This window comes from Calliphora vicina, chromosome 4 (assembly GCF_958450345.1).
Source record: "Calliphora vicina chromosome 4, idCalVici1.1, whole genome shotgun sequence".
Lineage (NCBI taxonomy): Eukaryota > Metazoa > Arthropoda > Insecta > Diptera > Calliphoridae > Calliphora > Calliphora vicina.
Window position 1 is genome coordinate 34,633,087 of NC_088783.1, and position 121,558 is coordinate 34,754,644.

Consider the following 121,558-nt stretch of genomic DNA (forward strand, 5'->3'; position numbering starts at 1 on the left):
CCTAAATATACAAAATATGGGAGAATTTTAAAGATGTAATATTTTTGGACCAGAAAGGCTCTCGAGTCAAGAATTCTATGATATGACAAACACTTGCAATACATAATAACTGTAATAAATTTCGTTAAAATCTGGAATGAGAAATCCGATTGCTATCCGCTTTGGGAATAATCATTCCAACTGTTAAAATATTAGCATTTTGCATCAATTTATTTATTCAATATGTATTTTGTATCACTTTTTTATAACCTTCGGCCCACAGTGCACTTAAGTAGTGTACGCGAGTGAGAAAGTGCAATAAATAAAATAAATGTGAAAATAAGCAAAAAATAATAACAATCCTAATGTGTTTCTTAAAATACGTGTTGGTTTTTTCTTATACTTACAGAAAAATATAATTTTTCGAAAGAAAGTTTGGCAAAGTGAAAATAATTATAAAAAAAATATATGTATGGAACTTTACCAAAGAAAACCAATCTTATTTTCTATTAAACTTTAATAAACAGTGTAGAAATAAAACTATAGAAAAATAACAAAAAGTGTACAACTTACGATTTAAGACGATATGGATAGTTCTCCAGATCTGTCCCTTAAGTTAAGGCGCGGTTCAAGTGATTCTCGTGATAACTTTTATATGGATTTTGCTCAAGGCATCGATTCGGATATAGAGGAAGTGGATAATACAGCACCAACGGCACCACCTTTACCACTGGTGGATGAGTTAGATTATGCCAGTATACCACCACCACCGCCGCCAATGATGACGTCGGTGCAGCAGCCTCAAACTTTGCCAACACTAAGTGAACACGATGATTTACCACCTACTCCGCCACCACAAATCACAGTTTTACCCTCACCGCCACCGTCACCAACATCGTCAGTTTTGGAAATGATGCCACCACCACCCATAACACCACCTACCCAAATGAATCGCAAACAAGTGCAGCCACCTTCTCCACCTGTGGAAACAGAGGATGAAGAAGACGAGGATGATGAGGAGGAAAATGGTGAGGAAGCTGATGTAGAAGAAACACCAGATGAAGAAGCCGAAGATACTGAACCAGATGCAAAGGAGAATGGTGCTAATGGTGATGATGAAGATAAACAATCACCTCCACCACCTCTGCCACCGCTACCATCTCATTTATCTTATGCACAAAATCAAGATGATGACGATGATAATAATTTACCACAACCCATGCAGGGTCGCACACCTTCAACTTCGCCCTCACCACCAGTAACACCACCACCTTGTCCCGAATTGACGTCAATACAAAAAATTGTTTCACCTCCACCACAACATGTTTCGCAAATACCACCATTGACACCACCCTCCGAAAGCGATCAATCTCAGCCTAATTCCCCACCACCGGTACCCAGACACACCACAAATATTATGCCTTCGACTCCACCACCACCGCCCGAATGTGATACAGTAGATGATGAACAGCCACCTACACCACCACCTGAATTTGGTCAAACCGAAGAAGATGATGATGACAATGAAGAGAAACCAGATCAAGAAATAGATATATCAGGAACTGGCGATATTCCTACTATGGATTTGGTACAAGAAGTTTTACAAGAAGCCGCCAAACAAGCCTTGGAAGGTGACGAAACAAAATCCTCAAAAGAAGATGATTCTACGACCATTACAACACCGCCTAGTAATGGTTATTCAGGTTCGTCTATACTGCCTCATCAACCAGACGAAGAAGAGGAGGATCCCGAACTTATGTTGGCCAACATACCACCACCAGCTGGTCTAGAAGATAATCCAGAAGATGATGAGGGTACCAAAACGCCAGTATCGGAAACCAAACCTTTAGATTTGGATGAATTGTCATCCGAACATATACCACCACCATTGGAGGAGGAAGGTGAAGAAGATGTTGAGAAAAAATCCTCTTTACCCGGTACACCCACATCTCAAGTATCCCAATTATCACAAGCCACACCTACACCTACAGTTTCAGGCTCACCCAAACGAAAAAGTAGCGTAACAAGTGCAGGAGCTGCAAGTGTTGGTGCTAGTGGTAGCCGTGTTCCTAGTCGAAGCGTTAGTCGCAGTGGCAGTCGTAGCGGAAGTCGCACTGCAAGTCGTACTGGTAGTATACGTGGAGGAGCTGGCGGTAGTATGGGCTCCAGAGCTGGTAGCATAGCTGCAGCTTCGGTTGCCTCAGCAGCTGCTTCAATTGTATCAGCCTCACAATCCGTTAAAGCTGAAGTTATAACTTCACCACCTCTCTCGCTTAAATCTATACGAAGTCCTCCCGGTTCTATACGTTCGCACACTTCGAAACCTAGTCCTTCACCCTCACAAAAGAGTCAACCTATAGTGGCTATGTCGCCACCAGCTTCAATCGGTGAGGCTCGTGTTCAAAGTCCTCAAGAAGGCGACAGTCCACCAGCAATGCCTTCGCCACCTATAATGCGTAGTCCACCACAACTGAAGAGTCCACCATCTATGCATAGCCCACCTAGAGTTACAAGTCCTCCCAAGGTGTATAGTCCTCAGTTGATAAGCAGTCCGCCAATGCGTAAAGTGGATATCGATGCAGAGAAAGCTGAAAAACCGTAAGTACTTAGTAACTATCATATCAATTGTTTTTTTTTTAATCTACGATTCATAAGCTTTAATCTGAGATCGAAATGAAAAACCAAGGTAAAGCTAAATTCAAAATGGCAATTGAAAACTCTAAACCAAATATAATCGAATTCAATAGTTTTATACAAAGTCTTGTTTAGTAAATTTTCCTTTTAACAACATATTCCAATTTCTAAAAGTGGACTTTGTTCCAAATTCATGTAATTTTATTCATATTTATGCAATTGCAAATAAATTCTTAGAATGACAATTTAAATAATATATTAGAGACAGTTTATTGAACCACAAAGTCCATTTAAGAGTAATGATTTCATAATAGTATGACTTTGTAAAAATCCATGTCAACGTACGTAGTTACGTCTGCCAATGTGATTTCACAGAAGTGAAAAAAGAAACGATATTGTTGTTAAATGAATATGAGCCTTGTTACACCAGCAGTCAATACTAGTAAAGTTTGCCGGTAAAGTCAATGCACTTTAACCATTCATGTCATTTATTCATTCATTCATAGTCAGTCAGTTCGTCAGCTAGTCAATTCGTCAGTCAGTGTAGCATGCAGATATATTTTTTTTGTTAAACTCTTATGTGTATTTACAACATGTACAACAGACAGGCTCTATACACGTATTTAACGGTCTTTTATTTATAGTTAAGTTTCAATTTATTATTTATTTATATGTCGAACGAACATATAAAGGATATACTTTTTATGCTATTAAAAAAAACACAAAAGGAAAAAAGAGTAATCTTTTATGAAAAAAGGCTCATGAAGAATATAAACACAAAAATAAAAAAATCAGCAACAGTTCCGTGGTGGTAAAGTTATGTAAACATTTCAAGTACTGGCAATTGTAAGTGGGCCCATCAATGCACCGGGCACTGGGTTAGTAATGAATATTTGTTTGATATTTAATAAAAAATATAAAAATTAATTGAATTTAAAGTAAATTTTATGAATAGAAGGTTATTAATGAAACTGTTGCATTGAAAATTATTTACTTTTTTTTTGCAAAAGTCGAACAAAGTCCATGCTTGTTGCTTGATTTTCCTTTCATTGCAAATTAATGAGTTAAAATGCTAATATAATTACTCTTCAATATTTATACATTTGCGTTTTAATATGGCGTTATCATTGGAGGCAAGCACTTACCACAATCGCTTACAAATAGGAAATTAAATAAGTCATTATTACTACGCTCACATACAAATAGGGACTTAAATAAGTTATTACATTTAAATCCATTAAAATTTCTCTTAAAAAAATTATTCTTCATTTATTTTCTAAGAGATTAAAAAACAAAATGGAATGATGAAAACTAATTTTAAATCTATTTGGATAAGATTGATATGTCAGTCATTACCAAACTACTTCTAAGTAATGCAGTTGGTAAAAAGTTGTCATTGAAAAGTAAGTTGTGCAGTAATTGCAAGTCAAATTTTTTCTGGGGTGTTTATGATATTATCTATAAAATAATGAAAAATTATTTCCACGATTTTGAATTTAAAAATTTTGTTAAATCCTGAAGTAACAAACTAAATATTTTCTATCATTGACTCAATGTTATACACAGAAAGAATTATTGCTAAAATATTGTCAAACAATCGGTTGTCTGAAACTAATTTTATTTTCTGTAAATATTTTTATAGATTCTATTAATGTTTTTGTTTGATTTTTATTTTAATACGATACTTGGGATAAAATAACCAAACAAGCATTTAAATACGCGTGTTTGTTGTTATAGTTAATGCTCTTTTTACTTACATTCGGTAATTTCGTTTGCAAGTGCGTTTTTATCATGAGTTGATATAATTCTCATTTGGTTCAAAAACAATTTTTAATAAGTAGATGTGTTTTTGTCAAAGGCTTTGCGTTATATGATAAAAATCTAAAATCATTAAACAATATTTTTAGATATTTATTTATAAATTTTTGTCTTTACTTTGCTTTTTCTTTCTTTATTTTCTTATTTGTAGTTTTTTCTTCTTTATTTTCCTGTTTTTGTTGTCTTTTTATTTTTACAAATTTTTTTTATTGGTTCAATTTTGCTTAAAAATATTGTTTTTGGACCAGACAAAAATTTTACTGTTTTAAAGAAATTTTTGTTTGAAATTGTGTTGTAAATTCAAACAACTTTTTTATTTAATTTTAAAAATTTTTTCTGTGTAAAACTTCTTAACTGACAACAAATATTAATTTAATAACAAATATTGACTTAATGTTGTTATTAAAGACGAGACAATTTTAAATTAACAATTTTCCCAAACACAAACACGCACTTGCAACACCCACAGACGTGTCTAGGACAATTAGGAAGACGTTTATTAAATACAAATATAGTTGTAAAACGTAAAATCCATATTAAACTACCTAAGTACTGACATTTCAAAAGACCTGCACGTTTTTTTAATTTCCCTTTAGTGTATTATTTTCGCAGCTAACGTAAGTGCGATTAGTAAGGATTAAACTGGAGTTTAAATACAAAAAAAGCTACAATTTATAAACAGTGATTACAAATAAAATGTATCATGTGGTGTGCAACCTTGTATGAGTGGAGATTTAGATTAGTTGTAAAACTTATTAAAGCAATTGTATAAAATCGTATGTCGTTAAGTTCAAAAGTATTTCTATCCCGATGAAATGTATTTAATTTTTGTTAACGTTTTAATTACTTTTTCGTAGTTTCTCCAAAACATTGTAATTTTCATTTACGTTAATGAGGTCTTCTTTAATTAGCTTTGCATAAATGTGGCCGAATTTCGTTGATGCAGCGCTGAATTGTTTCTTTCAGTACAAGGGTAGTTCTTAGCTTGTTGTCATAGATTGCTACGAAATAAATCCAATTGTGTTAAATTACACGATCAAGTGGCCTTATCCTGATCACCGAAACGAGAGAGTACACGGCCAGGAATTGTTTCATGCAATAATTGAATTACTTTTTTCAGTCATCTTGTTGGAACCACATATTGCCCACATCAATAGTATATAATTTAGCTGTCAAACTTATGTTTGCAACACTTTAAGGCACAAATTGAAATTCAAATCTTGTGCGTATTTTGGGACACACTTTATTTTAATATTTTTAGTATTTGTTGCTAGAATAAATATTCTTACGAATGTTTGTTAAATTTGGTACAGGTTTGTAAATATTATTATTTCTTATTAAGAGAACGTATGAGTAAGATCGATATTACTTATACGGTGCAGCGATTTTAACCTTCCAGGTTGTACTGGACTGATTTGAGCTTCATATTCTGGATTATTTTGTTACTGTGCCAATTTGGAGAAAATATTCTGAAAGGTGAACTGGTTTTGTTTATTCTTTTATCCACATATATAAGTATCTGCTGTTATCTCGCATCCACGATAGTAAAAATGAACCAGTAGTTTAGAATATACAGATTTCTTTCCGTGGTATAGAAAAAAAAATAGAGGGAAATAAATATGTATGTAACTTTTAAACGGTAAGTCCGATTTGAATGAAATTTTACATACACAAAGAGGAAATTAATAAAAAAGTATGTTGTCTACCTAACAGAATTCTTATGAATGTAAATAACAGTGATAGGTAAATTCGAATGCATAGATATAACTTTGGATTTAGTCATTATTTTTAAACAATTGTTTTTTTATTTGACACTAAGGAGTGAGATCGAAAAATTCTTAACACACGTTTTTCATTACATTTTTTAACCCAAGTATTATTTGAATTTTTTTTTGATCAAGTTACCTTTGAAAAACATGTCAGTTATTATGTGTAATGTCAATTATATTAATTTTTTTGTTAATCTGATTAAAATGAGTGACCAGAAAAAAGTGCGTACTGAAATTATTAAATATTTTCAACAAAACCCAACTTGGTCTTACAAAAAGTTGGCCAAGCATACAAAGGTCTGCCGTCAAACTGTTTCCAATGTTATTAAACAGTACCGGGAGAACTTGTCAGTTGATAGAAAACCTGGTTCAGGTAGAAGGAATGGTCCACATGATGTTTCTAAAGCCAAAAAAATAGAACGCATTTTCAAAAGAGCTCCCAACACATCCGGTAGGAAAGCAGCCCGGTTAGCTCAGTGCTCGGACTATTTGGTACGAAAAGTTAAAGCTAATGCAGGTTTAAAAACATACAAGGCTCAAAAAGTTCCTGACAGGAACGCTACTAAAAATTTAGAGGCCAAAAACAGAGCACGGAAATTGAAGTCAAGTTTTATAAAAAAATATTCTTGCTGCATAATGGATGACGAAACGTATGTTCTGGCAGATTTTTCGCAACTTCCAGGTCAAAAATTTTATGTTGCTGATGCTCGAGGGAATGTTGAAGAAAAGTTTAGGACCCAAAAGCAGACAAAATTTCCCAGAAAGTTCTTGGTATGGCAAGCAATATGCAGTTGCGGCAAAAGAAGCCACTCATTTGTTACAACGGGCTCTATAAATACCGAAATTTACATCAAGGAATGTTTACAAAAAAGGCTGCTTCCATTCATAAGACTTCATAATGTGTCCACTTATTTTTGGCCTGACTTGGCATCCTGTCACTATGGCAAACAAGCCCTTGAGTGGTACAAGAACAATAATGTGGTATTTGTACCAAGAGAGGCAAATCCTCCAAACTGCCCGGAGCTAAGGCCAGTGGAGAGATATTGGGCTCTTGTTAAAAGAGAATTGAAGAGTACAAAAAAGGTGTCCAAAAGTGTGGTAGATTTTAAACGGAGATGGACTACATGTTCGAGCAAAGTGACAGAAAGCACTATAAAAACGTTAATGGAAGGGTTTCCGAAAAAGGTTCAAAATTTCATCACTAGTGATTAAAACTATAAAAATAATTTTTTTTGTAAATTGTAATAATAATTTCAATCAAATAAAAAAAAAATTAAAGCTGTAAGTTTAGTGGTTTCTTTTTTATAAACATATATGTATGTTAAGAATTTTTCGATCTCACTCCTTATATGTGTTGTTACTCCAATAAAGGAAAATTGGAGAAAATGTTGAAAATTTAATTTTCAAATACGAATATCTCCTAAGCTATAAGAGAAATTGATAGCTACGACGAGGTTTTTTATAGTGCTCGATGAGGAGATTCTATATGTGTATTCTATATACATATGTAAAATTTTTGAAAAATGTAACATACCCGTGTTATGTTTACTACTTTAAGGACCCTTGGTCGCGCTCCTGGTGGGCCCATGAGTTCCAAGTTCAAAACTTAAACTCGAAAACACTTCCTCTTTGTGCGTGTGAAATTTCATTCAAATCGGACTTACCATTTAGAGTTACATATTTTTTTTCTAAACTACTGTGCGTTGTGTATAAGCTTTTTTCGAGTATTAGAATAATTTTTATTATAATGACAACTCTAATAACTTTAGATATTGCTATAAATTGAATTATTATTTTGAAAATGTACTCATTTTGAAAACTGGAATATATTAATTAAAAGATGTTTTGGGTAAATTTAGAATTTAAAGTTCTATTGCGGAAATGGACTTTTGACAGATTCACATCGATTTCTGAAACGAACATTTTTCACATGAAACTTTCTCAATTTGAGTTTTATATCGCAACCAAACCTATTTGAGAGTTTTTAACACGAAGCTGGTTTCTGTAGTGATTTTCGTGAAAGGTTAGGATTATTCACATTATTATACATATAAATAAATTTATACGTAATTTCGAAAATTCGGTTACTTTATAAAAACTATAAGAATCATAAAATATGGGAATATTTATACATAAAAATATAAATTTTCCCATATTTTAAGATTTTATTAAACATTTTAATATGAAATGTAATAAATTATTTTCAAACAAATAGCAGTATAATTTACAAACATGATAGACAATCTCTGACAATTATTTAAGTTTGACCACCTCTTTTTCGAAATAATTATCAAACCTAGTTAATTTTCTAAATAAATTATGGTGTCTTTAGATGTGCATGTGTATATCCAAGTGTTTAAGGCAAAAGGAGTAATGAATATTTTCCCCAAGTAATGTGTTAATTACATGATGCTGGCAAATTATTCTAGTGGAAAGAGTAAAAAGACTAAAAAGAGTAAAACAGCAGGACATAACTGGTAGACTGATAGACAGACTTTACGGCAAACAGACATTTAGATGTAGTTTTGTTTAAAAAGGGGGGAAATTCATAACCATAATCAAATTCACACACACACACACGCACATACATAAAAGCAAATAAGCTTTTTTGTTGGGGCGTAAAACCGAAAAACACATTTCACGGTTGTGTAAACTTACTTCAACACAATCACACAAAATTTTAAAATCTATATATGTAAATGTATGTGTGTGTATCTGTGTGTTTGTTTAATAGTGTAACATTTGTTGTAGGTTTTCAAATATGACTTTTTCTCTTGATGTTTGTTTCTGTGTCTGCTGGTTTATGTAAATAAATCGAATTTTTGAATTTTGACGCTTTGGTAATCATCAAAATGAACCAGAAAGTATAAAAAATATCTTTTAAAAAAGATATATCTATATATTGTTAAATCACATGTGTTTACAGAAAACAGAACAGATATAACTTGTTAACGGGAGGGTGCATATTTAAATAACTTCATATTTCACACACAGCCATCTATAGGAGTTTCATACTGAAAAATGTTATATAAATATGCTACTGAACAAATTTTTGTTGACAGCAAAATTGACTTTAACAAAATATATACAAAAAAAATTTGGTTTGAGTGTTAAAAAAGTTAATAGGTAATGAATATCTATTAAAATGGAAGGGGAAAGAAAATAAAAGTATTTTTGAATACAAATTTTTTAGCAGACATATGCATAAAATCCTTAAGTAGATTAATTTTTGTTGTAAATAATTAAAAATATTTATTTACATGTTTTTTTTAATATACAGGGAAATTCTACAACTTTTCAAGTTGCAATTAAGGAAATCCAAATGTATATAGAGTAAAAACATATTGAAATTCAGAATTCCAAATTAAGAAATTTGGCTTAGAACGTATGCATACCTCAAAATGCAATTATTCTATTGTTTTGTATTAAAAACTCAATTTTCATAAAAAGTATGTTTGATCATTATGATGTTTCTTTAATTTTTCAAATACTCTAAAGAAAATTGTTTAAAAGAAAAATTTTTGTTATAACAAAAATTGTAAGACTTCATTTGCTTCTTTCATTATTTTGTAAACAAAAACAATTTCTAAAAAAGACTTTAAAAACTCTATGAGTTTTCATTAAATTCTTTCACACCATTAAATCAACCCTCAAGTTTTGCAATCGTTATTTGTTGAACTTGAAACTTTAGAAATTATTTAGGTATTATGACATTTACTCCACTCTATCTCTCGCATTTTCCTCCAGCTGTACGCCCAGTGTAGTAAGCAAATGTTTTGAAACTTCAAACTTCATTTCATTACACGTGCACAGCAGAAATAACAACAGTATTCAAACAAACAAACAAACACTGTTACAGAGACCATAGTAATGACTTTGTAACACTTAAACTTTTGTATTTAACTCTATGGTTAAATTTGTATCTACGTACAACATACAACAGTTTTGTTATTCATGCAGCAGACACAAACAAATGAACGGGAAAAATAGAAAAATAGCACTGAAGGTAACAATTGTTTTTCCCCCTTTTATGCCATTGCAAACCGTTTAATTCATGTTATGTAAATAATCATAAAAATTGTTGCTTCTTTTTAAATGTCTGATACTTGTAATTGGTTTACAGAATCCCTCCCCTGCTTGCCAGAATCGAAAATTATAACACCGCAGGCGGTACTAAAATAAAACCCATAATGGGGTTAGAAAAAGTTTTCTTTTTCAAAGGCAACATATGTTTAAAGTGATAAAACTGAATGCCTATGCAGGGGTATTTATAAATTAACAACAAAAAAAAAAAATCGTTCCATATTTGTTATTGAAGTTGTGAATTTTAAAATAGTAGTTAAATTTTTCTTTTTTTCAATGCATTACATGTAATTTATGTAAATAATACGGTTTTTGTTTTAATCTTTTCCTGCTTTGTTATAAACTGTTTGTAAATTAGCTTTGACTTATTTCAAGTTCATTTAGAAAATAAAATACAGTTTCTTGCTGTAAGGATTATAAAATATTTCAATTCCTTTTGAAATGAAAAGAAGAGGAATAGAAGCGATAATATAGAAAAGAATCTTTTCTAAATACGCTTGAGAAGGCATAAGTGTATACACATTTTAAAAAGTGTATTGGTAAGAAATTTAAAATTTTCTAATCTCAAACTAAAAAGTAATTCAGAATTTTTCCAATTTTAAAATTTATAATTGCCAAATTCACAATTGGTGTCGTAGCGTTGTATCGTTGTATGTCGTAATTTTTTTTATTAATATTTTGTTTCGAAAAATTTGTTTGAAAAATATTTATGACATACAATGCTACAACACTACGACATCAATTCTGAATTGGGCAAATAATTTACGTAAATAAAGCATTTGCTTCACCATCGGAAAAGATAATCAATTTTCTAAAAACTTTGTTTTTAAAATATCGTTAAAATCTAATATTTTTAAAGTTTCTTTCAATCGAATTGAAAATTAGTTAATTTTAAGATACCATTTAAAAAATATTTACCAAACTCAATTACAAACGTTTCAAAGATGATGTTCTAGATTCTAGACAGATGTTTGAGTTTCAAATTTGATATTTTGAAACAAAAAAAAAAAACGTTTGAAAAATGACATATTCTCAATCCTTAATAAAATTTCAAAAATCGTTTTCTCAATTAGAATTTATTACCAAAACTCTGTCTGTCTTTCAATTTTACTTTATGATTTTTCTTAAATCTAAAACACAGAATTTAGTCTAAAAGCAATCACAGAAATTAATTTCGACCTGAAATTTTAACCGTTTATTGTCCTTTTTCCTCTAGGACATTTTGTTAACGATCTATGAGTGATTTTAGATTTTTCATATAAAAATTGATATTTTGTGAGAAATATGAGTGATCACAGATTATTGACCATTTTCGTAAAGGTCCTCTTGCTAACGATCTATAAGTGATTTTAGATTTTTGATATAAAAATCGATATTTGGTGGGAAATATGAGTGATCACAGATTATTGTCCTTTTTCCTCTTGTTAACGATATATGAGTGATTTTAGATTTTTCATATAAATATCGATATTTGGTATGAAATCACAGATTTTTGCACTTTTTCCTCTAGGACCTCTTATTAACGAAATATGATTTTTAGATTTTTCATATAAAAATCTAAATTTGGAATGAAATAAGAGTGATCACAGATTATTGCCGTTTTTCCTCTAGGTCCTCTTATTAACGAATTATTAGTGATTTTAGATTTTACATATAAAATCAAAATTTGGTATGAAATAAGAGTGATCACAGATTATTGCCGTTTTTCCTCTAGGACCTCTTATTAACGAAATATGAGTGATTTTAGATTTTTCATATAAAAATCTAAATTTGGTATGAAATAAGAGTGATCACAGATTATTGCGCTTTTTCCTCTAGGACCACTTATTAACGACATATGAGGGATTTTAGGTTTTTCATATAAATATCGATATTTGGTATGAAATAAGAGTGATCACAGATTATTGCTCTTTTTCCTCTAGGACCTCTTATTAACGATATATGATTGATTTTAGATTTTTCATATAAAAATCGGTATTTGGTAGGAAATAAGAGTGATCACAGATTTTTCCCTTTTTCTTCTAGGACCTCTAATTAACGATATATGAGTGATTTTTGATTTTTCATATAAAAATAGATATTTGGTATTAAATAAGAGTGATCACAGATTATTGCCCTTTTTCCTCTAGGACCTCTTATTAACGATCTATGAGTAATTTTAGATTTTTCATTTAAAAATCGATATTGGTGGAAAATATGAGTGATCACCAGGGAAACCAAAATATGCAAATGCATGTTTTTTCTGGTGAGTCTAATGAGCACATGTATAAGATATTTACACGTTTCAGAACTATTTAAGAATTTTGGCATCGACTTGTTAGTGCATATTTTACCCATATATTTGTTTTAAGAGCATATTTATGTCATATTTTTGCGTTTTTAGAGCATATTTTATAATTTAATAGCATATTTTGACTTTATCAAAAACTAATTTTGTCTTACTTATTTTTCGCTGTTGTGTTACAGAATTGAAAAATAGATGGCTTTTCACCAAAAAAATTAAAAAACTAAAAAAAAATTTGTTCAGCTAAAAATATTTAATATTTCGACCCTTCACCAAATTATACTTCAAAATAAAAAATTTAAATATTTTTAGCTAAAAAAATGAAAAAAACTGAAAAAAAATTTGTTCAGCTAAAAATATTTAAATTTTTTATTTTGAAGTATAATTTGGTGAAGGATCGAAAGAACATTTTCTATGTATAAAAATGTTTTCAGATCCAATAGACAACGATTTTTACTTGAAAATTTAAGTCAATATTTTGCAATTTATTGCAATTAAGGTTATTATTGCAATAAATTACAAAATATTAATTGAAGAAGTTACTTTATATTTATATAAAATATCATCAAAAATACCTCTCGACGCCTTTTCATAGCTTAAGTTCCTATAGTTTTTGTTGTATTTATTTTTTGTTATACTTGTTTTAGTTCATGTTATTTTTGTTTATTTTTATGTTACTTTACCTTTTTAGAAATGAATTGTATTGATTTTTTTAAATAAAAGTATATTTATTGGTTAAAAATTATATAAGTTTGTTTTTTTAAGAGCATAATTTTAAATTTTAAGAGCATATTTTAAAGTTTTTACTGCATATTTAAAGCGCTTAAAACGCTTTTTTAGAGCATATTTCCGGTTTCCCTGGTGATCACATATTATTGTTCTTTTGCCTATAGGATTTCTTGTTGTGGATTTCTTTGAGTGAATTCATATTTCTCTAGGACCTCATATAAAACTTTGTATCTGGTGGGATATATGAGTGATCACAGATTATTTTTTTATCTCCTCTCGGACTTCTTATGAGTGATCACAGATTATTGTCATTTTTCCTCTAGGACCCCTTGTTAACGATCTATTAGTGATTTTAAATTTTTCAAAAAATCGATATTTGGTCAGTATTATATTGGTGGTCATAACACTCTTACTTGTTTTAACTTTTATTTTTAAATATTTACCCACAACCTCTAAACGTTATAATAAATGATTAATATATTGTTGTTTTGAAACTACACAATTAAATAAATCTATAAAAGAACCTTTTTATTATATTAGTATAAAATGTTTAACAAGGTCTCATTTCAGTAGGTGCTCAAAGCAACAGTTTTTTTCTTGAGCCGTTTTAGTAAATTTAGATATTTCCTTTACTACTTATGTATATATTTTTTTCTTTTAAATGATGACATTTAGCTCTAGATATAACGATATATAACGATACTGATACCATAGCGTTTTATTTCCTGTTATGTATTTCCTAAAGTGGTCAGAAAGCTTTAATAAAATCAATACTTTAATTTCAAATTAGTTTAACCTGTCAATATAAGCTTAACAAATAAACGCAAATTTACTTTTGCAAACTTCAAAGATTTTGTTTTACAATTCTTTTACAGTTTACCTTTTCAAAATTTCTGCATCCCCTTTAAAACTTTTTGTCTTTCTTTCATCATTCGTGTTCTTTTGAATTCTTTTGTCAAATATTGTAGAACGTGATTTATCTGACATTTTAACAAAATGCCAACTAAATGTATCATATTACAAATCCCAAATCCAATGTTAGACCTGTCTTCTCCTTGTCTCTTGGTCTTGCTTTAGCAATTGTATGTATTAGTATGTATGCTCGGTTTTTTTTGAAGATAAGTTAAAATTAAACAAGATACTTTACAATATGCAGAAGTAAAGGCTTCATTTTTCTAGGTTTTTTTTATTAAAGTTAAAATAAACTTGAGTGAATGTTGAAATCATAAGAAATGTGCTAACGTTTTCAGTAACGAAGCTATGAATATATATGTAGATTAGGGTCATCCCTTATCTAAAAATCAAATGCTGAAAATTTGAGGAACACATAACGTTCATAAAAATTAAATGTTGTAAAACAATATAATTTAAAATAATTTTTGTATTTTTCACCCATAGAAGTTAAATATAAATTTTCTGACATCGATAATCATAAAATTTCATGCAAATTTTACATTTTCAAAATTTTTTTAACGAAATTTCAAAAAATTAAAAGAAGTGTTGATTCTAAAAAAGCTTACAATTTTAAATGTTGTACATAATATGGGTTAGGATGCAGACCGATTTGAAATTGGCGGATTTCGAAGAAATATTGGTTTTTGGTCAAAAATTTTATGGAGATAGAAAAACAAATTTTGAATGGATTTTTTTTCAGAATTTAATTTCTTTTATATTTTGAATACTCGAAATATCAAATCAAATGTACAATCTTTAAACGTGATCCGATTTTGCTAACATTTTCTTCGTTTGATTTTAAGATGAATCGAAAAGTATAAAATAAGAGCCACCTTATTTTGTGTGTGGGTGTGCAATAAATAAAATACCAACTGATATTGTAAATACAAAACAAAACAATACATACAACCAGTCCCTGATGAGATTCGTCACACAAAATAAAAACAGGAAACCCTTTTTTCAGTAATATTTTGCAATATTGAAGGAAAATACACAGCCCAGACCCAGGCAGCAGTAATAAATAGACACAAATAAAACACATACTCTTATAGTAAAATATGTGTGTAGGTATGAATGTGCTAGTAGAAACATAAATGTTGCAAGGTTTGTTGTAAAAATGTATTGTGTCTTGTTTGTTATTGGCCTTCAATGTTGTTTAAATAACAAATTTTGCTTTTTATTATTGTATGGATGTGTTTTATGGTGTCACTCTAAAAGTCAGAGAATTTAAAGAATTTTATTATAATTTTCACAGGTCAATCAAAAACCTAGTTCAAAAATATTTCCAACTGTTATGAATGTGATAAGTAATTTTTAAATATATGTATTTATTAACAAATGTATTTACTCCTTGTCAGACTGTGTTTTCATATTTGCTATAATAAATGATGTTGTCGATGAATATGTTGATGTTGGTGATGATTATTATGTTACACATACAATCACACACTTATATAGATTCGCAAAAATAGAATATTTCATATCAAAATGTTTAAACAATGTTGATACGACATGTTTTTAATAAAATATGTTTATTTTTTTTTTGCTTCCATTTTATTTTTACTTTTGCACTGACATTGACAACATTTTGCTGAAGAGATGAGAGATGTACAACAATAATAAATAAATAAATAACAATATACATAGACAGTTATGTATATATGTATGAATACAGGAGGGTGTATGTCACACATTTATGTATAATAATATTAAGTTTGTACATACTTATGTACAAATGTATATAAATACATAATAAATACATATATTGACTTTGCAGACATTTATAGATCAAATGATAACAAATATTGAAAATAGGATAACAAATTGTTACAATTCCAAGAATTGTGAATTATATTTATAAATTATAACTCGTCTGTTAAGATGGGGAGTTAGATAATATATTGAAAGCTTTGATGTAATCAGTTTTTCATTCAATTATATTTCTTTTTTATTTTTGTTGAATACATCCTATTTCTAATATTATAAAATAACGCAAATTACACTGAGCAAAAAAACTAAATTTTTTATTTGTTAAAACTTTTATTCCATATTTTAGTGCAATAATCGCCAAAAATATAATTTAGCGTTTTTATAATTATTGGTTTATATTGGTTTAGTATATCGATGGCTTAATATAGAAAGTTGTATCTCAACTTTTAGTTACTTTACAGGAGAAGGGAAAAACTCAATAAAATCTGAAAGTGAAAATGAAAAAAACAACTAAAAATTTTTCATATATCAAAAAATACATACTTTTAGAAAAGTTGTTTTACTTTAAAACTATTTTTGAAATTAATTAGGACTTTTTTTTTACTGTAAATCCATTTTTTCTCAACAATAAACCATACTTTGGTGGAGGGTATATAATGAATATAGCCGTTTTACTTGTTTAATTATAATCTAATTTTTATTTCTTAATTCTATTTGATAGAAAACAGTATCGTACACTATACATATGGGCAATTCCACGAGAATCGCTACCACGACTGAAAACACCAAAACCCTTGAAAATTTTTTTCAAGATGATTTGAACAGAAGAAAATAATAAAATGTTACTATGTGAAAGTATTTCATATTACAACATTTTAAAGACAAAAATAATAGTTTAAACTAACTATATTTAATTTTTTAATGTTTTAGGTATGTGTTAGGATAAAGTTGCGGCGAAAACTAGGCTCCCAATTAGCTTGTATTATGAAGTGAATTTGACTCTTTTTTTTTGCTATTGTCAAAGTGTATATTTTCTATTCATTTTTTTAGTTTTTGTATACATATATTTAAAGAATATATATTGTTTTATTATAAAAGAAAAATCTGTCGCGTACGATGTTAAATTTTATTTATTATAAAATCATCCAAAGATTGTTTTTATTTAAATAAGACGGATTGTAAAGGAAAAATATTTCGTTTAGTATAAGAAATTAAAAGAAAACACGCCTCTCACTATTCGAATATTTTCGCATATTTCTACATGTGTCACGTACCGATTCCGTTTTATGTCACGTACGATATACCCTTATTTCGCTCAATATTTTGAACAACAATATTTCGAAGAACTTTTTATTATTTTAAAATATAGCACCCTCTGAATGGAACCAAATTATTTTTCAGATACTCTTATTTTTGCAAACTCTATTGCACTCTATAGGCGTACAAATGTCACGTACGAAGATATGGAATTGCCCATTTGCGAATATTTTTCTGTTCGAACAGAGTTACGAATAGATATTCGAGGTTCTAATCCGATTAGTTTGAAAAACTCTACTACAAATGTTTTGGATTAGTTTTGCATAAATATGTATGTAGTAATTGCTGCAATCCCAGTTTATTTTAAATAAATTCATTGAAATGTATTAGCTTAAAGAAAAATAAAATCTGTGGCCGTATGGAAAAACTAGTTAACTCCATTTTTTTGAAAACACGAGAAAAACACACGTAAAGTGCGCATTAAACAAAACATAATTTTAAATAATGTTAATGATTTATGTATCCATTGAACTCCTTTTTGGACATTAAAACCGAAAATCGATTTTCCAAAAAAAACATTTGTGAAAAAAACCTGAACTTTTTGATTCAGCACGTTAATTTAGCCGTTTTTTTTTTACGAATAAATGGAGTTAACCAGTTCATTCAAAAAATATTTTTTCATTTTATTATTATTATTATATTATTATGTATGTACATATCAAAAATAAGTCGAGTTTTTTTTTTTAGGTTCAAAATTTGGACTCAAAGAACTTGTGATCCGAATTTGTTCTGTTTCGTTATTTCTCTTTTAGTTTTCGAAACAGCGTCCTTTTAAACATCTAATTTTTCTGTTTTTTAAGAAACTATAGCTAGTTTTTATATAAAAATAACTTTAAATGAGAAACTATATCAAAATTTCGATTTGACAGAGTGATTGTAAATGAAACGCAGTTTCTTGAAGTCACTGGTTTATATTGTTCGTGTTATTCGTGACACTAGGCCAGCAAATTCGAAAAAGTGACATCAAATGTTCGTCAACAGCCGAAATCATTTTCAAATGTTAATGCCAGTAATAATCTTTCAAACAAAAAGTTTGTGTGACTAAAAATTCTCTCTTGTGTTATTTTTTACATTTAGAAGTTATATCATGCTTAAAATACAACCATTAGAAAATGTGAATTACTTTAAGGCATTTTTGGTGAGTCTTAATTAATTTAGTTCGAATTTTTAACTTTGATCCACGAATTTCTTGTTCTGATTACTGAAAGTATCTCTAATGTATACCTATTAATATTTATTAGATGTTTTTTACTAATAAAGAAAATTATAGCTAATAAAAGTCAGTTTAATTGTTGCTAACAAATTTTTTTCAAATTATCGTACGTATATTTTTTTCAATTTCAAAATACATGAAACAATTTTTTTCAATTCAAATTATCTTTTGTTTGGAAAAAAAATATACTCGTATACATATATACTCTTCGTTAGACAATTTTCACAGTACGAGACTATCATTAGATTTTTGTTTTAAGTGATCATCACTTATACTAAATTTATCACATTTAAACGATCATAATTTAGTAAGTAGTCATAACTAAAACTACATGAATTTTTCTAAAAGCACTTGTACGTTAATTTAAACGTTTATTTGTGTGCAGACAAAAAAATGGAAAATAAAACAAAAGCAAACTAAAAAAAAAATAAAAAACTGAGTTGAAAGGTTTAAAAATTATAACACACTTTATAAAATAAATTATACAATTTGTTTTGTTTGTTTTTATTTACTCGTATGTGGAATTTTTGCATGATAAATAATATGCTTGAAAAACATAATATTATCACAACAAGATTAAAATATCATATATGCAGCTCTCATACATACATATTATAGTGAGTGAAAATAAAATTATAAAAAAATATATAATTTTTTATTCAATTTAACATGTCCCTCTCCATCCTCTCCATCTCCCGCTCACTCACACTTATACTGGTACAAGTATTACATTATGTGTATGTACTAGTATCTGTTGTTGTATGCACTTTAAAAATATACTTATATTTCTTGCTTTTGTTGTAGAATCTACTGCTGTTGTTGTATTTATTGTTTAGTATTGTATAATAAAAATGCTTGACAATTTCCAGGTTGACATGACACTAAACCACACGTTCCAGAGCTGTTCATCCATCCATTTTTTTTTTTTATTTTTTTTTTGTAAATCATGCAACAATTGTGGAATACATACATATACCATTATTCAGAGAGATAGATAGGGAATATAATCAAAAGGGTTTGAAAGAATTTAATCTTCATTTTTAATATACAAATCTTTCGTAAACAGTTGAAAAAGGTACATAATGTCATAATATCTTAATAAAAATATAACACAAGGTCTAGTATTTACAATAACAGCAAAACTAATATTAACCCATAACAGCACATGGGGTTAAAATGACCCTCAACTTTTAAAATCACGAAAAACACAGTCAATATGAATGGTGGGATTTTTTTTTTTATTGTTTTTCAGAATTAAATAAATTAAATCATTCAAGTTATTTTTTAAGTTTAACATTATGTTAGTCGCAACTTATCTGGTTGATACACGCAAACATTTTATTATTGTAAATTTTTTTAAACACCCAAAATTTCAAGCTATTTTTTGATAAAAATATATTTTTACTGCAATTTTACTTTTAAATACTTTGAATTTAATATTGTTTTTATGTTTTCGAATTAAAAAGTGAATAAAGTATTTTCAAATGCGCCTTTCTTTTATTGATATCAATTTGATACATTGCGACTAGTCTCGATTGAAAATGATTGCGACTAACGGAGGGTTAATAAATCAAAAGTACATTAAAGGGTTAAAATCGATTTTATTCTTCAAAAATTCTCAATAAAATATTAATTACGTTATTAAGGCAAAAATCATTTATAAAAACAATATTTTGCTTTTTCAAAAATGTGGGGTCAAAACTGATCAAAATTGTGAACATTTTTCAAAATGGTTTAGTAGATCATTGATCAGCACTATTGAAATTGACAAGGTTTTTTATGGTTTTGAAGTTTAGTGTCATTTTAACCCCAAGTGCCATTAAGGGTTAATTTTAAGTTTTGTGCTGTTATTGTAAATAAAGATTTTTTGTTATATTTTACTTAAGAATCATCAAAATCGGCCCAAAAGTATATATAACATTTTGCTATCTTTCCATGAGAAATTCCAAATACTGAAAAATTTGATCTTTGACCTTTACCATTTAAGGGTTAATGGTTTGCGATTTTAGTAAAACTTTCAGACTACATTTAAAATTACCTGGACTATAATATTCTGAATAGGCTTTACTTACAATTCATAACAGTAAGGAAATTCGACCCATTCGCCTAAATATGGCAAAAAAAATAGTTTTTCTCGAAAATCGCGAAAAACTATAGGACGTATTGTCATAATTTTTTCATATTTTTATTCCCTATTATGTTCTTCTGAATTTTGTTTAACAAACTTTTAAAAAATTTTAAACTGGCGTTTAAAAAAATTATTTTTTTTGGTCATACGTGCGAATATGTTAACGGTATCCTACGTAGACAAAAACTCAGATACTAGTAAATGTAGATATATTTTGAGTAAAAGTTAGCTTTTATTTTAATATTTCTCAAAATATGTTAATTTAGTTCCTACATTTCTTGTTCTAGTGACCTGAGTCAAGTTAATGGCCTGGAGAATTTTTAATAACTTTAACATTTTTAACCAATTTTTGTCTTTTATATCTCATTAGAACGACAATTACGTACACATTTTGATTCTTTTAAATAAAATTGAAAAAGTAATTATTCAATGGCAACATTTTTACAAAAACTGAAAAAATTGCATTTTTTTTGGCCTTGTAAAACCACCTCAAAACTTAACGTTATCCTATCATCCTAATATTTTACACAACGTGTTTTTACAAAACATAGAACAATTCTAGAGGGAGGGGGTGTCGGTCAAAATTCGCAATTTTATTTTTTTGGAGCATTCTAATGCACACTTTTGTTTTTACATTTTCAAGACGTCATATTTTTGATAAACACTTGCTACATATAATAACTGTGATAAATTTCCTTAAAATTGGAGATGACAAATCCGACTGCTGTCACCTTTGTGCTGGATCATTCCATGTATTTTAAAATAAGAAATGTTTTTTTTATTTTTTTTCTTATAACAAGTTATTTGAAGGACCCTAATTTAAAAAAAATGCCATCTAATTTTTAGAATAACCAAAACCTACTAGTATTATATGTGTGCGTTTGCTAATCCCCCATAACTTAACTACGTTTAATCAAACTTCATGAATAACTGTTTTTGATTTAATCAAATCGCTCTCAAAGAACACACTCATTCAAACCACAAATGTAACCCCCACATAGAGGTATAATTGTATAAATGAATGAATAAGCGATCGTTTGGATATTTTGGTTTTGGTTTGTTTTCAATGGACATGTTGTGCCTCCCATTAAAACTGACGGTTTACTAAAACGTTTATTGTTTGAATGTCTCCCTTTTGTAATTTGTAAATTGAAAAATACTTGTACACGTTGTATGCATTCGTATGTTTGGTATGTGTTTAGGTATTCAAACATATAAATTGTTGCAAACAGTGTAAATTGTTTACTAATGTAAAGGTAGTGTTAGCAATTTGTTTCTTTTTATTCAGTCATTCATTCGTGCCACTTTTTAGTTCACATAACATTGAAAATATATATAGAAATGTTTCTAAAAAGGGTGCAACATGACGTATGAGTGATAATAAATCTAAGAAAATTTAGTGAAATTGAAAACAAATTGTACATACAGATACATAAGACAATTCAATTGAGAAAAGTGACTATATTGGTATAAATCAAGAGATTAAAGACTTTCGTTCGGATGAAATTGTTAGAAATTTTAAGTAAATTTTTTAGAAATCTGTGTTATTCTTAATTCTAAGTACATCTTTATTTATTGCGGAAAAACTTTATATTCTTCTTAGGTTAACTATAAAATTTACAATATGTTTCTTTTATTCTAATAAATTTTAAATATTGCAATTTGCTTTACATAACTTTCATATTGTTGTAATTTTTAAATTTGTAAAATAAAATTTGTATTTAAATGTCTTTAAGTATCTTTTTGTGTTTCCGATGGTATGTAAAATAAACCTCAATCTTACAATTGAAAACTTTAATCTTTTAATCCTTTGCTTTCGTAAAATGCATGTTTATTAGGTTGACGCAAAAAAATCTTATAAATGTTTCCATCTGTAATTAAAGATTACTTCATTTTACGACAACATTTATTAAAATTTGTATTCTATGGTTAGTTGTAAAACGAACTAGAGCTCACTCTAACTAAAAATTTTAAAAACTCAATCAATGTGTCTGAATTTCGATGATGCAGCATTGAATTTCCTTTTCAATGCCATCGTGACCAGGTCTATGATGACCTGGTCACGATGGTATTAAATCATATGACGCACATTGCGGTCGATATTTTAAAGTACTGGATTGAAAAATGATGACCACCCTTTTAATGGGTGTATGACTTAAAAATGCGTTTTTTTCAAATATTAAGTTTTTATTTACAATATAAATTTATTCAAAGTATTGGCTATTGTTAGCTTTGATATTTTCCCATCTTTATGGCAACATATGGATTACGAGCCAAAAGAACTGCTCATCTTTTGAAGCCAATCAACCCAATTTCTGTTCCAAAGTGAAGTGTATCTCAGAGAGACAGTCGGACGGGAAAAAATCTGCAAAATAAGGCGGGTGAAGCGAAACTTCCCAACCACTTCATTATAAATAGTTTTTAACATGTATTGCAACATGAGGCTTCAAAAGAATCAGTTGCGTTCGGAACAGGTTCCATGTGATGGTCTGGCCAGATTTTAACAGCTCATAATAGATAGGACTCTTTTGCTTCCACCAAATATATAGCATTACCTTAGCGCCATGGATATTTTTGACTTTGGTGGTGATTTGGATCCATTTTTCATCGCAAGTAATGATTCGGTGCAAAAATTATTTTCTTTTATAGCGTTCGAGCAGCCATGAATCAGAAATGCAGAAAATCACCACTTTTGAACCGAACAAACAATCTCTCATAAGTTGAAATCGATGAAACACATTCACCATAAGCTATAGTGAGCAATTTGAGTGATTCAGCGGCACTTTTTTTTTCAAATTAAAGAAGTAAAGAAAAACTTCCCGCATGTGACGCTTTGTTAATTTTCACAAAATTCTCAGCTTACAGTGAAACGTGTGATGATTAACAAAGCTATGAAAATTATCACTTCGGGTTTTTTGCTCGAACTGTGGTCGCTATAATTTGATTTTTTTTCTTCAAATGTTGTTCGATTATTACTAATTCTAAAATTTAAGCTGTCAATTTCCTTTTTTTTGTGGAAACCCACTTTACGATCTAAACTAACTGCAAAGTTCTAAGTAAAAATTATATAGAAATTAAATCTGTCGATTGTCATAATTTTTCTCCATTTTTAAATGTTAAATATTCACCTTCAAACCGTCCTAAACGATCACCATAGTAGACTCATGTCATATTATTTGTTATAATTCGTTACCATTTCAACATTTTTACAAGTTTTTTAACAATATTATTGTCACGGTAACTATTTATATGATTATTGTAACCATAATATGATTAATTTACGATTCACCTGATTGTATCAATCGTATATATGGTTACAGTAAACAAGTATATGTTTGTGACAACCATTTTTATGATGAAGAACTTACCATTTTATATTGCCCTCGGCCTATGTGTATTATAATCTAAGAACAACATATTATGATTCATTATAAATATGGTTATCAAAAACATATACTTGTTTATTGTAACCATAAATATGATTGATGCAATCATGTGTGTCGTAAATTAACCATATTATGGTTACCACAATCATATAAATAGTTACTGTGACTATAATATTGTTGAAAAACTTGTAAACATTTTGAAATGGTTATAGTAAACATGCAAAACTATTTTTTTCTCTGCGTGTACGAATCCGTTTCCGTTGACTTCATATTTGTGTTCTACGGCCACAAATTTTAGGTAACGTTAAGTGGAAAATAAATGGCAGCGATATTGTTTTTTTGTAAAATTTTGATTTCGAATAATAATTGCCGCCACAAAAAACTTCTGTGTTTTAAAAATTTGTAGTAACTTAGAAAAAGCATAATTTTATTCGTTTGATATAAACGGTGACACCTTAATGTATTTCTATGTATTGAATTTAAAACAAAAACAGTAAACGAAAATGCATTTCGTTTATGCTTAATTAAATTTAATGTTAAGTTTCACTTTTCTATAAATATTGTCTTTTGGCAAGTATTTACATTGCTACATTCAACACATGCATATGCACATTGAACATAGTAAGTCTGTACATGGACAAAAGTATGAGTCATTTTAATCTCATGCATTTACTGTGCAAATAATTTAACACAATGAATAAGTACACAAAATTTGTATATATTTATTAAGGCATTTCACAAAGACACTTATTCCTTATTTATAAGATGGGGAAATAGATAACCATGAAGATGGATAGAAAATTAATTTTTAAAGCCATACGGCAGACATACTCTTTAAACAATAATAATATAAAGATGGGTAAATGAAATTTAATAATTTAGATTTTATGCATATTTGATGAGTAGTGAAAATATTAAATAAATATTTTAATGAAAAGTGTACACAGTAAACAAACAATTAAACAATATTTCCGTAATAATATTTACAAAAAATTTAAATATTAATTAAGCAAAATTTAAACAAATTACACAAATGTCAAGAAAACTTAACTAAAACTTAACGATGTATATACAAATAATTTTTAAAAAAATATTTGTACTTCAAAGTAATACAAAAAACAAAGTTGCCCAATTCACAATTGGTGTCGTAGCGTTGTATGTCGTATTTTTTTTATTAATGTTTTGTTTTTGTTTCGAAAAATTTGTTTGAAAAATATTTATGACATACAACGCTACAACACTACGACATCAATTGTGAATTGGGCAAGTGTTTTTGGTTTAAACGAGCGTATGAGTGATTTAATTAAATATCATGCATACGCTGTGTGGTAAAATAAACAAATAACTGAAAATATGTGTGTTTGTATTATAATTGGCCAATCATTTATCAGTGTTTTATTTTTATACCCACCATTAAATAATATGTTGAGTATATTGATTTTGTCATTTCGTTTGCAACAAATCAAAATATTTATATGGGGATTTCATGTCAAGAGAACCAACTTTTGAAATCGAAGACTTCCGATCGTGATAGCTCTATTTGATAGTAATTCGGACACACAAAGAATAGGTAATAAGTTACATGGATGAGAAAAAACACCTGTTTGGTCGAAATGTAAAATTTAACTCCGAGAGTTCTTGACCGATCTTGAAAAATTGTGTCTGAATTACTATCCAATAGAACTACCTTGGTGCAATTTTCATCCCGATCGGAACATCGATTTCAAATGTTCACTTGACATGAAATCCCCCATATATATTCTTGGTCCTCATAAGATTCTAAGAAGATCTAGGTATGTCCGTCCGTTTGTCTGTCTGTTGAAAACACGATAGGGCCCAAACGAAAGGTGCTGACTTGAATAACGGTCCATGATTTGATGCCGCCATACCGAAATACTGTCTGAGCAGTCCTCACTTTTCTGAGGATCGGTCCATAGTTGACCATTCTCCCCATATAAACCCTATTTTAAGAAAATATGTACGTATTCCCACATTTTGATGGTGGGTATACAAGATGCGACTTGTTTTAGTTGCGTTTTGTTTTAAAATCTCAATTTAATATTTGTTTATTTCTTTTGTAGTTTTTTATTATTGACCTTTGTTGGGTTGTCATGGATGTTTGTGTGTTTGGCGATTTCACTCTAATTGAAATGTATGTTTGTTTTGTTTGTATGTTACAAGTATTTAAATTACACTTAATAAACTAAACTATTTAGTTAAATGCATTTAAATATGCAGCAGTATGATATTTGTTTTTTAAATACAAAAAATAATACGAGTATAAAAGTAAAAACCTGGGGTTTGTTTGTTAGACAATGATTACGCTAATAAAGTGTGTACTGCTGCTGTTAAACTGTCATAATCTCTGAATAAATGTATGAAATGTATTTACAGAATCTTGCTTACGATTTTAATTTAAATAGACATTAATTCTCAGAAATTACAAAAAAAGTATGAGGGTAGTTTTAAAACTTGGCAAAAGTAAACAAACTAACAATAATAAGCAACAAAGTAGTTTTAAGTTAAACTACAGTTACTAAATTTTAAGAATAAAATTTACATATGCAAGTGTCTTCAAACTAATTTTTAAGTTCTTTTTGGCATGCATAATAAGATTTAATTTTAATATCCCTAGATTTGGTAGAATACATGTGAATTAGGGTGGAACCAAACCATCAACTATTGGTTGTATAACTTAAAAATGCGGAGAAAAAATTGTTAGCTAATACCTTTTCACATTTTTCTGGCAACATATGGATTCCGAGCCAAATGAACTGCTCATCTTTTGATGTCAAGAACGAATAAAGCCAATATCGGATATTGAGTGAAGCGTATCCCAGAGAGGGCGTTCTGCATCTATCGAAACAAATAGTAGTCGGACGGATACTAGATACTTTTTAACAGGTATTGCAATATGTGACCGACATGATGGACTTTATTGTATGTATTACATTTGAAATATAATTTTTTATTGTTTTTAAAACCTTCCCTGTGAAAAAGTGGTAATTTTTCAAAGATTTTTTCTCAGAATACATAATTAGTAAAGCAACCCTCGCATCTATTTATTTTCTTGAATAATAAATCTTTACTAAATGATTTGTTGTACAAAACCTTGACATTCTATCAGATTTGTTTATAAATAGCTACAATCTCAAAAAGTATTAATTATTTTATTAAAACAGACAATAAATACAAACAAAGTAGACAATAATAACAAACAAATTTAAAAACAACTGCAACTCCAACTCCAAAAAAAGATGAAAGAATACCTGAAGCTTTATGTTTTATGCGACACAGACACATAAATAAAACAATAAAAACTAGAACTATACAAATACTACGAAAAATAAAACAACTTAACAAAAAAACTATAATACAAATACATTTCTTCTGGCTACTACTTGTCAATAATAATAATAAAAATGTTAAAAAGAAAAAAAAAATAAACAAACTGCAAAACAAAAGGAAACAAATATTAGCACACCCTTGAGACATGACTTTAGTTATGACTTAGACGGACAGCACTGACTGCTACTTTTTACTTACAACTCTAGATACATTTACTCCCATACCATTACTAACAATCAATTCCAAGTCGAAAGTTCAGCTAATCCTTGTGCATGTATAAAACTTTAGGACATGACAAACACCAAGGACAGAAAAGTAATACAAAGTGCAGTCCAAAGTTTATGATCGAAATTGCTGCTGAACTCCATTAAATGAAAACACACGAAAAATACTAAGCCATGCAACAAGAAGAATGTTTGTTTGATAATTTAACCAATTGAAGCTAAATGTTTAAGACTAATAAAATTTTGCTGGAGAATTCCAAAGATTTTATGAAGTGATTTTTCAAGAGTTATAACTTTAATTGTTATGTCATAGTGCACTGTGTGGGGAGGGGATTTTCATTGCGCTCAAAAGTATGCTAACAAAATTTTATGTACGGAATGTATACATAAATACACTAGAAAATAATATACTTTTGAGAAATTTTATCCGGGATATGTATGTTTTGAACATTTTATATATTAACTGAAATAGATTACATTTATAAAAGTAGTATAATTGGAACCGATTATGGCCTATTGGTTAGGATTCTGTAACTGAATGAATAAATAAAATAAAAACAAGTAAGAAAGTATAGTCGGTCAAGCCCGACCATATAATACCCTACACTAAGTATATGAGCAAAAAAATTTTGTGAGTGATTTTCGGAAGTGGGCCTTATATGGGAGCTATGATTATGGACCGATCATCATGAAATTAAGTCGTGTGATTTATGTCTATATGGAAGTTATTTATGTTGAATTTTGTGTGTATACCAAGAGATTTAAGCACGTCAAAGTGATTTTCGGAAGCGGGTCTATATGGGAGCTATGACTAATTATGGACCGATCGTAACAAAATTTGATGACATGAATTTTGTATATATTAAACTTATTTGGAGCGGAATTTGTGGAGATACATATATAAATTATACATTTATGACCGATAAAGTCCAATTTCGGGAGGACATTTGTATGGGGGCTTGGTGATATAATGGACCGATTTCAGTCAGTTTCAATAGGCTTGGTCCTTGGGCCAAACAAATAATATGTACCAAATATGATCGAAATATATTCAAAATTGCGACCTGTAATTTGCGCACAAAGTTTACATGGACAGACAACCATCCAGCCAGCCAGACGGACATCGTTTAATCGACTCAGAAAGTGATTCTAAGTCGATCGGTATACTTTAAGGTGGGTGTTAGACTAATTTTTTTGGGAGTTACAAAAATTTGCACAAACGCATTATACCCTCCCCACTATGGTGGTGTAGGCTTCTTGACAGCTTCTAGAAAAATGCAAAATTTAGCGAATTGAAACATAATTTATTAACGCTATCAATTGAGAGTTATCTTAATGAAATGTTTGCATTGGTTTTTGTTTTACAACATTTAGTATGATTTGTCATGCGATATTCGTAACGCTACATATTTTCCATTATGTTTGTAATACTCATTAGTCAAGTAAATTCAACTCAAAATTTCATAAAAAACTCCGAAATTATTTCAAATATTAGAACATTATGACATGATAGGAAACCTTGTGAATTGACCAATTATATTTAAACAAATCAACTCATTAAATTTCTATTCATTTTAGTTAATCACAACATTTAAGCTTATTTTTAAAGTACACTAAATTAATTTTAAATCCAACAAAACATTACGGGTGCGTTGTCCTTTTCAATCGCAACAGCAACGACAAGAGCATGCAAAAAATCCATATAAATCTACAGCTGTTAATGTGTATTCAACTTCATTAAAAAATTCTACAAATACAAGCAAATTAAAAAAATGTAGTGCACGCACACTAATTCACTTTTTAGCTTCCTCTGGCACTCTCGCGCTCATGTATTCACTCTCTTTTTTTTTGTTTAGCATTCGGGCTGTACTAGTACTAGTATTTGTTGTTGTTGCTGTAGTTATATTTACAAATCCTTGTAAACAACTATAACAGCAACATCTAAGCAACACAGAAACATACTCCAAAAGAAACATTTCCTTTTGGGTGAAAAATAATTAAAAGAGGTCTCACGGCAGTTAGAAAATAAAATAAAAAAACACGTTTACAACAACAACAAGAACAACAGCAACTACGACTATATACGCTGCTTAAATGTAGTAGATGAAGGTGTACTTTGAATTTTTAAACAAGTGCAACAGCAACAAAGTTTTCGCAAATACAAAAATATGCAACAACACAGAAATACACAAGTGTAGGAAGGAGAGCAATAACCTTACTGGGAATAAAAATATGTAAAAAAACAACTACTAAATTCAGGGGTCATAGTTCATTGGTTTAAAAAATAAGAAATAAAATCATAAAATCATAAAAAGATTTAAAAATAATAAAAAAAACTTTGATTAGTTATTTGCTTAAAGAACATGATTTGCATATTCCCTTATGTAGTAAGAATAATGATTTGAATAAGAAAATAACTTCTTTTTTATTTTTGTATATTTTAGATTAGTTCATTAAATTATTTATTAAATTAACGCTTTAATAATGTTTTAAATTCCATTAACCGAATTCGTTGTAAAACTGTAATTCAGGAAATAGTTACATAGGTTTCTGTGCGCATGTGAGCTAAACAGATTTCAATTCATTATTTTACTCTGACAAATTATCTGTCAACAATGTCATTCTCTGCCTTAGAATAATTTTCATTAATTACACATCACGTTTAACATAGTGCAACACTCCCTTAGGAGTCTTTTGTAAATGATATGAAACATTATAAAAATCAGAGTAAAACAAAAAACTAAAACAAATACTCGATCCATTCATATATCAACTTCACAAACTAAAATATTAAGAGTGTTCAGAGTGGGAAAGCGAGTAAGCTGATAAATACTGAGGATCTTAAAACAATACATAATTTTAATTTATACAAAAAAAAAAAAACAAGTTAGATTGCTGCATTCGACTGTTGCGTATCTTATATTTGTTTTAAGATTTTGAAATAGAAGTCTAAGGCCCTAATTTTGTAAATGACGTCACCAAAGTGATATTTATGTGCAAAGCAAAAACAACATTTAACACATTTCAAAATTTTGTTTTTGTTTTATGTACAAATTCTGAACCAAACAAACGCACAAAAATTCAAGCGTTGATTTGCCTTTCATAATTTGAAAATTGCGTACACAGAACAAAAACAAATTTTTAAAATGTGTGAAATGTTGTTTTTGCTTTGCACATAAATATCACTTTAAAAACAAACAAAAAATTACATCGAGTTTTTAAAATTACTTTGCAAATTATAATAAAAATATTTATTGTAATTAATCTAATTTTTAATTGTCTCATGTTTTGGTGCATTTTTTATATTCATTGTTTATACATTATATAAAACATTTGGTCTCATTTGAAACCTAAACTGCTGATTTACAGTATAAACCTCTTTAGATACAACTTTTTTAGAATTACAGTTGGTCAATTCACAAGGTCTCTTATCATGTCATATTGTCATAATGTCCTAATATTTCACAATGGTTTTTATTGCTTTTCAAGCAAAATATGTCCTAAAATAATACTACTGTGTATGCTATGTTTATTGTGTTATCATAACCAACCAGCAGAGACCTACGCCGAATGCCTAAGAGTCGGTTAAGCCGAGCTGCCGAGTTGTGATATATTAGGACATTATGACAATATGACTGATAACAGACCTTGTGAATTGACCAAATGATTCTAAATAGTAGAGGACGATGCAATAAATTTGACTTTATTAGTGTATTTTGTTCTTAAAATTTTGTTTTATTAATCGTTAATGTACTAAGTTTCTTTTCGGAAATAAAAGATCTAAAATTCATGATTTTTATTAATTTTTTGGTAAAATTTGCAATGACAAATAATCACAGTTAATAAGAAGTGCGTTTGCATCTTAAATATAATTTTTTGGGAGTTGGAACATTTTCTGCTTCATATCAGAAAGGTGAGGTGATAATAAATTTTTGAAATTATTAAATATTCAATAAAAAAATTGTGATTTACATTTTTTAGTTGAAATTTGATGAATAAACCAATAATTAAAATGAGAATTATATATGTACATATTAAGAAACATTTTTCTACTCAATTTCATTTGACTAAGATAATAATTTTGAAATTTTTACAAAATAAAATGGACTTAGCACTTTTGTATATTTATAGTTATTTTATATTAACCATTTTTGACTACTAAAAATCAAAAATTGTAAAGCTGTGTATACTTTAATAGACCGAGTTTCGAAAAACCGGTTTTCTAAAGAATGCCAATTTTGGGTTAACCGACAAACCGGTTTTTTAAAAAGTCGGCAAACTTTTTAAATTATAAAAATTATGCAATCCTTTAAAATGTGAAAAAGTACAAATTTATATTTTTTATTTTGTATAGGACTTAAATTTAAATATAATTGGGGTATTCACATGGTCTGCTATTAGTCATATTGTCATAATGTCCTAATGTCCTAATATATTATAATAGTTGTTGTTGTGTTTTAAACAAAAAAAGTATTATTTTATGACAAAACAATAAACATAGCTCAAATATTGTTATTAGTTTAGAACTTTTTTCCTTGAAACGCAACAAAAATTAGTTTAAACTATCGTAATATATTAGGATATTATGACAATATGACTAATAGCAGACCATGTGAATACCCCAATTATATTTAAATTTAAGTCCTATATAAAATAAAAAAGAAAAAATATAAGTTTGTACTTTTTCACATTTTAAAGGATTGCATAATTTTTATAATTTAAAAAGTTTGCCGACTTTTTAAAAAACCGGTTTGTCGGTTAACCGAAAATTGGAATTCTTTCATACTCCATTCAAAATACTGAATATGATTATTTTGAATTTGAATTTTTGACGTGTTAGTTTGGAGTTTATATGAAATATAAGGATATTTTTAGAAACAATTTTGGACAACTAATAGGATATTTGTGAAAAACAAAATAAAGTTAATGCAAAATCGAAAGTTTGAAACTTAAATACTTGTTAAAGTATAAGAGAGCTCTATAACAAAGTAAAATTAATTCGAATCTGTACATGTTTGTACAAGTTACGAGCTTTGCAATCTTTTGCACACCAGAGATGGCCAAACATATTTAATTTTCTGATTCGTTCGTATTTATATTCGTTGTCTGATAGCCACACTGTGCCACGTACATTAAAGGTCGACGGTTGCTGTGGCTGTTATAAGAGATCCACTGTTGCCGAAAGTTTTTTTGCCCCAGTAAAACTCGAGTAACTATGAACACCCTCAATGTTGTTCACACATAAAGTGGTACTAAAACTAGTGTCTGTGCTTGAGTGAGTGCATTATTAAGTTTTTGTTAGAGATGTGATATAAACAACAACATGACTTTGTACGATATTAATGTTGTCGTCATAGTTGGTGTTGTTGTTTCATCGTTGTGCATGGTTCATCTACTTCAGCCCTAAACTATAGATATTTGTATACAGGGAGAGAAAGGACCAGAAGATGTTTAATTCAGAGACTAATTAATGCAACTATGACAATAATGATGATAATGATGGTTGGTTGAATGGATGGATGGCTGGAGCAAAATACTTTAGCTGTATTAAAGCCTGGGAGTAAATATGAAAACAGTGTTTGTACAGGAGTAGAGGTATTTGTAAATATGTGGGTGTTGTATGTTGCATTATGTCATTGAGACATAAAACCATTAAAATACTATAAAAATTTTAGTTAGAGGAAATTGTATATAGTATAGGTAGGTAGGTAGTTAGTTATACGAGTTGCATTTATATGTGTATGGAAAAATAATTACGAAAATGAGTTTTACAAATTTAAGTCATGTATTATAAATAAGGATTGGTTTCCCTCTTGAAATATTTATGTACGTACGTACGTACGTAAAATGCACGTATCGTATACGTAACTATGATGGATATTTTTTTCATTACACATCATTGAAATTCTAGATGTGCAACACTTGATGAACAAAGTGTGAATATATAAACTTTTGTCTAGTTTTCCATTTTTGTTGTTGTGTGTTTTGTTAGCAGATGAAGATAAATTGTGTGTTTGGTTTATATCCTAAAGTGTTGTTTGTCGGTAGGAAAAGCTTTTTGTGTTTTATTATTTTTTATTTGTCCATTGTTTGGTTTAATATGAATTTATTTATATAGTACTACTATATATTTATGTTGTATGTTGTTATTATATATTTTGTTTTGTCTAAACATTTCCAAGTGGAACATGAAAACTGTTGCATTTTGTGCCTTTATTCTTTCAAAACTAAATTTTTTGTATTCTGTTTTTTTTTTGCTTTTGTTGGTCTTGGTTTTTTTTTTGGAATTGCGTCTGCTGGGGAAAAATAAGTACGTGCTGTTTTGTAAACATTACAAAAAAAAAAAATTCTAAAAATAAACAGTTGAATAGTTGCCAACAAGGTCTACTTGCAAGGATATTACAGAAGGTTATCAACCCAAAAAAATATGCAACAACATTTTCTGGCACAAGTTATCCTTAAACAAAATATACAGCCGTTTTTTATCTATGCCTGCATACATGCACTTACACAACAACAACAACAGCTACAAATACTCGTATAAATAGAAACCCACAGAGCGTGAGAGAGAGAGACAAGATATTAATACGCCACAATGTATGCTTCATTAAATTTTCAAATATGTATTTGTAACGATTGCTTTTGGTTAAATTTTGTTTTGAATAGAAACAAATCTTTATTTATTATGCATTCGCAAATATGTATGTATGTTGTTAGTTGCAGATGCATCTACATATATACTTATATTTATTTATAAGATGGGTTTTCTTGCTGTTCGTTTATATGTTTGTAATACTTTGTACATCTAAACACATTTGTCTGATTTTCCATTTACATTAAAAATCTTTTTCAATTGCATTTTCCTTGTATTCTATTCTATTATATTGTAGATATTTTGTTTGTAAAATTGACATCAACAAATATTTGTTATAAAATACAAATAAAAAGTAATTTTTCTTGGGTTACATTATTTACATTACCAAAAAAACATACACACACAGTTTGTAAAGTAAATAATGACAATTTTTTGATGAATGTAAGCAGATTTATTATTTGGTTGGCAAATTTTTCAACACTAAAGTAGTTTATATTGCTCATATAATCTGGCATAAAATGTAGTACATAGTTTCATAAACTTAAAGTGTTCATTTTAGTATTTTATTTTGAAAGTAAGTAAAGAAATGTACAAATTGAAAAATAATATGGTTTAATGATAATGATACGTTTTCCTGTTAGAAAGGTATTTCCGGTCGTGAAATCTAAATTTTTTGAAGAAATTGTTAAAGTAAAGATTTTAGAAATAACAAATTCACTCTAAAATTAAAATACATACATAAAAATTAAATTAAATATTTTAAGAACCGCTAAAAAAGATACAAAATCATAGGAAAAATATATTTCATTATATAATGGGTTTTACTTAAAATGCATAATAGTAAGGAAATTAAGTTCATTCGCCAAAAAATGGACAAAAAATTAGTTTTTTTGAAAATCGCAAAATTTAAATCACATGTACGGAAAAACTGTAAGAGGTATTGAGATAATATTTTCATATTTTTGTTGCCAATTATAATCTGAATAAATCGCAATGTGATGATCAAAAAATTCTGAAATTTGTTTAACAAAAATGGAGATTTTGAAACTGCCGTTAAATAAATTAAATTTGTTTGGTCATACCTGCGAATAGGTTGGCGGTATCGTCATACACAAGTAAATATGGATATAATTTAAGTAAAAATTACCTTTTATTTTAATATTTCTCAAAATATGTTAATTTTTTTCCCTACATTTATTGTTCAAGTGGAATTTCTAATAACTTTAAATTTTTTAACCAATTTTTGTCATTTATATCTCATTGCAACGTCAATTACGTACATATTACGATTATTTTGCATTCAATTGCAAAAGTATTTATATAGTAGCAAAATTTTTACAAAAACTGAAAAATTTGCATTTTTCCCGAATTTTAGCGATAATACAGTTTTTGGATCATTTTGACACAAAGGAGATACAGGGTTAATCTCCAAAAGATTTTTTTAATGTAATTTTCATTAAATAAATAAATATTTCTGTAAAACAATGCACAAAGATAACGAGTTTCACCTATTTATTTCATATAAATAATAAAATTTTGCTTATATATCCGATTTGGCTCAAATTTTCAGCACTTAACTTTTAGGCCTAGTGCAGGGAAAGGCAACCTATACTATTGCATTTTACGATTGTATTAGTTATACACTCTCTCCGCTCTCAGCACGAATCGGTGTTGCCAGTAAACTTTTGTCTCTTTTCCCCAATTAAAAATGTAAAATCTCATATTGTTCATCATACATCTTCAAAAGTTGGGACATTTTTTTTTTCACTGGCAACGCTGATTCTTAAATTGTGCGATAAAAAAACGATACACAACCTGCTTGTTTGAGTTCTCAAGCTAGACTGATTAAAAGTTGTTTATTTCTCTACAATGCGTGTGCACACGTACGTAAGAGAAGAGTAAATGAAAAACGCGGCGCCCATGTTTTGCCTTTCCCTGGCCTAGTGTCACAATAAAAAAACAAGTAAGAAAGTATGGTCGGTCAAGCCCGACCATATAATACCCTACACTAAGTAAAAGAGCAAAAAAATTTTTTCTTTTAAAATTTCAATAATTTATATTTTTGAGTGATTTTCGGAAGTGGGGTTATATGGGGGCTATGACCAATTATGGACCGATCACCATGAAATTAGGTCGTGTGATTTATGTCTATATTAAAGTTAACTATGTTGAATTTTGTGTGTTTACCAACATTTTTAAGCGATTTATGCACGTTAAAGTGATTTTCGGAAGCGGGTCTATAGGGGAGCTATGACTAATTATGGACCGATCGTAACAAAATTTGGTGACATGAATTTTGTGTATATAAAACTTATTTGGAGCGGAATTTGTGGAGATACATATATAAATTAAACATTTATGACCGATAAAGTCCAATTTCGGGAGGACATTTGTATGGGGGCTAGGTGAAATAGCAGACCGATTTCAGCCAGTTTCAATAGGCTTGGTCCTTGAGCCGAAAAAATAATATGTACCAAATTTGATCGAAATATCTTCAAAATTGCGACCTGTACTCTGCGCACAAGGTTTACATGGACAGCCAGCCAACCAGACGGACGGACGGACGGACGGACATCGCTTAATCGACTCAGAAAGTGATTCTAAGTCGATCGGTATACTTTAAGGTGGGTGTTAGACTAATATTTTTGGGCGTTACAAACATCTGCACAAACGCATAATACCCTCCCCACTATGGTGGTGTAGGGTATAAAAATCGGCTGTCACCCTAATGACGATGCCTCATTTATAACCTAATATGTACAGTTTGTTTGGACTTTCTGTTTATTATTTCCCATAAATTTTCTATAGGGATAAGATTTGGTGATCGGATCGGACTGTAATGGCCACTGATATTCTTGTTCTATAAACATATTTATCAATTTGGATGTGTGTTTAGGGTCATTGTCATATGGAAATATCCATTTCTGGTGTATTTTAACTATGGTATGAGACAGCATCTTCTGCTGCAATATATTACACACCATAACATGTCCTCATCCTTGTCCATGTGACGAACGATCCATAATTAGTCATAGCTTCTATATAAGGCTCAATTTCTAAAATTATTGTAACGATTATAGATTTCTTAAAAATTTTGGTATTCAAATAAAATTCAACACAAATAAGTTTCATATACATATATAGAAGACATATCAGGTCATTTTATTGCGATTGGTCCATAATCAGTCATAGCTCCCATATAAATATTAAAAGTTAACTGTTTGTAATCAATTTCTCGGTGTAGGGTATAGTAAATAAGCAATATTTGTCCAATATGTTTTGACCGACACTGTATAAATATAATAGAATTCAATTAAATGTTTAAGAAACAGTCAAATTGTGTATGCATAAGTAAATTTTATAATCGTTACTTTTCTATTTATTCTATATTTTATTGAATGCACAAACAAATATTTAATCTTCCACTATTATCCTACATTTATGTTATGACAAGTTCATGTAACCCAATTTACATTTAAATAGTAGATACTTTAGGATCTACATAGAAGTTGCACCATATGTGTCTTTACAAGGATTTTGAATGTATATAATCCGGCTTTAGCTTAAATTTAGTGGATAATAAAATAAGGATTATCTCAATTTTTTGGTCACAGATATTTGAAATTTACACACATATTTGAATTTTAAATATTCTTATTTGAAATCCAAATATGTATTTAAGATTCAAATTTAAGATAATTAGTAATTAATTTTTTTTGATGAGCCCTTTTAGTTAAAAACTAATAGATTATGAACTATGATTGAAAATCTGTGTAGAAAATATGGTCACAACATTATTTTTAAACATTAATAAATAAATGAAAATTCAAAAATAAATTAGAATTTAAAATGCTAAATCCTTTAAAGTTTGTAAACATTTGTATGTGATAAATAAAACCAAATAAATTCAGTAGTATGCCATGTTTGTTTAATTTAACATTCGAATTGAATTTAAACCCAAAAACACCTTTATTATTAAGTAATACTACATGCAGAGAAAAAAATTGGTTCGGTATGGTTATGAAAATTGCACGGGTGTTCTATGTAACAATATATTGAATTTAAATTAAACAATATTTTAGTTACTATATTTAATTACTTCATTGCTAGTAAAAAGTACTGATGATGATCATAATATGTTTGGACTACAATCATTAATCAACATATGTTGCTCTTAAATTATGTTTACAACAACCATATTTTTTTCTCAGCGTGTTAGACCGCATTAGAAATGTTATTTTAAAAGGATTTTTTAGAACTACAAACATGGTAAAAATAAAAATAAATAAAATTTTTACTTAAAGGACTTATAAAAAATGTGTGTTAAAATAAAGTGATGGTGCCAAATGTTTTTATTAGTTTTGGTGTTTTTCTACTTTTTTCAATTACTTGTGTACCAATTTTATTTAAGTAAACTATTACTTACTTCTTTTTTCTAACTAAAATTTAGGTCATACTCATAGCATCTATTTCAATATCATAAAAATCCAATACTTTTTTTTATCGATACGAGTATTTGTATAAAAGTGTTTGTGTTTTTTCTTTTTGTAATTGAAGTTTAAACTAGTTTTGTGTTTTTTATGGTATTTGTTTGAGACTAAAAGGCTGGAAAATATAGTATTTGTCATGTAGGAGAACAAAAATAACAAATCTCACACTTTGTCTTCGACAAAATATATATGTACGTACAATAAAATAACATAAAGTGTAGCATAGTTTGACCCAGTTTTTATCTTGGTTGCAACACTACACAATATTCGTATTTAACAGCCTTTAATATTTCGTTTCATTTTTTATCATTTACTCGTACGAGTAGAGTACAGTGTTGGCTGCATACGAGTATTTGGAGAGAGAAGAGTAGGGGGCGTCATTTTGTACTCCAGCTTAAATAAATGTTTTATTGTGTGCCACATTTAGTTGAATGTACGAGTATGATTACGAGTAGGTTGGTTACAACCTCAAATATTATAATGCATTTTATAGCTCCTGGGTTTATATCCTGTTTGCTGTTATTGTTGTAGCTGTTGCTACTACTACTACAGATGTTGCACAGTATGCACAATATCCATGTAAAGGAAACTTACAAACTAAAAAGGACAAACGAGGGAATGAAATGGAAATAACAGGAGTAAAAAATCATTATTGTCATAATTTTTTTTCCTGACTCTATGTGGCGTGTAAAGAAATAAAGAATTCTATACAAAACTTAAAAATGCAACAGAAAAAAAAACAAAAATGCAATTTGTAATAAAATTGCACATTTTTTCACTTCAACTTTAACTTTTGTTTGAAATCATACAGTATGAATATACTGAATACGGCGATGGGTAGCAACGAGTATCCATACACACCCAAATGTATATACAAACTTAATGACCTATTTTTTCTTATATACACCCATATACATACATATGTATGTATATAATCTTCTACATATAGCTGAGTCTGTATCTATGTTTAATACTTTTAAATGCTTTTAAATTGTGATTTTAAACAATACGATTACAAAATATGTATGCTTGGCTTTATCTATCTGATTTTGAATTTTATGACAAGCAAAAAAAGTTTAATTGTTACAATTTTGTTCATGTTGATTGCATTTTATTTTAGATAATTTCATTATACAATTTTTCCATTGAAATTGCAAATTATCAACATGTTAACGTGACTGGATTAAATTGAATTACCATTATGTTTTAGGTAATATTACAATAGCTCCAGGTAGGCAATGTGAAAATGTATAAAAAATTAATTAAAATTACATACAGAAAATTATTGTCTGCGTGGTTTTATTGGCATTAATTTGTATAAATTGGAAAAAAATGTTTATGATTAAATAAAATGTTTCAAGCGCAGAGTTTTAAAGCATAATGAACAAATTTGTGTTGAAGAACAAACAGTTGTTCTAAAAATGTTCTCTGGATTGTATGAACAAGTTTTTAAAAATAAAACGATAACGTCCGTTGTGGAGAATCGTTGAAACTAAATTTAGATGGCTAGTATTTCATTTGGGTTCCAAAATTAAAAAAAATCAGTGACACATATCGGTAGACCATAGAGAAAGACCTGTGAATCCGAAATCTTAGATTAATAATAATTAACCTCTTAAAGTTTAAAACGTAGAGAATCGTGCCCTTCAATCCTAATAAATAATCATATAATACCTCAACAAACTGAAGTTAAATATCTAGGTATGCATACAGACCGACGTCTTACCTGGAAAAAGCATATAGATACGAAATTGACTCAAATGAAGTTAAAATTACTTACTTAGATTGTAAACTTTTGCTGTACAGCTCAATAATAAAACCCATATGGTGGTATGGAATTAAATTATGGGGTACGGCCTCAGCTTCTAATATTGAAAAAATTCAAAGATTCCAAAATAAAATATTAAGAATGATAACAGCAGCGCCTTGGTATGTGAGAAATATTAACATTCATAAGGACCTAGGTGTCTTCCTGATGAAAAATTAAATAAAAAACAAGCGGAGTCATATTTGAAAAAGTTAGAAGTTCACCCTAACCCACTTGCACGAACATTAATGAGAAGTAATGGCTACATCCGACTAAGAAGAAGGAATCCAATAGACCTGCGCTGATGATAGGATCTATAAATTAAACATAATTTTTCGTCCAACTGTGTTGGGACGTATGTAAATAAAAATTAATATTTAGATTTGAACAAATCTTATACAATGAATAAAATATGAAAAAAAAATTAAAACTTGAAAATAAAACAAGAAAACCAAAGCTATGAGAATCATCAACGATAAAGCGAGAGCGGCATTCGGAACACTACAACTAGTATGGAGAAACTCACAAATATCCATACGAACCAAGTTCTGGAAGCTTACGAACGAGGAATTCATACTAACACAATTAAACCGTAGGAAATACAATCAGAAAGAATCTGGACAAGTATGGAGCTAGAGTGGAACCCTCAAGGTTCAAGAAGCCGTGGTCGACCAAAGAATACATGGAGACGCACGATACTCCAAGAACAAGGACAGTACAATCTTACATAGAAAAACGCGAAAACAACTGCAAGAAATCGTGTAAGATGAAGATGCTTTGTGGAAGCCATAAGCTCCCAAAGGGGTAATTGAAAAAAAAGAAAGTAGTGTTAACAAAAAGGTTTTTTTGCTTCTAAAATATCGAATTCAGCTTATTCTGAATGTGTTCCATCGGTTTCAACTTGTGAGGGATGGTTTGTGAGCTACAGAAGGGGTGATTTTGAAACGAAAGACAAAGATCGCCCAGGCCAGCCAAACAAATTTGAAGACCATTGGAGTCATTAATCTATAAAGATTGTTGTCAAACTCAACAAGAGTTTGCAAAAATATTGAGATCTACCCAAGCATCAATTTCAAAATGTTTGCGAGAGACCTTGAAAGACGAGGGAAGGGAAGCTCGGCCAACCAGCCGTTCGTACGCTTTTGATATCCAAAGAATATAGAAAAAAAACTTTTCCCAGCATTTTTTTTGCGATTCGATATCATTTTGGTAGCTCTATGTTTAGTGCAAAGGATAGATTCCATTACTTTACGTTTTCATAATGATAGTTTTAAACATGTGGTAACGAACATAAGCAAATGGAATTCAACTTTAGCTGACAGTAGTGAAATGTAAAAATCTGCGAAATGGAACGGAATATTTAAAAGCGATTAATTTATTTTAAAAGTGTATTAATATAGGGGTCTATCCAGTATTTAAACAATAAAATATCTCTATTGGTTTTTGTTTAATTGCCTTAAGTACCGGTCGCGAACGTACGATTTTTCCATATGTTTTTTTATTATCACCATGTTTTTTTATTATTTCCCATAAATATCTTTTCCATAACAAATAAGTGAGAAAATATTGTCGGTCAAGTCCGATTATATAATACCCTACACTAAGTAACATTTTCTTTAAAAATTCAATCATTTATATTCGAGAGTGATTTTCGTAGTGGATCTTTTAATGGGAGCTATGAAATTAAGTCGTAGTTTATATCTATGTGAAAGTTATTTATGTTGAATTTTATGTTATACCAACATTTTTATGAGATTTAAAAATATTAAAGTGATTTACGGAAGCGGGTCTTATATGGGAGCTATGACTAATTATGGACCGATCATAATAAAATTTGGTGAAATGAATTCGGTATATATAAAACTTATTTGGAACAATATTTGTGTAGATACCTATATAAATTAAACATTTATGACCGACAAAGTCCAATTTCGGGAGGACATTTGTATGGGGGCTAGGTGAAATAATGGACCGATTTCAGTAATTGGGTCCAAAAAAAATATATATGTACCAAATTATATCGAAATATCTTCAAGAAAACACGATGATTATCAACATTTTATTTTTCGATTCTGGTTGACTAATCGTAGGAAATGCCCATATCTAAAATTTATATTTTAATTTCCTCAAATCTGATGTTAGTTTTACAGATGTTATGATTTTCATTTCATAAAATAAGTGTTTAAAGGAACAATTTAAAAATAGAGGTAAACTGTTTACACACATAAATCTGTAATTATTTTTCATTATTCAATTAAATTATTGCAATGAATTGCTTATTTTTTAAATGCTAAGGCAAATTTATAAACCCTCTGCACACAAAATGCCACTTTAAGCATGAGTCGGTTAAATTTCCTTTTTCTTTGTTAAATTCATTTTTTATATTTGTTGTTTTTGATAAGAATTTAAGTTGCTCGTTGTTTTCTCTGCCGCACAATAAAATCCGCAAAGTATTTTATATTTTATCCAGTTTAAGCCAGTAGATGTTGTTTTTTTTATTAAAGTGTTTTTCTTTCTTTCTTTGTTCGCAAAAGTCAGCACAAAACCGAAAACGGAAAAAAATAAAATATAAAAAAAGTTTATTTAATTGGCAAATTCAGGTTTCTTTGGCAGAGATAAAGAGATAGAGAACATACATATTTCTGCTATATATATTATTTGCTTTCGGTTGCCAGCCAACCAGTCAGAGCTGGTTGTTTAAAGATGTTCAATAAGGTATCCCCTTATCCCTTGTTGAGGGGTAAAAACGTCAGTGATTTTGAAAAAAATCCAAGTTTTTCTTGATTTTTAACCAAACAATTTTGTATAACAAAAAAAAAAATACAAAGAATTTGCTAAAGGAAGTGTTGTTTTGGAAAATATTCTTTGTTCATAATATTTTTGAATAGTTTGGGAAAATATAAATTTAACCCAATGTAAAATGTGAAAGGTTTGTTAAAATTCAATTCATTTGTATGTATTGGATTATATACAAGTGGTAGATATTACTTTTGAGTACTCCTTCAGAACCGATAAAATATGTCGCATCCAAAGTAATGCAGACATTTTTTATAGAATGATGATTAAGTATTGTAACAAGGGTTACTATTCATATTTTGAGAACAACAAGATACTTTATTGTGTTTTAGAATACTCTCCGTAAAGTGAACTTATTGTGCACAGATTTTCGATTCTGGTCCGAATGAGGTGCTGAATCAGCCTGTTAAATATATATTCGTTAAAAATGTATGTTCGACAAATTGTTGTGTAATTGCTAGTCCTAGGATGCAGAGTGGTAGATTTTTGAAACAAATTTTAAGCGATATGGGCATTTCCTACGATTAGTCAACCAGGATCGAAAAATAAAATGTTGATAATCATCGTGTTTAATTGAAGATATTTCCATTATTTCACCTAGCCCCCATATAAATGGACTTTATCGGTAATAAATGTTTAATTTATGTAGGTATCTACACAAATATTGTTCCCAAAAAAATTTTTATTTATACCGAATTCATGTCACCAAATTTTATTATGATCGGTCCATAATTAGTCCTAGCTAATTATGGACCGATATTAAAAATGTTGGTATACACATAAAAATCAACATAAATATCTTTCAAATAGACATACACTCTAAAAAATGCATGTGAATCTACTACTATAAAGTAAGTAAGTTTTCATGTAAAATTACACAATATGCGTAAATTTAAGCACAATATGTTTATCAAAATCAATTACATATTTTTTTCAACAAAAATACAAACAAAATGTTGTATTTTAAATTTTTATAAAATAATAGGCATTTTATGTTTAAAATTACATATATTGTGCATAAATTGAAGTTTTACACATAAAGTGTGTAAACTAATTTAAATGTTTAATATACAAATTGTCAACATTTTATTTCTAAAAAAACAAAAACCATTTTTTATCAAAAAAAATATTTGAATTTACACACAACGTGTATTTTTACCCTAATTATAGAAGGAGAAAAGTTTCCTACTATTAATGTAGGAAATTTACATGAAAATTTATTAGAGTGTAAACTACTACCTAATTTCATGGTGACCGGCAAATAATTGGTCATAGTTCCCATATACTTCCCACTTCGAAAATCACTCACGAATATAAATTATTGAATTTTTTAAAAGAAAAATGTTTTTGCTATATACTTAGTGTAGGGTATTATATGGTCAGGCTTGACTCCCCATACTTTCTTACGTGTTAAGGAAGTTTGAAGATATTTTATTAAAATGCATGGTGATAATAATAAAAAAACATATGGACCCGTACGTTCGCGACCGCTACTTAAGCCAATTAAACAAAAACCAATAGATATATTTTATTGTGTAAATACCGGATAGACCCCTATATGAATACACTTTTAAAATAATTTAATCGCTTTTTAATATTCCGTTCCAGTATGCAGATTTTTACATTTCACTACTGTCAGCCAAAATTGACTTTTATTTTGCGTACGTTCGTTACCACATATTTATAGCTATCATTATGAAAACTTAAAGTCGATGGATTCTTTCAAATCGGAAAAAAATGCTAGGAAAAGTTTTGTTTTCTATATTCCTTGGATACCAAAAACGTACGAACGTACGTTCGTGACAGCAGGAAATGCCATATGCAATTTCTGCTAGGATAGTCTGCTTTTAATAAAACTTAACATAATAAAATAAAGGGCTCCTTAATGCTTATCCAAATACAATATTCTCGATAAATTTAACTCTCATCTCGCTCGTGTGTGTTAAACTACACAAAATTAATATTTTTAATAAATTTTTAAACATATTTGTTTTAATTTAAAAATATTTTTTGATATATGTTTGAGATATTTAAAAAAAAGTGTTACGCTACAAATTTTAAGAGAAGGCAAGGTTTGGGAGTCTCTGGAATGGTCGATTTAAGCACTATGTACAAGTATTTGGTACTAGCTATTGAAATACTTCGAACAACGGATTAAGATGTTATAAAAAAAATTTGGAACTTACACAGATTGAAATGTCTTTTAATTATTGGGTTGATAACTTATGTCATTGTCTTCACTCAAATACCATAATTCCTAAAACGTAGAAAATATATTTCAAAATTTTTTTCATAAAAGAGGACACTCTGCCATTAGTGTATTTATACTATAAAACCGTTAAAAAATTATATTTTTTTTTGATCGGAGCCTTGACTTTTCAGAAATGTTTAAATAAATCTCAAATATATCTTCAAAATGGGCCAAGTTTGGACAGGGCTGAGGCTGTTCATTAGATTACCACCTTACAAGCAAAAAAAAAGTGTGCCTTACGTTAAGTTTTAATTCAGAAACATATACAAAAAGTTAACTGATATTTAAAAAAAAAATCCTATGCAAGGTAGGTCCATCAAAAATACCTAAAAATGTCGTCCAAAAATTTAAAAAATAAATATTTCTATAAAAATATCTCTTGAACTAAAAGCGATACTGCAGACATGTAAGCACACACACACTGCGAAGGTTTTTGCTTGTCTGCAGATACACCCAAAGTCCCTATCGGGACTCTCAGATTTATAGCCCAGCACACTATCGTCTAGTCTATCGAGGCACCGAAATTTAATTAATTTCATGACATTAGGATAACAACAGAACCCATGTAAATACAAAGCTCATAAACACCTTAGCACTGAATACTTTCAAGTCGATCACGAGCTACTGAAATAAAAAGTTTCAAAACCACTATTAAATTTAAATTCTTCTAATAACTTAATTAACTTAATGTTTACAACAATATCAACTCTATTATTTGTAATATTTGAAATCTAACAATACCACCTTTCAACTTCAGTTAAAATAATTAAATTCTACTACTTAAATGTTCCAGCAAAAGCCCACTCACACACAATGTTGTCCTTTCATTATCAGCAATTTAGTTTTTGATTAATGACATTATTTAGCTTTTACCAACAAAAATCCAAAGAAAATTAAATTTTCTCCTACAAGAATCATAATTAAAGTTAATTGTGTGGAAAATGGGTCAAATATTACTTAAACATTTGATATTAATGAAAAGAGCAAATGTGCCTTTATTACAAGAGCTCTACAGGCAGCAAAATGTTAATGGCCAAGTGGATTTTATAAAATTTAAACTCCAAATAGCACAAGCTTTTAAAGATAAAAAAATAATAGAAAAATAGCTCTATGTATGTAGTAAATGATGCTGATGGTTGTGTTAGCTGCTACAAATTCTTTTATAGTTTACAAACAAACAAGTTGTAGTACAAATAGCAAAACAAATTGTTCATTTATGTGTGATGCTGTTGATGTGCAACTAAGTTGCAATTTTTCTAAAATTTGTGGTTTTTCTTAATATTTGTTTTTAAATTCCTAGATTGAACAAATACGAGTATAAAAAGCCTGAAAAGTTATAAATGAAGTTGGTAGTTAGTTTTTTGGTTGTTGTTGTTGTTGAGTATCTGAAGTAAGCATTTAGTGTGGTTGGTTTTGGTTGGTCTCTTTTTATTCATTTAAATGTGTTTTTCGTTTTAGTATTTTTTTACATCTTCATTTTTCGGTTCTGCCTTGTTATCCAAATGTCTTGTGTTATTTGTGTTACAGCTGCTGTTTTCATTTGTTGACTATTCATTTGAGCGCAATACAATATATATATAAATACTTATATAGCTATTCACTGCTTTTTTTATATTTTGCCCTACAATTTTTTTTTCCTTTTTGTCAGATATTTATCCTGGAGGCCGTAAGCAGAAAAATGGAAATGTTGTATTTTCTTTTCTTTTTGTTTTGCAGAACAGACAAAACAGCTTGAAACTTTATTAAATATTTTCGTTTCGAAAAATGTAGGCGACTAGGCAAAAAGTTTAATGAACTATTATTTCGTATTTTTCCGGTGAAACAAAAGAGAAAATCCAATAAGAATACATATTAAGTAAAATTTTAAATATCTGTGCATGGGGCCGTATAATTAATATTTAATTCAAATCTTAATAATAAGTATACGCCACGTGTTACTTGAGTTTTTATTATGATTGGAAAATGTGTTAACGCTAATATTTTTCAGCTTTTTAAATGGTGAATATCAGGTCATAATTGTCATGAATTTTTGTTTTAGCAAAATACACTTTTCAGGAAGAAATATTTTATACAAAAATTTCAAAATAGTTTAAAAATAAAAAAAGTTGTACTTTTATAATTACATTAGTTATGTATTTGTAGAAATGTGGGGCAAAATTTGTGGTCTCTGAATCTAAAAATTATGTTAAAGAAGCTCTATATTACGTATTTCGTGGAGTTACAGTAGGGCCAAGATACACGAAACTCTAATTTTATAATACATGATTAAAACAAGAAAGAAAGTATGGTCGGTCAAGACCATATAATACCCTACACTAAGTAAATGAGCAAACACATTTTTCTTTTAAAATATCAATAATTTATATTTGTGAGTTATTTTCGGAAGTGGGCCTTATTTGGGAGCTATGACCAATTATGGACCGATCACCTTGAAATTAGGTCGTGTGATTTATGTCTTAATGAAAGTAATTTATGTTGAATTTTGTGTATATACCAACATTTTTAGAAGATTTATGCACGTTTAAGTGATTTTCGGAAGCGGGGGTATATGGGAGCTATGACTAATTATGGACCGATCGTAACAAAATTTGTTGACATGAATTTTGTATATATGAAACTTATTTGAAGCGAAATTTGTGTAGATACATGGATAAATTAAATATTTATGACCGATAAAGTCCAATTTCGAGAGGACATTTGTATGAGGGCTAGGTGAAATAATGGACCGATTTCAATAGGCTTCGTCCTTGGGCCAAAAAAATTATATGTACCAAATTTGATCGAAATATCTTCAAAATTGCGACATGTACTCTGCGCACAAGGTTTACAGGACAGCCAGCTAACCAGCCAGCCAGACGGACATCGTTTAATCGACTCAGAAAGTGATTATAAGTCGATCGGTATACTTTAAGGTGGGTGTTAGACCATTATTTTTGGGCGTTACAAAGATCTGCACAAACGCATTATAGCCTCCCCACTATGGTGGTGTAGGGTATAAATAAAAGTTTATAAAAATTAGTTTAAAAATATTGTTATCTACAGTGAAATTCATTTAAGAAAACATTTTTCCGTATATTTTCTATAAAATCGTTTCTGTTAATATTGGAAGTAAAATAAAATGGTGAACGAGATAGGATGACATTTTTATCAAGCCACATTCCCTATAAGTTGCCTTAGAAGATAAGCATAGTTATTAGAAGGCTTCGTTGGTCTTTGTTTCTGGCAAGCTATAAAATATTAATGAATTTTTTAAAATCTTTTTTATTTGAGACCCCATTTACAAGACTAAAACAGGAAAACGGTGAATCCTACTAAAGTAAAGTATACATCTAATAAATGCTAATTTCAATGTCTATATAAGATTTGAAGTATTAGTTATTTATTTAAGAATACTTTTTTTAGAAATTATTAAACAAAAATATGAGTGATATGTTGTTAAAATTCTCGCGCTTCTCTTATGAAAATCCAACTACCAGTGAATAAACTGTTTTACATTATAAACATCAGAGTAAGTTCTTGGCAATTATACAAAGTAATTTCCCAAATTCTTATAACATTTTTTCCCAAATTGTCTAGTTAAATTTGAGAAAAAGTTGAAATAAAAATTCATATTAAAATCAGTTTTTGTATTTAATTTACTGATAGTTATTTAAATTTTCTGATAACCTATTACAATTTGATACCAAATAAAATTTCATTTAAATATGAAATCACAAATTTTACTTTTTCAAAATGTTTTTAAGCGAAATTTCAAAAAAATAAAAAATATTTTTTTTTCCATTCTAATAACGCTAAATGAAGATTAATAATGAAAATTTTAACTGTTGTGATTTTTAGCGGTTAGCGTGAGGACCGATTTGAAATAGTCGGATTTCGAGAAAAGTTTTTGTCCGAAGTTTTTTCAATTTATTCTTACCAATAAATTTCGTTGCCTATTTTCTAGTATGTTCGTAATTTTGAACATTAAAAATTATTAAAAATATAAAATATATTCAATTAATTGTTAAGACTCTACTGAACCAAGTTACAAAAATAATAATTTTCAATACATATAAACTACACTATAAATATTGTAAAATCATGTGATTATGATCAAATTAAATTAAATTTTTTTAGTATTATGTATTAGAATTTATATTGATTTTTACAAAATGTAAAGAATCGAGAAAAATTTTTATTTTTTTGAAATTTTGTTAAAAAAATGTTTTTAATGTAAAATTTGGGATTTGAAATATGCAGGAAATTTTTTTTAGAATCAAGATAGATCTTAGAACATTTAAATATTTAAAAATCTATTGTTAAATGGAATACGACCAATATTTATACCCTACACCACCATAGTGGGTAGGGAATATTGGGTTAGTGCTGATGTTTGTAACATGCCTAAATATTGTCCCAGCACCCACCTTAAAGTATACCAATCTGCTCAGGATCACTTTCTAAGTCGATTTAGCGATGTCCGTCCGTCCGTCAGTCTGTCCGTCCATGTTAACCTTGGTACAAGCTCTTCTATTACCCCAAGGACGAAGCCTATTGAATTTGGTAAGAATCGGTCCATTATTTCTCCTAGCCCCCATATGACTGCCCTATCTGAAAATATTTAAGCTCTCATAAATACCTTAGTTATATAGATATCCAAACCAAATTCTGCAAAAACAAGTAAGTCAAACTCGGCTCACCAAATTTTGTGATGATCGGTTCACAATTAGTCATAGGTACCATATAGGCCCACTTCCGAAAATTACTTTAACTAGCATAAATCTCTTAAAAATATTTGTATTCTTATAAAACTCAACACAAATAATTTATATATATGGGGCATTTCATGTCAAGTGAACCAACTTTTGAAATCGATGTCTTCCGATCGGGATGAAATTTGCACCAAGGTTAGCTCTATTGGATAGTAACTCAGACACAATTTTTCAACAACATCGGTCGAGAACTCTCTGAGTTATAGGGGGTAAAATTTTGACAATTTGGTCAAACAGGGGTTTCTTCTTATCCATGTAACTTATTACCTATTGTTCTTAGCAAAATGTGTCCCAAATAGTATAGATAGCTATTTCTTCGATCTTTCGAAAAAAAATATTTAAAAAAAAAAATAAAAAATTTTTAATATTTTTTTTCCGAAATCAAAAACTTTTTTGACTTTTTTTTAAAATGCGTCCTTTTTTTTTTTTTTTCTTAAAATAAAGTTTAGATATTTTCCTTGAACACCTACTTGGTCGCTTAGTGGGATGCGAGTGGGATATCTATCAAAATAAATATTTTGTAACTCAAAACATAAAATTTTTGACTTTTTTTGCAAAATCAAAAACTTTGTTGACTTTTTTTTTCAAAATGGACCCTTTTTTAATCTTTTTTTTTAGGTCAAACAAAAGCTTAGATATTATCCTTGAAGACCCTTTTGGTCGCTTAGTGGGATGCGAGTGGGATATCTATCAAAATAAATATTTTTTAACTCAAGACTTACAATTTTTGACTTTTTTTTTTGCAAATACGATTTTTTTTCCAAATGGGCCCTTTTTTTAAAATTTTTTTTATAGTCAAAAGAAAGCTTAGGTCCATTCCTTTAAGATATCTATCAAAATAAATATTTTGTAACGCAAGACATACAATTTTTTAATTTTTTTTTGCAAAATCAAAATTTTTTTCCAATACGGGCCCTTTTTTAATTTTTTTTTTGCTCAAAAGAAAGCCTAGGTCCATTCCTTTAAGATATTTTTAGTCCCTTAGTGGGATGCGAGTGGGATATCTATCAAAATAAATATTTTGTAACAATTTTTTAATTTTTTTTTGCAAAATCGAAATTTTTTTCCAATATGGGACTTTTTTTAAAAATTTTTTTTTGCTCAAAAGAAAGCTTAGGTCTTTTCCTTTAAGACCTATTTTGTCACTTAGGAAGATGTGAGTAGGATATCTATTAAAATAAAAATGTTGTAACTCAAGACATTCAATTATTGACTTTTTTTTCAAAATGGGCCCTTTTTTAAAAATTTTTTTTTAGTCAAAAGAAAGCTTAGGTCCATTCCTTTAAGATATTTTAGGTCCCTTAGTGGGATACGAGTGGGATATCTATCAAAATAAATATTTTGTAACTCAAGATATACAATTTTTGATTTTTTGGCAAAATCAAAAACTTTTTTGACTTTTTTTTAAAATGGGCCCTTTTTGTAATTTTTTTTTTTTGCTATAAAGAAAGCTTAGGCCTATTCCTTTAAGATGGTTTTGATCGCTTAGTGGGATGCGAGTGGGATATATATCAAAATAAATGTTTTGTAACTCAAGACATACAATTTTTGTGTTAAAACATTTATTTTGATAGATATCCCACTCGCATCCCACTAAGGGACTAAAAATATCTTAAAGGAATGGACCTAGGCTTTCTTTTGAGCAAAAAAAAAAATTAAAAAAGGGCCCATATTGGAAAAAAATTTTGATTTTGCAAAAAAAAATTAAAAAATTGTATGTCTTGCGTTACAAAATATTTATTTTGATAGATATCCCACTCGCATCCCACTAAGGGACTAAAAATATCTTAAAGGAATGGACCTAAGCTTTCTTTTGACTACAAAAAAAATTTTAAAAAAAGGGCCCATTTGGAAAAAAAATCGTATTTGCAAAAAAAAAAGTCAAAAATTGTAAGTCTTGAGTTAAAAAATATTTATTTTGATAGATATCCCACTCGCATCCCACTAAGCGACCAAAAGGGTCTTCAAGGATAATATCTAAGCTTTTGTTTGACCTAAAAAAAAAGATTAAAAAAGGGTCCATTTTGAAAAAAAAAGTCAACAAAGTTTTTGATTTTGCAAAAAAAGTCAAAAATTTTATGTTTTGAGTTACAAAATATTTATTTTGATAGATATCCCACTCGCATTCCACTAAGCGACCAAGTAGGTGTTCAAGGAAAATATCTAAACTTTATTTTAAGAAAAAAAAAAGTCAAAAAAGTTTTTGATTTCGGAAAAAAAATATTAAAAATTTTTTATTTTTTTTTTTAAATATTTTTTTTCGAAAGATCGAAGAAATAGCTATCTATACTATTTGGGACACATTTTGCTAAGAACAATAGGTAATAAGTTACATGGATAAGAAAAAACCCCTGTTTGACCAAATTGTCAAAATTTTACCCCCTATAACTCAGAGAGTTCTCGACCGATGTTGTTGAAAAATTGTGTCTGAGTTACTATCCAATAGAGCTAACCTTGGTGCAAATTTCATCCCGATCGGAAGACATCGATTTCAAAAGTTGGTTCACTTGACATGAAATGCCCCATATACAAAAGTCATGTCACTAAATTTTATAACGATCGGTCCATAATTAGTCATAGCTCCCATGTAATGCCCACTTCCGAAAATAATTTTAATGAGTGTAGATTTCTTAAAAATGTTGGTATTTTAATAAAATTCAACACAAATAGGTTTCATATATACAAAAGTCATGCCACCTAATTTTATTGCAATTGGTCCATAATTAAAATTGTGTAGGGTATCATATGGTCGGGCTTGACCGACTATACTTTTTTACTTGTTTTAATTGCTTCTTTTTTAAGTTTTTATTTTAAAATTGTTATAGTCTGAAACTAAATATCATTCGACTGCATAAAAGAAGTAGTCATTAAATTACAACAAATTTTATAAACTACACTTTTTTTTCAAAATGCAGTATTATGTTTAAAAATAATTTTGTTCAAACAGTAAAGTTGAACTTGAATTCAAGAAAACTGAGAAGTTAATTTTAATTGAAATGTTTGATCAAAACTTTTTTAAAGTTTTAATAATAAACAACAAGTACAGTCGGTCAAACCCGACCATATAATACCCTACACGGAGCTAATGATCAAAAATAGTGATTGACACACTATGTTGTTGTAGGGTATAAATACTATACAGATGTTGAGTTCTATATTTTAAAAAATTGTTTTGAAATTACAAATATTTGTCAACAAATGATGTGCTAAGTCGCAGATATAATGATGATGTTTTAATACACGGCCACAACATATTTAAACTTAGGATACTTAGATGCAAATTAAACAATCTAAAAGTTGTATGTTAAAATCTTTTCAAGTGTGAAATAATAAAGTTCTTAAAAACTTAACCAGACACAATTTTGAATTTTTCATAAATGCACTCACTCATTTCTCTCTGATTTCAAGCTTAACAATACTTAATTGCCAGGCGAAGGAAAAAATACAAAATGTTTAAGTTTTTCAAAATGAAGACTATATAAATCTACTATACGGAATTTTATTTTTACATAATTAAACTTTTTTCAACAACACATACATATTTTGTGAATGTTACCACAGACACAACCACAATTTTCTATTAAAATACTAGAGTGTGAGTGTATGGGAAATTTGGAAAACTCCCAGTGACAAGTGAGTAACATACAAAATGCTCAGCATAAGTCTAAATATGTACGTATGAGTGTTGATAACAGCATATGTGGTAATGTAAGTGTGTAATTTGTAAGTAACATGTGTGCTTGTGTGAATATTTATGTATCTGACTGTGTAAAATACATGTATCTATATCTGCACCAAACACATACTCGTAATATTTGCAGTAATTGTCAATTATAACTTCATACTTAATAAAACTCATACCCTTCTATATCCTGAATGAACAAAAACAAAAATACCAAGAACAACAACATCATCATCAACATTATTGTATCATGAACAGAACATGCTGACTTTTACCACGAAATAAAAAATATTGTTTTAAATACTGTTACGAAAAAGTAAAATTCTCCTATAAGTTGCCAAAAACAAAAGAAGGAGTAAAGTAGTTTTAGTTGAAAGTTAAATAAGTACGAATGTTTATGGAAATTTATAGATATTTATACTCAAACAGACATACTAAACGTATAAATACAGGGTAAAAGAACATGTTTGAATATTTATATTTGACTGCGGACAAAAAAGTAGTGTCAGTAAAATTTTGTTAAATATTTGATTATATTATTATATTTTCAAAAATATGTAGAATTTATATCCCTAGGGTGAAGGGAACTCACACAAAACTATGTACATAGTTATGTGACTAATTCTTCGGTTGTTACATTTTTGCAAACAAACATGCTTTTTTATCTCTCAGTAATATTTTTGCTTAATTTCTATGTTTCTTTTTTTGCTATTAGTTTTTGATTTAATTAGAAACAATGTTAATTTTGTCCCACTGTTACTTCCTTCTCTGTATGCTGTATAACTATGTAGTCACTCACATTCTATTAGTCTGTTTTTACACTAAATAAAGATACAATTTTTTGGTATTTTTTCCCATGATTCTCTTTAGTGGCAAAATTTATGATAATTTTAAATGTCTGCATGCATACCAGATACCAATATTAATATAAATGAATTAAATCTTTTTATTATAAATGATTGTCTGAACAAAACATTGTGTTACAAAATAATATTAAATTAAAACACAGACTAAAGTAGTCAGATACATTTTTTCGTCATATCTAAACAGAAAAAAATATGGAGCAGCTTTTAGAACATTCAATTGCTATCATATTTTATATAATTGTTCTAGAATAACCGCTGTATTGCAAATCTCCAAGTTTAGCAAACCTGAAACAACCAATTACAGTTCGACTCAATCTAATTATATACTAATCGTCATGAAATTGGAAGGCATATAGAAAAATATTTGTATTGCTTTTTCATACCCACCACCAAAAAGATGAGGGTTATAATGATTTTATCATTCTGTTTGTAACAGACCAACAAAATATATACATTCTAAGACGATCTAGCTATGCACGTCCGTCTGTCCTTATATATTCTATGTTGTGTTACAAAATAATATTAAATTAAAACACAGACTAAAGTAGTCAGATACATTTTTTCGTCATATCTAAACAGAAAAAAATATGGAGCAGCTTTTAGAACATTCAATTGCTATCATATTTTATATAATTGTTCTAGAATAACCGCTGTATTGCAAATCTCCAAGTTTAGCAAACCTGAAACAACCAATTACAGTTCGACTCAATCTAATTATATACTAATCGTCATGAAATTGGAAGGCATATAGAAAAATATTTGTATTGCTTTTTCATACCCACCACCAAAAAGATGAGGGTTATAATGATTTTATCATTCTGTTTGTAACAGACCAACAAAATATATACATTCTAAGACGATCTAGCTATGCACGTCCGTCTGTCCTTATATATTCTATGTTGATCAGAAATTGGACAAGTAGGACCAGAGTTATAGCCCAAAACCTATAAAAAAGTTGATATTTTTCGTAACATTTCTTTAAATATATTTCAGATAATACATTAAAATTTTGAACACGTTATTCCTATAATTTCTGTTGAAAATGATAAGAAGTGGTCCATTATTTATCCTTGGACCCATCCAAACAAAGTTTGGTATTAAAAATAGGCAAACTCTGATAAAAAAAATAAACGTTTTTATACAAAATGTGGTTGGTTATAAGATTTGGTACTGCCGAATATAACACTTTTACTTGTTTTATTGGGATACTAATATTTTTAAGGGATTTATGTTTATTAAATAGATTTTCTGAAAGTGGGTCTTAAAAGGGAGCTATGACTAATTGTGGATCGATCGTTATAAAATTAGGTCGCATGGTTTCGGTAAATATGAAACTTATTTCTGTTGAATTTTATTCGAAACATATAGTAGTCGGGCGGAGCAAGGTATGTTCTAGAAGGCAAAACTTCCCAACCACTTCTTTGTAAATAGTTTTTAAACAGGTATTGCAACATGTGACCTTGCGTTGTCATGATGGAAAATTATTAATATTCTGAAGGTTTTTCGGTCAATGCTCGCTTTAGACGAATCAATTACGTTCGTTATAGATTCAGCAGCTCATAAAAAGGACCCTTTATTTCATTTTGGACATGCAAAATCGACTTTCATGTTCTCTTGGCTTCAATTCGCATGGTACCCAATTTTCCTTCTTTTGGATGAATCCAGCAGCTGCAAACGTTTGGAAATTGCTGCTTGAGTAGTTCCCAATGATTTTTCAAGCTATTGTTGAGTTTGGCAACAATATTCATGAAGTAATGCCTGCAATTCTTGGTCTTCAAACTTTTGTGGCTGGCATGAGCGATCTTTGTCTTCCGTGTCAAAATCACCACTTCTGGTCGGTTATTATGATCTTCTTTCGAAAAGATATTCGTTCGAATCTGTATGCTTTATACATTGTATTTCGAAAGTGTTTCCTTTCGAATCGAATTAAATAATAACCCTCCTCAATGGAAAACATTCACCATAAGTTTAGTTGAGCAATTGTTGTGTTTCAGCGGCACTTTTTTCAAATTAATGTTCCCTAATTGCCTCGTTTATATTTAAATCAGTTCACTTCAATTCTTAAATTATTTTCCATATTAATTCACTCTTTTTGTGCTCTGACCAGCATGTATTACTTTGGAAACAAAAATGTTATATAAACTAAAATTCTATTATCATGCTTTTAGCACACGTTTTTTTGCACTGCTCTATTTCTAACTATACATAGAAACAAAATAATTCTATTGTCTAAGCAATCTCAAGGGACGACGTTTTATTTATTATTTTTTTTACTTTTCAAAGTCAAACTCACCCTAGTACTAGAAGTCACATGCATGCATGTACTTAGTTCCCAAACACCTACATTAAATTTAGCTCGAAAATATTAATTTTCATCAGTAGTAAAAGCACGGTGCATAACAACATGAATGAAATTTTATTTATTTAGTTTAAATTTAGTCATGAGAATAAACTTGTGAGTTCCAATTTAAATCTAATTTAATAGAGTTAAACATAATTTTTATTTAGTTTTATTAATATGATTTAATGATATTTAATAATAAAACAAAATCCAAGCAAATTATTAAGCATTTGAAAACAGAATTTAACAAGAACGTGTTTAAGTGAATTTCCCCAATTTATTTGTTAAACATTTTATCTCATTATTTTTTTATTTAAGATGAAATTTGTTTGTATTAATTCTTCGAGCTTAGAGGAGATACATATTCATATTTAGTGGCGAATACAGATTTATTTTTGTATATAGCACAAACATTGTATTAAAACATAAGTGGCAAGAACAAAATGAGGAAAAAATACATAGAAAGCACTTGAACTTTAACTGATGACCTGTTTCGCTGATTTGTTGACTTGTAGTTTCACGTTTATTCTGTTTTTTTTTGTTTGTTTGTTATTTTGTGGAAATGTTGTGGGTCGCTCTCAAAAGTACTTTAATATTAAGTGGACACACAGAGAAATTATGAGGGTATGTTTAATGAAAAATGCTTGAGGCAATAATGTTGTATGCAAATAATGTTTTGCGGCAAAATAATTTGCTAGAATTGAAATTTGTTTGAAAATGCATCAAGTGAAAAATGTCTGCAGGTATTTGGTAAATATTTGATTTGCTAAAGGTTTAAAATTTGAATGGAAATAGAGTTGAAAAATGCATGAAATGAATTTAATGGGAGTAGAAGATATAAATGATATTGCAAAACATGTTATATTTTAAATTCGTTCTATATACATAATTATTTATTATATACTTATAGTAGGATTGCCCTTTTTGACCTTTGCGATATTCGATGCTCTTAAATTTTTCTCCATCATTTAAAAAAAAAAGCTGAAAACTCGAGCAAAATCCGAAAAAAATTTACTAAAATAATTACACATACGATTGTTGTTTTCAAAAATTTTTAGTAAATTTTTTCGACCTTTTTTATTATATAATTTAAATTATAGCTAATTAAGCATAAGATCAGTTTTATGAAGTAGTATATGGTTTCATTTCCAATATTTTGCAATCTCATTGTATATCGTCTTCAAGGAAAATGAACAGTAAACGAAAACAATATATGAAGAACATTTTTAAATAAGTCCATAAACAAAAAATTTAAAATAATACACAAACAAAAAATATTTTACCGATATACGAGTACATACCTAATCACTAATCAGCCAAGGCACAAAAATTCAAGCACTTGAATATTTTTATGGAATTTGACTTGACTTGAATTAAATTAAACATTTTTCAAACAAAAAACATATGGCTTGAATTTATGATTCCTTTTTACTGGAGAATGCTATTGATATAAAGTGTAACACAACTATAATTAAATTGTTTGAATATAATTCAAGGCTTGAATTTCACCAGCTTTCAATTTGAATTTCAGTAAAAATTATTATTGGGTATGTTTAGATGCGTGGGCGGTTCAATAAGTCCGTGACTTTTTGATTGAAGCAGAGTGTTTTGAATAAAAAATCATTTTATTTTTGAAAATAGTGTCCTTTGAGCTCTATACACTTTGTACAACGTTTCTCCAATTTTTGTTATCCCATCAAAAAAAAAAAAGATTTGTCGAGGTCATCAAAATATTTTTTTTTTTTGTGAGGTGATTTCATTGTTGGAGTCAAGTTTCAGGTTTGGAAACAAGAAATAGTCACTCAGGGATAAATCCGTGGAATATAGCGGATTAGGGAGTAAATTGTAGCCTAATTCATGGACTTTTGGCAATCTCTCGCATTTCAATCTCCGATCGGCCCACAACATATTGTGTATTTTTCGGATGTAGAAACCTCAAATGGGCGTCCAGAACGTTCGGCATCTTCCATGATTGTACGGTCTCAACGAAATTCAGTAAACAACATGTTTACCATTTAAATCGATAGTGCAGAGTTCTCATAGTATTTATCAAACTTAGCCTTGGTTTGTTTGTATAATTTTGACAGGACTCAAATCCCTGTTGTATGAGGAGGGAAATTCAAAAAGTCACGGACTTAATGTCCCGATCTCGTAAAAAATATAAACTGTTTTAGTCATACAATTACAAGCAACCCAAAGAAACAATCTGAAATTAAATATTAGAAAAAAGCCTACGAAATGTTTTTAAGAAGTAATTTTAACAAATTTGTGCACAGAAACAAAATATCCTCTAAATTCGACAATTTTAAATCGGTCCTCATGCTAACTCAAAATAGGTAAACCTTTTTAAAATTTAATTTTTAATCCTGATTTAGCATCTATTCGAATTGAGAAATTTGTGATACTCATAATTTTTATTTAATTTTATTGATTTTTCGATGTTAGAAAATTTATATATTTTATATAAACATCTATGGATAAATTAAATATAAAAGCCAATTCTTTTAACCAATTTTTTTATATTTTTTTTTTGGAAAATATTGCTATTTTGACCGAAAACTTGAAATTGCATTATTCGATTTTGCTAAAATATTCTGCATTTGCTTTCTAGATGACGGAAAACAGTTGTGATATATACAATATACATAAATTACCGTATGTGTAAAAAAGTAAGCCGTTTTATCAAAAGTCTAGTTTTCGTCCTTTCTACTTTTTTACTTTTTTAATAGACGTCTTTACGACATTTGCTATTTACGAAAAGTCGAATATTTTCCATTTTTCTACTTTTCATTGTATTTTAATGTAAAAATGCATGGTTGCTAGTTTTATTGATGAGAAAAATTTATTTTTTTTTTAAATTTTTACAACAAAAAATTTAAAAAAGTTTATTAGACTTTTTTGTTAGTCGACTTTTCGAATTTTTTAGGATCCATAATTTTTAAGATGAATATTTGGGGAAAATAAAGTTTTGTCCTCATTTTAAAAATTTTTTTTATTTCATAAAACATTAAACATTCCCTTTTTACAACTAGAAAATATAAAACTAATTTTTGACCCAATATTTATTTAAGTGTAATTCTTTGTTACAATTTTGCTTTGATCAAAAACAAACTCTCTTTTTATTCCATTTCTGTTTTGTATTGCACGGTATTGTGCAGCGAGTATAAAAAAAACATAAATGACTACTTGACATCAGTAGTGTAAAGTGCCAAGTAAATATAGAGTCAAATACATACTAACACAAAATTAAAACTATGTCTGTGGATTAAATAAAATCCATGTCATTCTACATATGTATATACAAACAACTACAAAAGTACTTTTCTGCAGTTTGAAAAGTAGGTGATAACAAATCTTCTCTAGCTTCATCGCTACTTAAACTTATAATACACTAGTAACCCTTCTGACTACTGGTATTTAGTAGAGTGAGCTATGATAATTATCGCTAGTTATTTCGCTAGTCATGCAGAATAAAGCAAAAAAGTTATATCTATAGCGCTAAGGTTAATGAATTTGACTACAAAATATAAGTTGAGTCGGCCAGAACAATTAAAAAAAAATACTTTCAAATCCAGCAAACATTTGTTGCAATTATAATAGTCTCTCTTATGTACTAGAGTTCTACTTAGAAGTAGCGAAATAACTAGTGAAATAACTAGCGAATGGTAGTGCATAATATGACAATTACTCTTCTATCAAAGCAAATAGATAAACGAGTTCTTAGTGTCTTACAAATTTCTTAAAACTTAGCCAATTCCATGAATTGCAGGGTTTTTCTGCATTAGTCTAAATATATCTATAGATGATTGTATGTGTATGGTTGGTACTTTAATAGCAAAGTACTTCTGAAAATTAACTATTTTTTTATTTTTTGCAAAATTTTCAAAAATAATTTATAGAAAGCCATACTACAAGCCAAACAAAAAAAAGAGAAAAAAAAAAACACAAAATCAAAGGTATAAATATTTATAGAATTAGTATAAAGGCATAAAAGAATATAACTTACCAAATAAGAGAGAATTGCAAAATGCATTAAAAATATCACAATAGGCGACAACGACACTGAAATTAAAACGAAAAGAAAATACTAGAATAAAATTCAATTAAAATAAAAAGGAAAGACATTTAAATTAAACTATTGTAGGGATTTATGGGTATAAAAGAAAATAACTTTCTGTTTTTTTTCTCTTTCTCGTATTGAAATAGAAGGGAAGTTGCATGATGCTATAATGAAAAGAAAAAACTTTAATTTGTAAGGAAATATGCATAACTGAATGAATAGAAGGTTGGAGGGTATATTAAGTTAAATAAGTTGTATGTAACACAGATTTAAGAGGTCTATAAATGGGGGCTAATTTAAAAAGTTTAATTAACTAAATATAAGTTTTTAATGAATAATAATGAAGTTGAATATTTTTTGGACAATTTTAACAAAAGAATATCGAGAATAGTTTTTTTCGAATAACTGTTTTGTAACTCTAAATGATAAAAATGTATATAAGGTTATTACTAGGGGGCGGATTTTCATGCATTTATTATTGGAAAATATGCGCCTAAAATATGCTTCAAAAAAATCAAAATATGACCTAAAAATTTAAAAAATATGCACTTATATTTTTATTCAGAAACATAAAATAATTAAGTATGGATTTCGAAATGTCCAAAAAATACACAACACTGTAGCCAGCAGTTAGAACTCTTTAAATTATACCAAGAATTAATCATGTGTGTGAAGTTAAATTCGAATTTAACTAGCACAGACAAAAACCACATTTTTTAACATTGATCATTTTACAGTCAACATAGCACTGTTAAGCACTTAACAGTCATCATAAATAAATTGTAGTACATGAAATATATCTGAAATATGTATCTGAAATAATTTCAGAACTATAAAAAATAAAAAAAATAATAAAAAAATAAATCTCTGACGTGAAATAAAAGTAAGATAGTAAGAATTAATATTGGAATTTAAATAAAATTGAGTTTTTTGAAAACAAAAGCTGGAGAGGATTAGTGACCATTTTGGAAACTGGGTGAAAGGTTCGCATACTACACTATATAGAAATGTTGGTGCAATGAGCACTTGTTGGAACTGTTATAGTGGGATACCTGAAATAATCTTGGGATTTGAGAAAACTTAAGTTTTTTGAAAAAAAAAGCTCGAGATGATTTGTGACCATTTTGGAAACTGGGTGAATGGTTCGCATACTATACTATATGGAAGTGTTGGTGCAAGGAGCACTTGTTGGAACTGTGGTAGTGGGATATCTGAAATAATCTTGGGATTTGAGAAAATTTGATTTGAAAAATAGTATTTTTTTGAAAAATTTTCTGGAGAGGATTTTTGTCCATTTTGGGAATTGTGTGAAAGGTTCGCATATTACACTATATAGATATGATGGTCCAAGAGGTACTTGTTGGAACTGTGGTAGTGGGATATCTGAAATAATCTTGGGATTTGAGAAATTTCGACTTGAAAAATGTAATATTGCTGGAGAGGATTAGTATCCATTTTGGGAATTGTGTGGAAGGTTCGCATATTACACTATATAGATATGGTGGACCAAGAGGCACTTGTTGGAACTGTGGTAGTGGGATACCTGAAATAATCTTGGGATTTGAGAAATTTCGACTTGCAAATTTTTATTTTTTTTTTAAAACTTTTCTGGAGAGGATTTTTGTCCATTTTGGGAATAGGTTCGCATATTACACTATATAGATATGGTGGTCCAAGAGGTAATTGTTGGAACTGTGGTAGTGGTATATCTGAAATAATCTTGGGATTTGAGAAATTTCGACTTTAAAAATTTAATTTTTTTAAAAATTTTCTGGAGAGGACGTTTGTCCATTTTGGGAATTGTGTGGAAGGTTCGCATATTACACTATATAAATATGGTGAACCAAGAGGTACTTGTTGGAACTGTGGTACTGGGATATCTGAAATAATCTTGGGATTTGAGAAATTTCGACTTGAAAAATGTAATATTGCTGGAGAGGATTATTGTCCATTTTGGGAATTGTGTAGAAGGTTCGCATATTACACTATATAGATATGGTGGTCCAAGAGGTACTTGTTGGAACTGTGGTAGTGGAATATTTGATATAATCTTGGGATTTGAGAAATTTCGACTTGAAAAATTTTATTTTAAAAAAAAAAATTCTGGAGCGGATTTTTGTCCATTTTGGGAATTGTGTGGAAGGTTCGCATATTACACTATATAGATATGGTGGACCAAGAGGTACTTGTTGGAACTGTGGTAGTGGGATATCTGAAATAATCTTGGGATTTGAGAAATTTCGACTTGAATAATTTAATTTTTTTAAAAATTTTCTGGAGGACTTTTGTCCATTTTGGGAATTGTGTGGAAGGTTCGCATATTACACTATATAGATATGGTGGACCAAGAGGTACTTGTTGGAACTGTATTAGTGGGTTATCGGAAATAATCTTGGGATTTGAGAAATTTCGACTTGAAAAATTCTATTTTTTTTTTGAAAAATTTTCTGGAGAGGATTTTTGTCCATTTTGGGAATTGTGTGGAAGGTTCGCATATTGCACTATATAGATATGGTGGTCCAAGAGGTAGTTGTTGGAACTGTGGTAGTGGGATATCTGAAATAATCTTGGGATTTGAGAAATTTCGACTTGAAAATTTTTATTTTTTAAAAAAAAATTCTGGAGAGGATTTTTGTCCATTTTGGGAATTGTGTGGAAGGTTCGCATATTACACTATATAGATATGGTGGTCCAAGAGGTACTTGTTGGAACTGTGGTAGTGGTATATCTGAAATAATCTTGGGATTTGAGAAATTTCGACTTTAAAAATTTAATTTTTTTAAAAATTTTCTGGAGAGGACGTTTGTCCATTTTGGGAATTGTGTGGAAGGTTCGCATATTACACTATATAAATATGGTTAACCAAGAGGTACTTGTTGGAACTGTGGTACTGGGATATCTGAAATAATCTTGGGATTTGAGAAATTTCGACTTGAAAAATGTAATATTGCTGGAGAGGATTATTGTCCATTTTGGGAATTGTGTAGAAGGTTCGCATATTACACTATATAGATATGGTGGTCCAAGAGGTACTTGTTGGAACTGTGGTAGTGGAATATTTGATATAATCTTGGGATTTGAGAAATTTCGACTTGAAAAATTTTATTTTAAAAAAAAAAATTCTGGAGCGGATTTTTGTCCATTTTGGGAATTGTGTGGAAGGTTCGCATATTACACTATATAGATATGGTGGACCAAGAGGTACTTGTTGGAACTGTGGTAGTGGGATATCTGAAATAATCTTGGGATTTGAGAAATTTCGACTTGAATAATTTAATTTTTTTAAAAATTTTCTGGAGGACTTTTGTCCATTTTGGGAATTGTGTGGAAGGTTCGCATATTACACTATATAGATATGGTGGACCAAGAGGTACTTGTTGGAACTGTATTAGTGGGTTATCGGAAATAATCTTGGGATTTGAGAAATTTCGACTTGAAAAATTCTATTTTTTTTTTGAAAAATTTTCTGGAGAGGATTTTTGTCCATTTTGGGAATTGTGTGGAAGGTTCGCATATTGCACTATATAGATATGGTGGTCCAAGAGGTAGTTGTTGGAACTGTGGTAGTAGGATATCTGAAATAATCTTGGGATTTGAGAAATTTCGACTTGAAAATTTTTATTTTTTAAAAAAAAATTCTGGAGAGGATTTTTGTCCATTTTGGGAATTGTGTGGAAGGTTCGCATATTACACTATATAGATATGGTGGTCCAAGAGGTACTTGTTGGAACTGTGGTAGTGGGATATCTGAAATAATCTTGGGATTTGAGAAATTTCGACTTGAAAAATGTAATATTGCTGGAGAGGATTATTGTCCATTTTGGGAATGGTGTGGAAGGTTCGCATATTACACTATATAGATATGGTGGTCCAAGAGGTACTTGTTGGAACTGTGGTAGTGGGATATCTGAAATAATCTTGAGATTTGAGAAATTTCGACTTGAAAAATTAAATTTTTTTAACAATTTTCTGGAGAGGACTTTTGTCCATTTTGGGAATTGTGTGGAAGGTTCGCATATTACACTATATAGATATGGTGGTCCAAGAGGTACTTGTTGGAACTGTGGTAGTGGGATATCTGAAATAATCTTGGGATTTGAGAAATTTCGACTTGAAAAATGTAATATTGCTGGAGAGGATTATTGTCCATTTTGGGAATTGTGTGGAAGGTTCGCATATTACACTATATAGATATGGTGGTCCAAGAGGTACTTGTTGGAACTGTGGTAGTGGGATATCTGAAATAATCTTGGGATTTGAGAAATAACGACTTGAAAATGTTATTTTTTGAAAAATTTTCTGGAGAGGACTTTTGTCCATTTTGGGAATTGTGTGGAAGGTTCGCATATTACACTATATAGATATGGTGGTCCAAGAGGTACTTGTTGGAACTGTGGTAGTGGGATATCTGAAATAATCTTGGGATTTGAGAAATTTCGACTTGAAAAATTTTATTTTTAAAAAAAAAATTCTGGAGAGGATTTTTGTCCATTTTGGGAATTGTGTGGAAGGTTCGCATATTACACTATATAGATATGGTGGACCAAGAGGTACTTGTTGGAACTGTGGTAGTGGGATATCTGAAATAATCTTGGGATTTGAGAAATTTCGACTTGAAAAATGTAATATTGCTGGAGCGGATTATTGTCCATTTTGGGAATTGTGTGGAAGGTTCGCATATTACACTATATAGATATGGTGGTCCAAGAGGTACTTGTTGGAACTGTGGTAGTGGGATATCTGAAATAATCTTGGGATTTGAGAAATATCGACTTGAAAATGTTATTTTTTGAAAAATTTTCTGGAGAGGACTTTTGTCCATTTTGGGAATTGTGTGGAAGGTTCGCATATTACACTATATAGATATGGTGGACCAAGAGGTACTTGTTGGAACTGTGGTAGTGGGATATCTGAAATAATCTTGGGATTTGAGAAATTTCGACTTAAATAATTTAATTTTTTTTTTTAAATTTTCTGGAGAGGATTTTTGTCCATTTTGGGAATTGTGTGGAAGGTTCGCATATTACACTATATAGATATGGTGGACCAAGAGATACTTGTTGGAACTGTATTAGTGGGTTATCTGAAATAATCTTGGGATTTGAGAAATTTCGACTTGAAAAATTTTATTTTCTTTTTGAAAAATTTTCTGGAGAGGATTTTTGTCCATTTTGGGAATTGTGTGGAAGGTTCGCATATCACACTATATAGATATGGTGGTCCAAGAGGTAGTTGTTGGCACTGTGGTAGTGGGATATCTGAAATAATCTTGGGATTTAAGAAATTTCGACTTGAAAAATGTAATATTGCTGGAGAGGATTATTGTCCATTTTGGGAATTGTGTGGAAGGTTCGCATATTACACTATATAGATATGGTGGTCCAAGAGGTAATTGTTGGAACCGTGGTAGTGGGATATCTGAAATAATCTTGGGATTTGAGAAATTTCGACTTTAAAAATGTAATATTGCTGGAGAGGATTATTGTCCATTTTGGGAATTGTGTGGAAGGTTCGCATATTACACTATATAGATATGGTGGTCCAAGAGGTACTTGTTGGAACTGTGGTAGTGGGATATCTGAAATAATCTTGGGATTTGAGAAATTTCGACTTTAAAAATTTAATTTTTTTAAAAATTTTCTGGAGAGGACTTTTGTCCATTTTGGGAATTGTGTGGAAGGTTCGCATATTACACTATATAGATATGGTGGACCAAGAGGTACTTGTTGGAACTGTGGTACTGGGATATCTGAAATAATCTTGGCATTTGAGAAATTTCGTCTTGAAAAATGTAATATTGCTGGAGAGGATTATTGTCCATTTTGGGAATTGTGTGGAAGGTTCGCATATTACACTATATAGATATGGTGGTCCAAGAGGTACTTGTTGGAACTGTGGTAGTGGGATATCTGAAATAATCTTGGGATTTGAGAAATATCGACTTGAAAATTTTATTTTTTGAAAAAATTTCTGGAGAGGACTTTTGTCCATTTTGGGAATTGTGTGGAAGGTTCGCATATTACACTATATAGATATGGTGGACCAAGAGGTACTTGTTGGAACTGTGGTAGTGGGATATCTGAAATAATCTTGGGATTTGAGAAATTTCGACTTGGATAATTTAATTTTTTTTTGAAAAATGTTCTGGAGAGGATTTTTGTCCATTTTGGGAATTGTGTGGAAGGTTCGCATATTACACTATATAGATATGGTGGACCAAGAGGTACTTGTTGGAACTGTGGTAGTGGGATATCTGAAATAATCTTGGGATTTGAGAAATATCGACTTAAAAAATTTAATTTTTTTTAAAAATTTTCTGGAGAGGACTTGTTGGCAACACGCCAACAAATATTTTTAAATTTATATCGCACTATGAAAACTTAACAAAACTGACCAGGAATAAAATTGCTTAGTTTAAATTTCTCAAATCCCAAGATTATTACATTTTTCAAGTCGAAATTTCTCAAATCCCAAGATTATTTCAGATATCCCACTACCACAGTTCCAACAAGTACCTCTTGGTCCACCATATCTATATAGTGTAATATGCGAACCTTCCACACAATTCCCAAAATGGACAAAAGTCCTCTCCAGCAATATTACATTTTTCAAGTCGAAATTTCTCAAATCCCAAGATTATTTCAGATATCCCACTACCACAGTTCCAACAAGTACCTCTTGGTCCACCATATCTATATAGTGTAATATGCGAACCTTCCACACAATTCCCAAAATGGACAAAAATCCTCTCCAGAACATTTTTCAAAAAAAAATTAAATTATCCAAGTCGAAATTTCTCAAATCCCAAGATTATTTCAGATATCCCACTACCACAGTTCCAACAAGTACCTCTTGGTCCACCATATCTATATAGTGTAATATGCGAACCTTCCACACAATTCCCAAAATGGACAAAAGTCCTCTCCAGCAATATTACATTTTTCAAGTCGAAATTTCTCAAATCCCAAGATTATTTCAGATATCCCACTACCACAGTTCCAACAAGTACCTCTTGGTCCACCATATCTATATAGTGTAATATGCGAACCTTCCACACAATTCCCAAAATGGACAAAAATCCTCTCCAGAACATTTTTCAAAAAAAAATTAAATTATCCAAGTCGAAATTTCTCAAATCCCAAGATTATTTCAAATATTCCACTACCACAGTTCCAACAAGTGCCTCTTGGACCACCATATCTATGTAGTGTAATATGCGAACCTTCCACACAACTCCCAAAATGGACAATAATCCTCTCCAGCAATATTACATTTTTCAAGTCGAAATTTCTCAAATCCCAAGATTATTTCAGATATCCCACTACCACAGTTCCAACAAGTACCTCTTGGTCCACCATATCTATATAGTGTAATATGCGAACCTTCCACACAATTCCCAAAATGGACAAAAGTCCTCTCCAGAAATTTTTTCAAAAAATAAAATTTTCAAGTCGTTATTTCTCAAATCCCAAGATTATTTCAGATATCCCACTACCACAGTTCCAACAAGTACCTCTTGGACCACCATATCTATATAGTGTAATATGCGAACCTTCCACACAATTCCCAAAATGGACAATAATCCTCTCCAGCAATATTACATTTTTCAAGTCGAAATTTCTCAAATCCCAAGATTATTTCAGATATCCCACTACCACAGTTCCAACAAGTACCTCTTGGACCACCATATCTATATAGTGTAATATGCGAACCTTCCACACAATTCCCAAAATGGACAAAAATCCTCTCCAGAATTTTTTTTTAAAAAATAAAAATTTTCAAGTCGAAATTTCTCAAATCCCAAGATTATTTCAGATATCCCACTACCACAGTTCCAACAACTACCTCTTGGACCACCATATCTATATAGTGTAATATGCGAACCTTCCACACAATTCCCAAAATGGACAAAAATCCTCTCCAGAATTTTTTTTTTTAAAAATAGAAGTTTTCAAGTCGAAATTTCTCAAATCCCAAGATTATTTCAGATATCCCACTAGCACAGTTCCAACAAGTACCTCATGGTCCACCATATCTATATAGTGTAATATGCGAACCTTCCACACAATTCCCAAAATGGACACTAATCCTCTCCAGAAAATTTTTCAAAAAAAAATTAAATTATTCAAGTCGAAATTTCTCAAATCCCAAGATTATTTCAGATATCCCACTACCACAGTTCCAACAAGTACCTCTTGGTCCACCATATCTATATAGTGTAATATGCGAACCTTCCACACAATTCCCAAAATGGACAAAAGTCCTCTCCAGAAAAATTTTCAAAAAAATAACATTTTCAAGTCGTTATTTCTCAAATCCCAAGATTATTTCAGATATCCCACTACCACAGTTCCAACAAGTACCTCTTGGACCACCATATCTATATAGTGTAATATGCGAACCTTCCACACAATTCCAAAAATGGACAATAATCCTCTCCAGCAATATTACATTTTTCAAGTCGAAATTTCTCAAATCCCAAGATTATTTCGGATATCCCACTACCACAGTTCCAACAAGTACCTCTTGGTTCACCATATCTATATAGTGTAATATGCGAACCTTCCACACAATTCCCAAAATGGACAATAATCCTCTCCAGCAATATTACATTTTTCAAGTCGAAATTTCTCAAATCCCAAGATTATTTCAGATATCCCACTACCACAGTTCCAACAAGTACCTCTTGGACCACCATATCTATATAGTGTAATATGCGAACCTTCCACACAATTCCCAAAATGGACAAAAATCCTCTCCAGAAAATTTTTCAAACAAAAAATAAAATTTTTCAAGTCGAAATTTCTCAAATCCCAAGATTATTTCAGATAACCCACTAATACAGTTCCAACAAGTACCTCTTGGTCCATCATATCTATATAGTGTAATATGCGAACCTTCCACACAATTCCCAAAATGGACAAAAATCCTCTCCAGAAAATTTTTCAAAAAAAAATTAAATTATTCAAGTCGAAATTTCTCAAATCCCAAGATTATTTCAGATATCCCACTACCACAGTTCCAACAAGTACCTCTTGGTCCACCATATCTATATAGTGTAATATGCGAACCTTCCACACAATTCCCAAAATGGACAAAAGTGCTCTCCAGAAAATTTTTAAAAAAATTAAATTTTTAAAGTCGAAATTTCTCAAATCCCAAGATTATCTCAGATATCCCACTACCACAGTTCCAACAAGTACCTCTTGGTCCACCATATCTATATAGTGTTATATGCGAACCTTCCACACAATTCCCAAAATGGACAAAAATCCTCTCCAGAACATTTTTCAAAAAAAAATTAAATTATCCAAGTCGAAATTTCTCAAATCCCAAGATTATTTCAGATATCCCACTACCACAGTTCCAACAAGTACCTCTTGGTCCACCATATCTATATAGTGTAATATGCGAACCTTCCACACAATTCCCAAAATGGACAAAAGTCCTCTCCAGCAATATTACATTTTTCAAGTCGAAATTTCTCAAATCCCAAGATTATTTCAGATATCCCACTACCACAGTTCCAACAAGTACCTCTTGGTCCACCATATCTATATAGTGTAATATGCGAACCTTCCACACAATTCCCAAAATGGACAAAAATCCTCTCCAGAACATTTTTCAAAAAAAAATTAAATTATCCAAGTCGAAATTTCTCAAATCCCAAGATTATTTCAAATATTCCACTACCACAGTTCCAACAAGTGCCTCTTGGACCACCATATCTATGTAGTGTAATATGCGAACCTTCCACACAACTCCCAAAATGGACAATAATCCTCTCCAGCAATATTACATTTTTCAAGTCGAAATTTCTCAAATCCCAAGATTATTTCAGATATCCCACTACCACAGTTCCAACAAGTACCTCTTGGTCCACCATATCTATATAGTGTAATATGCGAACCTTCCACACAATTCCCAAAATGGACAAAAATCCTCTCCAGAACATTTTTCAAAAAAAAATTAAATTATCCAAGTCGAAATTTCTCAAATCCCAAGATTATTTCAAATATTCCACTACCACAGTTCCAACAAGTGCCTCTTGGACCACCATATCTATGTAGTGTAATATGCGAACCTTCCACACAACTCCCAAAATGGACAATAATCCTCTCCAGCAATATTACATTTTTCAAGTCGAAATTTCTCAAATCCCAAGATTATTTCAGATATCCCACTACCACAGTTCCAACAAGTACCTCTTGGTCCACCATATCTATATAGTGTAATATGCGAACCTTCCACACAATTCCCAAAATGGACAAAAGTCCTCTCCAGAAATTTTTTCAAAAAATAAAATTTTCAAGTCGTTATTTCTCAAATCCCAAGATTATTTCAGATATCCCACTACCACAGTTCCAACAAGTACCTCTTGGACCACCATATCTATATAGTGTAATATGCGAACCTTCCACACAATTCCCAAAATGGACAATAATCCTCTCCAGCAATATTACATTTTTCAAGTCGAAATTTCTCAAATCCCAAGATTATTTCAGATATCCCACTACCACAGTTCGAACAAGTACCTCTTGGACCACCATATCTATATAGTGTAATATGCGAACCTTCCACACAATTCCCAAAATGGACAAAAATCCTCTCCAGAATTTTTTTTTAAAAAATAAAAATTTTCAAGTCGAAATTTCTCAAATCCCAAGATTATTTCAGATATCCCACTACCACAGTTCCAACAACTACCTCTTGGACCACCATATCTATATAGTGTAATATGCGAACCTTCCACACAATTCCCAAAATGGACAAAAATCCTCTCCAGAATTTTTTTTTTTAAAAATAGAAGTTTTCAAGTCGAAATTTCTCAAATCCCAAGATTATTTCAGATATCCCACTAGCACAGTTCCAACAAGTACCTCATGGTCCACCATATCTATATAGTGTAATATGCGAACCTTCCACACAATTCCCAAAATGGACACTAATCCTCTCCAGAAAATTTTTCAAAAAAAAATTAAATTATTCAAGTCGAAATTTCTCAAATCCCAAGATTATTTCAGATATCCCACTACCACAGTTCCAACAAGTACCTCTTGGTCCACCATATCTATATAGTGTAATATGCGAACCTTCCACACAATTCCCAAAATGGACAAAAGTCCTCTCCAGAAAAATTTTCAAAAAAATAACATTTTCAAGTCGTTATTTCTCAAATCCCAAGATTATTTCAGATATCCCACTACCACAGTTCCAACAAGTACCTCTTGGACCACCATATCTATATAGTGTAATATGCGAACCTTCCACACAATTCCAAAAATGGACAATAATCCTCTCCAGCAATATTACATTTTTCAAGTCGAAATTTCTCAAATCCCAAGATTATTTCGGATATCCCACTACCACAGTTCCAACAAGTACCTCTTGGTTCACCATATCTATATAGTGTAATATGCGAACCTTCCACACAATTCCCAAAATGGACAATAATCCTCTCCAGCAATATTACATTTTTCAAGTCGAAATTTCTCAAATCCCAAGATTATTTCAGATATCCCACTACCACAGTTCCAACAAGTACCTCTTGGACCACCATATCTATATAGTGTAATATGCGAACCTTCCACACAATTCCCAAAATGGACAAAAATCCTCTCCAGAAAATTTTTCAAACAAAAAATAAAATTTTTCAAGTCGAAATTTCTCAAATCCCAAGATTATTTCAGATAACCCACTAATACAGTTCCAACAAGTACCTCTTGGTCCATCATATCTATATAGTGTAATATGCGAACCTTCCACACAATTCCCAAAATGGACAAAAATCCTCTCCAGAAAATTTTTCAAAAAAAAATTAAATTATTCAAGTCGAAATTTCTCAAATCCCAAGATTATTTCAGATATCCCACTACCACAGTTCCAACAAGTACCTCTTGGTCCACCATATCTATATAGTGTAATATGCGAACCTTCCACACAATTCCCAAAATGGACAAAAGTGCTCTCCAGAAAATTTTTAAAAAAATTAAATTTTTAAAGTCGAAATTTCTCAAATCCCAAGATTATTTCAGATATCCCACTACCACAGTTCCAACAAGTACCTCTTGGTCCACCATATCTATATAGTGTAATATGCGAACCTTCCACACAATTCCCAAAATGGACACTAATCCTCTCCAGCAATATTACATTTTTCAAGTCGAAATTTCTCAAATCCCAAGATTATTTTAGATATCCCACTACAACAGTTCAAACAAGTACCTCTTGGACCACCATATCTATATATCTATATATTGTGTAATAAGCGAACCTTTCACACAATTCCCAAAATGGACAAAAATCCTCTCCAGAAAATTTTTCAAAAAAAAAATAAAATTATTCAAGTCGAAATTTCTCAAATCCCAGGATTAGATATCCCACTACCACAGTTCCAACAAGTACCTCTTGGACCACCATATCTATATAGTGTAATATGCGAACCTTCCACACAATTCTCAAAATGGACAAAAATCCTCTCCAGAAAATTTTTCAAAAAAAAATAAAATTATTCAAGTCGAAATTTCTCAAATCCCAAGATTATTTCAGATATCCCACTACCACAGTTCCAACAAGTACCTCTTGGGCCACCATATCTATATAGTGTAATATGCGAACCTTCAACACAATTTCCAAAATGGACAAAAGTCCTCTCCAAAAAATGTTTAAAAAAATTAAATTTTTCAAGTCGAAATTTCTCAAATCCCAAGATTATTTCAGATATCCCACTACCACAGTTCCAACAAGTACCTCTTGGACCACCATATCTATATAGTGTAATATGCGAACCTTCCACACAATTCCCAAAATGGACAAAAATCCTCTCCAGAAAATTTTTAAAAAAATTTAATTTTTCAAGTCGAAATTTCTCAAATCGCAAGATTATTTCAGATATCCCACTACCACAGTTCCAACAAGTACCTCTTGGACCACCATATCTATATAGTGTAATATGCGAACCTTCCACACAATTCCCAAAATGGACAAAAATCCTCTCCAGAAAATTTAAAAAAAAAAATAAAATTATTCAAGTCGAAATTTCTCAAATCCCAAGATTATTTCAGATATCCCACTACCACAGTTCCAACAAGTACCTCTTGGTCCACCATATCTATATAGTGTAATATGCGAACCTTCCACACAATTCTCAAAATGGACAAAAATCCTCTCTACAAAATTTTTCAAAAAAAAATAAAATTTTTCAAGTCGAAATTTCTCAAATCCAAAGATTATTTCAGATATTCCACTGCCACAGTTCCAACAAGTACCTCTTGGACCACTATATCTATATAGTGTAATATGCGAACCTTCCACACAATTCCCAAAATGGACACTAATCCTCTCCAGCAATATTACATTTTTCAAGTCGAAATTTCTCAAATCCCAAGATTATTTCAGATATCCCAATACCACAGTTCCAACAAGTACCTCTTGGACCACCATATCTATATAGTGTAATATGGAACCTTCCACACAATTCCCAAAATGGACAAAAATCCTCTCCAAATCAAATTTTCTCAAATCACAAGATTATTTCAGATATCCCACTACCACAGTTCCAACAAGTGCTCCTTGCACCAACACTTCCATATAGTATAGTATGCGAACCATTCACCCAGTTTCCAAAATGGTCACAAATCATCTCGAGCTTTTTTTTCAAAAAACTTAAATTTTCTCAAATCCCAAGATTATTTCAGGTATCCCACTATAACAGTTCCAACAGGTGCTCATTGCACCAACATTTCTATATAGTGTAGTATGCGAACCTTTCACCCAGTTCCCAAAATGGTCGCTAATCCTCTCCAGTTTTTGTTTTCAAAAAACTCAATTTTATTTAAATTCCAATATTAATTCTTACTATCTTACTTTTATTTCACGTCAGAAATTTATTTTTTTATTATTTTTTTTATTTTTTATAGTTCTGAAATTATTTCAGATACATATTTCAGATATATTTCATGTACTACAATTTATTTATGATGACTGTTAAGTGCTTAACAGTGCTATGTTGACTGTAAAATGATCAATGTTAAAAAATGTGGTTTTTGTCTGTGCTAGTTAAATTCGAATTTAACTTCACACACATGAATTAATCAATAAAAGTTCTAAAACAATTTTTAAAATAATTTTTCTTCTGAAAAAACGATGAAAATATTAATTGTAATATCTAGGTATAAATACTTGTTTAAAGCCATAATCTGTAGAGCCTCTATATTGTGACTTTCCTTTTAAAATCATCAATATTTTGATCGTGCTGTAAATTAGCATCCAACCTTAATTTTTTATTCGTAATAACCCAGCAATTAAGCAATTAGTAAATGTATCCCTTATAGACGGAAATTGTTAATAATATCTGATCACTTGGCTGACTTCAATTAATATATTTTGGGTCATTTGACGTGATATTTGTAATGCAGAGAGAAGTCAATTGGTTACTTTATATGTACATCACATGTAATCTAGCATAAAGACAATTGCCACTTAAGTGTCCCTATGTAATCTATAGTGTAAGGATTTTAAACGTTAATTGTGTAGTGCATTTGTCTCTAAGTTATCCAAAATCACTAGTTTACGACAGTCTCGTAGAACAGCTTGTGGTGTTACAAAATCTTTCTATAACGAAATCTCTTGTAAATCGAATTTGCAATGAAAACAAATATACTTATGAAAACTAATCTTTTTTGAAGAAAAATCTTTTGAAATGATAATTTTCAATTACTGATAGAGAAATGAAGAAATTAGTGCCAGTTTCTCGATGTAGAAAGAAGTTATTCGATAACATTTATTGCTATTTCTATAACAAATTCGACAAAAAAAATTTTGTCGAATTTTTTTTTTAAATTGGCATAATATGCATATAAATATACATTTTGAAGTAAAATATAACTAAATATGCATTATCAATAAAATATGCACTAACAAATCGATGCCATTTTGCAGCAAAATGTGCGATTCGGATAGATAATTAGTCTAAATTGTATTTGGACCTTCGAGAAAAAACATGCATTTGCATATATATCCGCCCCCTAGTTATTACTGATTTTGTATAACGAAACGTTTTAAAACGTAAGACATTTTTCTGAATATTACTGGAAAAATTTTTGAAACTTTTTCATTCACAAAATTTTGATATTTTTTGTTTGGTCGCTTGGATAACTATCAAAATAAATATTTTGCAACTCAAGACTTTTTTCCAAAATCTATTTTTTGATGCAGAAAAATATATATATATTTCTTTATTAATATAAAAATTTTGCCATTTTTTTTAATTTTTTTCAGTTTTATTGTGTGAGTAAATGTTCGGAAAAATTGATTTCCAAAATATATGAAAAGGATAAAATGAAAAAAATGGTTGTCCTCGCTCCTCATTAATTAAATTAAGAGTTCACAACTAATTAGATACTAAAATAACAAAATTGAGAAATTTTCGAAAAGTGGAGTTAGGCCTTTTAGCTTTTGACACATCCATATAACTATGTTAAATACAAATATTTATTAAAAATCTTACCCAACAAATTATACCAATGAAAACTGATTTAAAAATTGTGTGAACAATATCTATCCAAAAAAAATTTCGATTGAATGTTATTAGATTGATGGTTATTACATCTAGCCCCATTTTATCAATCTCTGCAGACTGTTTTCATACAACATTTATAGTAATTGGAAGTATATCGTTACGAAAAACGGTAACCTGAGATTGATAAATTTGGAACTAAATGTGAAACACCCAACGCATCAAATTATATATGCAAGTAAAACTACGTTTTCTGGATATTGTGGATGACAAATTAGTGATTTTAGAATCTGTGAACAATTTTTTTTCCAATGGTGGATTACCAGTTAATGAAAATGTTTATAATGAATATCGTAATCCAAAACTTAAAAAAATTTATGAAATTCACAAATAATTTGGATGTCCAGTTTTAACGAAGCCTCACTTCGTCAAAGTAAAAATTGACTATTTCAATCGCAGATAAATCAAAGCGGAATGTAAGCAATCCACCCAAAGTTTCTGAACTAGATCCACAAAAGCTTTTTAGGCAATAATATAGTGGTAGGTTTATAGAACTAAACTCAACTAAAAAAATCTAAAAATCAACTAAGGCCGAAAAAACCCAAGGAGCGGCAAAAACTATTTCCCGACAAGCTAGCCTCTCCAAATTTGGTATGCAATCCACGCCTCCATTTTGGGGGATTTTCGAAACAATTTAATGCTTACTCTCTAAAACACTGCTTTTATAATTTGGTAGATACATTTCTATAAATCTTAGAAAAAATTATGAAAGTCGTGTCAGTTTTTTCCCATATGAACTTACATTTTGCAAAAGCAGCATTAAATCATGAGTTTGCAATTATTATTTTACATGGCATTAAACTGCATGTAGCAAACTCCTGGTTGTTATCCACGGAAGTTCTACTCCACAAAAGACAATAACACAATTCACAATTTCCCAAAAAAGATGACCCAGTAAAAACATCAAAATAAGTTCTAAATACAAACATTTACAAAATATTTTTACAACAGTTAAAAATACACACCACGAATAACAGAATCCATATTCAAAGATTTAAAAATATGATGTTGGAAAATCGAGTTTCTGACGCAAAATTTGAAAATTTGTTCATAGTACATGGCTAAATAATGTCGAAACATAAAACTATGCGGAGTAAACGCGACCTAATTTCATGGCGATCGGTCCATAATTGGTCATAGTTTCCATATAAGGCTCACTTCTGAAAATACTCAGGAAAAAATTTTTTGAAATTTATTTTGCTCACATATTCAGTATAGGGCTTGACCGATTATACTTCCTAATTATATAACAAATGGATTTAATGGATACAAAAATATACATGATAATCATAACGTGCTCTTTTCAAATAATGTTGCCCTAAAAAACCGAAAATTTTACATTTTTCATTCTAAATTTTATCAAAGGCAGCTCTTTTTAAACAACTTTTCTTATTATTTTTTTTGTTCGTTTGTATTAATGAAATAGTTTTGGTATTTTTGGAATAAAAGTGTTAAAATGGAATCTAAAAGTATAGCTGAATAATATTTAGAAGCTACATGAAAGAAAATTTAAATAATAGCAATGATTTTTGTTCTTTTGTGATCGTTAAAAATGTACCACTTATGAGGGTATGAGTAACATTTAATAAATGTCAACATTTTATGTCAGAAAAGAAAACGGCATTAGTTTTTCTTTTAATCTTTAGTTTTGAAGGTTTAGATGGTTCTATAGACAAAAAGGTGTAGGTCTGATATCACATAAATATATATATTTTTATCTCTCTATATTACAGAAAAAAGAATTGACCTTTAGATTTCTATGCCAGCCTTACTAGTAAATTGCTTTATAACACCTTTAGGGTATTTTTGAATGGACAGAAAAAATAAAAAAAATAATAACTTTTTCAATTACTCCCTTTTTTCGTATGAATTTGCAGAATGTGCAGCAGAGACACAAACAGTTAGAAATGTATGAATGAATGTCTGACAAACTGAATGAATGAATGAATAAATGTTATAGAAGTGTACGTCGAGTCTCATCATTGACACCATAGTAACACCAGCGTTCTAAACCGGTCAACAGCACTTTTTTAATTCAATTATTCAATTTAAAAACATAAAAAAGAAGCGCGACATCTGAGTGTTTTTTTTATGTTTAATACTACGAATATAGAAACTTTAGTCTGTATAGTATTTTTATTTGTTTTTTTTTTTTGTTGTGTAGAGTCACAGCAAGTGGCAAGAGATACGAGAGTACAACAAGTTAAAGCTTAAAATCATTTATAATCCATTCATCATTATGTCCGGACGTGCAATATTTTAAATGAAATTTATTTATTTATTTTACACATATATCGGGAAGTGTAATAAATATTAATATGAATAATAAGTGATTTAAGTTTTTCTGTTGATGTTGTGATTATTACAAAAATTTACTTGACATTAACCATATTACAATACATCTACATAATTAATAATGTCTCGTTCAAATTCAACTTGCAGTACCATTACGGATTCATTGCCATCAACATCTTCGGCTGCATCGACCAGTGATACACCTTTAGCTGCGACAACGGCATCTTCATTTGCGGCTGCCGCTGCTACCACAACAATTTCCTATAGGGATGAACAGCAGCAGCCATTACATGCGATCGTAGCTAATCAAAAACCAGTAGTTCGCCATCAGTTAAGTAGTCATCATCACTATCATTTGCCACATCAATTCCAACATCCACACCATCAGAATCATCATACACACAATCACGGTGTCGTACCAGTTCCAACACCCACAGTACCGGCTTCTTATACAGCATCCAGTTTGTTACAAGAATCCCGTCATATGCGCGCTGCAAGCGGCAGTGGTGATGAATCGTTATTGCGACGCCCTGCCTCTTCGCCACCGCCACCTACAACTGTGACACCCTCACCCAATCTCTTGGTATCCTCGGAGACAGTTTCACATGATTCTGTGTCGCCCGCCAAGTCGACAGCACGCATACGTGATTCGGGCTCGCAGCATCGTGTGACAATTGATGAATCGAACTTGCCGGTGGCATCATCAATGAGTGGTGTTTGTGGTGGAGGCGGTGGTGGGGATGGTGATGGTTCTGGTCCTCCGTCACCGGGTACATCGTCTCAGCAACAGCTAACAGGCGATGAACGTCAAACAGGCCATTTGGCGTTGATGTATCATTCTAGTCAGTTGACCAATTATCCAGTATTACCAGCGATCAAGAGAACCCATCGTCCTTCATTCATTTATCCACCAATGCCGAGAGTTAGAGCGTAAGTACACACATATTTTTTTTAGTTTTTAATTAATTAGTTACTAAAATCAATTTTTAAGAGAAATTTTACGGGAATATTACAGAATATTTGTAGAGTTAGCATTCATGTTCGAAAATTCGAAATCGAATTCCAGGTTATGTTCGGAAATTTGTAAAGCTGTTAAATTAATAACTAAATCATGCATGAACCTGATGACAATGTCATTAAAAATATGGCATATATATGTTCGAAAATTTTTAAAATTTATGAGGTTTCATAAATAACAATTTTAATTTTATTTGTGGCCAAACTTCTACATTTCGCGATTTTGAAAAATTTTCATTAATTTTAAACAATTTTTAATGTAGTTCAGCTTATTAAGTTATTGGAAAATTCAAATTTAAATTTAAAATATTCAAGGTTATCTAAAAAGAAGATAATAAATTAACAATGAAAAAAACATTTTTAAAACAAACTTTTATTTAAATGCTCTAAAAAGTAGAAAATAAACCTTAAATTAATATTTATATTATACAATTTCTATGATATAAAAGCTTGTCGCAACAAGCCCAGCATTAGGAAAATATCTATAAATTCTATAATGTAATAAATAGTTTAATTTAAAGTATATTTTGCTCTTTTTAGAACATTTAAATAAAAGCTTGCTTTAAAACTGTATTTTATTATTAATTCATTGTATTCAGAGCAATCGAAGTTATCTAAATTATCCAGTTTTCTTTTTATTTAATCGACTACAAGAATTAATTGTTCAAAAAGTTGTGATTTTAAACAATTTATTGGAATATGATTTTGTTTCGATGTTTAAACGACTTCCTACCGATTAATTAAGAACTTTAGTTTTTTAATATTTTAAAATTTTTAATTTATATCAACAACTTTACTTCACTTCTTTTATGTACAATAAAACGAAATCAATTTTCATTTGTTCATTGTTCAAGCAAATCGAACAAAAACTTTCTTCATTTATCTTTGGTAAAATGAAAGTACGAGCAGTGAATAAAACAGAATTTCAATAAACTTTCAACGATTTTATAAATTGTTCACACTTAGACAGAAATCTGCACATACACAGGCACACTGACATGAAGTAAAAAAGTTGAAGTATTAAAAATGTATAAAGTTTAGGATGGTATTCCAATAATCCCTGCAGGAAATGTCAATAGTGAAACTGTACTGAATGACTTAAGGAGTGAGATCGAAAAATTCTTAACACACGTTTTTCATTACATTTTTTAACCCAAGTATTATTTGAATTTTTTTTTGATCAAGTTACCTTTGAAAAACATGTCAGTTATTATGTGTAATGTCAATTATATTAATTTTTTTGTTAATCTGATTAAAATGAGTGACCAGAAAAAAGTGCGTACTGAAATTATTAAATATTTTCAACAAAACCCAACTTGGTCTTACAAAAAGTTGGCCAAGCATACAAAGGTCTGCCGTCAAACTGTTTCCAATGTTATTAAACAGTACCGGGAGAACTTGTCAGTTGATAGAAAACCTGGTTCAGGTAGAAGGAATGGTCCACATGATGTTTCTAAAGCCAAAAAAATAGAACGCATTTTCAAAAGAGCTCCCAACACATCCGGTAGGAAAGCAGCCCGGTTAGCTCAGTGCTCGGACTATTTGGTACGAAAAGTTAAAGCTAATGCAGGTTTAAAAACATACAAGGCTCAAAAAGTTCCTGACAGGAACGCTACTAAAAATTTAGAGGCCAAAAACAGAGCACGGAAATTGAAGTCAAGTTTTATAAAAAAATATTCTTGCTGCATAATGGATGACGAAACGTATGTTCTGGCAGATTTTTCGCAACTTCCAGGTCAAAAATTTTATGTTGCTGATGCTCGAGGGAATGTTGAAGAAAAGTTTAGGACCCAAAAGCAGACAAAATTTCCCAGAAAGTTCTTGGTATGGCAAGCAATATGCAGTTGCGGCAAAAGAAGCCACTCATTTGTTACAACGGGCTCTATAAATACCGAAATTTACATCAAGGAATGTTTACAAAAAAGGCTGCTTCCATTCATAAGACTTCATAATGTGTCCACTTATTTTTGGCCTGACTTGGCATCCTGTCACTATGGCAAACAAGCCCTTGAGTGGTACAAGAACAATAATGTGGTATTTGTACCAAGAGAGGCAAATCCTCCAAACTGCCCGGAGCTAAGGCCAGTGGAGAGATATTGGGCTCTTGTTAAAAGAGAATTGAAGAGTACAAAAAAGGTGTCCAAAAGTGTGGTAGATTTTAAACGGAGATGGACTACATGTTCGAGCAAAGTGACAGAAAGCACTATAAAAACGTTAATGGAAGGGTTTCCGAAAAAGGTTCAAAATTTCATCACTAGTGATTAAAACTATAAAAATAATTTTTTTTGTAAATTGTAATAATAATTTCAATCAAATAAAAAAAAAATTAAAGCTGTAAGTTTAGTGGTTTCTTTTTTATAAACATATATGTATGTTAAGAATTTTTCGATCTCACTCCTTATTATAGACATTTCATATGTGCGTGTCATTGAAGTCTACTCTGACGATAGTACTATTTATTATCGAAGTACTTCTTTTGGGACCATATGTAGACATTGGAACAATAGACTCACTAGTCCATTTAATAATTCTTGTCTACACTTTTGATACTTTTCGGAAGTAGATGTCGTTAATGAAACTGCATATTTTGTTAACACTTGACGTTTTATTAATTAAATTAAATAACAAAAAGGTACGAATTCATAACAGTTGGAAGAGTCCTCTTCAAATTCATATTTTTTTTTCTCATCAAAGACAAATGTCAATATATAGACGTTTCGTTGACAATGTCGCCAAAAAGTCAATATAATAGTCTACACAACTGGTGACTTGGAGACACTTGTTCCCAGGTTTCCTTCGAATTGTGTGCCAACAAAGCGTCATATGCGGGAAGTTTTGCTTTAATTTTTAAAAAAGTGTCTCTGAAGCACACCGATTGCTCACCGAAGCTTATGGTGAATGTGTTCCGTCGGTTTTAAATTATGAGAGGTGGTTTGTGCTGTTCAGAGGTGGTGATTTTGACACAGAAGACAAAGATCGCCCAGACCAGCTAAACAATTCTGAAGACCAAGAAGATGGTTGTCAAACTCAACAAGAGCTTGCAAACTCATTGGGAGCTATTCAAGCAACAATATCAAAACATTTGCGAGCAGCAATATTCATCCAAGAGCAGGGAAATTGGGAACCATACGAATTGAAGCAGAGATACCTTGAAATACGATATTGCATGTCCGAAATGATGCTTAATCGCTATAAAATAAAATCATTTTTGCATCGAATCACTACTTGCTATTAAAAATGGATACATTACGATAACCCTAAGCGTATGAAATTTCATGTGAAGCCCGACTAACCAGCGAATCGACTCCAAAGCCAAATATCCATGGCGCTTATGTAATGTTCAGTATTTGGTGGGGCCAAAGGGGGTTCTATCTATTATGAACTGCTGAAATCTTGCCAGACCATCACATGGAACATATACCGAATGCAACTGATTCGTTTGAAGCGAGCATTTGCCGAAAAACCACCAGAATATGCGGCCAGACATGAGACCGAAATCATGACAACGCTCGGCCACGTTATTTAGAATGAATGGTTGGGAAGTTCTGCCTCACCCGCCTTATAGTCCAGACCTTGCCCCTTCCGATAATATTTGTTTCGATCGATTCAGAACGATCTCTCTGGGATACGATTCATTTTGGAACAGTGTATCCGATATTGGCTTGATTCGTTCTTGACCTCAAAAGATGAGCAAATTGTATTTGAATTGAAAATTGTGGAATTAAACTAAACATATTTATTTAATATTAAACTTAACCTTGATTCCTTGGTATAGAAACTGGAATGAAGGAAACATATGAGTATTTCAACAACGGAATGGAAATCTTGGAAACATCGAGAACTTTTTAATCCTTGATTCTAACAAGTAATTAATTAAAAATAGTTTTAAATGATTCGGTTGGTATTACTTCCCCATTTTTGAAAACAAGTAATAAATCTTTCTTTCACATGCTCGTATTCTACTAAAGACACAAAGAAATTTTCTAAAAAGGCGATGGCATGAATGGATTTAAAACAATCTAAGGCAATAAAGAGACAAATAACCAAATGATTTATGACTAGACAAAAACTTACAGAGAAGAAACTACTAGTAAACATACACATAGATACACACATCCATATATATAAAATTGTATATGTATATAAGAATTTTGCCTGAAGTGTGTAAATGTGTAAGATTATTGTATGCAAAGTGTATGTAGATTCTAATGCTACATACAGTCAAATGTTTCTAGTAGAAAAATCTTGATGACTGACTGACTGACTGTATAATAATTATTTGTTGCTACAATACAAATACAACAACACTTACACACTATAACACCCATACAGACTCATGCACACAGATAATAATTAGAAAAACTAAAAGGTGTTCTCCTCTGTCTGTCTGTATAAAACTGTTGGCGTTAAAAAGAATATAAAATCATTACAAACAAAGAAATTGTTTTGGTTTTTAGTAACAATGGCAAAAACAAAAAATGTCACTTTACATATATTGTAGGTATGAATACATACAGAATTTGTATGTATCCGCAGTAAACAAACGAGGCACACAATGTAAGAAGAAAAAAGGTTATTGCACCAAAATTGCTCCAATTTTTTTTCTTTTAGATTTTGTTGTTGAAACGCATACAAGGAAATAAATGCAACAAATAATTGTAACCAACAACCCCTTCTTAGTTTTTTTTTTTATTCATACGCGTTAACAAATATTTATGTTGTAAATGCAAACGCCAAAAAACCATTATTTTCATAATAATTTACAAAAAAAAAACACTTTATTTCCTTTTAGCCATGTAATTTACGTAGAGAATTTTTGGCTTAATTTTAGAAGTGCCTTTTTATGGCTATATTCTGTTAGGGAACAATTAAATTCAGAAATGTGTTTAATAGGGATAGGGTACAAACTTTTATTAATTCACATATGAAATTTACTTTATCAAAATGTAATGAGATGAAAACGAACAGATGAAAAATCCAACTCACACCTTATAATAAAAAAATTTTAAACAGGAAGTTTTTATTAAATACAAAATTCCCACCCGACTAAACAATCAGACAATTTACGAAGCTTTGGAAAATCCAATTGCCTTTTTCAAAGAACTATGGATTCCGAGCCCAAAGAACTGGTCATCTTTTGAGGCCAAGAACGAATCAAGCCAATATTGGATAACTGAGATGTCATGCTGGAATTTCACGGATTCATGTCTGGCCGCATATTCTGGGAGTTTTTCGGCCAATGCACGCTTTAAATGAATCAGTTACGTTCGGTATAAGTTCCATTTGTTGGTCTGGTTGGATTTCAGAAACTCATAATAGACCATAATAAGAACATTTTGCTCCCATCATACAGAGAATTAGCTCCAAGGATATTTGCCTTGGGTGTCGATCGGCTGGTCGATCTCTTACGCTTCGGGTTATTGTAATGGATCCATTTTTCATCGCAAGTAATGATTCGGTGCAAAAATGATTTTCTTTAATAGCGTTCAAGAATAATTTCGGACATGCAAAATCGTATTTCAAGGTCTCTTGGCTTCAATTCGTATGGTACGCAATTTCCATGTTTTTGGATGAATCCTGCTTCTCACAAACGTTTTGAAATTGCTGCTTGAGTAGCGCCCAATGATTTTACCAGCTCATGTTGAGTTTTACAACAATCTTCATGGAGTAATGCCTCCAATTCCAATGGTTTTCAAACTTTTTTGGCTGGCGTGTTTTAATTGGTTATTGATGACAGTAAAGGTTATTGATATTTAAACATCTACACAGAGAAAACAGATTCGTAGTAGCAACCAAATTTGTTGCCAATCGAATGATTCGGTTGCACACATGGAATTTTTCGGTTCTATCAACAGAAAGTCAGTTGCTAAAGAAGAATTTCGGTTGAAGCAACTAACTATTTCTTACCCCATTTAAAATTTTGTAGCTACAACTGTAAAATTCTATCACTAAGTCAAAATCATTCGATTGGCAACAAATTCGTTGCTATTTCTCTGTGTATTTACGCATAGAAATACAAAAACAAAACCTCTAAATTTTATCCTATTTTGGTAAAATTTTCAACATTTGGTTTTAGATAAGGGCTACCCTAAGTTACATGATACACTTATGCGAAACCATATTTACTGTATTCGTGTTCTTATAATGCAAAATAGTTTTCAATTTGACAGCTTAAGATTTTGAGTGCTCAATATGTATTACTAGCAAACCCGGTTCGCTTCGCTACAGCAATCGTAGTAAAACTATGAAAGGATTTAAAAAATATAATTGCCCAATTCAGAATTGGTGTCGTAGCGTCGTATCGTTGTATGTCGTAATTATTTTTTTTAATGTTTTGTTTTTGTTTCGAAAAATTTGTTTGAAAAATATTTATGATATACAATGCTACAACACTACGACATCAACTGTGAATTGGGCAAATATATTTTATTTATTTAACAAACATTTTTGGTAGTAGTTTTCAGCAATATACCATGTGCTTTTGAATGGAATTTCTAATCACAAATAATCTATAAACAGTTTTGATGTTAAATAAAAACATCAAATACCTATTGACTGTAAAGAAGAATATATTATCAATTTCATGCTTCTAGGTCCATTATTATAAAAAAAATCAAAAAGTACCAATAAAAGAACAAAAAAGTATCATTAGTTTGATTCAAACATCACTCTATTGTTAGGAAAAAAAGTACCAATTTCCATTTTCAAAATACTCCATTTTGTGGAAATTTTTTGGTGATATTGATATGAAAAGTGTTCAAGAGTGAAAAGGTAAATTAGTACTTTTTCTCCTAATAGTACTTTTTAAATATTTTAAATAATTTAAATTGTCGACATAAAAGCTGGATGATGTACAACAGAGTGAAATTAGAATCAAATTTGAAGTTTGAATTTTGCGGATTTTTTTTTGTGATATTCATATGTCTCAAACAATTGAAAAAAGTATTCATATTTCAAAAAAGTACCAAACTGTTTACTCGGATGTGTCCCAATCTACACCTACCTTCACACTCAAGTTCCAAATAACAGCCTGTTAGTTAATTTTTGTATGACTATAGGAACAAATGTGTTTTTCCCGTTTTTACCCCTTTTTGGTACTTTTTGTCATGACACAGATTTTATTTAATTATATTTGAGTATCGTAGTGGGATGTCATAATAAAATATTCAAATGTCTATGCAAAATAAATAAAATGTTTCCAAAAGTATCAAAGTTATATTTATTACTTTTTGATAAGTAAATAATAAAATTTATTTCTATGTTTTATTACTTTAAAATATATAAAGGGTAGCAAAAAAGTACAGGTTATACCCATTTTCTCCCCTAAAAGGTTCCAATTTCAAAAAAGTAGCAAACATATGTTTTCTTATTTCTTAAATAGATTAAGATGCATTTTAAATTGTGTTTATATCTGTATTAGTTTAAAATTAGAATTAGTTTATAATCCTTCGAATTTTCAAAAATCCCTTCTTAGGGATCTAAATAGGCCACTCTCCATATTTAGATCCATAAAAAGGGATTTTCTATATTTAAAATTTTATGTTTCGAACGTTTTGCGTTTAGCTGGGCGATGTTGAATCAGTCAGTCACTCAGTAACGTTACTTTTTTATATAAATATGTAGAATATAATTGTCAACTATTTTTTTTATCAACAATTTATACAAAAATCTAAGAAGGTACTTATTATTTGTAATAGTTGTTGTGAGAAAATGCTCAATTATTGTTGGCAGTTTAATGTGCGATTTCTGATTGCGTGCTAGCAATTGTGTGTACAAGTGTTAGGGTGTATATGTGTTATACATGAATATATGTATGTGTTCGTTAGTATCCTTTTATGTGCGTGTGAAGAAAATCCCTTTTTTTAAATGTTATTTAACTACGGTTTAGTGTGTCTGTCTGACATGCCCTTTAAGTGCACAGTAGTATAAATACATCTATCTATTGTAATTGTGTTTATTTTCCTCTTTTAGTTTAGCAATTTTCTGAAAGTATATCTTCCTAATATTAATGTATGTATGTTATGTGTCTTTTCAAGTGTATTTGAAAATCAATTGCTGATTGGTTTATTGAGATAAACAAATAAATACTGTTAAAATAATAATAAATTCAATTTACTTATCACAATGGAAAGGATTTTTGGAAAATGTTAGATAACAAAATTACTTAGTTGATAAGCATTTAAAAAATAAATCTCAGTAATAATGTTCATTAAAAAAAAACTGTTTCAATTTGGATGTCTAATAATTCAACTATTCATGCTTAGAAACTTACTTTATAATAATACTGTAAATAACAACCACTCATTATTGAGTGATACATAGAGAATTTAATGTAGAAACAGTGATAATGTAGAGAGTTTCTTGAAATTTTCTAAGCGTCAAACCACCACGCACTGCTTCGATATTGACATCTTAAAGTCTTGTTTTTTGACGATCATCAATTGATTGATGAATTTTTTAATTAAAAATTATGCCAGAATTCATTGTTAAACTCATTTCTTTTTCAAACTAAAGCTAAATTTTAAATAATAATTATTTTCTTTATCTTGTTTTTCACATCTTCTGGCAAAAAAGAATATAATGTATATTAAAATTTCCCAAAATATAAAGAAAATAAATAATGGCTTTCATTGTTTGATTTTTAATTCACCATAAATTAAAAAAAATGTAAATGCTTCATTAATTTTAAATGAATTTATCGTGAATAAAAAGTTCTTCTACCACAACAATGAATTGAATTAAAATATGAATGAATTCACAATGAATTAAAAATTCTGGAATGCATTCAGTTTGCTCAAAATATGAATTGAACTAAAATTTGAATGAATTCATCATGAATATAGATGATTAAATATTTTGGTCAAAATTAATGCATTAAAAAAATTACAGTTCATTACATGATTGATTCAAAGATTTATTCAATAATGAATCATGATTTTACAGCTCTGCTAAATAATTGTTTATTATTTCTTATGCGATTATAATTTTGACAACAAAATTTCGAAATTTCAGAATCCAAGGTCTATCTATATCTTTGCTAAAATTGGAGAAATATAAAAAAATTATTAAACTAACAAGAGATTTTTTCCTTTTATTAATTTCTTAATCAGAATTTTGAACTTACGGATTTAGACTTTTATAAAAAAAAATTGGTCTAAGATATACAGAAAATACTGTGAAAGAGCAGTGACAACCCGCTACAGTGATAGAGTTTAAACATTATTTAAATAAATTTTTGTAGGCGTAAAACGAGATACTTTTGTTCCAACACACTTTGCTGCGGCACATCCAAGATCATTCGTGAAAGTTTTCAAAACTGAATGCAATACTAAGCTTATAACAAACTTTATCCTTGAATCGAGAGCCCTTAAAAATATATGTAATTTTCAGATTTAATTAACAAAAATAAAAATACAGGTCTGCAATGATTTTGGTGCGCAAAACTAAAAAAATATTTTAAGTATATTCGATACCCTGAAAAACTAAGTATACAGTTAAAACTAGAGTTTCGTGTTCGGTTTTAACAAAAAAAATGTTTTTGAAATTAAATATGCAAAAATCTCAAAATCAAATATTTTATCAAAAATATGCAAAATATTGTTATATGTTATCAACTGATTTTGTTTCTATAATATCTTAATATTTAATAAATTAGCCAAAACTGAAATAAAACCAATCGGTTTCAGTGTTATTTCTAAAACAATTATTTCTGTTAAAATCGAACTCGAAACTCTAGTTAAAATTGTATACTTATTTTTTCGATACTACGTGTAGTTTTCGAGAAATAGCAGTGGTAAAAACGGAAATAAACGATTTTACAACATTTTAATTAATTATTTTACAGGATAGAAGCTTATTATCTATGATTGATGTACTTAGGACACTCCCGTGTGAAAATCCAACAGTAATCTGCATGTTCATCCCAACGACCTTGATGTCTACCTTCCATTACATTTAAATCTTGATTAATTCCTCGCAATTTTTAGCCTCTCAGAAAATCTCACAACCGAAAAAAAATATTTCCAAGACGCTTCTTCTAAATCAGTCATTGAATAGTGAAATCGCTGGCTTTCATTAAAAGTCTTATTTGTGGGACATCAAAAATTCTAGATTTTAGTTTTCCAATCAGAGGACAGTCTTTCTTGAGCCAATGGTCATGTTAGGCACTGCTATCCATATGTTTCTTATTAAATCTGTTATAGACTTTCTGAACTATTTGACTTAGTCTTTACCACAAATGTAACAAAAACCATTTTGGTCATTGCCACAATTTTTTGGCGATGGAGACATAAAGTTAAAATCTGTTTATTTATAGAAATGTACATATAAGATTGCGAAAGGGACACAGGCGTTTACTTATGACAGTCGAAATTGAAAAATAAGTATAAATGAATAAAAAAATCATGGACAAAATTTACTTGAATTTAAACAAAATTTGTGTTGTTCAATCCGTATACATTTGAATTAATTTTAGTGTCTACCACGGAAGGAAATTTAAATATTATTACCAAAAGATTATTAAAATTTTAAGTTAAGCAAATAAAAAGAAAAAAAAATATATCCTCCACAATATATACATTTATCTTATTCTTTTCTGTTTTATAGAGGTGATGCTTTGGCAACGTTATTCTCAGCCTTGTATGGCAAAATATTGGTTGTTATGGGTATTGCATTTCCAATGGCAGAAGTTATATCCACTTATATACCACCATCATTTTATGAGGTAAGTGAAGAGTAAAAAATATACCTACTACTGATGCATACATATAACACAAGTGGAAGCTAGAATAATTCCATACACTACTTCATATACATACATATGTAGGTAAATGTTTATCCTTTTATCCTGAACACTTTTCTACGATTTGGCTTAGTTTTAGTTTATGTTATTTTTTATCTAAAACTATTATATTTTTTTTATTTTATTACCACCATAAATACACTTGTGCATATTAAACTACATAAGAATAAATATTTAATAATTCTTTGTTTAAAATTAAAAGTGCTCTTTATGGTTTTTGGTAAAACACCTCAACTATGATTATGATGAATATTTAAATATTTATAGAAGCCATAAAAAGACTTTCAAGCTAATAAATGTGATGAAAAATAATTGAGATTAATATTTTTTGGCTTAAGGGCTGACATCTTCAACAAATTGGTGTTAAAACAACATATCTACACCATTTGACATTGTTTGAAGTTGTTTAACAAAGTTTATTCTCAGTCACATTAAGTAGGAACACATTTACTGTTTGTTTTTGCACTTAAAAAGACATTGCCTTTTCTTTTTCGTAAGCCGGAAATTAATCAACCAAGAACCGAAAATCAATTTTTGTGCAAATCACCCAAATCACTTAGAGAGTAGTGATTTGTATGTACTTACAAACATTGAAATAATAATAAAGTTGTTGCGCATAGACAGACATGCCGTGACATGCTTATACATAAGTGTGCAGTACACAGTATCAGATATTTGTAAATTGAGGATGCTGCTACATGATGTTCGTTATTTTCCCTGCCAGCCAAATGTCATGTTCAATTGCTTACGACATTAACTTTTTGAAAAGGTAACAGACTGCATTAATACTTCTTTCCACAGCCTGTTAGTATTCGTATCCCAATAAAATTGCAGACATCTCAGTGATGTTTTATGAGCATTTGTCATGTACTTATTGTGTGTAGATTGTTTTATCATTAGAGACTCGTACAATAAGTAATAAATAGTAAATGGGAAGTTATATAGAAACATATATAAAAACAGTCGAATAAATTGAGGATACGTTAGCAAATTTTGTTGAATTGTGAAACTTTATTTACATACATTTATACTAATGGTAGAATTTTATTTCTTAACTCCGAGTTTTAAGTAGATATTTGTTTAAATAGTTTCACATTTTTATCACAAAAATTATCGAAAGCAATCAGTCATTTGTTTTTAATTTCATATCCAGAATTTTAAAAGATTCAAAATAACCTTTAGATCATAATTTTGTCTATATATTTTTCAAACTTTTAGCTGGTTTGGGATCTGTTATGGTCTTCTTTATCTTGCATATTCTATTATCAAATATTATTTAATTGGAGTAGTTTTGATTAATTGTTTTACTGTAATGGTATAATTATAAATTTGATTAGAAAAGGGCTGACATGGAAGGCATGGAAGCAGTTTAATTTAAAGGCCATATTTGGAATAAAAATACTGAACATTATGGATCCCATTTGACTTTAAAAAAAAATTAGGAATTTCTGATAGAATTTTTCAGCGATACTGTTCAGGAATATTGCCTTGTCTATCCGCTATATTAAACTACTTTTCACTTAATATTCGGTCTGAAACTGGGTCCTTGTCCTTTAAACATTATTGTTGTCTGGACCACTTTTCTGGAACTTTTTGACGAAAGTTCAAAATTAGGTTTAATTCAACGAGTCATCTATTTTTAGTTTGAGTTCATCTCCTTTGTAAACACATTTCCTGATCACATGGTTACATTTGATTGCTATAAACCAACGAGTTCCACGAAATGTAAAAAATATTCCGTGAGATGTCACAGAGTGATTAAAATGCGTAAACCTCAATCTCCTAATAGGATTACACCATGTTAGAACTAGGAACCAATCACAGGACCAGTAAGAGAAGAACAGTTACACCTTTAACTAAATGTATTTAGATGACGTCATGAGTGATCACAGGTTTACATTTACACACAGTTTAGTCTATTTAGAAGGTGATTCTGAGTCTAATGTGATGATTATTTGTTTACGTTACAAACATCACCAAATGTCAAATTTGCGATGATAAATAAAAACAATTTATTTTTTTTATTCGCAGCAGTTTTAAAATGATAAAAAGACCTCGGCGGACGCAAAACAAAACAGATAGACAGACGGACGGATAGACATAGCCAGATCATCTTAGAATCTTATGAGGACCAAGAGCATATATATTTTTTGGTTCTACAACCAATATTTCAATGTGTTAGAAACGGAAAGATAAAATTAATATACCACTCTCTTTTTTGATGGTGGGTTTTTTGTAATTTCAATGATTTTTCACCAATTTGTTTACAAAATAATAAAATTGGACATATATTCATTCCACAGTTGTGAGCGTTTTTCCCTTAAGCGATGCTGCAAAACTTTCCAACTGAGTTGTAATATTCCTACTGTTTAGTATTCCATACTTTGAATTTAACTTTTAAATTAAAATCTTATTATATTAAAACTTTTAAACACAGGAGTTTAAAATCTGAATAGCTGTGCTTTACAACTCATGCATACATGAATTAGTAATAAAAAAATACCCTAATAAAAACACACACGTTTATATTAAATAATTAGTAAGACAAGAGCTTAGGCAATAAAAATCTAATATAATTTGAATAGAAATATCAACCCTTTCCGGCAACATAGCAAAGGTTTCTTTATTACAGCTCTGATATCACATTTATGACTTTAAAATATGATTAAATAAATGAAGAGTTACATACATTCATCTACATTAGACCTGCCCTTAAAAAATTGTTCTTTAGAAGCTAAACCTAACTGATAGAAAACGATTGAAAGTTGTAAAATTGGGATAACAATGGAACATTTTTTGATTTTTTTAATTTTATCTTCAAGATCAAATTTTATTTCTAACAAGGTATAAAATAACATGAATGTCGAATGAAAAATAACCAAGTTATACACATTTGAACATAAGCTAAGCAAAAATTTATAGTCTCATGTATTTCCAAGCCCCTATACAAATGTCTTCCCAAAATTTATCATAAATAATATAGAATTCAACACCATTTAGTTTCAAATAGACATAAATCACACGATCTAATTGCATGGCGATTGGTCCATAATTGGTCACATCTCTCATATATAGCCCACTTCCGAAAATGTATGACATTTTAAAAGCAAAATGTTTTTGCTCATTTACTCAGTGTATGGGCGGGCTTCAAACGCCTATCGCAACTCTGGCACATTCTTATTGTTAATGTTAATCGCTGAAATATGCTGGACATTGTATAGTAATGAATTGCCTAGAACTAAACAAATGTAATTAATAAATACTTCTTATCCAAATTTGCTATCGAAGGATAAATCATAGAGATATTAGTGTTTATACCCTACACCACCATAGTGGGGAGGGTATTATGCGTTTGTGCAGATGTTTGTAACGCCCAAAAATATTAGTCTAACACCCACCTTAAAGTATACCGATCGACTTAGAATCCCTTTCTGAGTCGATTAAGCGATGTCCGTCCGTCTGGTCGGCTGGCTGGCTGTCCATGTAAACCTTGTGCGCAGAGTACAGGTCGCAATTTTGAAGATATTTCGATCAAATTTGGTACAGATTATTTTTTCGGCTCAAGGACCAAGCCTGTTGAAACTGGCTGAAATCGGTCCACTATTTCACCTAGCCCCCATACAAATGTCCTCCCGAAATTGGATTTTATCGGTCATAAATGTTTAATTTATAAATGTATCTCCACAAATTCCGCTCCAAATAAGTTTTATATACACAAAATTCATGTCACCAAATTTTGTTACGATCAGTCCATAATTAGTCATAGCTCCCATATAGACCCGCTTCCGAAAATCACTTTAACGTGCATAAATCGCTTAAAAATGTTGGTAAACATACAAAATTCAACATAGTTAACTTTAATATAGACATAAATCACACGACCTAATTTCATGGTGATCGGTCCATAATTGGTCATAGCCCCCATATAAAGCCCACTTCCGAAAATCACTCAAAAATACAAATTATTGAAATTTTAAAAGAAAAATGTTTTTCTCTTTTACTTAGTGTAGGGTATTATATGGTCGGGCTTGACCGACCATACTTTCTTACTTGTTTTTTATTTTTCTTTGTTTTCTATGTGCCTAAAAGCAAAATGATAAAATAAGTATTTGCCGAGATAAAAGGTTTTTTTGGACTTAGAGCTTTTTCTATAGCTTAGTTTGTATTTTTTGATGGACTTAGGTCCATAATTAGTCATAGCTCCCAAATAAGACCCTCTTCCGAAAATAAATTATTGAAATTTTAAAAGAAAAATATTTGACCGACCATTTTTTCTTACTTGTTTTAATACATGTCATTGCACAATTTGATAGAAATGGTTAAACTGTACTTTTTATAGGGACTTAGAGCTTTTTCTTGTGATAAATTGTGATAAATTGGAGTAAGCGCTTTTGCTCATCACTACAAAACAACAACAAAATGCGAGATAACTCCAATTTTTTTTCTTTGTAATCAATGTATTTTTACTTATTGTATTACTGCATTAAAATCTCAATTTATAAAAAAAGTGGACTTAGAGTCTTTGCATGTTAAGCCAGCGATATAGAATTCAACACCAATTAGTTTCAAATAGACATAAATCACACGATATTATTTCATGGCGATCGGTGCATAATGGTCACATCTCTCATATATAGCCCACTTCCGAAAATAAATGTTTGACATTTTGAAAGCAAAATGTTTTTGCTCATTTATTCAGTGTATGGTCGGGCTTGAAATGCCTATCGATGTCATTATGTAGCGAATATAACATCGTGAAAATGGCCGCTGCGGCTTTGATGGGTGCACGCATCCGAAATGCTGGACATTGTATGGTAATGAAGTGGAATTGCGTAGAGCTAAACATATGTAATTAATAAATACTTCTTATCCAAATTTGCTATCGAAGATAAAATAATAGAGATATTAGTGATTTTTAGTTAAATTTTAACTATTTTTTTTCATGCTAAATTTTTGGGGTACTTTAAAATAAAATTCTTAGCAAATGCGAAATTAACCCTAGGCTCTCTTTGGTTGTGTCTTATTTATGACTTTCTGGCTGAATTGTCCGTTTTGGTGTATTCAGGGACTTATAGTAAAATTTCACGGATAATATTTTTGCGGAACATTTTAACCCCTTAAATACCTGTTTTAATGGTATTTTTTGCCTTGGGCATTTGGTGGGTTAACATATTCTACAAAAATAACATATTTTATACCTGAAATGTAAGGAGCACATGGTTCCTTATGCCGATTAAAAATAAGAATGTGCCAGAGTTGGGAAAATTTAACGCCCCCTCAAATGAAATTCAGATGTAAACTTTAAAATCGCCGATACACGTTTTTTTTGTCGATACACTTTTTTTTGTGACCTTGTAATTATTTTTCGTGTTGTACAATTCAACAGGATTGTTATCCAACAGGACTTGGTTAGTTTTCCATTAATTTTAATGTTTTGTACCCTGTTGGGAAGAAATTTTTTTCTGGACTTACAAATTTTACAACTCTCAATCGACTTCCGGCACTAAAGGTATTAAAAAGCTAAATAATTCCCATTTAAAGCAAATGTTTTTTAAGGACAGGACTAATCTGTAAACATACACATACACACCCACATTCACATCCCTTCATACACATCTACAGACAACCTTGTAACCTGCTCATTACACACCCACACGTCCTTTTGTCAGGTGACAGATGCCAGTGGCATCCATCAGTTTCAGTAAATTTGTACTCGTAAATAGTACATTGTACATAAATGTCAGTAAAAAATTTATTTATAATTAACATGTAAATTTCTATTACTCCGGTTGCCTTGTTTGCCTCTTCTTGTTCCATTACAGGTGTATTATTTATATCTATACATTGGCAGCATGATATTTCTGCTCTTTATGTATGCCACTTTGTTATGGGGTCGTCCTAAAATACCTGTCAATATTGGTAAATATTTGTTTATTTTTTCCATTTCACATGTGACAAACTCAGCAGAAAACAAAAAAAAATATGTCTGATATTTACCATTTTTAGCATCTCCTACGAAATTATCAGCCAAAACACGTTCGACAAGTGCTTCAGAGAGTATGGATGAATCAGATACGGATAGCAATTCCATGCACAACAGACGTATGCCATCGACAGTACCTTCAGCTAGAAGACCCTCATTGTTGTCACCTCTAGGACGTCAACATCATTATGGCAGTTTTTATTTACGTATGGGTGCTGTGGGTAAGTACAGACTAAGTCTAGTTAGTTAACTAGTCAATGTGTTGATTTGTTGAGTTTATAAGTAATGAGGAAGTTGAATTTTATTTGATTTTTGCTTTAATTTATTACCAATTATTCAATAAGCCTAATCTCTGTTGACTTCATCTTAAACTGGAACATTTTTTTAATTGAATTTCACCTACTAACTCAGACGTACAAGTAAATGCAGGGCCTTTAATTAACTATGCCACAATTATCCCATATTTCAAGTAATTTTCTGAATGAATGAAATTCTCAACAGAAAAAAATAAGAAATAAAAATAATTATACCTTACAACATTTAATTTATATCCCTTCTCCATTAGATTTTGGAATTTATTCACTTGTTTTTATTTCAACTCCTTAAAATTCTTATACAATTCTCTGTTTGTGTGCTAGTAGTGAGTGGTTGGTAGCAATTCAAGTACATAGATACTTGTAAAGTAGTGGTAGTTTGTTTTTATTATATTTCATTTCATTTAATTTATGTTCAGTCTAAAAAGCTTTTTTTCTTAAAGTCCTAATGTCTTTTTTTATATCCCTGTTATTTCAATTTTTTTTTTTATGAAAATCCTTCTCTCTCAAAAAATAAAAATAAAATGAAGGGGAAAATGAATTTAAGTAGATCTTTATACAGTCATTATAAGGAATAAATATATATATGGGCAAAAACACGTTTCTTTTAAAATATATGAAACCAGCCTTAATTGTTCTTTATTTCTTAAGTGTTTATAATTTTAACAAAATATTAAATAATTGTCTGTCAATGATACTACTAGTTATAGTTTCCTAAATATTTTTTTTAAATTACTCTAAGGACTAAGTCACAAATAAATTAATACCCCAAACCGAAAATGAATGAAATGCCCAAATTTGGGGACTTAATTCATTATGAATAAAATCCCCAAATATTCAAATGAAATAAACAACGAAGCGAACTAGGAGTTCAGTTAAAAAAATGAACTAAATATCTAATTTTTAAATTGTTTATTGTTAAAAGCCGTTTCGCTCCGTAAAGACTTCTTTCATCACGGCTTTCGGACGAGCGCAAAGGTTTTCTCATCTGGAAATAATTGGGGAATGAAAAATTACAAAAATTAACTAAGTGCCTAAATATTGTTGTGTTTACCTTTATATAAAATTTTGGGGCTTTTGGTTTAAGGACTTACTTCATTGGGGACTAAGTCGTAGCGACACATTTGGTGATTTTCACTTTTTTCTTTAGATTTTTAGTTATTTTCAAATATCCGATAAATGTATAGAGTACTAACTGACCCGGATCGCTCCGCAACCCCAATTAGAATAAAGAAAAAGTACTATTAATTCTACCTTTGTGAATTCCTAAGCATTCAGGATAACATGTCTCTAGTTTCATGTTTATTGGTTCATTGTAATGTGGATTCTGGCACATTCTAATAAAAAAGTACCATAAAGACCCACATTTTATATTATCATTCAAAATCATGAACGCCTAATTTCATATTTATGGGCCATTATTATAGAAAATACAAAAAGTACCATTAAGAGGAAGAAAGGTATCACTAAAGTCACTTTTTGTGAATTCAAACTCATTTCGAATCATGTGTTCCTAATTTTTAATTTTTAGGTTTATTATTATAAAATATCCTAAAAGTACCATTACAATAAAGATATAGTACCATTAACTATCCCTTTTGAATTCTATTCACTCAGAATAATTAATGTTTAATTTCGTGTTTCTAGGTCATTCGTTATGAAATATACAAAAAGTACTATTAGTAGGAAAAAAGTACTTATAAGTTTCTTTTTTAGATTCAAACTCAGTTTATCTTAACTCAATATCATTAAGCGCCTATCCTTGATTCTTTCTTTGCACAAAAGCATATCTATTATTTATATAAGTAAAATAATTTAATATAATAAAAAGTACCATTAGAAGAAAAAGTACCAAGTGACCACATTTGAACCCCAGTCAAGTTTAAAATTCCTGATTCTATGTTCAATATTACAGAAAATTAAAAAAGTACAATTTGAAGAATGAAAAAGTACTGCTAAGTTTGGTTTAGAGCTCCTTTTTTGGTACCATTAATCCCCATATTCTTGAATATTTCTTTATTGAGAAACTTATTAGCCAACTTTAATGTATATAAGTTAACGTAAATAATATAAAAAGTACCATAAAAAAGTGCCATTTACTCCATTTTGGTAAATGGCACATTCCCAGTACTATATGGAACGAACTGGTTTATTGCGTGAATGGAGGTTTATGTCTATCAAATACTATTGACAGAGAGAGGCCCATAGAAATTTTGAAGTGTAAACATTTCTAATTGTCCACTTTTGTTCCGCAAATATTAACTAAAAATATAAAATTTTAAAAGTTAAATATTTGTTTGAACCTGGATAGTTTTTGGGTAAACTAATCCACGACAACGTCGATGCGCTAAGAAAAATAAAAAACATGAAAAAAATTTACTAAAATTTTAACAAAATAGTGTTTTTACCCATATATACATACATATAAAGAATGTGTAGTTGTATGTAGACGTATATACGTTTTATATATTTTATATTGCCTTAAATATTCTTGAACATGACATTATCTGTGTTCATGCAGCATTTAATTAAATTTGTCTCCTTCACATCCGTTAAAGTTTTGCTATTTTATGTTTGCTTCTATTGAGGTTTATTTTTTTATCTAACTTTTATTTTCTTTTGGCATTGTCGGTTTTTCTTTTATAAATAATTTATTTATTAAATATTGTTTTCTTGTTCTATCGTTTTATCTAGCTTTTGGTATAGGCAGCATGATTTATTCCGGTTTGGAATTTGGTCAATATTTTGAATTGAATCCAGATACAAAGTGTCATAATGTGTTATTGGCTCTAACACCAGCTACCAGAATGGCTTTTATCTTTATACAGATGTATTTTATATTTTTGAATAATGAGGTAAGTCATCCTTTTTTTTAAGTTCTGCAAAATATTATTGTTATAGTTTAGTGTTGGCAAACAAAAGTGTGAAATATTGTTAAAGTGGTTAAAATTGTTTGTTAAGGAATTCATTTGATATAACTAAATTATGAGAACAATAAGCTATTGTATAAAACTAACTTTCTACTGAGTTCATTTCTAAAAAAAAAACAAATTAAAATTAATGTACTTCAGAGAATGTGAGCCAGCTGAAATAAATAATCTGTTAAAATCTGAAATAAACCTTTTAAAATCCAAACTCGTAGATATTTATGGAAATTTAAAATAAGATTAAGAATTTATAGAATATTAATATTGTTTTAACAAAGCAAATCGATTTATATAATGAATTAATAAATATAATAATTCCCAAAAACTAACTCTTAGCCCTCTTTCTTCTTTTTTAGCAAATCAAAGTATATCGTTATAAAATCATAGCCCGCTTCGGTCTAATGCACATGATTGGCACCAATTTGGCCGTTTGGCTCAATGTGCTGATACAAGAAACCAAACATGAAATTTTAACATTCTACAATGTGGAAAATCGCACCTTACGCATATCACATCGTATACCAGGACACTCAAGGGCCCATTCAATATTGGCACCATCCGATCCCAATGCTCTGGTAAGAGTACCAAGAGGTTTAAAGGGTCCCTATCAGATATTCGAATGTCGTCGTACAAATATTTTGGGTACATTGGTGCAAGATGCTTCGCCCTTTCTGTTTCCCTGCACCATAGAATATTCGTTGATATGTGCCGCCATATTGTATGTCATGTGGAAGAGTATATCAAGACCCCAGACACCAAAACCCCAAAGACCAGATATGATAAGTTCACCGGTTAAAAGATCTCCTCATCACTATTCGGTGGATTGTGCTCGTGCCCATAAGGGTTTGTTTGTGGGCATATTGATATTGGTGTTGACCATAATATCATTGATATTGTTTTTCGTGTTGATATCTAGACCAGACTTTGTGGCCCTGGCCGTAATGGAAGTAACAATATGTGAATTGTTTATATATGCCACAGCGACTATAGCTACGTTGGTGGGTATGTTCCAAATAAGACATTTACAATACGATGCATTTAGAAGTTTCTCACTGGATGATATTTTATTGGTGGGAGCACAAACCGGTTCATTTTTATACAATATTTTCACAGTCATAGCGGGTCATTTTTCACTTAGAAGTGACGATTGGCTGGTACCCTTGAATGCTTTGGCTTCTATTGTGCAAACAGCTTGTCAGACAATGTTCATATTGGATGCTAGTCGTCGCCAGGCAGTGACACCCGATCATATACGTAAGAAGCCGGGAAGAGAAATTGTTACCTTCATGTTGGTCGTCAATTTGGCCATGTGGGCTATAAGTACTTTGGAAAAGTCAAGAGCCGAATCACATCCCATACAGCTGAATTTCTATGGTCTGTGGGCCTGGACCATTATTACCCATGTGTCCATGCCACTGGCCATATTTTATCGTTTCCATTCGACTGTATGCTTGTGCGAAATCTGGAAGAGGGCCTATAAACTTAAGCCGACATTTATGTGAGAATTAGCCCGTGAGCGCATTGCAAGCATTGCGCAACAACAGCAATTTTGTGAAGATCTTAAAACAAATTTATCCTACTGTTACTGTTCAACCACCATTGTGGAGACAATCGAAGAAGTGGACAGTAGTGGCAGTAACAATGGTACATCTAATGGCAATGGCAATAGTAATGGCAATGGTACGAATACAGCGAACGGCAATGCTAACGGTAAATGTTCTGACACTGAAACTACAGCCCAAGTTGAAGGTGAAACAGCAGGTGGCACCGGTACAGAAGCTACCGAAGAAGAGGATTTGGATACTACCGATAATGAGACCGCCCTGGAAATGAAACAGCCAAAGCAGCAGCTACAACAACAGCAGTCGAGAAAGTCATCGGGTGGTGGTGGCAGTGTGGGTCATCGTGCATTTTGTCCGGTCTATATAATAAATGGTGAATGAGTTTATATGCAATTTGAGTACATCGATGCCATCAGTCAACGTGAACTCACATTTGTATGAATCTTTTTTTTCAATTTTTAAAAACACAAACAACAAGCAATGTTTTCATTTGAAACAAAAAGCAAATCTTAATAAACTTAGATAAACAAAATCTGACCAATTTTTATTTTACATTTTAAACTCTAATAAATTTCATTAAATTTTACAACACATATATTTAAAGATCATTCAAATTTAGTAAAACATTTTTGCATTAAACACACACAAAAATACTTTTTGTAATTGTAGACAGTTTTCTTAACTAATTTTCTTGATTTCCTTTCGTAACATATCTCTGTTTTAAGATGAAATTTAAATAAGGACAAAACATATTTAAATAAAAAAATTATTTAAAAAAAAAAAATAAAGAAAAAAAATTTTATGGTTAAATTAGTCTACTAAAGAGGAAAAGAAAATTAAAAATAAAATCAAGTATAATGTTCAAATTTAGCTAAAGTACGATTATGTCACAAAGAAAAAAAAAATGGAAAAATAAAATTCATAGTTAACGTAACTCGCATTACATGAAAATGTCAAGAAAAAAAAATTATAAATAAAATTATTCATAAAATTTGTTGTTCTAATTAGGATCTCGTATATAAAAAAATAAGAAAAAATATTTAAAGCATTCGAAAAAAAAACACTGTAGTAAAAATTGTATAATCATAATTAAAAGTTTTTCTTGATTTCTAAAGATAGTATTTAAACAAATAAAACACCAGTAAAGCATTTAAATGATAAAGATTTATTATGATTTGGAAGAAAAAAATGAAAATATAAAATTTACTAGACAACTTAACTTAATACTCTACATTAAACATATTTTAGCGGACATATAAAATTGAACTAGAAATAAAACAAACTAGTTTGAAATTTTTACTAACATATTAAAAAAGGACCATTTGAAAAAGAAACAAAACAGCATACAACTAAACATACGTTCCTTGGTTATATTTATTTTTAAATATTTACGTTTTTTATAAATCTTTTCCTTACACCAAAATATTTTATTTAAGGCATCAACTAGTTGCTATATTAAAGGGATTTGAGTAAAACAAAAAAAAAAACTCAAACGCGTTTATCGACGACAGATTCCATGAAGATTATCGTTTCTTCCTAAGTGCGAAGTTCTCTTCTCTTCATAAACGCGAAGTTCTCATCTACGTTAAACTCTAACCAGCTGATACAGAAATTGAATACAATGTCAAGATTCAGTCGTTCCGTATGCAATCCAATTATACAGTATCCTGTTATCACAGAAACTCGTACAGATATATACCCTTTAGTTATCTAGTATTATGACTTATGATCAGTTGTAAGATCTTATCATAACATGTTTGCTTGAGAATAAGAATATATACATTCAAATCTGGTGAAACCATTTAGGTAGTGCCTGCATTTCTATATGATCTTGATGCTCATGTTCAATTCCTTAGCCATTTCACTAAAAGAAGATCAGTTGTGGATACTATATAAGTTCGGTACCATTTAATGATTTCTGTTATTCATGTCTATTTTATAAAGAATTGAATTTTTATCTAATACATCTCCACAATTTTGTCCAGGACATGGCTATGACTTTTATCAAGCTGTACAACTTGCATAATAACCTTGTTAAATAGTAAAGTAAACGTTCCCTCTTCTCTTCCCTCTTCTTGGGATTTTAGGGACACGCAGATCTCGATCTTCATACAGAGCTTAGTATTCTTAAACGGAGCCCACATAGCTTTGGTGTTTTGGCTATTTTATCTAGTGCTCTTTGGCATTGGTATTAGCGGATGTTGAGAGTTGCATATTAAGCGATAACTTCAAAGCCGCATGTTACTTATCCGTTAGGATATACACTTCAGTAGATTCGGAACATGATTCGCCCAGCACTAATATATCTGACATTATTCAAATTAGAGTGGTAAGATCATGGTACTCTGGCGCAGGTTCAAATCAGTTAGATAGATACGCAACTCTTCTGAATTTATAGAATTTCCAGCTAAGAAAATATCTTTAATTAGGACTCAAACAGAACTTCATACAACCTTTAAAAGACTCATTGTCGTTGAAGCATTCATCCCATTGACACGGTACAGAAACATCCGGAATGTGACTCTTCAATATTCAATATTCAATTTACAAAATTATTCTATCGAAAGATTAGAACTATAGTTCGTAATCAGATCACCTGAACTAACTACTGTTTGCTCCCATAACTAGTTTCTGCATAAATTCAAAATACCCAAAGTGTAGATTACAAATCTAACGAACATATATTCCGATTTGCTATCTGAGAAGTTAGAATCTTAAAACTAATGAATTGAATTAAATAATATTTATACTCCTTTCGACTTGCTAGAGATATTAGCTAAAACATATTCTGGTACTTGGACAAAGGATATTCAAGTTCAACAAATCAATTCAATATTCTAGTGTCCACAAAGGAATCAATTACCAAAAACTTCCTTTTGTAAAATAGATCTTAGATCTTCTATTGATCCCATTTATGTTGATTTGATCTTCATAAATTCGAACACATCTAAAATGGAGTATACGAGGACAACAGTAATGAGTATGGGCAACATAAGTAAAAATAATACGGTATCAGCCTAACCATAAAAGCCTTAAAGTCGATTTTAAGTCCATAATTATCCAATTATTTTAAATTTCTTACCATAAAACAAATTTCAAATATAGTTTAAAATGCAGTTTTATTATTTTTTTTACATTTATGTACATTTTGTTTTATTTTTTTGAAATTTCTTTTTTTTATTTATATTTATTGGAAAATATTTTTATTTATTTATATGTATGAGTTGGGAAAAGTTTTGAAAGATTTTTTTTTAAATTTTTCTTATGGTATGAAAAAAACAATAGTTCTATTTTAAAATAAAGTCGATTTTAACAAAAATTCACTATAAAATTTCTTTTATAGTTAGGCTGTATAATTTTCAAAACTTTTAATAGAACTTAGTTTATTTTAAATTTATTAAATTTAGATGCCTTTTAAATTCAATATTAATTTCAAATACCCCAAACATAATCGAAACATTAACTACCGATTTACGAAAAAGAAAATTATGATAAAAAATAAATAAAAATGAAGAAAATGGAAACAACAAATCATAATCATAACCCACCACATAAATTATATGAAAAAAAATAAAATTAATATGAATAGTAAGAAAACAAAACGAAATTTAACTATGAATCTGTATTTGAAACATTTTTAACCATAAAAAAAACACAAAACAATTTCATATTTTTTGGAGATAAGTTACTTATACAAAAAATATATATAGAAAATATGCAAAAATAAAAATATACAAAAACAAGAAAGCAAATGCAAAAAATATAAGGAAAAACTTACAGAATATTTCAAAAATACTCGTACAAGAAAATATAATAACAACAAAATGAAATAGTTTACAATTAAAAGTTTATAATAATAAAGACAAACCATAGACAACAATATTTGTATAGAGACTGATTGTGTGTTCATTGCAAAAATTGAAATAAAACATTTAAACAAAATACACTCAAATGAAAAAACAATGAAATAATACCTACTAAAAAAAATATTTAAATACATAAATAGTTAAAAGTTGAAATCAATTTTAACGGGAATTTTTTGGCATATATATAAAGTAATGTTTGAAATCAATCAAAATTAACTAAAATAAAATATTGAAATATATTAATGAAAAAAGAAAAGAAAATATAATTATAGAAAGTATTAGCAATCATTAATTAACATAATTAACAAGATTTTATGGAATTTATTATTTATAAACAAATTAATTGTATATTGGTTGTCAATATGAAATGACTGTTACTTTATAAATTGTTATGATGAAGATTTGGTCAAATTTTAAATCTGTCAGTTTGACGAATTTGTTTATACAGCGACTTAAAAGAGTATTTGGTTTTATAATCTTTGAATTATAGCAACTCTATGGGTGTTTTTGGAATTCTACAGAATTTGTTGTTCGCAACAAAAGAAATATCGTATAGATTGTTCAAAATCGATTGCGGTAATACCACAAAATATGATTATGTCTCTTTAACCCATTAAAAACCAAGACCATTTTAAATGAAATTTTTTTAAATTCATTTATTTATTTAAACTAAAATACGGTCAAGGATCATAAAAAACTTAAAAAATTAAAAAAAAAATTTTAGGAAAAGTGTTTTTGGGGCTGTACCCGAATGAGTACAATGGCGTAAAGTGTAAGCTATTTTTATATTGTGTGAACATTTTTAAAGCATTAGTTTTTCAACACATAACGCAATATCGCATTATTCAGACAACTATATTATTCTGTTATGCATGCACTGCATCGTAGGGGATTTTTTATCCTTTTAGGAAATTGGTTTCCAGGAGTAGTTGCGACACCAGAAGCCAGTGTAGTTTGGCCATTTTGTCAGTAGCATCTAAATTAGTGTTATTCGCCAAATTAATAAAACGTTTTAATTCTTTGAATCTGTTCCGTGACATAATTTCTGAAACAATTGGAGTGTGAGTATCCTCTCAGAGCTTCCAATACATATCCTATCTTGGCATTGAGCGATATCCACTGTAAAGCAAAATACTCAAGAATATTTTAAAATCTTCTGCGTTGAAGGATAAATTGTGCTTATTAGCTTGCGATGAATGAATGCAAGTCTGCTAAATGGTTTAACAAACAACCTTTTCCCATTCAAGTCTGAAATAATATTGAGCTCATTGTCCAAAAAAAATAGTTTTAGACATTTGAACATCACATGGTCTTATTGTCCAAATAGAATTTTATTTTGCTTGATCTTGAGGGCATTATTTTCTGTCAGAATAGCTCAAGTGGAACATCATCGTCGCTATCACTGTCACAAAATACTTCTATTCCACCTGGCACATGCGATCTCTAACAATATCCTCAGCAACACCTTTATCTTCATGCATATTACAATCCGGATCTAATAAAATAATAGCTATCAAAATTGTGGTGCTCATATTTTTCCAAAAAATCAAGTTTTTAAAACATTTGCATTAAAAACTTCGCGTTTTGATGGTCTGAAATTCTATTTTAGGTTAAGAAAAATCTTTAAAAAAATAATACATATCAAGCCATTGTACCCGCTTGGGTACACCGATTTTCCTACTCACATAACTTTGTCCAAAAAAAATATTTGTCTTATACATTTTTATAAAATGTACACACAATCTCTCTACTTCACAAAATTATAAAAAACTCTTGCTTTCATAAAACTGGGTTTGCTCTACGCAGCTCAATTGTTACTAACCTTGCTAATATTCAAAAATATGATAAAGCATTATAAAAACAGGTCAAAATATACTTTAACGGTAATATTTTTTAAAATTTGTATGTTTGTTGTTTAAAAACACAGTGTGTTGAATGCAAAAGCACAATAAACGTTGTCAAATTTATCTTGTTAAAAAATTTATGCGTATTTCAATATTGCAATTTTTCTGTACTCAAGCAGGTACAATGGCTGGGAATGGGTTAAAGCAGTGGCAGAGAATGAAAATGTATTATATGATATTATAATCCATATTTGATGATTTGTCTATGCCGACCACTATTCTACTGTAGTACGTCAGCCAACTCATGAATTTTCAGAGATTGTCGTTCTCTCCAGAACGAAATATGTTGTGCTCTCACAAAGAGTGCTTCTGTGTAATGCTGTGGTCGGCACTCATAACAATCAGAGGCCGAACGCCATCCACTAACTATTGACAACATTTGAACCTATCAATAAAATAACAGTCATTTATTTGTCAATATCATCAGAATTTTTTCAAAATAGTTTTTAAATTTGTTTGTTTAAAAAAGACAGCAGCTTGTTGGAAAATAGGACAACCGGGGAAAAAAAAAGAAAACTGCAAAATTGATTGTTTATGTTGCAATTGTTTTGTTAATTTCTATTTAAGTAAAATTATTTAACTTTTGTTGTGATAAATTTTGAATATTTATAAAACAATAAGAAAAACATATAAAATTTAAGTTAACTTAACAAAAAAAAATAAAATATTGCTAAAAATAAAAAACAATAATACTCGTAATTGGTGAAAAGACAAATCAAAAATTCAAATCTTAATATAATATAAGAAAAAAACTTTAAAAAAATTAATAATAATTTCTAATAAAAATTAAAATTTAATGTATAATTTCCAAGGCCAAAGATTAAAAGCTAAACAAAAAATAAATAAATTATTAATTTAATTGTTAATTTTTTTATATTATTATTATAATTATTCTAGCTTTATGAATTTAAATTATTAATAATTGATAAAATAAAAATCAAAAAATAAAACCTAAAATTTTTAACTCCTTTTGCTAAGTTTAAATTTAAACCTATAAAATAAATAAATATACACAAAAATACCGAAAAAACAATACACAAATACAATACTTTACATCTATTTACATGTAAACAAACACATACCCATACATTTGTGTCGTAGTCAAGTTGTAAACTAAATAATTGTGTAATTGTGTGATTATTTTAATGTCTTTGATATTTTTTATATAAAATATTTAGATATTTGAATTCATTCTTTAATATTTATACACTTATACATACATGCGTACATATACTGGTATACATTTTTTGTATTCTATTTGTATTTAACCAAAAGCCCCCTACCCCCAAACTCCCCTTTACACTTATGACCCCATCTCCCCAAAAAAAAACCCTGTTTTAATGTCATATGTATTGATAACATTTAGTCATTTTTAAAATCGAACTTTTTAATTAAATAAAACAAAAAAATACACAGAAATCATAGATTTAAATTAATTTTTTAATCCTAAAATTAATTTATTGTGCTCAAACTTGAGCAGAACAAAAGAAAACTCAAAAATTTAAACAAAAAAAAAAGATGAAAACGAAAATTTAACAGAAACCCAATATTAATCATAGTAGTTTATCATAATGTCGTACGATTATTGCAATGAATTCAAAATGGAAAAATTACAAAAAAAGAAAAAAAGGTTAAAATATTTAAATTGCAAAATATTATAAATGATAATAAAAATAATAAAGAAAACAATATTAAAAGTATTAAATAATTGTGTACAATTTATTAACTGATATTTAAAAAGGTAAGTTTGAAAATGGTAAAAAATGGAAAAAAACTGAATATTGAAAAATATAAATGTAGTAAAGAAGAATGGGAAAATAAAACTCACGAAATCTGAAAAATTGGACAATTTTTACCGACTTATAGCCACTTTTATATTTTACTTGATTTTCATATTTTTGGTTGAAAATAGAAGCGATCACAGATGAAGTGATCACAGATGAACGTTCTTTTTCCATTTGGGCCATTATTTACCGACTTATAGCCACTTTAATGTTTTACATAATTTTCATAAAAAAAAAATCGATTTTTGGTTGAAAATAGAAGTGATCACAGATGATTGTCCTTTTTCCATTTGGACCATAATTTACCGACTTATAGCCACTTTTATGTTTTACTTGATTTTAATATAAAAAATCGATTTTTCGAATAGAAGTGATCACAGATGATTGTCCTTTTTCCATTTGGAAAGTTATTTATCGACTTATAGCCACTTTTATATTTTACTTAATTTTCATATAAAAATCAATTTTTGGTTGAAAATAGAAGTGATCACAGATGATTGTCCTTTTTCCATTTGGACCATTATTTACCGACTTATAGCCACTTTTATGTATTACATGATTTTCATATAAAAAATCGATTTTTGGTTGAAAATAGAAGTGATCACAGATGATTGTCCTTTTTGCAATTGGACCGTTATTTACCGACTTATAGCCACTTTTATGTTTTACTTTATTTTCATATAAAAATCGAATTTTGGTTGAAAATAGAAGTGATCACAGATGATTGTCCTTTTTCTATTTGGACCGTTATTTACCGACTTATAGCCACTTTTATGTTTTACTTGATTTTAATATAAAAAATCGATTTTTTGTTGAAAATAGAAGTGATCACAGATGATTGTTCTTTTTGCAATTGGACCATTATTTACCGACTTATAGCCACTTTTATGTATTACATGATTTTCATATAAAAAATCGATTTTTGGTTGAAAATAGAAGTGATCACAGATGATTGTCCTTTTTGCAATTGGACCGTTATTTACCGACTTATAGCCACTTTTATGTTTTACTTTATTTTCATATAAAAATCGAATTTTGGTTGAAAATAGAAGTGATCACAGATGATTGTCCTTTTTTCATTTGGACCGTTATTTACCGACTTATAGCCACTTTTATGTTTTACTTAATTTTCATATAAAAATCGATTTTTGGTTAAAAATAGAAGTGATCACAGATGATTGTCCTTTTTCCATTTGGACCGTTATTTACCGACTTATAGCCACTTTTATGTTTTACTTAATTTTCATATAAAAATCGATTTTTGGTTGAAAATAGAAGTGATCACAGAAGATTGTCCTTTTTCCATTTGGACCGTTATTTACCAACTTATAGCAACTTTTATGTATTAATTGATTTTAATATAAAAAATCGATTTTTGGTTGAAAATAGAAGTGATCACAGATGATTGTCCTTTTTCCATTTGGACATTTATTTATTTGGTTGAAAATAGAAGTGATCACAGATGATTGTCCTTTTTCTATTTGGACCGTTATTTACCGACTTATAGCCACTTTTATGTTTTACTTGATTTTAATATAAAAAATCGATTTTTTGTTGAAAATAGAAGTGATCACAGATGATTGTCCTTTTTGCAATTGGACCGTTATTTACCGACTTATAGCCACTTTTATGTATTACATGATTTTCATATAAAAAATCGATTTTTGGTTGAAAATAGAAGTGATCACAGATGATTGTCCTTTTTGCAATTGGACCGTTATTTACCGACTTATAGCCACTTTTATGTTTTACTTTATTTTCATATAAAAATCGAATTTTGGTTGAAAATAGAAGTGATCACAGATGATTGTCCTTTTTACATTTGGACCGTTATTTACCGACTTATAGCCACTTTTATGTTTTACTTAATTTTCATATAAAAATCGATTTTTGGTTGAAAATAGAAGTGATCACAGAAGATTGTCCTTTTTCCATTTGGACCGTTATTTACCAACTTATAGCAACTTTTATGTATTAATTGATTTTAATATAAAAAATCGATTTTTGGTTGAAAATAGAAGTGATCACAGATGATTGTCCTTTTTCCATTTGGACATTTATTTATTTGGTTGAAAATAGAAGTGATCACAGATGATTGTCCTTTTTCTATTTGGACCGTTATTTACCGACTTATAGCCACTTTTATGTTTTACTTGATTTTAATATAAAAAATCGATTTTTTGTTGAAAATAGAAGTGATCACAGATGATTGTCCTTTTTGCAATTGGACCGTTATTTACCGACTTATAGCCACTTTTATGTATTACATGATTTTCATATAAAAAATCGATTTTTGGTTGAAAATAGAAGTGATCACAGATGATTGTCCTTTTTGCAATTGGACCGTTATTTACCGACTTATAGCCACTTTTATGTTTTACTTTATTTTCATATAAAAATCGAATTTTGGTTGAAAATAGAAGTGATCACAGATGATTGTCCTTTTTACATTTGGACCGTTATTTACCGACTTATAGCCACTTTTATGTTTTACTTAATTTTCATATAAAAATCGATTTTTGGTTGAAAATAGAAGTGATCACAGAAGATTGTCCTTTTTCCATTTGGACAGTTATTTACCAACTTATAGCAACTTTTATGTATTAATTGATTTTAATATAAAAAATCGATTTTTGGTTGAAAATAGAAGTGATCACAGATGATTGTCCTTTTTCCATTTGGACATTTATTTATTTGGTTGAAAATAGAAGTGATCACAGATGATTGTCCTTTTTCCATTTGGACCGTTATTTACCGACTTATAGCCACTTTTATGTTTTACTTGATTTTAATATAAAAAATCGATTTTTGGTTGAAAATAGAAGTGATCACAGATGATTGTCCTTTTTCCATTTGGACCATTATTTACCGACTTATAGCCACTTTTATGTATTACATGATTTTCATATAAAAAATCGATTTTTTGTTGAAAATAGAAGTGATCACAGATGATTGTCCTTTTTCCATTTGGACCATAATTTACCGACTTATAGCCACTTTTATGTTTTACTTGATTTTAATATAAAAAACCGGTTTTTGGTTGAAAATAGAAGTGATCACAGATGATTGTCCTTTTTCCATTTGGACCATTATTTACCGACTTATAGCTACTTTTATATTTTACTTGATTTTAATATAAAAAATCGATTTTTTGTTGAAAATAGAAGTGATCACAGATGATTGTCCTTTTTGCAATTGGACCGTTATTTACCGACTTATAGCCACTTTTATGTTTTACTTAATTTTCATATAAAAATCGATTTTTGGTTGAAAATAGAAGTGATCACAGATGATTGTCCTTTTTCCATTTGGACCGTTATTTACCAACTTATAGCCACTTTTACATTTTACTTAATTTTCATATAAAAATCGATTTTTTGTTGAAAATAGAAGTGATCACAGATGATAGTCCTTTTTCCATTTGGACCATTATTTACCGACTTATAGCCACTTTTATGTTTTACTTAATTTTCATATAAAAATCGATTTTTGGTTGAAAATAGAAGTGATCACAGATGATTGTCCTTTTTCCATTTGGACCGTTATTTACCAACTTATAGCCACTTTTACATTTTACTTAATTTTCATATAAAAATCGATTTTTTGTTGAAAATAGAAGTGATCACAGATGATTGTCCTTTTTCCATTTGGACCATTATTTACCGACTTATAGCCACTTTTATGTTTTACTTGATTTTAATATAAAAAATCGATTTTTTGTTGAAAATAGAAGTGATCACAGATGATTGTCCTTTTTTCATTTGGACCGTTATTTACCGACTTATAGCCACTTTTATGTTTTACTTAATTTTCATATAAAAATCGATATTTTGTTGAAAATAGAAGTGATCACAGATGATATTCCTTTTTCCATTTGGACAATTATTTACCAACTTATAGCCACTTCTATGTTTTACTTGATTTGAATATAAAAAATTGGTTTTTTGTTGAAAATAGAAGTGATCACATATGATATTCCTTTTTCCAATTGGACAATTATTTACCAACTTATAGCCACTTTTATGTTTTACTTGATTTTCATATACAAAATCGATATTTGGTTGAAAATAGAAGTGATCACAGATGATTATCCTTTTTCCATTTGGACCGTTATTTACCGAGTTATAGCCACTTTTATGTTTTACTTGATTTTAATATAAAAAATCGATTTTTCGAATAGAAGTGATCACAGATGATATTCCTTTTTCTATTTGAACCGTTATTTACCAACTTATAGCCACTTTTATATTTTACTTAATTTTCATATAAAAATCAATTTTTGGTTGAAAATAGAAGTGATCACAGATGATTGTCCTTTTTCCATTTGGACCATAATTTACCGACTTATAGCCACTTTTATGTTTTACTTAATTTTAATATAAAAAATCTATTTTTGGTTGAAAATAGAAGTGATCACAGATGATTGTCCTTTTTCCATTTGGACCATAATTTACCGACTTATAGCCACTTTTATGTATTACTTGATTTTAATATAAAAAACCGATTTTTGGTTGAAAATAGAAGTGATCACAGATGATTGTCCTTTTTCCATTTGGACCATTATTTACCGACTTATAGCCACTTTTATGTTTTACTTGATTTTAATATAAAAAATCGATTTTTTGTTGAAAATAGAAGTGATCACAGATGGTATTCCTTTGTCCATTTGGACAATTATTTACCAACTTATAGCCACTTTTATGTTTTACTTGATTTGAATATAAAAAATCGGTTTTTTGTTGAAAATAGAAGTGATCACATATGATATTCCTTTTTCCAATTGGACAATTATTTACCAACTTATAGCCACTTTTATGTTTTACTTGATTTTCATATACAAAATCGATATTTGGTTGAAAATAGAAGTGATCACAGATGATTATCCTTTTTCCATTTGGACCGTTATTTACCGAGTTATAGCCACTTTTATGTTTTACTTGATTTTAATATAAAAAATCGATTTTTCGAATAGAAGTGATCACAGATGATATTCCTTTTTCCATTTGGATAAGTATTTACCAACTTATAGCCACTTTTATATTTTACTTAATTTTCATATAAAAATCTATTTTTGGTTGAAAATAGAAGTGATCACAGATGATTGTCCTTTTTCCATTTGGACCATAATTTACCGACTTATAGCCACATTTATGTTTTACTTGATTTTAATATAAAAAATCGATTTTTGGTAGAAAATAGAAGTGATCACAGATGATTGTCCTTTTTCCATTTGGACCATTATTTACCGACTTATACAATTATTTACCAACTTATAGCCACTTTTATGTTTTACTTGATTTTCATATACAAAATCGATATTTGGTTGAAAATAGAAGTGATCACAGATGATTGTCCTTTTTCCATTTGGACCGTTATTTACCGACTTATAGCCACTTTTATGTTTTACTTGATTTTAATATAAAAAACCGGTTTTTGGTTGAAAATAGAAGTGATCACAGATGATTGTCCTTTTTCCATTTGGACCATTATTTACCGACTTATAGCTACTTTTATATTTTACTTGATTTTAATATAAAAAATCGATTTTTTGTTGAAAATAGAAGTGCTCACAGATGATTGTCCTTTCTGCAATTGGACCGTTATTTACCGACTTATAGCCACTTTTATGTTTTACTTAATTTTCATATAAAAATCGATTTTTGGTTGAAAATAGAAGTGATCACAGATGATTGTCCTTTTTCCATTTGGACCGTTATTTACCAACTTATAGCCACTTTTACATTTTACTTAATTTTCATATAAAAATCGATTTTTTGTTGAAAATAGAAGTGATCACAGATGATTGTCCTTTTTCCATTTGGACCATTATTTACCGACTTATAGCCACTTTTATGTTTTACTTAATTTTCATATAAAAATCGATTTTTGGTTGAAAATAGAAGTGATCACAGATGATTGTCCTTTTTCCATTTGGACCGTTATTTACCAACTTATAGCCACTTTTACATTTTACTTAATTTTCATATAAAAATCGATTTTTTGTTGAAAATAGAAGTGATCACAGATGATTGTCCTTTTTCCATTTGGACCATTATTTACCGACTTATAGCCACTTTTATGTTTTACTTGATTTTAATATAAAAAATCGATTTTTTGTTGAAAATAGAAGTGATAACAGATGATTGTCCTTTTTTCATTTGGACCGTTATTTACCGACTTATAGCCACTTTTATGTTTTACTTAATTTTCATATAAAAATCGATTTTTTGTTGAAAATAGAAGTGATCACAGATGATATTCCTTTTTCCATTTGGACAATTATTTACCAACTTATAGCCACTTCTATGTTTTACTTGATTTGAATATAAAAAATCGGTTTTTTGTTGAAAATAGAAGTGATCACAGATGATATTCCTTTTTCCAATTGGACAATTATTTACCAACTTATAGCCACTTTTATGTTTTACTTGATTTTCATATACAAAATCGATATTTGGTTGAAAATAGAAGTGATCACAGATGATTATCATTTTTCCATTTGGACCGTTATTTACCGACTTATAGCCACTTTTATGTTTTACTTGATTTTAATATAAAAAATTGATTTTTCGAATAGAAGTGATCACAGATGATATTCCTTTTTCGTTTGGACAATTATTTACCAACTTATAGCCACTTTTATATTTTACTTAATTTTCATATAAAAATCGATTTTTGGTTGAAAATAGAGGAGATCACAGATGATTGTCCTTTTTCCATTTGGACCATTATTTATCGACTTATAGCCACTTTTATGTTTTACTTGATTTTAATATAAAAAATCGATTTTTGGTTGAAAATAGAAGTGATCACAGATGATTGTCCTTTTTCCATTTGAACCATTATTTACATACTTATAGCCACTTTTATTTATGTTTTACTTGATTTTCATATAAAAATGGATTTTTGGTTGAAAATAGAAGTGATTACAGATGATTGTCCTTTTTCCATTTGGACCTTTACTTAATTTTCATATAAAAATCGATTTTTGGTTGAAAATAGAAGTGATCACAGAAGATTGCAAATGATATTGATTATTATAAGGCAATTATGTATGTTCTGAGAGGGTTTAGATACAAATGTTGCACGATTTTCGCAATAATATACAGAATCATTTCAGATTACTTAGAAATAATTTGTGTAAAAATTTATCAGTATTACCGCATAATAAACAAAAAATATAAATGTATTCGAGAACATGTTTAGATTTCAAAATCCTACTTTTTAGTAAAACACTTTATGTATGCAGCAAATTTGAGAATCTTTTATTTGTAGGATACAACAGCAATTTAGTAGTTATTGTCATTTCCAAAGACTACCTCAACGTACACATTTCAATTGCCAAAAATTTCTAATGGCTAATAATTTATTTATTTAATTTTCTTAAAGATTAAAAATGCCTAAATAGCATTAAAGAACTGTGGTCAAAACAAACAAGCCAAACTGAAAAATATTCGTAGCAACCACAAAATGCTTGCATTTCTTGTATAAAACTAAAAATACAAAACAATTAATGAGAAAAAAAGGACTTATATACACAATAAAAGAAAAATATCTGTATATAAACTATTCTTAAATGGAAATGGGTTAAATGGGCGTTAAGTACCAGGCTTGTAGACTAAGAATAGTAAAAACAACAACAATAAGCAGAAGCAAAACTACTTGAGAAAATAACAAAAACAAAACTGCACAAAAAAAAGTACTTAAATCTAAGAAAAGTGTATAAATTATAAGAAGTAGTTCATGTAAATACATATTAAAATAATAAAAAAAACAACAACAACGACTATGACAATATATTACAATAGAAAAACTTCATCAAGGAGTAGAGAGTGGTGAGCAAGGAGAAGAGGTAAAAGCAGCTAAATTCCCATAAAATGTGTAAATGAGGGTATTGAAGCAGTAAGAATAAGGTGCTGGATAAAAAAAAAACAAAAACAAAAGATACATACACACGAATTTGTGTGGCTGCTCTACTCTTAAACGATAACAGGACAAATGGGACCAACCCAAAAATTAAAAAGGTGCTTACTATTATTATCGCACATACTCACAATTCCTATCTACAGACATGTACACAACTTATAAACATCCTTTTAAAAGATACACAGATTCAAGACACCAGAAGAAGTTGTTTGTATTGATAAAATAACCTGCGCGCCAGAAATTTGTTTCAATACAAAATGTAAATGAAAGCCAGGAAACTGCATGGATAATTGAAGATTTTTAGATAAAAGTATAGCAAAAGTTTTTAGGGATTGAAAAAAAGCTTTAGAGGGATGCTGGATATATATTTTATATGGAAATAGGTGCGCGTTAATAGAGCTTTTAGAGAAAAGACAATGAGAGAGTAGTTCAAATAAAGCAAGAGCAAACGTTTATTTAAGTAAAGCTTTTGGAAAGTAAGTTTGTGGATTGTAAAATAAATAGAGATGACTATAGTTGTATGCAAAATTCCCCTTATTGCAGGGGAAAAGCTTTTTATAAATTCTTCTAAATAAAACTTTTCAATGTATTACAGCTTAAAAGGGGTACTAAATAAAGTACTTAATTCTTAAATAACTTTTAGCAGATTTTTGATATCTAATTGGTCTTTTTTGAATACTTTAATATTTTCCCACCTTAAAGTATACAGATCGACTCAGAATCACTTTCTGAGTCGATTAAACGATGTCCGTCCGTCTGGCTGGCCATCTAAACCTTCTGCGCAAAATACAGGTCGCAATTTTGATGATATTTTGATAAAAGTTACCCAAGGACGAAGCCTATTGAAACTGGCTGAAATCGGTCCATTATTTCACCTAGCCCCCATACAAATGTCTTCCCGAAATTGCACTTTATCAGTCATAAAACTTTTTTTTATATTTATATAGGTATCTAAATAAACTTTGCTCCAAATAAGTTTTATATATAAGGAATTCATGCCACCAAATTTTATTATGATCGGTACATAATTCGTCATATCTCCCATATAAAGCCCACTTCCGAAAATCACTCACGCATATAAATTATGGAAATTTTAAAAGAAAAATGTTTTTGCTCATTTATTTAAGTCAGGCTCTTACTTCTGTTTTGTAATCATTTTTGAAATTAAAAAATAATTTTTGTTTTGCATGTTTTTGATGAAAAATATAAAAAATGACTAAAAAAACTAGTGTAGTGTAGGCCAAAGACAATCGCTCTTTCAGTACCTAAAAAGTACCAATTTTCATACACCGCATCTATCAACTCTGGCAAAAGCTCCTCTAAAGCTTTCAAACACTGTTGCTTATTCCTCTATTCCTCTATACATCTATCTCTTTCTTTTTAATATTCACATAAGGGGAAATCTACAATTTAATGTTGCTTTTTCATTTATGGTAAGACGCATTTTATTGATTTTTTATGTTGAAAACGCACTTTTTGCTGTATGCAGTTCACACCCATTTTTTCCCTTTTTTTATTTTACTATTTTGTCTTTACGGTTTTCTAACATGCACCTCTTCATAATGTTTGCACAACCGATAAATGGTTTAATCCTTTTTAAGTACAAATAAGGTATAGAATTTCGTTAAACAAATGAATAAAAACAAGAAAAATAGAAAGACAACTTTAGTTTTTAAATACTTTGCAATATATAATAGAATGTTAGCTTTTGACTTTCAATTTATAGCCTGAGCAATGTTCAAGAGTCCTGCCTACCCTTCTCCACTCCTCTTCTCATAGTATATGCAAAGGTGAATGTCCTTTATAAACAAAATATACAGTTACATTTAACGCCTGCGCTGTATGCAATACTCTAGAACTTTAAGCGTAAATTCCAACAAAAAAAAAATAAAATGTATTGTGAAAAAGTTTGACTAATTGAAATGGGCGCGAAAAAAGTTATTTCATGCAAGAAGACAAGAAGGCATTTTAATATTCCAAACACATTTGTGTCAATCTAACTGCATGCAGTCAGTCAAGTCAGTCCATTTTTCATCCAACACCTAATAATGCACTGTACAAGTATTAGTGTGTTGTATCTGTGTGTGACTTTTGGAAAATTGTCATACAACTCTTGTTTACATGTCGTATTATGTTGAATAGTATTGTAACATAATTCTTGTATTGTGTCGGAAAACTAAGTCATGTTTACACTGTTTTGTTTTTAGCATGATTTTTGATTCATTTTTACTGGGAATCCTTGTATTGATGGCAATATGTTATTGCAATTATGATTTCTTTTTTCTATTGTACAAATAACTTTCAAATAATCATCACATTAATTTCAGTGTTGAGTTCTAAAGTTAGAAATGTTTTCATGTTGCAATAACCATGTAAAAAGTATAATACTGCATGCAACAAAATAAGCTAACACACTTATTTACATACATCAAATTGCTAATGTTGTCCCCAGGGATTTGAAAGTGTACGAGATTTTTTCTAAATAATTTATCTCATGTTTTACTTTGCTGGGGGTGTGCAAATGAATGAATCTGTGAGAAAAGTTTTTTGTTTCATACTTAAGGATGTGTTTTGGAATTTAGGTTAGCAAGGTAGGATTATTTTAATTAAATGTATTTCATTTCAAATTTAAAAAGATCTTATTTAATTATGATATGTTTAACTTAAAATAAGAAATTTAAAGAAGAATGATAACTACACATAAATATGTGACATTTGGCTGGCTGGCTGTCCATGTAAACCTTGTGCGCAGAGTACAGGTCGCAATTTTGAAGATATTTCGATCAAATATGGTACATATTATTTTTTCGGCCCATGGACCAAGCCTATTGAAACTGGCTGAAATCGGTCCACTATTTCACCTAGCCCCCATACAAATGTCCTCCCGAAATTGGACTTTATCGGTCATAAATGCTTAATTTATATATGTATCTCCACAAATAAGTTTTATATACACTAAATTCATGTCACCAAATTTTGTTACGATCGGTCCATAATTAGTCATAGCTCCCATATAGACCCGCTTCCGAAAATCACTTTAACGTGCATAAATCGCTTAAAAATTTTGGTAAACACACAAAATTCAACATAGTTAACTTTAATATAGACATAAATCACACGACCTAATTTCATGGTGATCGGTCCATAATTGGTCATAGCCCCCATATAACCCCACTTCCGAAAATCACTCAAAAATATAAATTATTGAAATTTAAAAAAAAAATTGTTTGCTCTTTTACTTAGTGTAGGGTATTACTTGTTTTGAGTATTATTTTATTCAACTGCATACAATTTATTTCATAAAAATTATTTTTCTACTAATTAACACTGTTCAACATTTCTTAGTTTAAAATTGTGACAACATTTTTGGATGGGAAAATTCGAAAATCGATCTTACGAATGGACATAATGCAGTATTTTAAGTGTCTAATACCATCTTAGCATAATTGCCTTTCTAATGAAACCGGTTAGGAGCTTATCGGTTTGAGGGTTTTAGATTCCATAACGGACATAGGTAGAACATTTTTTTTGAGATTTATATTTCGGTAACTTTAGATTTAGATAGGTAACGGTAGTAGAGCTGGTATTTATTAAAAACCATTAAGATGCTATTTTTTTTTTCAAAATTAACTGATATTATAAACTCATTTTGAATTTGATTATATTTCACAACTAGGTGGATGAGATATTGTCCATCTTCGTACAAGTTATAAGCTGTACAAATTTTTCCTTGCCAGATCTGGTCGACTTTGACACCCTTTACGTCACCTTTCATTCTAAAAAGCGGTCATCAATTTTATTTTCTTAAATTCTATGTTCTCCTCTAAGATTCATTCACGCATCACTTTGCAATCGGACTAGTGCACTGTGGTTCCAAATCAAAATCTAGGTGGACAAAATTATTTGGCGGTCTTTTTATATAGAATTGGTATCTCCTATTCCAAAAAATGTTTAAAATATCAATATAAACTTTTTTCAAGTTACAGTAGGGTCTAGATATACATATAAAAATGATTAATAAAAAATAAAAAAATACGTTTTCATGTGTTTCTGAAACTAAATTTTTAAAAAGATCTGTATTTAGTATATTTCAAGTTACAGTAGGGTCTAGATATATACAAATCAATAATAAATAAAGAAATATTTCTAAAAATTCCATTCCGTAAAAATTTAAAAAAATGTATTTCGGCTTGTGCTGGCTACAATTTTTTTACAAAGACATTCCCTAGAGGTTTTTTAAATGATGTACATAGTCATTGGACGGGCGTCGACGGTCTTTTTTTTTGGCAAGCTATATAACATTCTTAGAAAAAAACAATATCAGCATATTTGAGACCCAAGTTGAAAGGACTATAACAGGAAAATGGAGAGGCCCATAAATATAAGA

General features: G+C 29.6%; 1 protein-coding gene across 1 annotated transcript; it reads left to right on the forward strand.

The window, feature by feature from the left end:
• The first annotated feature begins 565 nt into the window (after positions 1 to 565).
• Positions 566 to 102,282, forward strand: OtopLc (Otopetrin-like c). Its single transcript, XM_065507768.1, has 7 exons — positions 566 to 2,577; positions 79,235 to 80,017; positions 90,710 to 90,827; positions 96,728 to 96,824; positions 96,912 to 97,109; positions 99,897 to 100,057; positions 100,486 to 102,282. Exons 1-7 carry the CDS (start codon positions 566 to 568, stop codon positions 101,629 to 101,631), a joined length of 4,515 nt encoding a protein of 1,504 aa, XP_065363840.1. The 3' UTR covers positions 101,632 to 102,282.
• The last annotated feature ends 19,276 nt before the right edge of the window (positions 102,283 to 121,558 follow it).

Coding starts and splice junctions, on each gene's coding strand:
- OtopLc (XM_065507768.1), top strand. CDS start 566: ATGGATAGTTCTCCAGATCTGTCCCTTAAGTTAAGGCGCGGTTCAAGT. Junction 80,018..90,709: donor CCAATGCCGAGAGTTAGAGC/GTAAGTACACAC, acceptor TCTGTTTTATAG/AGGTGATGCTTTGGCAACGT. Junction 100,058..100,485: donor TTATATTTTTGAATAATGAG/GTAAGTCATCCT, acceptor CTTCTTTTTTAG/CAAATCAAAGTATATCGTTA.